General features: G+C 38.3%; 8 protein-coding genes across 11 annotated transcripts; 4 read left to right on the forward strand and 4 right to left on the reverse strand.

Moving 5' to 3' along the window:
• Positions 1-42682: 42682 nt before the first annotated feature.
• Positions 42683-44419, reverse strand: LOC137248358 (nuclear speckle splicing regulatory protein 1). The gene is made up of 3 exons (XM_067779232.1): positions 44314-44419; positions 44189-44219; positions 42683-44135 (listed from the first exon to the last, which is right to left on the reverse strand). Exons 2-3 carry the CDS (start codon positions 44197-44199, stop codon positions 43010-43012), a joined length of 1137 nt encoding a protein of 378 aa, XP_067635333.1. The 5' UTR covers positions 44200-44219; positions 44314-44419; the 3' UTR covers positions 42683-43009.
• Positions 44420-49643: 5224 nt separating this feature from the next.
• On the reverse strand, positions 49644-54249 carry LOC137248360 (nucleolar complex protein 4 homolog A). The gene is made up of 6 exons (XM_067779233.1): positions 53819-54249; positions 53631-53748; positions 52361-53020; positions 51964-52299; positions 51474-51667; positions 49644-49986 (listed from the first exon to the last, which is right to left on the reverse strand). Exons 1-6 carry the CDS (start codon positions 53969-53971, stop codon positions 49870-49872), a joined length of 1578 nt encoding a protein of 525 aa, XP_067635334.1. The 5' UTR covers positions 53972-54249; the 3' UTR covers positions 49644-49869.
• A 21142-nt stretch (positions 54250-75391) lies between these two features.
• On the forward strand, positions 75392-76055 carry LOC137250722 (uncharacterized protein C1orf131). The gene has a single exon (XM_067784036.1). It carries the CDS (start codon positions 75451-75453, stop codon positions 76003-76005), a length of 555 nt encoding a protein of 184 aa, XP_067640137.1. The 5' UTR covers positions 75392-75450; the 3' UTR covers positions 76006-76055.
• A 152-nt stretch (positions 76056-76207) lies between these two features.
• On the forward strand, positions 76208-77002 carry NdufV3 (NADH:ubiquinone oxidoreductase subunit V3). Its single transcript, XM_067784037.1, has one exon. It carries the CDS (start codon positions 76564-76566, stop codon positions 76867-76869), a length of 306 nt encoding a protein of 101 aa, XP_067640138.1. The 5' UTR covers positions 76208-76563; the 3' UTR covers positions 76870-77002.
• Positions 76919-79433, reverse strand: Rpn12 (regulatory particle non-ATPase 12). The gene is made up of 4 exons (XM_067784034.1): positions 79235-79433; positions 78968-79143; positions 77380-77587; positions 76919-77319 (listed from the first exon to the last, which is right to left on the reverse strand). The coding sequence occupies exons 1-4, from the start codon at positions 79340-79342 to the stop codon at positions 77014-77016; spliced, it is 798 nt and encodes a 265-aa protein (XP_067640135.1). The 5' UTR covers positions 79343-79433; the 3' UTR covers positions 76919-77013.
• A 429-nt stretch (positions 79434-79862) lies between these two features.
• On the forward strand, positions 79863-95580 carry LOC137250720 (serine-rich adhesin for platelets). The gene is made up of 2 exons (XM_067784033.1): positions 79863-80264; positions 89886-95580. The coding sequence occupies exon 2, from the start codon at positions 89911-89913 to the stop codon at positions 93037-93039; it is 3129 nt and encodes a 1042-aa protein (XP_067640134.1). The 5' UTR covers positions 79863-80264; positions 89886-89910; the 3' UTR covers positions 93040-95580.
• A 19286-nt stretch (positions 95581-114866) lies between these two features.
• On the forward strand, positions 114867-116641 carry LOC137248361 (ribokinase). 4 transcript variants are annotated; one of them, XM_067779234.1, is made up of 7 exons: positions 114874-115120; positions 115196-115280; positions 115344-115482; positions 115569-115658; positions 115710-115838; positions 115925-116121; positions 116220-116641. In XM_067779234.1, the coding sequence occupies exons 2-7, from the start codon at positions 115210-115212 to the stop codon at positions 116563-116565; spliced, it is 972 nt and encodes a 323-aa protein (XP_067635335.1). In that variant the 5' UTR covers positions 114874-115120; positions 115196-115209; the 3' UTR covers positions 116566-116641. The 4 variants fall into 4 exon arrangements, with proteins under 4 accessions (XP_067635337.1, XP_067635339.1, XP_067635335.1 ...); XM_067779235.1 differs by having other exon boundaries at positions 114880-115280; positions 115344-115476; XM_067779236.1 differs by lacking the exon at positions 115710-115838 and having other exon boundaries at positions 114867-115280.
• LOC137248362 (translation machinery-associated protein 7) lies at positions 116595-117185 on the reverse strand. The gene is made up of 2 exons (XM_067779239.1): positions 117031-117185; positions 116595-116943 (listed from the first exon to the last, which is right to left on the reverse strand). Exon 2 carries the CDS (start codon positions 116938-116940, stop codon positions 116746-116748), a length of 195 nt encoding a protein of 64 aa, XP_067635340.1. The 5' UTR covers positions 116941-116943; positions 117031-117185; the 3' UTR covers positions 116595-116745.
• Positions 117186-121896: the final 4711 nt, after the last annotated feature.

Genomic DNA, 121896 nt, shown 5'->3' on the forward strand with positions numbered 1-121896 from the left:
TTTGTTCTTTGGCTATGCGAACGAACTATCTTAGCTCCCAAAAATGATCATGTTAACAAAATCAATTACCGAATTCAAAACCAAATTCCTGGTGAAGTGATGAAATATAAATCTATCGACACAGTTACAGATGAAGATCAAATTGTGAATTATCAATTATCCAATTGAATTTCTAAACTCTATAGAACCACCTAGAATGCCTGCGCTTATATTAACTTTGAAAAATGGCTCACCAATCATGCTTCTTCGGAATTCAGACCCACCAAAATTGTGCAATGGAACAAGACTTTGCGTTAAGAAATTAATACCGAATGTAATCGAAGCAGCATCATCAGCGAAAGCGAAGCAAAGGTGAAGATGTGCTCATACCACAGATCCTAATGATTCCTACAGATTTGCCATTCAATTTTAAGCCCTTACAATTTCCTGTACGCCTTGCTTTTGCAATTACAATCAACAAGCACAAGGACTACTTAGCAGGATTAAATTTAGGGAGTCCATGCTTTTCCCGTGGCCAGCTATATGTTGCTTTTTCTAGAGTTGGAACGCGAAAAAGTTTTTTTTATCTTTGCACAGAACGAAAAATCGAAAAATATTGTGTACCCACATGCATTACAATAAGATACAATTATAAAATGTTTTAAACGAAAATTTCACCAAATATGCGTACAAAATTTAATTTAATTTACAGAACAATAACCTAAGTTATCAACAAACAAAACAGAAACAAGTAAGGACGGGACTATCTTCGGCTGTGCCGAAGACTTCATACCTTTCATGAATGGGGATGAACAATAATCTTATCCTGTTCTTAATCTCCAAATAATCGGATGTATAAGATAAGAAATATACAGTGAACAGATGTACATACCTAAACGATTTTTAAGATAAATATAAAATAAAAAATGAAAAAAAACCCCCTTATCTGAATGATCGGTTGTATGGGATATATATTATAAATAGCTCTGATAGAAATGATTTTTACAGGAAATCTTCTATGATATATTAGAATAAATATTACCAAGTTTAACGTTTTTATATTGGAAATTAAGGGAGAAATTGCTAAAAATCATTCTATCTGAACGATCGGCTGTATGGGATATATACTATATATAGCTTCGATCAAAGTGATTTTTTCAGGATATCTTCTATGATATATTAGAATATATATCACCGAGTTTCACGTTTATACTTTCTAAATTGCGGCAGGAATGACCAAAATCGTCTTATCTGAACGATCAGTTGTATGGGAGATATATGTTATAGTGGTCCGATTCTACCGGATCCGACATATGTCTAATATAATACAAAAATACATCCTTGTGCCGAATTTCATTGAGATATCTAAACATTTGAGGGACTAGTTTGCGTTCAAACAGACAGACGGACGGACAAACGGACATTGCTATATCAACTCAGTTCGTCGCCCTGATCAATTCGGTATACTTAATGGTGAGTCTATCTTCTATATTTCTCAACGTTACAAACATCGGACCAAAGTTAATATACCATTTCATGTTCATGAAAGGTATAAAAATAACGCAACATTCATTCGATCTCGGGCGTTACAACATACGCCGGGTAAAGCTAGTGAGTTGTTTATTCGACAGTTCAGGGATTCGAGCGATAACAGAAGCTGCAAAAATAAATAGGAGTTTCCCAAATCTCGTTACAGTATGCTAACGGTAAAATAGGTTATCGATTAGACATCAACTTTTTATAGACGAATTATCAATTTGTGATAGAAAGGTTATCGGTTTATTATGGAAAATGTATCAACTATTTACCAAAAAGTTATCAATATCTTAGCAAAACAATCAGCTCTCTGATGGATCAGGCACTTCGGAATGTACATGCCTGGGCACCTGGAGCCGAGTAACGCCAATGCGGAAAAAACCGATCTAGTATTATTTACTACAAATTATAACGTCCCTAGTTGGAGTAAGCCCAAGCTTGGAGGGGTAACCCTGCAAGAAAAATAAAGCACAAAATATCTAGGAGATATACTAGATAGTAAGTTGTTGTGGAAACTCAATGTGGAAGAGAGAGCGAACCAAACTCTCTCATTGGGTATTTACGGCAATTGGGAAACCCATACTTTACTATGGAATTCTTGTTTGGTGGACAGCTACAAAAAAAGTACGTATACCAAAAAACTTGAGAGGGTATACAGAGTATCAATGATTAGTATAACGGGAACTTTAAAAACTACCCCGACAGCAGCATTGCATGCCATTCTACACATCCCGCCTGCAGACATAACGGCCAAAAACATCGCGTTAGTAACGGCAACAAGGCTTAAGACCTCGGGGCAGCTTGAGTGCAGGCCTTATGGCTACAGCAGTATAGCGCCATCTAATATAGCGTCAACGGAATATATGGTCCCGTGCCTGATCTTTGAAAGAGATATTGAGGCCACAATTGAGCCGGAGGTTTGGTTATGGAGTGGAGAAATGGTAGAATATACTATACACGTGTATACGGATGGTTCCAAATTAATGGAAGGGGTTGAGTCTTCTGTTTACTATGTCGATCCAGAAATAAGAAGAACCTACAGGTTGCCAGATTACTGCAGCGTTTTTCAGGCGGAAGCGTGCTTAATCTATATTCGCATCAATTAATATATTGATAGTCAGACTGCGATTAAGGCAATAATCTCATACAGTACTTCATCAAGAAATGTTCTGGAATGCCAAGAAGCATTAGAAAACTTCGCTCAGGCCGAACCATACATCTTTACTGGGTTCCCGGTCATAAAGGGATAGAAGGTAACGAAAAGGCCGATGAGTTGGCAAAGGAGGGTGCAAGACTCGCTGAGTCGACGATAGACGTGCCAATCTGTTTGGGAGAAATCAAAAGAGACAGGAGGTGCATATGATCCATCAAGCAGAAAGGCGTGGACAAAAGCGCGGGGCTGTAAAATTTGTAGAATGATGTGCAAAGCCTACGATATTAGACTCACAAAGTGGCTCATATCTCTGAAGAGGGAAGAGTCAAGCCTGATGATGGGCAAACTGACTGGACACTGCCTTCTGGCGTCACAACAATAACAGCAAGTGTAGGGGTCAAGGGGCCAAGGTCTTCGTTACTGGCGAAAGGAGTAATATCGATCGATATGACTAACTTACTTTAACTGGTTTTCCAGGCTTTGCTATCGGAACTATCCCAGCCATTTTCCATTGTTCTGGAATGACGAAGGACTTCAAATACAAATTAAAAGGTTCATCTGGTAGCTTCATTTCTCATCCCTTCGTCATGGCTATACCTAAAAAGCGCTCAATTTTTTCTTCGAGTCCGTCAGAGTTCTATCATCAATTTTGATGGATATTTTATCATTGTATTTTGCCGGGATAGACTAGGATTGACATTTGAGCACAATCACGTGTTCCAAAAAAACATGGAAGCCTGGCTTTGAAAACTTCAAATAAGGCAGCACCCTCATTTACGCGCGTAGGCATGCAACTCACGTTGAATACTGAAAGCCTTTCATCGACTTCATATATATAATGTTTATGGATAAGTATTTATTCAAGTACGAGAAATGTATTGCAATGGCAATACGTCGCGTTGTCAACATCAACACCGAAAGCAACAACAACAACGCGAAAAAGGCATGACTCTACTACAAGTTGTATTCATAACTTTTGCAATTACTAAATGCAACTCGCACTGCAATATGTCACAAGGATAACGCGGATGTTGGATGGTATTTGGCGTATGGCGGATGGCGACGGCGGTCCATATATCCGCTTTCCGTTGAAGTTTTACGACTCGAGCTCGATTATTCGACCAACATGCGAGTGGCAACAAACACACATGCACACACTCACGTACACGGCTAAGCAGTCGAAGTCTGCCAATTTGTGAAATTGAATTTCCACCCTTTACACATACACACGAACACACAACTTTGCTATAAGTTGGTGGTGTGGGTGTAGCGTAATGAAGGCGACAAAAACTTTTGCGCACCGTTACCAATGTCGGCGGCCCGACCATTGTCAACTCAAACGGTAGTAAAACAGCAAAGCACGGATGAGCGCTAATGTTAAAAGGAGGAGATGTTTGGTGCCAGAGTGAATAAATGCGGTATTTGTATGTAGACATCCGTAGGCTTGTATTAAAAATAATTTGTATGAGTGGGATGGCATATATCTTATTATAAACTGGGTTAATTTGGTAAATAGTTGTTTAATATCAAGACTCAAAGATAAATTTTAACAATACTGGATTTTGTGAGTGGAATCTCAAAGGCCTATATACATATTTGTTGGAGCATGCACCCTTGATTCCGCAGGTAAACCACGCACGCCGAATAAGGGTCGAGTTTATCATCTCATATGGCCAGGCTAGGTGAGATTTGGTCGATGGGTAGGTGAAGGTCACTTGGTCTACATAAACGTCCGTTTTGTCAAAATAGCAGCATCGTGAAGCTCGATGTCTGAGCATACAGTATTACGTCTAAAAAGCTTTTTCGGTTTAGTGCAATCCATGCAGCCGTCGTGGAGTAATTCTAGCGTACCCCGCCTACGATACCGAAGGTCCTGGGTTGAGCTTAAAGTAACATCGTAAATTCAGTTTGAGGTCCCTTCCGCCAACTTGTAGCGAAAATTAAACGGAGCATGCCACAAACTGGAAGAGAAGCTTGGCTTAAATCTCTTCGGAGGTAAATCGCGCCAAGTATTTAAATATTTATTTTTTATGCAAAATAAAAAAATATGTCCCATATTGCTTTGTATGTTGTACATTCTTGAGTAAATTTTACGAAACAACTTAAACTGATTACTGAAATGTGCGAAACCGGCAATAGAATGTTGAGAATAGTGCAGGTTTGCGGATATAGAGCCTTTTTCAGAATATTGTAACGAATTTGCTGCAAATCCTCTTATTTGCAATCCTCTACTAAGTTCGAATCACTAAACTGTTGAATAAATAACTCCAATTTGTAATAATGCAAAATGGCCTTTATTAAAGTACTTCACAATAACAAACTGTGCAACGAATAGCTTGCTTAATAACCACACTGATTGATAGCTCAATGAAACTCTACTATTCAAAATAACACTGCTATTGCTCGCTAGATATCCTCTTAATCAAACTGCTTGACAACTCAAATCAAACTGAATTACTTCTTACTCGCCTGCCCCGCTTTTATAGTTTACGCTGCATACTTCTAGGCTCTTCGATTTCCAGAAGTTACTAGTTAGTTCGGCTACAAAATCGCCAGCCACAACTACGTGCACAAATTATAGCTCTCTCTTGTGACAACTCAGATAAGATATATGCATGTATTTGTGCATTGCCGCTCAGATGTTCGTATACGTACATATGTGTAGACGCAGTTATTTATTCGTTTATGTAGATACATAATGATTGAATTATTGATGTGCATTCACGTCACTGGTTAGCATCGGCTTAGAGACGATAGCACCGCTTAGTGCTGCTAACATTCGTTACACTGCCCTCCACCTAAGTCTGATCGTCCCGATCAGACAAATTTCTCGATCTAAACGCCGCTAGCATCTCCAAATGAACCACCTTCTATTTCGTGGTTTCCCAATGGGTTGTATGCGGTAGATGGAATTACTGATCTTCTTCACAACCTTGTACGGGCCTTCCCAAATGCATCGAATTTTGGCTGGAACACCTTTCCGCCGGTGAGGGTTGTTTAACAGTACCAAATCTCCCTCCAAGAACCCTTCCGAATTATTGTTCTCATTGTACCTGCGTTTGATCTTACTACTCATTATCCTTAGTCGTTTCCTCACACTCTGTTGTTTGACCAATGAACTACTTCGCAGAGCTTGCGCTTGACGGATTGGCTTGACAGTATCGTTCCGCCGTTTCCCAACAGAAGTGCGCGATGGCTTGAAACCACCCTTGCATGCTTCCTGCAAAATTCTTGCAGTCGTTTTAGTGCGTCCATTAGGGTTTGTCAATGCCGGTGTTTTTGTCGCAGGTACTTTTGATTTCGCTTTGTTTGGCCCATTCGTTTCATCAACCTTTACCTTTGATTTTCGTGGCCTTTGTCGACTTTTCTCCACCAGTACTCGATTAGTGCTGAAACCTTTTTCCAAACTGAAGTTAATTGGCACATCCTGGTTCTTTAAAGCATCACCCTTTTCTGCATATCGATCTTGATGTCATGGTCAACCAAGAAGTCCACTCCCAATATGACTTCATCAACGATCTCCGCCACAACGAATTTGTGTAAAACCATGACCTTCCCAATCAATACTTCACATATCACTTCTCCCTGGACTTGGTTATACTCGCCTGTGACCGTACGCAACCTTGCTCCAGGTAACGGTTTAACTCTCCTGTTGACTAATTCAGATCGAATCAAGGAATGAGATGCGCCCGTATCTACAGTCAGTATTCGTTCTTTGCCATCCACATTCCCTCTGACGGTAAGACTGCTTGATTTCCTTCCAATTTGCGACACAGATATCACAGGGCATTCAATAGCTGGATCTAGCTCTCTACCTCTTACTCGCTCTTGCTCATCTCCTCCAGCTTTGCGTTTACGGCCACCCACATTGTTGGAACTATTAAGACCAAGATCGCAATGACGTGCTATGTGACCGGGCTTCCCGCATTTGAAGCATTTGATAACTTTTTCACTTCGCTTTTACAATCCTTTCAGTGCCTCCAATATTGCGTCTACCCACTCTGGCCTTTCTACTTCTACACGATGAGCCTTATATGCTGGTTTACTCAATAGGGAGGCAGTTTCCTGAGTCAATGCATGTGATAACGTTTCAGCAAATGTCAGTTTTGGGTTCGCGTATGTAGCTCGCTTCGTTTCCACGTCTCGTATGCCATTTATAAAACTCTGGATTTTTACCCTCTCGGTGTATTCCACGGGTGCGTCCGCATTTGCGAGATGAGCCAACCTTTCAACATCTGAAGCAAACTCCTGCAATGTCTCATTTGCTTTTTGGTAGCGGTTTTGCAACTCAATTTGGAATATCTGTTTCCTATGCTCGCTTCCATAACGTCGTTCTACAGCAGCCATCAATGTTTCATAACTGTTCCGTTCGTACTCTGGAATCGTCTGTAAGATTTCCGCTGCAGGCCCTTTCAATGCCACGAACAGTGCAGCAACTTTATCTTCCGCATTCCAGTTGTTCACTGCTGCGGTCTTCTCAAACTGTAGCTTGAAGACCTGGAAAGGAACAGAACCGTCAAATGATGGTGTTTTTACCTTTGGATTGCTTGCTGAAACAGCTGGGCGGTTTAGCTGCAGCTCCTGTATACGACCTTTTAAAGCATCTACCTCAGCCTCGAGTTTGTTCTCAAACTGCATTATTTTTTCGTCCATACGGGCTTCTAGTTGTACAGAGATCTGCGATGATACCTGTGCTGAAATTTGTCCCGACATTTCGGATATACGTGCCTCCTGTGCTTCAATCCTGGATGCTATTTGTGACGACATTTCGGATATACGTGCCTCCTGTGTTTCAATCCTGGATGTTATTTGTGACGACATTTCGGATATACGTGTCTCCTGTGATTCAATCTTTGCTGTTATACGGTTCTCCTGCGATTCCAGTTGGGATGCCATATTTGTGGATATTTGTGATGACATTTCTGTTATACGTGCCTCTTGCGCTTCCAACTGGGATGCCAATTGCGACGACATTGATGCTACTGTCGATGTTTGTGCAGATATTGCAGCCAATATCATGTTCAAGTCTGTGCTGGTAACTGTCTGAGATGTTTCGTTTTTCTCTTCAATTTTTGTTGTCTCCTCGCCATCAAGATGAAAGACGTACTCTTCCACATCAATTCCTTCTGCTTCCATTGCCTCTCGTAGCCGTGCCTGAAGTTCGAGTTTAACGCCGCTTGTATTCAATCCACGGCTCTCCAACTCCTTCTTCAGTTGCTGGATCTTCAATTCACTGAACTTTGCCATGTCCTTGTTGTCCTCTGGAATTTATTCAACAATTCCTCTTCTGACACCAATTGTAACGAATTTGCTGCAAATCCTCTTATTTGCAATCCTCTACTAAGTTCGAATCACTAAACTGTTGAATAAATAACTCCAATTTGTAATAATGCAAAATGGCCTTTATTAAAGTACTTCACAATAACAAACTGTGCAACGAATAGCTTGCTTAATAACCACACTGATTGATAGCTCAATGAAACTCTACTATTCAAAATAACACTGCTATTGCTCGCTAGATATCGTCTTAATCAAACTGCTTGACAACTCAAATCAAACTGAATTCTTCTTACTCGCTTGCCCCGCTTTTATAGTTTACGCTGCATACTTCTAGGCTCTTCGATTTCCAGAAGTTACTAGTTAGTTCGGCTACAAAATCGCCAGCCACAACTACGTGCACAAATTATAGCTCTCTCTTGTGACAACTCAGATAAGATATATGCATGTATTTGTGCATTGCCGCTCAGATGTTCGTATACGTACATATGTGTAGACGCAATTATTTATTCGTTTATGTAGATACATAATGATTGAATTATTGATGTGCATTCACGTCACTGGTTAGCATCGGCTTAGAGACGATAGCATCGCTCAGTGCGGCTAACATTCGTTACAATATTATATGGGCCCTTAAGGGGTCGTTAACATGCCGACCGTCGATAAAAAGTCGGTAATACTCCTATAACAAATCGATAGTTTATCAATAAAAAACACCGTAAAAATCGATTCTCGCCGGCGAAAACCCGACAAGTTATCGGTAACGTTTGTTATCGATAACAAATTATAACACTTTCTTAACAAATCTATAATCCATCCATACATCGTCGTCAACACGCCGACCAGAAATGGATAGAGAACCGATATCGCCTCGAGAATGGTTGTTATCGATAGCAAACCATTAACACTTCGATTACAAATTGGTGACGTGTCGTCCAGTCACGGTTTCGGTTTCTCATCTTTCCTTTCCTTCGCCGTGACCATCTTAATCAGCAGTTCATTCAGGACTGAGCGTTTTCCTCAGAGCTCTCGCCCATGACTACCGGCAGCTTCCTGTCTATTATACCTTCAGGATGCTCAACCCAATCAAAAAGTACAGGCGATATTCCCCTAATCGTGGGAGGCCTAAAAGGCGGGCTCCTAAATCTACTTATCATGTGAATTCTCCTTGTACTGATTGGATATAAAGCCTATGCATCTGACTCGGCGTCCCTGTTCTTCATATAGACTCTAACAAGAATTTTCAAATTATTTGCGTAGGCAACCACTCGGCAGCAACTTGCTCTGCACACTCTTCTCTTTGTCGGATCCCACCATCAATTTTTAAGCCAAACAGGCCACGTTCGATAGGCTCTGGCAAAACCGTATTAGACGCCCCTTCGGTATATTTAAAGGCACCCAGAGCAAGTTCTTTGTGTTTTATGAACGGCAAAAAACTTACTCTACATACATACATATATGTAGGCTATGATTACATCAACACTTCATAATAATGTGTGTACACAAAACTCATTTTATTGTGAATGAATTTTTTTTTATTCCTACTTTTGTCACACTAGTGTTTGTTTCTTTTTATACTCAGTTGAGCAGAGCTCACAGAGTATACTAACTTTGATTGGATAACAGTTGGTTGTACAGGTATAAAGGAATCGAGATAGATATAGACTTCCATATACCAAATTCATCAGCATCGAAAAAAAATTTGATTGAGCCATGTCCGTCCGTCCATCCGTTAACACGATAACTTGAGTAAATTTTGAGGTATCTTGAGTTAAACTTATGACGCCGAATAGAAAATTGGTAAAAATTTGGGCAATGGGCGTAGCAGGGCCCACTTTTAAAAGAAGGAAATTTAAAAGTTTTTCAAGCTGTAATTTGGCAGTCGTTGAAGATATCATGATGAAATTTGGCACGAACGTTACATCTATTACTATATGTATGCTTAATAAAAATTAGCAAAATCGGAGAACGACCACGCCCACTTTAAAAATAAAAAATTTTTTAAGTCAAATTTAAAAAAAGAAAGTTAATATCTTTACAGTATATAAGTAAATTATGTCAACATTCAACTCCAGTAATGATGTGGTGCAACAACATACAAAAATAAAAGAAAATTTCAAAATGGTCGTGGCTCCGCCCTTTTTCATTTAATTTGTCTAGGATACTTTTAATGCCATAAGTCGAACAAAAATTTACCAATCCTTGTGAAATTTGGTAGCGGCTTAGATTCTAGGACGATAACTGTTTTCTGTGAAAAAGGGCGAAATCGGTTGAAGCTACGCCCAGTTTTTATACACAGTCAACCGTCTGTCCTTCCTTGAGCAAAAATCGATATATCTTTACTAAACTCAGTTCACGTAATTATCTGAACTCATTTTGTATTGGTATAAAAAATGGCCGAAATCCGACTGTGACCACGCCCACTTTTTCGATATCGAAAATTACGAAAAATTAAAAAAATTCCACAATTCTATACCAAATACGAAAAAAGAGATGAAACATGGCAATTGGATTGGTTTATTGAGGCAAAATATAACTTTAGAAAAAAACTTTGTAAAATGGGTGTGACACTTACCATATTAAGTAGAAAAAAATGAAAAAGTTCTGCAGGGCGAAATCAAAAGCCCTTGGAATCTTGGCAGGAATACTGTTCGTGGTATTACATATATAAATAAATTAGCGTTACCCGACAGATGATGGTCTGGGTCACCCTGGTCCACATTTTGGTCGATATCTCGAAAACGCCTTCATATATACAACTACCACCACTCCCTTTTAAAACCCTCATTAATACCTTTAATTTAATACCCATATCGTACAAACACATTATAGAGCCACCCCTGGTCCACCTTTATAAAGATATCCCGAAAAGGCGTCCACCTATAGAACTAAGGCCCACCCCTTTTTAAAATACTCATTAACACCTTTCATTTGATACCCATATCGTACAAACAAATTCTAGAGTCACCCATGGTCCACCTTTATGGCGATATCTCGAAAAGGCGTCCACCTATAGAACTAGGGCCCACGCCCTTTTAAAAAACTCATTAACACCTTTCATTTGATACCCACATCGTACAAACAAATTCTAGAGTCACCTATGGTCCACCCTTATGGCGATATCTCGAAAAGGCGTCCACCTATAGAACTAGGGCCCACGCCCTTTTAAAAAACTCATTAACACCTTTCATTTGATACCCACATCGTACAAACAAATTCTAGAGCCCTGGTCCACCTTTATGGCCATATCCTTAAATGGCGTCCACCTATAGAACTATGCCCCACTCCCTCTTAAAATACTCTTTAATACCTTCCATTTGATACACATGTCATACAAACACATTCCAGGGTTACCCTAGGTTCATTTTCCTACATAGTGATTTTCCCTTATTTTGTCTCCATAGCTCTCAACTGAGTATGTAAAGTTCGGTTACACCCGAACTTAGCCTTCCTTACTTGTTTTTTGTTTTTTTTTTTTTTTTTGCTCTGAATTTTTACTTTGCGTCTGCTATTTTGATTGCTGCTGCTTTTGGGTGCTGCCATTGCCAACGCTATTATTATTGTCATTGGCATTTCCATGTATTTCTTTATTAAAAATAAAATTAAATGTTCCAATGTAAACACTTGCATAGCCCAAAAAAAGGAATTTGGTTGGCAGCACACGTGGAGGTAGAGCAGTCGTGAGTCGTTATGGGGCAATTGCATGATAGCTTTGTTGGCTTGATGGCGAAAGTCGGCGAGCTATGCAAAATCAGATTGCTCATGTAAAGGTCTCAAATGCAAATAGGCTTTCGCATGAATCAACAAACACATACATACATACACGCATACATATGTGTATAAGATTGCTCCTAGTTTATACTCAGTTGTGCTAGCAGTGTTATAATAATTTCGATAATAATGTGGATGATAATAACAATGCTTAATTTGATCGTCAGGATTGCAAAGCCAAGGCAAGCAACGAAATGGCAAGAAGATGAAAGGAAAGAAAAGTTTAGATGAAAAGGAGGGCAGAGCAATGGAAAGATTGGAACTCAAACAGGATGCCATGTTAGACACCGTTATCGAATTGAATTATCGAATTGTTATTCGTGTGTTATCGGTGAGGAAGTGTTGTAAACTTGATATGGAATACGTTATCAAGTATAGAACGAAAAGTTATCGATATGTGATGCACAAGCTATACATTTGTTATCCAAAAGCTATTGATTTGCAATCGAAAAAGTTATCAATTTACCATCGAAAAGTTATCGACTGTCAATTCTCGAAAAGTTTTCGAAAAAGTATCCCTTTACTATGGAAAAGCTATCAATTTATTATCCCAAAATTGAAGAATATTAATCGAAAAGCTATCTATAGGTTATCGAGTATTTATCGGTTTTTTTATTTTTCGTGGTTTATTATTGAAAAGTTATTATGAAATGGATACAGATAAAGCGAGAAAAGCGGTAAAGCGTGTTGTTATTTTATGGCGCTGTCAAAGTGTCAAAGCGAAGCAACGCGAACAAAGGAAGGATCCAAGGAAGAATCCCAGCAAAATCCGCCTTTACCGATTTCTTTTTTCTGTCTTCGATGTATCTGCTCCGTTTGTTGAGGTATTTACCTTGGAAAGCTTTCCTCGATACAGGAACGTTAATTGCGATAGGTATGTTTTATATCGCCTAGTGATTAGCACCGGCTAAGTTTTAAGGGAAGGGTCTTTCGAGTTTCAACATCCTTCATGTTAGCTTGCTAAACAGTAGTTACACACTCCCTTTAGTTATGTTTCTAAATGCGTCCCTTGTGAAACTTGAAAGAACGGTCTTATTTCCTTGAAGGGGCTTCCGAATATATCCCATAGCCCTGCCTATCCCAACCGCTAACATATGTATGCTCAATCAAAGCCATTACTTCAATATTTCCAAACACTGCACTATAGCAAGGAAGAATCCTTGCAAAAGACTTCTGGACACGATCACTTCTGATTCTTCGTAGTGATGCAAAAGCCTCATACGTGGCCCCTTCTGAAGGCGGAAAGGGTAGATTGGGTTGAACTTATCATATCCTTGTGCTTATACCTAAATATAATACACCCCCTCAAGTTGTATACCCAGCTCCTTATATTCTACAAGAGCAAATACCTATCTACATCTTCAGAAGTTGATGGCTTCGTGTTTTTGCGCCGCTGAATGCTGCACAGCCTGTACTAGGCTAAATTTTCACAAAGCAGTTTCTGTTGTCGAAGGAAAGAGAGCCTAAACTAGTAGCGGACTCAGAGCTTTACTTGACTTATTGGTCAGACGTGTTATTTTTAGGAATATATGTAGCCCTACCAGTAGTTAGATGACTAGCCGATGTCTTCATGGTAGCCGTTCATTGGATACCGTTTACACGCGTTTCACCATTATGATCAACAAAGAACCCAGAGCATGGCTTTGAGGCATCGATAAGAATTTAATAATATTCTGAGATCTGAACTCATATGTTAGTTTAAAGTAGACAGACACCAATATCATTAGCGTCCGCTTCGCCCCACTTTTCGTTATACCAACATACGTTTTTTTTGATTAATTAATTATCAAAAAAATGTTATCCTTTTACCTAGAGCGTACTTCTCTTCGACTTGCCATTGATGTGGACATGCTGTGTTCATGGAAACTGCCTTTCGTCCGTGCTCGTGTTTTTATGCACATTTATTAGAATCGCAAGTGTTTTGAACGGGAAAGATGTTAGATTAATGGGTCTAAGTTAGACTAAATGTTACTAAGCTTTCAAAAGCGCGCCTAAAAATCATATCCACACCATTAGGAATAAACTACATACAGAGTGTATGTGCCTACATGGTGGTCAAAAGGAATATAAACAAAAAGGCAACTTTTAGAGACCATTTATACAGCGAACAACGGGACATTCATATGACTTAGCAGCTAAAAACTTGCACTGATATGAATGTTGGAGATTCGAGTTCAACGCTCAGCTCCCGAAAAGCTAGCTGATGAAGAAGTGAAATTCAGAATCATGTCCTAGTAACCATCGCCGTTTGTAAACTTACAATTTTTCTCTAATATCAATTACAAAAACCATTATCTTCAGAAGTTTTATCATTGTTTTTTCTTAGAGCATGGCAGAAAATATTCCATCTTGGGTTGGCCCTTTAAAGCTGGAAAAAGTTTTTCCATCCACTCGATTTTAGTATAGTCACCAACCCTAACACTACTCGCTCCGATATCACAACATAAGTAATATATGTCGGCTCCTCCGCCTCATCTCCTGATGTTAAATGTGCATCGATAAGCGCCTAAATGAACTTTTCACATTTGCATGCCTATTCCCCATCATCTTTATTTATAAATACCAGACAGCACTTTCCTTAATCTCGCTGCTTTACCATCAGGACTTTTTTGCCCTGTCTTAAGCTTCTCTAAGCTTAAAATATCTCTCATGTGCATTACATTGAATTAAATTTAAATCCATCCTATGAATTGCAAAGTATGCACTTTCTAGCCTACAGCTTCAGTTGGGGATGAAAAAAATTCGATTGAAACATTCGAATAGTCGACAACTAGCAATTGTTCGAATAACTCACGATGCACTATTTGTCGATTTCCGAAAATCGAATATTAGAAAATTCGAATATTCGCTTAGTCTAATAGCACCATTTTGCTATCTAAATGTTGTTGAAATTTGATCCATTCTGTTGTTTTACGGTTATTTAAGTCGTTGTCGTTCTTCTTTTTCTTCTTGTAGTGATAAGGAGACTGCCCGAAGGTTTTTTGCCAATGTTGAGGGTTCCTTGTCGGTAATTGGAAAAGAGCAACATTAAGGAACAGTCCATGACGAAGTTGAGGTTGCTCGAGCTTCGCCTGTAAAATAAATAAGATTCATCACCAGTAGATGAGGTTGAGAATTGGATTGTGGAAGCAATAAATCGCGCTAGTGCCCTCTTGAAAGAATTTCACTACACAACACCTCTGCTTACTTCAACCTCTTTGAGTGCGTGCTAAGACGAATATATTCGTGCTCGAATGGCCCATCAGGGACCGTCCAATTATACATTGATATATCATGCACCTAAGCGTATTAACTCGACTTTATCTGGAATATTTTTCTAAATATTTTTAGTGGCAGTGCACATTTAGGTATATTCGATACGATTCTATTAGCATGTAGACTTGTTCACATTTTTGTTGGTGCAAAATAAATTCTCGCCAACAATTTAGTTGTTCAACTTCTGCTCCGAAAATGTAACTTGGCGCTTCATTTTTATCATCAGTCTTAGCTACTCGTATTTGTATGTATGATTGTTACCGTATTGTAGTCATACATAGTACCCCATTTACATTTTGCTTGTGTGTAAATATGTGCATTTACTTTTGTTTGTAAACATAGTGTGTGTGCTTTTGTATGTAAAGAAAGATGTCCTTTGGGATAAGCAAAAATGTTGCTGATTTCAATCGAAAGGTTCTTATCAACAAATGAAAATGAACAAAAACACACACATTCCTTTACCACACCTACATACGAGCACATACATGCTATCATACATACATACATATATGTATATTGATTGTATGATCAAGCAAGCAAAAATATTTGCATACAAACCGACACATAAAAATAAATATATATTTGGGTACTTATTAGGGATGGTGATCCCAATCTCTTTCCAGTCTCTAAAATCCTGCTTTTATTTTTTATTTAAATAATTTCAAACTTCTTCCACAAGTATCCCCCTTTTAAGAGCAAAGCAAGACGAGATTTTCGTTAATGGTTTCTAAAAGTTTTTATTGCACAGAACTTGAATCTGAAGTCAAATTTTCCAACTTGATTCAGATTTTCGAGATATTCGTACCTTAAATTGCAAACAACGCCTTTTCTGCTATATCACAGAAAAATTTTTCTCAAAGATTACGACATAATGAACCAGAATCTGAAGTGAAATCAGTCCCGGCTTCTCAAGTTTTTGAGATATTCAAACCCAAATGTACAAAAAAGTACATTTTTAGGTATATTGAGATCATGTCACACCTTTATTTGTTTTTTATGATCGTATATCTCTCACTCTTCACTATCCATTTCAAGTTTTTAGAAAACTCGTTTTGTTTTGTTGATTTTCCAACAGCCACCCTGATGTATATTAAAACGCCACAGCCACAATTGATGTATATTAAAACGATTATCCGAACGTTCGTCCGAACGAGAAAATGACACAGATGACGCAACGCTGAAACAAGGGATAGCGTAAAATTGTTCCAATATACATCAATCTTTTTTACTTCCGATAAATCGTCTATTGAATTTATAGAGTTTGGTAAATTGGTCGGTGTTCTTATTTTTTTCAATACCTCGACACCTGCGCAAAACCCAGTTATTTCAATAAGTTATTTCTCAGAAGCAAAAAAAAAGGTTCTCTAAAAATTCAAAATGTATTTGCAAGAGTAGGAGTGGTGCTTTCAGACACAATAGCGGTTTAAAAAAAATATCCTAAAAGTGAAGTAAAAAATTGGTTTTTTTGCACTTTCAGGCTCGAATATCTCAAAAGCTATAACCAATTTCACAGAACTGGTATCGTTTTCGTATTCAGCATACTCGTTTAACGCAAAACTGATTTCAACCAAACTTGCCACAAGAATACTGTGACCCAGTGTGATTCTTATGCGTTTGCAACACTGTTTGAATAAAACAGCTGATTTTATGCACAGCAGAAAATTTCATTCAAAAACAAACATATGAAACATGATAAAAAAAAGAAAGTAGTTCCACTCGAAATTTTTTGACGTATTTGAGGATTTTTGAAGTTTCATAATGTTTCTTGTTTTTCCAGAAGCGTTGCCATACCGTTACTGTTTAAGGCGAAATTGTGGTTTTTCGAGATGGAAATTTCCTTTAGGATGAAAACGCAATGGTCATATGAGACAATAATGCTTTAGCACGATTTATGTAAATATATATCAATTGAGAATACATTAAACATGCAATTTTATTGAAAAATATTGGATAATGACTCATACATTGATTAATGACTCATATCTTTATGGCAGCTTGACCCCTAGACAGAAAAAAAATACACGAAAAATCCTGTTGTTCTAGCATGACCCTATTATCATGCCCCTGCAGTGGACATTTCCCAAGGCATGTTGAGAAAAAGTGTACCTCCACAGTCTGCAAATCTATGTCGTCAATGCTAAAAGGGCACAATATGTGTATATGTGGGGCTGTCCCAAGGTGACCCCTGGTACAACGGGCAAAAACACTCTCATAACTAGTGGCTAACCTACAAAGCTACAGGGTAATGTTCTCCCTAAAAAATGGTTCAACAATTCTCTCCTAAAGCGCAACGCTTGAATTATACAATAAATAAAAAGGACTTGTAGCCAATTTATCAGGACAAACGTGTATGTTTTTTCAAAATGTTCTGAGCAGACGTAAGGACACTTAAGAAGGCTATTTTTGCTTGCTTTGCATATTTCGATCCATGTTTCTTCCACCAAAACAATTTTCGAGAGCTCAAAAAACTTATTAAAAAGCTTCTTTGATATTTCGTATTAAAATATTTCCAAGGCATGTGGCTCATTTTTTTCTTTTTTATTTAAAATAACTATGAAAGTAATTTAATCGTATTCGTTAATATGAAATCCATCAAAATTAGAAAAATTCGTAACATTTTTCAATCTGGTAGCTTGTTTTTGGTGAAATTGTCATTGTCCCCGCAAAAGTCAAGTGGCTAACGTCACACTAAATGGAACTACCTCCATTTTTTGTATCATGCATATGAAATACTTATGTTTCTATATTATGACGACATAGGAGTTGCATTTTTTGTCAAAAACTATAAAGAAATTTATACAAGCTGAATTTCAGAACAATCCCGTCATCCCGGTATTGAACATTTCGGATTCCAAAAATCCTGAGAGGCAAAAAATTCCGAAAATCGTCATCCCTAGTACTTACATATTGACATTGAATGAAAAAATAATGATTACGTTCGAATTTGGAGACAGTCAAAAATGAACAATTTCCGATTTTATTTTACCATGGAGAGTAATAAGCACATAGATTTAGTTTTACACATATACACAAACACACACACATATGCATGCTCGTATTCAGATTTTTTCTTAAATGTTTCATTCTTCATTTATTATTTTGTTATCACACACATTCTACATTTGAATTTGTCACAAATTGCAAATATAACAAAGATTTTGTAATGTCAAATTCCAGTTAAAAATTAGAAATTTCTATTGCACTTGCTTGCAATCAAGCATAAAAATATCCCTTGCCACAGTACCTATACGGGTGACGTATGTGACAATTTTCAATTCTACTGAAGCTCCAAGGTTAATTACCTGCGGCATATAACATCAGATATACTTCATGGTATTTCTTTCATGGAAAAATTCTTCGCGAAAATCATCTACATTGCGCTCGTTCGGCTAATTAAAACATCTGTAAGAGTTGCCGACTTCATATCTTATTCAGTATCTTTCAAGTGGCTTGTATATGCCATGGAGAGAGCTAATCAAATGCTCCAGTTTAGTATATCTCACAAATCAATGTAACGATCTTTGTTGAGAGCCAAGCTCCTAACATGCATTGGAATCCAAATTTGATGAAATCTTATAATGAGTACGATACCGAGGTTCCGCTTTGCGAGATGTACATAAACGAGAGGCAAGGAGCTTTGTGCAACCACTCCAAAGCTGCTGACAAAAGTTAAGGAGTACATTGTAACGAACTTACTGGGGAGCAAGCGGGATTATTTTGCGGTTTCAAGGTACATATTGCCATATTTGTCCTTACAATCATCATCACAGATTACTGTGCTGCTGCGCCGATATATCGAAAATGGTTTATAGCAACAACCTCGATCTTGAGAGGCCGTCAGAATGAAGAGAAAGAGAAGTCGGTTCATCAGCTTTTTTGTCGAGTTACAGGACTGCAAAGAAGACGACTTAAATTTCTAGAATTTTTGCGCAGTCTGGCGGAGGCGTAGAAGGTGAACCTTTCGCTCCTACTTATGTAAGTTGATATGAGGAACAAGAATCTAGTTGAACGAATGTGCCCCCCAAAAGCATTTATAATAGATGAAACGTCTCCGTAGCTTTCGTGCACGCCCTCTCAATCTAACCTAAACTATGCTCATTCTGCCAAAATGGTGTTAGCACTTTGGCGATAGCTTACCCGAACTTCATAGTTTATGAAGCTGAACAGATTAGAGGTACGCCGCCAGTCTTATTGGGAGGCCCAAGAAGTGTCAACCAATTGTTAACTAGGATGTTGTGACTATGCTAGTTGAATCATTTGCAGCTACTGGGCATGCTCGGCTGTATTTCAAGTTACTTTTCCCGAAACCGGGCCGCCTTGCTAAGTAATGGTGGCTATACCACATCAAGGGCACCGCTGCGGGGGACGGTTATTTGTGCTCATTTTTTATACTAGCCTGGTGATCTTACTTTGTCGTACGACCAAGATGATTAACACTTATATTTTGAATAAAGTTAAAATTGCGGAGATTAAGGAATGTCCTCGCGCGACGGTAAAAAAGAAAGGTTTATAAGCGATTATTCAAATCTGAAAATCGAGGTAAGAGTGGGATCAGTGAGCTCGTTTAAACAGCAGTCAGCTAGCGCTGACTAAGAAATTGACTTCAAAGGGAAACGGTAAAGAGAAGGAAGCCCTTTCACAATTCCCGGTGGCATTAAGAATTTTCCAGCGCCTGGGAGATGTAGGCCATTGACAGTAGAAGCAAATCGAAAGCAGCTTGCTGACAATAACTTTGATGCGCGGCAATTCTCGATTCCACAGCCGAATGGGAGAGCAAGAAGTGCCGGGCGGGAAGTAGCGGCTGCGGTCGGCTTAAGGCGGTACGCGTAATTTTAAGAGGCGATAGGCAGTCTCAGATCTACGAGGCAAGCTAGCAGAGATAAAAATACTGTATGTATACCTCAGTATACAGGGCAAAACGAAGGAGGAAAGGTAGCTCCTTTGCATATTCATGCCTCGAAAGCTGAAAAGAGGAAAATGAATAGACAATGTGACGAAGCAGTCGGTATCGTAGTGACGGTATCCCTATGTAGTGACTGTATCCCTAATATACCAGGGCAAATGCTATTGAGATCCGTAAAGAGGGATGGGACAAGAAACTGCTACTATCATTCGGTTAATCAGGATGGTATAATGATTTTAAGTGATATGATGCAACAGTAGAATTTCTTGCCAAGTCACTGCCGGTCGCTCTTTTTGCTTAAAAAACTTTTTTCTAATTGAAAAAACTTGTTTCTAAATTTTTGATGTTGCTCTGTCGGGGGGTTGAGCCCACAATCTAGGCGTAGCACGATTAGTAGGCGCAGCACGCTACCACCACAAATTGGGTCAATAAAAATCGGCCTCTTCATGTGGTTGCTTCGGGGATGGGTTCAGTTCACAGATTTATCGACATGGTCCCCTCAATGGCGTGTCCCTATTTGTAGCCCCCAACCGACATGTTAACTATAATGGCGATCAATAAAGCCATTTTATCTGCAGGAAAGTAGCTGATGGCAGTCGCGTAAACCAAAGAACAAGTTTGTTTTATTATGCTTTCAAATGAAACTCACTTTGCCTCTCACTGATATATGAATCCTACTTCCTAGTTTCCTACATTTGAAGAACATTTTCACTTTCAAATGACGTATTTGTTTTTCTTATTGAAATCACGGAAATTTTACAATTTTCAATTTCCCAGCCTCATACTGAATCAATATCCGGTCATTTTGTAAACACGATAATCGAAAATTTAATTAGGTCAAAGTTTAAAACGTTGATGCACTTCATCCATGTATGTACATATTCATATACATACGTAAACGCTTCTTAATTTGAGATGCTTAATATAAAATTAGGAAGGAAATTTAGTTTAGCTTTCCTTCGAAATATCGCTTATTTACTTCATTAGTGTCATAATTCAAAAAACAAAATTTTCCAGGAGAGTCATTCAAAGATTTTAGCTGCGATATGTTGCGCATATAAAGGCATATTTTTATTTTTATACCACGTGCTAAATTTTTAACTCATCACGAAAATTTTTTTATACAACATAGATCATGATCAGCGGTGGGCACCACTACATATACACGGTTACCAAATTGAGAGTGTGTTAGTATACACGAACGCTTAGTGAGCACGAAAGCAAAATTTATTATCTATTTAGTTCACTGATGACAAACTAAATGAGCTGTCGTTGATTTTGACGAAGTAGCCGTTGTGCTCTCGATCATCGTATACGTATATGGTCGCTTAGCAGGTGCTAAGCTTACGCCCTCCCCTGATCATGATATTGGGTATGTTTATATGTTATTAACTTAAAAGTCGTGTTTTTTGAGTTATGACGACGTTGCAGCAAATGAGCGATATATATTTTTTTTGGGCGGAGTGCATAGTTAAACCACTCTTTGTTCGTTGCGTGCTCCTTTCGGATTTTTGTATCTCCGCATTAAAGGACAGATCTCAAGTTGATGCTATACACCGACTTCTCGAAGGCGTTTGACAAAGTCTCGCACCATATCCTCTTATATAAGCTTTAGTGTATTAGCTTCCACTCTGTGCTCTTAGGTTGGTTAGAATCCTAACTAACGATTAGGCTCATGTGCGTTGAAATTAAAAATACTAAGTGTCGCTCTTTTGTCACAACATCTGGAGTACCGCAGGGCTGTATAAAACTTGGTCTCCTCCTGTTTGTGCTTTTTATTAATCATATTGGTTTCTGCTTCAAAACTGTGCTTCACTATGTCATTCTCAAAATTATCCCGCTCCCATTTCTCATCCTATGGTATTTCAGGCGGCCAGTTGGCGGCAGTCACCGAATATGTTGACTTAGGCGTTATATTTGTTTCCAACTTCACCTTCAATAACCATATCTGTCATGTCATTCCTTCGCAGATATGCAAAATATGTTAGAGATCCTTATACCAGGAAAGTCCTACACATCTCTTTGGTGAGCTCTAAATTAGAATATGCTTCCTTTATTTCGAACCCTATCCATAGCAGTCATTCGGCCAGAATAGAAAGAGTTCAAAGAAAGTTTGTTCGATTTGCCTTATGCTCTTTAAATTTTAATGATCCGATGCCATCTTATTCCTCTCGATGCAAACTTAGCCAATCTCGGGAACGATTTATATGGCCACATTAAACCTTTAAGGCAATCCCTTCCTCCCCATCCCCTAGTTCCATGAGGAGCTTGGGGTCGCCAGAGCCTCGTCTGTTAATGAAACATGAATCGCCGCTGGTAGGTGAGGTTGACAATTGGGTTGGAGAAGATATTTATTACGCTGGCAACGCCTTGAGAGGGTTGCGCTACACAATGCCTTGAATCCAGCCTTCCCTGTTTCGCAATAACTGTCGCAAATTAGGAAGTCGAGTGTACCTGCCTCTCCAAACTTGGCAAAAATCCTCCTTTCCTCTGCTTCCAAATTGCGGTGTCGATTGAAATACTTTCTTGGTTAGAGCGTCTTCGTCCATTAGCATAACTTGACTTAGCCAGCGTAGCCTTTGGGCTTTAGTTCGGTGCACTATCTTCATACCTGCGTAAAACTCATACAGCTCAGCATTCTACTTCCTACGATAATCGCCATCGGCATCACGAACAGGATCATAAATCCTGCATAGACTTGTTGAGTGTGATTTTCGTTCGTCTAGAGAGGGCTTTACTTGCCGTTTAGTGTTTATGCTGGTTCCCAGATAGGCGATGTTCTTCTCGAATTTATGTCCACCAACAATGACATGGATTACAGCAATTACTTGTCTGGTTCTCACTTACACCAAGGCTCTTCTATCTAAAATAGATAACGGTTTAGTTCTGCTACTAGAACTATTTTCTCCAACAATGGAGTAATGCAGTTAAAGCCTCTTTAGGCTTCTAATGGCTCGGAGAGGTTCGCCCCAATCCTAACAAAGCTGGTGGTGTTGCTCAACGTCATTTGGCAGAGCCTTATTAACATTGCAGGAAGCTTTAATTCAGACATAGCAGCATACAAGCAACTTCTTTTCGGGCCGTCAAAGACTGATATGAAGTTGACAAAAAATAGAGAGTGTCGATTGTCTCATCGTGAGTATGGAGAAAAACGCTCGTCCGTCCATATAATGCATAAAAGTTGATGCATGCTCCTTATCAACTCTTCGCATCCGTGCTTAAACAGCTCGGCGGGTAGTCTGTGATTACCCGTCACTGTGATATTTTTTTGTCGGGATATTGCCATTCTGACTTGTCAGAGTCGGGAGCCGGAACGTGCTTTCCGTCAAATCGAATTTTCGGGCATTATTCTTATCAGCCAGCATCTGAAGCTTCTCGCACTCCCGCCGTTTTGCCTCATGATTTTATTTAGGAATAAAGCAATATGGCGCTAAAGATCTTCTAAATGCCCGATTGATAAAGACTTTTTTGTCGCTTTTTAGTTCAGGGTACTCTGCACCGGTTGACTGAGTGTAAAGTTCTCTGTACAGTAGTGATAATCTGGCAAAATCTGACCTTAAGAAACTGAAAGGGATATGCAGGCTGCTAATGCTTAGTATACCGCGAGCTCTGAAAATCACCCCGAAATGCAACTAAACACAATGCCTCGGACAGCATAATTTACGGCCGTAAAAGTATAGTGCCATTTAATACTGGGTGGACAGACCACCTGAGCCCTTGTTTGCGCTTCCACGAGGATATTAGAGCCACAATAGAGCTGGAAGGTTGGCGTTAATGTTCGGAAGATGCTATTCACGTGTAAGCCGATAGGATAAGATAATTTTAGGGGTTTTCGGGAGGAATAATGCTGCTTGAACTAAAGGTGCATCAACTTTCGCATTGATAGCCAGACGGTAATTAAGGCGATAATCTCGCATAGCACAGGTTCTAAAAGTCCGTTACAGTGCAAAGAGACACTGGCAAGGAATGGGAAGAGGCAATATTTGCACATGATCATCGAGGGGCCGCACATTGTGGAGGATCATGGGCAACTCCCAACAATGTTAGTCTTATCATTAAGAGACGGCCGTATACTTACGTTGGGCGTTCTTAAGCGGCACGGAGCATCACAAGCACATAAATAATTTATTGGGCTAGACATACGAATGAAGTCTACAGCTACTAATGCCGGGTTTTTCAGTGCGAGTTAAAGTTTACTATTTTTATTTATTTATTTTATTCAAGGTTCGAATCGAGCTCAAGGCCAGAACAATAATTTTTTTCTAATGATAATTATTGTTATTTTTTTAATTTTTCTAAATTTGTAAAATTGTATTTTGTTTTTGGAATAGTAAGTAGAACATTTTTCAGACAACCTGCCATAGCTGCGCAGATAGATCCATTTCGAAGGGTGCTAAGCCTTCATCATCTGTACGCTTTAGGCATGCTGCGCTAACCATTTAGCTATACAGCGGTGGTTTGTTTGACTGGCAAATTTGCTACTTCTATTCCTTTTTACCAACTATATTTATTCAGTGTTGCGCCATCTGGTGGAAATCACTGATAATGTTGGATTTTTTTTTATTGTCAATTACTGTGCTTGACATTCCCAAGAGCTCATGGTTTATTAACAATTGTTTTTGTTTTTATCGGTCTATTGATAAATCATTCAAGGTTCGAATCGAGCTCAAGGCCAGAACAATAATGAATGAATGAATGATTTATCAATAGGCCGATAAAAAACAAAAACAATTGTTTATTTATATTATTTGTTTAAGTCTATGAATTTTAATCCTTACAGACTATGATACAATGAAAATTTAAAAAATACTTATGCCTAAAAGTAATCGGTGTACCTAGAAAGCAGACTTCAAAATATTCATAAATTCAGCCCTTTGTATAGAAAAATCAAAAGCAGCGGAGTTACTTATTGAGTTAATCTCCCGAATAGCACGCGTAATGGGAGCATTACCAGCGTAATTCGTTCTGAAATAATCGTAATAAAATGGAAAAGAATTTCCGAGAGATCTCTGGGGAACATTAAACCGAACCCTTACCAGCAAATATGGGCAATCAATGTAGCCACTAATAATATTATACATGAATGACAAGCACAGTAAAGATCAACGATCTTGCAAAGACTTGAGGCTTAAAAGTAAAAGACGCGCAGAGTAGGAAGGAATCGGCTCCGAAAAGTTTAAAGGCTTGAAGGGCATATTTAAGGAAAATTTTTTGAATTCTCTCAATTCTACAACTGGCCGTTTGGTTGCTTGGTCTCCAATAACGTATGACGTGTAGAACAGCTTAAAGGTATAGGTGTTTGAGAATTTTGAGGCATTGCGCCGTACAAATCCGAGCATAGAATAAGCTTCGATGTTACGTAGTTAATGTGATTAATGAAAGAAAACCTTTTGTCGAAAACGACACCCAGGTCTTTAATCTCATCAACACATTGAAATTCATAGTTAGATATACTGTATTTTGTAGACGAAATGTTAGTTGATTTTCCATAAATAATTTGGAAGCATTTCTGCGTATTTAAAGAGAGACAGGAATTCAGGCACCATTGGTGAAGCTTATTTACATCATCATGCAGGTTTATGGCATATTCTGGCGATTTAATAGCTGAGAATATTTTTAAGTCATCTGCATAAAGTAAGCACTTTGCAAACGAAAAACAACTGCTGATGTCATTAGTAAATAATATAAATAAAAGTGGGCCTAGTATACTTCCCTGGGGAACGGCGGAAGTCGCAACAAACGGACTAGACATTTTCCCATCAATGGTGACAACGCAGTGTCTATTGGATAAGAACGTATCCACAAAAGAAACGTTGAATGAAAACCGAGACAGCTTAATTTTTTTATCAGAACTACTAGTTTACTACAGTTAAAGTTTACTAGAGTTTAGCCCTGCCACTCAGGCCGCGTAAGCTGAAATGTGCAACAGAATTTTATGTTATCGAAAAAAATAGCAAGGTTAATTTCTAGTCAGCTTTAACTGTAGTTTAAACTTGCACTGAAAAACCGGGCCTAAAAGTGACATCTTTAATTAGGTAATTTGTGTCCAAATGAAAGACCGTTCCAGCACATCGGAGTAATTATTTTAAATCCGTCACGTATAGAGCCGGCTCTCACTGATTGTCCTCTGTTTTTGTTTTTCTTTTTTAATATTTGAAACCTACCTTCTTAAGCAACGAAAAAATCGCTTAAGGTGCAATGAAGCAAAATGGCTCGGGCTATATATGAGACCCCTCTGCAGTATTACATTGTTACGTAACATCATCTAATTTGATTCACATTTTTATGGAGATATTTAAACGTGTAAAGAGTTTCATACATCATAACAATACAAATAACAATTTGACCCAATTTAGCACTTCATAGCAGGGACGTGCAAAACATTACCGTTACATCAAAGAGTATATATTTGTTAAGAGGCGTCACTCGATACTTTGTTGTTGCCAAAGCAACCCTGTCATGTCGAATGTGATTCTCAAGGAAGTTTTGTTTAGTTTTTTTAAATTGAATCCTAAATAGTTATGCGGTAAAGTGACTTTGCATAATTACGATTTTTGGAAAGAGAATTAATTAATTAATTTAGTACAATCAATAAAATAAACACAAAAACCCCACGAAAATGTATAGAAGGCGTTTTTATAAATACAACTGATAAAAAAAACCAACGACTACCTTGAGAAAACATCGAGTAATTTGCTTTGGCAACAACAAAAGTATCGAGTGACGCCTCTTTGGTTACATATATATTCGTTCATTATGACTTCACTACATGTCCGGCCATTCGAAGCTGCAAACAGCAATGAAACAAAATTAAATTAATTTCAAACATTTTCCTTCCAGTACGCGGTTCGGCATCGTAATGAACTCATCAAAAGTGACAGTAGACTATGGCTTTGTAAAAGACGACAGACGTGAGACTGAAGTAGTAGCGGTACATTGTAAAATGTAATATGTCCACGTAACACTTCGCGGGAATAATCAAACAATCAACAATGGACACGCGCGAACGACAAAATGGCAGACAGATGGAATTGAAATGTTCACCCTTTATAGGTGTAATATGTCTGAAGACTTCACTGTGACGACCAAGTGCCGACATCGCTATATACAAAGTACTTAATTCGGACTTATCAGTTTTACGATGCAATTTTAGCACAGTAAGTGACAAAGTGACACTTTGACTGCCAGTAACTGCATGGCGATCGCTAAATGCATTTTATACGATGGGTGGCACTTTCATATTTCAAAGCATACAAGTGTTTGTATCGCCGCAGAATGTATTGGGTATTAAGTAAGTAAGGCAGAGGGAAACCACATATAAACCCACTAAAAGACAAGTAAGGAAGGCTAAGTTGGGGTGTAACCGAACATTACATACTCAGCTGCCAAATTACAGCTTGCAAAACTTTTAAATTACCTTCTTTTAAAACTGGGCGGTGCCACGCCCATTGTCCAATATTTTACTAATTTTCTATTCTGCGTCATAAGGTTAACCCACCTACCAAGTTTCATCGCATTATCTGTCTTTGGTAATGAATTATCGCACTTTTTAGGTTTTTCGAAATTTTCGATATCGAAAAAATGGACGTGGTTATAGTCCGATTTCGTTCATTTTAAATAGCGATCTGAGATGAGTGCCCAGAAACTTACATACCAAATTTCATTAAGATACCTCAAAATTTACTCAAGTTATCGTGTTTACGGACATACGGACGGACGGACATGGCTAAATGAATTTCTTTTTTCGCCCGCGAACAAAATTAATATACTCTGTGAGCTCTGCTCAGCTGAGTATAAAAAATCAACAGGGATAGAAAAATCTGCACGCCAGGTTAATGTTGTCATAAGGCTTACATCACCGAAATTGCAAACGACAATGCTGTCAAAGACTACTTTCTTTTAGCGCTTTAAAGTAGGGCTAAATCATGCTTGACAACTTTTAAGCCCCCATCATGGCTTGATGCTTAATCAGATGTATACATATATCATGTGTTGGTTCTTTATTTTGTATCCAAGATGACTGCAGACAGCTGGCTTGGAGTGTGTTTAATATGGAGCTGCGTTGCTAGCATAGATGTTTCTCGCGACATTCGAAGCTAGCACCACAGCTTCAACAAGGGCATTTTCTTAAATATTGCGTGGTTATTTATACTCACATACAGCATCGAGGCTCCGAACGCTCGTTTAGAACAGTTTACTACAACAACATATATTGTTGTTGTTGTTTTAACACTGCTTCTATACTTGCGACCACTTGAAAATTGTCATAAAAGTCCTCTAACAGTAATCCAAGGAAACTAGCAGTTTAAACAGCTTTGGACCATAAGATTGTAGCTGTTAGAGGCATAGGTTCCACATTACAATTGAAAGGATGGTTGATGTCATGTGGGGACACATCGCGTGCAGGACATACGTTACGTAGTCGGTGTTGATTTAAACTGTTACAGTAGCCATAACGAATCCTGCCTTCCTTGGTAGTCTGCTTTTTTTTCTTTTTCAAGGGTTGGAAGTGTATATTGATGGGGTCCACTAGGCGCGACCCATTGAAGATGTTTACAAACTCAGGGTGGATTGGGCTTAACTTACTGGACTTACTTAACTGGATCAAACGGCTGAGTGTATGGGGAGCGGATTTTATCAAATTTGCTGACGGAGATGTTTCCTTATCCCTATTGGAGGCGAGACCAGATCAAGCAGTTGTTTTCTGGGATGTCCAGGTTTCTAAAAATTCAGCTAAAACTGCCTGTTCAGCATTGTATTATGCTCTTTGATGTTCACCACTTTTGCCTCAATATGTAGATGATGGTCAAGGGTCATAAGGGGACATTCCGTGGCAGGTCTGTGTGTTTTTTATGCCAGGCCACAGTGTGTCATATCCTTAGCCAGAATGGGTCCGGCGACCAAACTGGCGACCCATAGTGGCCCCCAATTGCTTTGTAAGTTGTATAACAACATATTGTGACGAATATTAACATCACTAAGCTGCTACTAAATAAATGCACAACAACAATAAAGCAGCCACTCTTATGTAGATGGCGACGAAAAAATATCCCACACACACAAATATGTAGTCATCAGCCGAAGTAGTTACTCACACATAGACACGCATATGGCTATGGGAGAGGCGTGGACTACAGATGTATATAGCTGGTAACTAACCAAGCATGAGCTACAACTGTTCGCGAAATTACTAGACTTTCGGAGAAATGGGTGAACGAGGAAACCGAGAGTATAAAAGCAGCGCAAGCTGAGTAATAAGCAATCAGTTTTGATTTAAGCACGCTATTGGTTGTGAAATATAATGTGAAGTACTACTCCCAAATTAATCGAAATAAACACCAGTTGGCAATACTGAATATTGGAGTGATTTATTGAACAGTTTAGCGATTCGAACGTTAGCAGAAGGTTTCAAATAAGCGGGAGTTTCCCCAAAATTCGTTACAATATGTATTTTAGAATGATTTTTCGTAATCCCTTGTCAATTTGGTTTGAAAACTAAACCCTCTTTAGTGTAATTTTTGGTTTTCACAGTATCCATATAGAAGTAGTGCCTGAGTGATGCACGTCTCCCTGGGAAGACTGCGAATTTCGGGTATTTGACATTGAGAATGAGGTTTATCTGCAATTTATCGGCATAGGACTTTACCGACTTTTTGTGGATGACTCTAAGGGCCTTTTTATGCAATTTTACTTTCAACGAGTGAATTCCTTTGTGCCGTATTTCTTCGTAGTTGTGTAACAAAGCTGGAAATACTGAAGAGATAGTTGTTGCTTTTACAGCAAATCTCATCAATAGAAGGGCCAGGACCCGTTACCATTATCATCCAGTCATCGGCGTAGTACGCAAAGTTACTGCTTCCGTTGGGTAAGCAGACTTCGATATGTAAAAATTAAACAAAAGTGGGAATAGGGCACGACCCTTCGACACCCGTTGTTTAACTCTTCTTGGTTTTGATATTTCTTTCCTGAGCAGGGCCGATGCCTGTTAACCACTTATTTAATTTTCACTTTTTGAGACCAGAAGGTGTGTTGATGACATTTAGCGCAGTGGCGGTGCTATGTAATTATGAAAGCCATGCTGGTGAATGGCGAGTCGTAGGTTTGCGGGGAAATATGGGAGCAGGCCGGCTTCAAGTTTCCGGGCTATTGACGATATTGGACGATATGATTATCCTGGCTTCCCATGCTTTAGTAGCGGTACCAATCTCGCCATCAGTCACGGATGATGAAAGTGGACAGCGACTTACCAACTATGACAGAGAGGTTACAGTTCTTAAGGTGTTCCTCCCATTTCGCTCCCATAATCCACAAGCTAATCGATGCAGGAATTATGCCCTTTACTTGGGGGTCGCCGGGGTCTTTCTGTCTCCCAAGGTCACGCTCTCTCGGGAAACGGTATCAAAAAGTTTCATAAATTTTGTTTTCTTTTTATAAAAGCGGTATTCATGTATAAATTTCCATGCATCGTGAAATGCTAAAATTTTGTGCCTACTGCTATTTTCATGCTCAAGAAAAATGCAAAATTTTTCTTGAATGTTTTTTGATCTGCGTACAGCGCTTAATAATACCAAAATGTAAGCTTTCGATTTCAAAGTATTTTCGAAAGTATGTATGTATTCTGTTTTTAAATACTTTCAGGGCCGCGGAGAAGGATGATTTTAAGTTAGACAAACGTTTTTGACACAATTTTATAAGCGCTATCTGTCAAAAATGCTTCAACTAACTTAAAATCACATTTTATTTCGACTTCCGAACGACTTAAGTGGTCGCCATTTCCTTCACTACTCTAAACACTTCTACTACTCTAAAAAAAAAAACGGAGAAAAAGTAAAGCGTGATTGGCTCGTTTCGAGTGCAACAAAAGAAGCGCTTTTGTGTTTTCCATGCCGGCTTTTCTGCAAAATTTCCGAAAATACCCGATCAGTTTTGACAAAATCTTCAGGTTATTCTAAAGAAAAAGGTTGAAAGAGGTCACACAACAAAATTCCTGAACATTAAAATAGTCAAAATCATAAAACTTGCTATATAGAGTGGCGCCAATATGAAATGAGAATTCGAAATGCAAGTTCAGTGGATTTTCTCTTAGCGGAAACCCTTAAAAATGAAGCAGCTCGCTGGAGTATTTTGGAACTGATCAGCAATTATGACCCCCTATTGTATGAACATTTGGAGAAGGTGAGGGAATCTCAAACGAAAAAGAATCGTCTCCAAGCACATTATTTGTCTCATGGAATACAAAATGAGTTCATAGAAATTTGTGTAAGTCAAGTAATTAGAAAGATAGAAGGCGAGAGAAAGTCCGTCAATTATTACACAGTAAGAGTGGATGCAACCCTGATTCGGAGCATATTGAGCAGACTGTTTTTATATTGCGTTATGTTTTATTAGACAGGGACTCCGGAAAATGGAAAATCCAAGAACGCTTCTTAGAGTTTGTCGATTGTAACGCAAAAACAGGAGAAGCTATCGCTGAGCTGATTCGCAGCACTCTAAAAAAGCACAATATTCCCTTGGATGACTGCCGTGGGCAGGGGTATGGTAATGGCAGTAATATGAACGGTCATTACATAGGAGCTCAGAGTCATATCCTGAGAGATAACTCCCTGGCAATATTTGCACCTTGTGCTTGTCACAGTTTAAATTTATGTGGAGTGCAAGCTGCTGAATGTTGTGCAGAAGTCATCACATGTTTCGGTATTACGCAGAAAATGTATAATATCTTTAGCGCAAGCCCTCAGAGATGGGAAAAAACTAATTGCTCCTTGCACAGCATGTCACAAATACGATGGTCTGCTCGTGTGGATAGTGTGAAACCTTTCCCAAATCACATCCCGCAAGAAAGCTATTGATGAAATCAAGCTTTTAAATCTGAGTTCAGAAACAGTAACGGATTTGGAAGGTATTGAAGCATATATGGGGAAATTCGAGTGTATCCTCTTAGCCTCCATTTGGCTCAAAGTGTTGACCGTAATCAACCATCGAAATCTGATACTGCAAGCTAGAAATTTCACACTAAACGTGGAAACAGAAAATATACGTGGCCTGATTGATGAGTTGAAGCAGTTCAGGGATCAATGGTCGATCATATTTCAAGAATGTAAGAATCTGGCAGGGAGTATAGGAGTTGTGAATACCTTCGCAGAGAAAAGAAGGAAGATAAGAAAGCGCCAGTTCGATGAATTACCTGGCGAATCACCTGAGTGTGATTCCAAAACTCAATTCAAACAGCAAGTTTTTTGCGTTCTTTTGGACTGCTTGATTGGTAACATGATAAGATGTTTCGAAGCCGTAAATGACATTGCGATTAAATTTAGTATTTTGTGGAAGTATCATGATCTGACGGAAGAAGATCTCAGTGAAAAAGCAGCGGCATTCTGCACGATTTATGGTATCGATATTTCACGGATCTAATAGATGAAATCATTCATCTCAAAGCCATCCACTTAGCAAATTTGGGATGTGATTCGCTGCCACCATTTCAACTTCTGAAGAAATTTCATTACTTGAAGATGGAAGTATTATTTCCGAACATCTGCAAAGCTGAAGGGGAGCGTTCTTTTAGTCTATTGTCTCGCGTGAAAAATTTTTTACGTTCTACTATGAGCCACAATCGCTTGACCATCCTTGGAACATTGGAGTTGGAGTCCAGCCTTGCTCGCAGCATTAGTTTTGAATCGGTAATTTCCATATTCGCAGACCAAAAAGCACGGAAGGTTTTCCTTGTCTGATTCAAGCTCTTAAATGTCCCCTAATTCGCCCCCGTAGATCCACGCCTGGTCCCCACATGACACCAACCATTTGTATTTTTATTTATTAGGCAATTCATCCTAGCACAACAATTTTGAAAAATTTGTTTATAGTACTAGTCGGTAAAAGGCATAAAATAAGAACAATTTAAACTTGAAACTTATAGCTAATGTCTATGACTAGGAAAAGGTTACATAAATAATCTATTTAACAAATAATAAATAAATAAATAAACGAGTGATAGAGTACATTTACTTAGTCAGAAATCAGTATTTTAATTGTCTAGGTTATTATAGAAACGTGTTAATTCTTTATTGAAGAGCAGAGCATTGCTTATAAGCCTAAGTCTAGAAGGGAGCGAGTTCCAAGGACGTAGTGAAGTAATGAAGAACTGGCGATCAGATATTAGCATACGATGTCTGAAGTGGGTAAGGAGAACAGATCTAGACGACTGGAGAAAATTTAGCCTCCGATACAGATAGTCAGGTTCCTTCATATACATATATTAATTTATGTAGCGTAGTGAGCGTTTTTAGTTTAATAAGGTTATCGAAAGAAATATTTAGCAACCTGTCAGCATGATGAGAGATGTAGTCAAGTCTTTTCAACCCATAGACATATCTAGCAATGTTGTTATAAACAACATTAAGTTTCCTATGGCATACATAGTCACAATTAGAGTAAATCTCACAACCATAAAGAAGCGTAGGTATTAAGTACGCATTTGCTATTAGTAGACGAATATGTAATGGAGTAAAATATTATGTAATCCAGAGTGTACGAAGCATCCCATGCTCTCTCTCCATGTCAAGGTTTTGTTAAAAACTACACCTTGATTTTTAGCCGTGTCAACGTATTCTATAATAGTGTTGTCTAAAATTAAATTTTCCATTCCACTTTTATCTAGTGACTTTCTATGAATGAATATACATTTCGACTTCTTAGGGTTAAGACAAAAGCCGTTCATAGAAGCCCACGTACCAATTTGACACAAATCCTAATTTAAGTTATTAATACACGAACTGGTACGATCACTAGGACAGCACATATACAATTGTACGTCGTCAGCATAAATGTGAATATTACAATACTTGAGAACACCAGGCAAAGCAAATAGCAGGGGACCAAGGACTGAGCCTTGTGGGATGCCTCTCAAAACACTGACGAAGTTAGACTTTCTGCTACCGACACTTACTGCCTGAGTTCGGTCGGCCAAATACGATCTGATGAGGGCTGTTGCACAGTTGGAGAAATTAAATAGGTTGTCCAGCTTCTTGCAAAGAACGGTGTGGTCGACCAAGTTAAACGCTTTTGAATGGTCGAAAAGAGTTAGGAAAGCAGTAAAATTATTTTCAACTTATTCTCGAATATCCTCTATCACCGATAGGTGCGCCGTTTTACAGCTACGATTTGACCTAAATCCAGACTGGGAATCTGTGAGAAGTTTATTATCCTGCACATAAGTATTTATATGGCAGTGCAAAATTCTTTCGACGACCTTGGAAAGGAAAGGCAGAATAGCTATAGGTCTATAATCCTTGTTTTGCTTGGGGATTGGGATTACCTTAGCAACTTTCCAACATTTGGGAAATACACAGGATGTCAGCACAGAGTTGGTTAAGTGAGGAAGGATTTTAGGAAGAATTATTTTTAAAAATTTCGGACATATACCATCAAACCCCATAGCATTAGACTTTACAGAAAGAATGGCTTGAACGACATCACAATCATCGACACTAACAAACTCAAGAGGACCAAAATCGACATTAGCACGAATACAATAATTGTCAGCACATATGTATATTGTCAGTTGAAATTGGCAGATTTACAAAATTTATATTTATCTCGTTAATATCTACATCAGGGAGGACGGATATATCACATTTGGATTTTCCAATACCAATATCTTTAATCGACTTCCAAGTTTTCTTCGAACTCAAAGCAGAACTAAACTTATTATTATAAAATTTCTGCTTAGCTGACCTAGCGGCTTTGTTTTCAGCGATCCTAGCTGCTTTGAAGCATTTGTGAGCCTCCAGGGTTTTGTATCTTTTCCATCGTTAGTAAGCAAGGTTACGCTGGTGAATTAAGTGTTTTAGATTGGCACTAAACCAAGGGGTATTATTGTGTGTAGTAGCTTTGAGTTTCACTGGTACATGGTTGTCGAAAAGCCTAATAATATGGTTCTGTAGGAATGATGCCTGATCATCGACCGATGTCAGCGTACGAATCAAGCTCCATTCGACCGACTCCACCGCTGCATTAAGGGAACTGTAATCTATGCTTCTAAAATCACGGTACGTAAAGGAACATTGGCTGTGTGACGTTTGAAAGTTGTAACTGAGAAATTTCAGATCGTCTTTTGAAAAGCAAGATGCAGACAATTGATCGTAGTGAAGCAATTTCAGGGGATCATTCACAAAAAATAAATCCAACAAAGAAGAATTTGAGTCAGTAAAGTGTTTAGGTGAAGTTAAACTGGTGGGAAAAAGTCCAAGAGACTCCATATTTAGCTTTAGAGTTGAGTCGACGAGAAGGTTGGAGTTGAAATCCTCAGCGATGATTATATTATCATAGCTTATAAGTAGAGGCTCGAGAAATTCAATAAAGCCAGAAAGTCAACTCCACGATTAGGTCTGTATGTACAGCCGATAAGAAGCCTTTCATTATTTACAGAGAACACGTCTACGAACACATATTCGACAGAATCACTTTGACTAGCACTATAGCAAAGTTTACAGGATAAACTACTTTTAACATATATAGCAACACCACCACCATGACCACGTCTATCAGCCCTGAAAAGTTGATATCCATTTAGTTGCACCAAATCATTTTTGTGACATGAAGAAAACCAGGTTTCGGAAATACATATAACATCTATATCAGAACCTTCAGATATGAATGTCAATTCATCAAGTTTTTTATATAGGCTTTGCGTATTGAGATGGATGACTTTGAGCCCTTTAGTACGTTTGCTGAATACGCGCAACAGCGTATTTAAACAGTCTTTGGAACTAGACAACCTATAGTCTAGGACCATCACTATCTATGAGATATAAAGAATGCTCTGCGATGCGTAACAATAAAGACAACATAAATGAATGTTTACAAGTATGATAGGGAGAGATAAAGACGGAAACGAAGAGACGGAAGAACTTAAGTAATATACCATACATAGAAATTAATATATTGGTACTGTTCATCAGGATCATTATTCGTTGGCGCATCATCATCTCGAAAGGAACTAGCGCTTTCTTCTCCGGTATTCTCAAGACGCTCTAGAATACAGTTAAAGGTGGCAAAAAATCAAGTCGACTGACAACAACAAAGCAGGAGCACGAATTGCGATATACTTCCAAGTTAGTTAAAGTTGAATTGGAGATCACCTGGACAGAGGATCTTATTTTCCACATATAAATGTTACGTTTGTTAATGTTTACAAGGAGGTTGTAAGAATTAAGGCTCACAATAAACAATGGATTTGAAAATTTAAAGGGGAGCACAAATTACTTTAGCTTTCACACACCAGGGTTGCCAACTTCCTAACCATCTTATCAATTGTAATGTGGCACCTACGTCTATAACACCAATCTCTCATGATCCGCCCCTGTTGAAACTGGCAATTTCCTTGGAATCCCGTTAAAGGACTTTGATTACAATTTGTGAGTGGTCGTGCCCATTGAATGGGACCGCAAATTTAGCGAGAGAACGTTACCTTATAAGACAGCTCGATCCCGGCGACCCCCAAATAAGGGATATAAACCAACGCATCAGATTGCTTGTGGATGAGCACAAGCGGACGAAATGGGAGGAGCATTTAAGGGATTGTAACCTCTCTGCCGGTGTGGGTAAGCTTTGGTCCACCGTAAAGTCCCTATCGAATCCGTCTAAGCTGCTTCCCAAGGCAGTCGGTTCTATGTACCGGAGCGACTCGGAATTTTTCCCGACCAAGGACTGTCATTTCAGTGTAACCCCATTTAATTTGTTTCGTCCCTCCCACAAATTGTCATCCTCCCAGCAGCTCCTTGCAGCAGGACTGCTCCATATTCTCTTGCTCCGGCATCGAATCCAATCCGGGTCCGTCTCCTGACCCCAGTCCTGAGAAATGGTTTTGCTGCATCTGCCGGAAAAGAATCTTTTTAGGACGGTCATACTCTGTTCAGTGTGTCTCGTGTAAGGGATGGTTGCATCGGACAGGTTGTTCTGGGCTTGATCCCAAAACCCGACGTCCACGTAACTTTTACGGCGCCAACAACTCAAACAGCTGCTACCACTCATAACTACAATCTTCGTAGTAGAGTCGGAAGCAATGCTGAGCAACAGCCCCTGCCCCGTCTTCTCCCCCCCCTCTTTTCCGGCAGCAATCGTGTAGGTCAGGGAACCAGACTCTTAGTCCCTACCTCCGTTTGCACCGTTTGCCAGCACAGAATATATATGTTTGCGACATCCGCCCAATGCAGCTCCTGCCTTGGGTGGTGCCACTTTCCTACATGTTCTGGTCTCCGCGACGGCAACCCCTCGACGGGTTTCATCGCGCCATGTTGCCAGGTCGCAAACCCAAATCATCCGGGTACCCCAATGCTTGCCCAAGGACGCCCAGTCCCAGGGCCACAACAGCAATTGCGTCCTGGCCTTCCTCAACCCAGGCGTAGTCACCCGTCACTTACCCCCAGAGTGGCGACGTCTCCCCTCATGCACTTCAGAATTCTGCAGTTAAACTGTAATGGACTAACTGGGAAGATTACGGAGATAGTCAATTTCATGAAGCGGCACAACATCCGCATTGCTGCGATTCAAGAGACTAAACTCACAGCACGATCTGCATTGCAGACCTGCTCTGGGTATAATGTCCAGAGAGCGGAAATGGAGGCGGCCTCGCGTTTATAATACACCGCTCTGTGCAATATCACATATTTGATCCTGGCATCGACCGCAGGGACAACGTCTTAGAACGTCAAGGCCTATCTGTCCGGTCAGGCGATGCAAACCTAGAAATCATCAACATCTACATCCCCCCTGCCACCTGTTGCCCCGGTGGATACCACCCTAATATCAGAGCCTTACTCACTGGAAACAATCGCATTATTTTAGGCGACTTCAATGCCCATCATGATCTATGGCATTCAAATTTGCGGGCGGACAGTAGGGGCGAGATGTTGGCGGATCAAATAGAAGAAACGACGTTCTGCACAATAAACGGAGACGCCCCCACACGTATGGTAGGAAGCTGTCACAGTTCGCCAGATATCTCAATCGTGAGCGCAGAACTCGTAAACTGCGTCAACTGGCAGCCGATGGTATCATTGGCATCCGACCACCTGCCTATACTTGTTTCGCTCGAGCGTACCGCCGACTTCATCGTCACCGAAAAACGCACTTTCATAAACTTTAAAAAAGGAAAGTGGGAAGAATATAAATCCTTTACAGACAACCTCTTTGCTGCCCTCCCTATCCCGACTGATGCCCGCCAAGGGGAGCGTGCCTTCCGCAAGGTCATTGAATCCGCCTCGGCACGTTTCATTCCCGCCGGGAGAATTCCCGAAATCCGGCCCCACTTCCCGGCGGAGGCCGCAAACTTAGCGAGAGAACGTGACCTTATAAGGCAGCTTGACCCAGGGGACCCCCAAATAAGGGATATAAACCAACGCATCAGATTGCTTGTGGATGAACACAAGCGGGCGAAATGGGAGGAGCACCTAAGAGGTTGTAACCTCTCTACCGGTGTGGGTAAACTTTGGTCCACCGTAAAGTCCCTATCGAATCCGACTAAGCACAAAGACAAAGTTGCCATCGCCTTTGGCGACAAAGTGCTGTCGGATGCGAAAAAATGCGCGAGCGCTTTCTGCCGACAATATATAATGCATTCTACGGTCGACAAAGTTAGACGGAGGGCCAACAGACACGCACATAAACACAAATTCAGCGCGTCACCAATCACCATCACCGCTAAAGAGGTTGAGGACGCCATTGGTCGCGCTAAACCATCCAAAGCAGTGGGCCCAGACGGCATAGCCATGCCGATGCTTAAAAGCCTAGGGAAAGAGGGTTTCAAATATTTAGCGCAGGTCTTCAACCTGTCTCTTTCCACCTTTGTCATACCCGAGAAATGGAGAATGGCCAAGGTGGTCCCGCTACTAAAGCCTGGTAAACCAGCTAACATAGGAGAGTCGTATCGGCCGATATCTCTCCTATCGCCAGTAGCAAAGACGCTCGAAGCCATTTTGCTCCCTTATTTCCAAGCAAATTTGCAACTAGCCTCCCATCAGCATGGCTTCAGAAAACTCCATAGCACTACCTCCGCGCTAAATGCCATTAGCACCCAGATAAATTGCGGTTTAAATCAAAACCCCCACCATAGAACAGTACTCGTAGCGCTAGACCTATCAAAAGCTTTTGATACGGTCAACCATGGCTCGTTATTGCACGACCTGGAAGGGTCTACCCTTCCCCCATGTCTTAAAAGGTGGACCGCAAATTATCTGGGTGGTCGGCAGGCATCGGTGCTATTTAGAAACGAAACATCAAAGCCAAGGATAATTAAACAAGGGGTGCCACAGGGTGGTGTCCTATCCCCACTTTTGTTTAATTTCTACATATCTAAGCTACCTTCACCACCGGAAGAAGTCACAATCGTTTCCTACGCCGATGACTGCACAGTAATGGCCACAGGCCCAGGCCCACAGATCGATGAGCTATGCAATAAAATAAACGGCTACCTCCCTGATCTCTCCAGTTTTTTCACCTCGCGAAACCTGGCATTATCACCGACTAAATCTTCCGCGACCTTATTTACAACATGGACGTCCCAAATGTCGACCATTTTGAACATCCACGTCGATGGCTCTACGCTACCGACTGTCTTACACCCCAAAATCTTGGGTGTGACGTTTGATCAGGATCTACATTTTGGTGAGCACGCAGCCGCAATTGTTCCGAGAATTCAGAGCCGTAACAAAATCCTCAAATCCCTTGCTGGCAGTACCTGGGGAAAAGATAAAGAAACGCTCATGACTACATACAAAGCAATTAGCCAGCCGATTACGTGCTACGCGTCACCCATATGGTCGCCAAGCCTAAAAATTACCCACTGGTAGAAGCTACAGGCCTGCCAAAATACTGCTCTCAGAATTGCCACGGGCTGTCTTCTTATGTCCCCAGAACACCATCTACATAGTGATGCGAGAATACTCCCCATCAGGGAAAGAAACGAGATGCTGACCAAACAGTTCCTGTTGAATACCCAGAAACCTGGGCATCCCAACAGACATCTGATTGACGAGCCAGCACCGCCTAGGGGCTTAAGGAGTCATCTCCGTAAGCATTTTGAGGAAATACGGCATCTGAGAACACAGCCGTATGAAGCGAAAAAACACAAGCAGGTCCTTGGTGAACTCCACAAACAGGCGTCGGACCTTTATGCCGGGAATTGCCCGGTGAACCCAGTACTCAAAGTAAAGTATCCAAAACTTGCGGAAGAGGAACGCATACTCCCCAGGGAAACGCGTGTCACTCTGGCTCAACTTCGTTCTGGATACTGTAACAGGTTAAACTCTTACCTATCCAGAATCAACCCCGACATACAAAATGTATGCCCCGCTTGCAATGTGTCCCCACATGACACCAACCATCTCTTTAATTGTAATGTGGAACCAACGCCTCTAACACCCCTTTCCCTATGGTCCACCCCTGTTGAAACAGCAACAACAACAACAACAATCCGTCTAAGCACAATGACAAAATTTTCAGCGCCTTTGGCAATAAAATGCTCTCGGATGCGAAAAAATGCGCGAGCGCTATATATAATGCATTCTACGGTTCACAAAGTTAGGCGGCGGGCCAACGACGCGTACATAACACCGCCAAAGAGGTTGAGGATGCTATCGGTCATGCTAAACCATCTAAAGCAGTGGGCCCCAACAGCATAGCCATGCCGATGCTTAAAAACCTAGGTAAAGAGGGATTCAAATATTTAGCACATGTCTTCAGCCTGTCCCTTTCCACCTTTGTCATCCCCGAAAAATGGAAAATAGACAAGGAGATCCCGCTAATAAAGCCTGGGAAACCAGCTAACATAGGAGATTCGTATCGCCAGATACCTTCCTATCGCCAGTAGCCAAGACACTTGAGCCTTTCTGCTCCCCTACTTTAAAGCAAATTTGCCACTAGCCAATCATCAGCATGGCTTTAGCAAACTACATAGCAAAACCACCGCGCTAAACGCCTTTAGTACTCAGATAAATTGCGGTTTAAATCAAAACCTCCACCATAGGACAGTACTCGTGCGTTAGACCTGTCAAATGCTTTTGATACGGTAAACCATGTCACGTTACTGCAAGATCCCCAAGTCTTAAAAGGTGGACCGCAAATACTCTGTCTGGTCAGCAGGCGTCGGTGCAATTCAGGAACGCAACATCCAAACCAAGAAGGATTAAACAAGGGGTGCCACAGGGTGGTGTCGTATCCCCACTTTTGTTTAATTTCTACATATCTAAGCTACCTTAGCCACCAGAAGGAGTTACTATGTTGTTGTTGTTGTAGCAGTGCTTCGCCCCACCTAACAGCCGCGACCGATCACAAATTGTCATCAATATCCTCTAACGGTAGTCCAAGGAAACTTATTGTTTCAACAGGGGTGGACCATAAGGAGAGGGGTGTTAGAGGCGTTGGTTCCACATTACAATTAAAGAGATGGTTGGTGTCATGTGGGGACACATTGCAAGCGGGGCATACATTTTGTATGTCGGGGTTGATTCTGGATAGGTAAGAGTTTAACCTGTTACAGTATCCAGAACGAAGTTGAGCTAGAGTGACACGCGTTTCCCTGGGGAGTATGCGTTCCTCTTCCGCGAGTTTTGGATACTTTTCTTTGAGTACTGGATTCACCGGGCAATTCGATCTCTCCAGTTTCTTCGCCTCGCGAAACCTGACATTATCACCGACTAAATCATCGGCGACCTTATTTAGAGCATGGACGTCCCATCGACCATTTTGAACATACTCGTCAATGGCACTACGCTACCGACTGTCTTACACCCAAAAATCTTGGGTGTGACATTCGATCAGGATCTACATTTTGGTGAGCATGCAGTCGCAATCTCTTGCTGGCAGTACTTGGGGTAAAGATGGAGAGACGCTCATTACCACTTACAAAGCAATTGGCCAGCCAATTGCATGCTACGCGTCTCCGATATGGTCGCCAATCCTAAGGACTACCCACTGGAAGAAGCTACAGGCCTGCCAAAATACCACCGTCAGAACCGCCACGGGTTGTCTTCTTATGTCCCCAGAACACCATCTACATACTCCCCATTACGGAGGGAAATGAAATGGTAACCAAACAGTTTCTGTTGAATACCCAGAAACTTGGGCATCCCAACAGACATCTGATTGAAGAGCCTATACCGCCCAGGTGCTTAAGGAGTCATCTCCGTAAGCATTATGAGGAAATACAGCACCTGAGAACACAGCCGCATGAAGTTAAAAAACACAAGCAGGCCCTCAGTGAAATCCACAAACAGGCGTCGGACCTATATGCCAGGAATTGCCCGGTGAATCCTGTACTCAAAGAACAATACCTAAAACTAGCAGAGGAGGAACGCACTCTCCCTAGGGAAACGGGCGTCACTCTAGCTCAACTTCGATCTGGATATTGTAACAGGTTAAACTCTTACCTATCCAGAATCAACTCCGACTTACAAAACATATGTCCTGCTTGTAATGTGTCCCCACATGACACCAACCATCTCTTTAACTGTATTGTGGAACCAACGCCTCTAACACTCTTCTCATTTTGGCCCACCCCTGTCAAACAGCATGTTTCCTTGGACTCCCGTTGGAGGTCATTGATGACAATTTGTGACAAGCACGTATTGGATGGGGCGAAGCACTTCTACAACAACAACAACATTATGAGGTGTCATGACCTTGGTTGAATAAGGATGGAACAAGCTTCCTCCTAAATTTTAACAAATCTGGTGATAGTACTCATAGACGTTTCAACACCAGATAACTACAACAACAACAACAACAATATAATCAAACGATAAAAAAGCTATACGTAAAAATGGAAGTGTTATTATATTGTGAAAGTTGGTGTCTGTCTTGTAGAACAATACTCTTAACCTAAGTCTTTAAAATAAATGTTTCTCAAACACGTGAAATTGTTTTTCTTATAAAATGCATTTAATTACATATGTATGTTTAAGCTCTAGTTATTACCCTTAAGGTATACAATTTCAATCAGTCCGACCACTAATATCTAGCATGTACCAAAGTGATTGGAGAACTAACTTCAGTCACCTTTAAACGTACAAGTAGTCTACTTCAATATTAGCGCTTTTCTTGATTTTACACCTATGAGGCGACATAAGCCATATCATGGCTAATTAAGCACTCCTAGCTGCCCGACGTTCATAATAACGCTGTACAGCTGCATCAAAAACTGCCCCGACTGTACGCTTCTTCCATATCGCACTTTTATCTACTTTTACTTTGGGTTTGACATCAATCGAGTCGATTTTAGGAACTGCTGGTGCAGGCAATTCAGTTGTCAGTTTTTGTACTTTCAAATTCTTATCTGATTTTTCCTTTTTTATTACATCCAAGTTAAGAGCTATTGCAGTTGTGCAACTATTTGCCACTGCAGAATTTTTTGTACTTTCAACTTTTGTATCTTTCTTTTTGTTAATATCGTCTTCATCATCCGAGGACGAATCAATGCTGAAGTCAGAATCTGCGTCAATATTATTTGGCAAATGTACTTTTTTAGCTGCTTGAGCATCTTCATCTTCAGCTTCTTCTGTTGCACGGCGTTTGCGATATGTTCGTTGTTGTGGTATCTTCCCCGATTGTATAGGCTTATATGCTATATCATCATCAAGGCCCGCTGAAGTAACAGCGGGAAATTCTTGTTTTTTTACGTCTTTTGTTGTACCGATTTTCTGCTCAAATAAATGTCTATAAAAACCATCCAAATCATTTTGTTTAGTCACATCACCAATAGCTTCCAAATATTCATCACGTTTTTCCTGCTCTTGAAGCTTGCGCATTTCCACCAACTTTTTACGGTATGTTGATGTTACAAAACTTTCTTTATCTTTGAATTCTTCACCCTCCTGTTCGCGTTCCTTCTGCACCTGTCTTTCTACACGTAGCTCATTTTCCAGTTTGCGTCGTTCAGCAAATTCCATTAGACGTCCGATGTATTTTGGTTTCTTTGGCTCTTTGCTCTTCAATACCTTTTCCTCCTCTCGTTTACTTTCCATGCTGTCGTAGAGTTCATCATACTGAAAAACAGTTGGGTCCTCTTTTAATGCTTTCTCCTGCATAGTGCGTGCTATTCTACGTTCCATTATACTTGGCCCTTGCACAGTGCCGCCTCTCGGTTTGAACTGTGATCTGTTTTCATCATCAGAAGAGCTCTCATCGAAGATGGATGGTTTAGATATTGGACGAGCTGCTGCCGCTGTATTGTCCTGCTTTTTCTGTTGCCCAGGAATAATAAGACCATATCTGAAAGAACTATACGTGTTGAAATTCGAAATATAGAAATATACAAAACTCACTGTTTCGACATTTTTGTGCAGAATTTGGTAGCTATTGAACGATTTTGTAAACATTAATATATCGAAAGAAAACATGAGAAATCGATTATTTGATCAAATTCGGTAAATTAAAAATTATCTTCTACCTAGGGATGCAACATATGTGATCGCGTTAACTAATTTGGATTTGTTGTAGATTAGTTTATGTGTAAACGTGATCTTTTTGTTCCATCCATGTCATCCTCTAGGGTATAATTCCTAAAGGCTGGGACACTTAAACAAATAGGCCTATTTGTCGCTCCCCATGCAAACGCATGCAGCTCATCTCTCAACACACGATTCTGCATCGGCCTATTTGTCGCTCTCTATACAAATAAACGCAATCAACTCATCTGTCAGCGCACCATGTTGCATCACAAATGGTATGTGTTTGGGCCTTAAGTGGAAGTACGAAAAAACCAAAACTAGAAAATTTGACGTCTTGTAATCTGGCTCCTAGGGATGAGATACATGAAAACGCGTAGATTATCTGTTGAGGATTTTTTGTGCATTAGTATAGGTGTAAAGGACCAATTAATGGTGACTTATAACCATAAAACCATAACCAGATAAAATAGATCGAGCCTACCTTATGGAAACCAATGTATTCGATTAATGGTGACATACCATAAGCACCGATTAATGGTGACTTATAACCATAAAACCATAACCAGATAAAACAGCTGATCGAACCTACCTTAAGGAAATCAATGTAATCGACTAATGGTGCCATACCATAACGCTAACGCCACAACCATACCATAGCCAACCAATTCGTATTTGGTTTCTCACCATATCCATAACCTAAAAATATTTGATTTGGTGAATTCAATAACTTTGTGTATACTTTAATCATTGTTTTGGATACGCTATGACTAAGAGACTTATTTTTTTGGGGAACATGTTTGTAATTTTTCGCGCTTTCTTCATTTTTATGAAGTTTTCCCGATTTTTAGGTTAATGCACCATTAATCGATAACATTGGAGATGGTTATGGATATGGGTATGGTTACGACTATGGCGTTAGGGTTAAGGAAGTTTAATTAGCCATTAACTCGCTGGGGGTTATAATTATTTAAAATGGACCACAACTGGAGTGCGAGGTATAATTTCCTAAGTTGTTGTTGTAGCGATAAGGTTGCTCCCCGAAGGCTTTGGGAGTGTTATCGATGTGATGGTCCTTTGCCGGATACAGATCCGGTACGCTCCGGTACCACAGCACCATTAAGGTGCTAGCCCGACCATCTTGGTCAACGATAGCAATCAAGGAAAACATTTTGGTTAGGAAGGCAGCAGGGCTCTTCCGGCGTTTTACTGTGCTCCGACAGCTCTTCTAAAATGTCTTCGATAAAAATGTGTGTCATCAAAAAAATAACCTATGAAATTGTCTTTGAAGTCAAGGAAAATTCAAAAAAACAACACAAATATTTTTTTTTTTTTTTGGATTATTAGTTTCTTGGTTAAAGCTTAAGCTTATAAAACACCAGGTTATCCCTCCATTGGTGTTAATCCATAACACCATGTTATATATTCAAATTTTAATGTCTTTAAATTGTTGTACAGGTGCTCCACTAACACACAGGTAATACACTAAAGCGCCAAATACACGACACGAACATTTCCGCGAACATTCCCGTTATGTCATGTTTCTGCGACTTTTCTGTCGTGTATGGTGTTTGCCAGTTCGCGCAAATGTTCGTGCGTGTATGGCGAAATAGTTCATAATCGTAGTAATTTCTGAACGGAACAGACGTGCGCGGAAAAGTAAAATGGACAATAACAAGTAAGGAAGGTTAAGTTCGGGTATAACCGAACATTACATACTCAGTTGAGAGCTATGGTGACAACATAAGGGAAAATAACCATGTAGGAAAATGAACCGAGGGAAACCCTGGAATGTGTTTGCATGACATGTGTATCAAACGAAAGGCATTAAAGAGTATTTTATGAGGGAGTGGGCCATAATTCTATAGGTGGACGCCATTTAGGGATATAGTCATAAAGGTGGATCAGGGTTGACTCCAGAATGCGTTTGTACGATATGGGTATCAAATTAAAGGTGTTAATGAGTATTTTAAAAGGGAGTAATCCTTAGTTCTATAGGTGAACGCCGTTTCGAGATATCGCCATAAAGGTGGACCAGGGGTGACTCTAGAATGTGTTTGTACGATATGGGTATCAAATTAAAGGTATTAATGATGGTTTTAAAATGGAGTGGTGGTTGTTGTATAGGTGGTCGCATTTTCGACAATTTTTACAATATGGGTATCAAAAGAAAGGTGTTAATGAGTATTTTTAAAAGGGATGGGCCTTCGTTCTATAGGTGTTCACCTTTTCGAGATATCGCCATAACGGTGGACCAGGGGTGACTTTAGAATATGTTTGTACGATATGGGTATCAAAAGAAAGGTGTTAATGAGTATTTTAAAAGGGAGTGGGCCTTAGTTCTATAGGTGGACGCCGTTTCGAAATATCGCCATAAAGGTGGACCAGGGGTGACTCTAGAATGTGTTTGTACGATATGGGTATCAAATTAAAGGTATTAATGATGGTTTTAAAAGGGAGTGGTGGTTGTTGTATAGGTGGTCGCATTTTCGAAATATCGCCATAAAGTTGGACCAGGGGTGACTCTAGAATTTGTTTGTACAATATGGGTATCAAAAGAAAGGTGTTAATGAGTATTTTAAAAGGGAGTAATCCTTAGTTCCATAGGTGGACGCCGTTTCGAGATATCGCCATAAAGGTGGGCCAAGGGTGACTCTAGAATTCGTTTGTGCAATATGGGTATCAAACGAAAGGCGTTAATGAGTATTTTTAAAAGGGAGTGGGCCTTCATTCTATAGGTGTTCGCCTTTTCGAGATATCGCCATAAAGGTGGACCAGGGGTGACTTTAGAATATGTTTGTACGATATGGGTATCAAATGAAAGGTGTTAGTGAATATTTTAAAAGGGAGTGGGCCTTAGTTCTATAGGTGGACGCCGTTTCGAAATATCGCCATAAGGGTGGACCAGGGGTGACTCTAGAATGTGTTTGTACGATATGGGTATCAAATTAAAGGTATTAATGAGGGTTTGAAAAAGGAGTGGTGGTTGTTGTATAGGTGGTCGCATTTTCGTAATATCGCCATAAAGGTGGACCAGGGGTGACTCTAGAATTTGTTTGTACAATATGGGTATCAAAAGAAAGGTGTTATTGAGTATTTTAAAAGGGAGTAATCCTTAGTTCCATAGGTGGACGCCGTTTCGAGATATCGCCATAAAGGTGGGCCAGGGGTGACTCTAGAATTCGTTTGTGCAATATGGGTATCAAACGAAAGGAGTTAATGAGTATTTTAAAAGGGAGTGGGCCTTCGTTCTATAGGTGTTCGCCTTTTCGAGATATCGCCATAAAGGTGGACCAGGGGTGACTTTAGAATATGTTTGTACGATATGGGTATCAAATTAAAGGTATTAATGAGAGTTTTAAAAGGGAGTGGTGGAAGTTGTATATGTGAAGGCGTTTTCCAGATATCGACCAAAATGTGGACCAGGGTGACCCAGAACATCATCTGTTGGATACCGCTAATTTATTTATATATGTAATACCTGCCAAGATTTTAAGGGTTTTTTATTTCGCCCTGCAGAACTTTTTCATTTTCTTCTACTTAATATGGTAGGTGTCACAACCATTTTATAAAGTTTTTTCTAAAGTTATATTTCGCTTCAATAAAACCTTACTATGTTTCATCCCTTTTTTCGTATTTGGTATAGAATTATGGCATTTTTTTTCATTTTTCGTAATTTTCGATATCGAAAAAGTGGGCGTGGTCATAGTCAGATTTCGTTCATTTTTCATACCAAGATAAAGTGAGTTCAAGTAAGCACGTGAACTAAGTTCATTAAAGATATGTCGATTTTTGCTCAAGTTATCGTGTTAACGGCCATGCGGAAGGACAGACGGACGACTCTGTATAAAAACTGGGCGTGGCATTAACCGATTTCGCCCATTTTCACAGAAAAGAGTTAACGTCATAAAATCTATGCCCCTACTAAATTTCAAAAGGATTGGTTAATTTTTGTTCGACTTATGGCGTTAAAAGTATCCTAGACAAATTAAATGAAAAAGGGCGGAGCCACGCCCATTTTGAAATTTTCTTTTATTTTTGTATTTTGTTGCACTATATCATTACTGGAGTTGAATGTTGACATAATTTACTTATATACTGTAAAGATATTAAATTTTTTGTTAAAATTTTACTTAAAAAAAATTTTTTTTTAAATGTGGGCGTGGTCCTTCTCCGATTTTGCTAATTTTTATTAGGCGTACATATAGTAATAGGAGTAACGTTCCTGCCAAATTTCATCATGATATCTTCAACGACTCCCAAATTACAGCTTGCAAAAGTTTTAAATTACCTTCTTTTAAAAGTGGGCGGTGCAACGCCCATTGTCCAAAATTTTACTAATTTTCTATTCTGCGTCATAAGTTCAACTCATCTACCAAGTTTCGTCGCTTTATCTCTCTTTTGTAATGAATTATCGCCATTTTTCGGTTTTTCGAAATTTTCGATATCGAAAAAGTGGGCGTGGTTATAGTCCGATATCGTTCATTTTAAATAGCGATCTGAGATGGGTGCTCAGGAACCTACATACCAAATTTCATCAAGATACCTCAAAATTTACTCAAGTTATCGTGTTAACGGACGGACGGACAGAGCTCTGCTCAACTGAGTATAAAAAATGTCTGAGTGAATTTATTGAAATGTATAAATCTTTGCCATCATTGTGGCAAGTAAAAAGCAAAGATTATTGTAATAGAATTAAAAAGAATAATGATTATGCGACTTTAAACGAAAAATTAAAAGAAGTAGATCCTGATGCCACAAAGGATACAGTTATAAAAAAAATAAGTAGTTTGCGGGCGCAATAATAATCTTTAATAAGCTCACTTTGTCCAAGAACTGCTCGTTTTTTAAACCATTCTTTGCACCAAATTCTTTTTTTGCGATCTTCTCTCTTTTTTTACGCTTAATTGCCACAGTGAGCAATATTGCTGCAGCACAATTGTTGTCCGTATTCATCGCTGTCTGAAAGAGAACTAATGTTCGGCCAAAAGTTCGTATGGTGTATGGCCAAAGCTGCGAACAAGATTGCGGAATGTTCGCGTAAATGTTCGTGTCGTGTATTTGGCGCTTAAGGCCAGAACCATGTGCGTAGGTTTCTGCGTAATTAAGGTTATTGTATATTTAGATTTAATGGTTTACTCCAAGTATGATAAATTTTAAGTTTTTCAACTATTTTTAATAATTTTTTGTAATTTCGATTCCCTCACTATCCGCCATTTTGTTCTCAACCGCATGAATAGCGTCCTTTTATAGCACGCGGTTGAGTTGTGGGGAAACGAACTTGACGCGACGACGTTACAACACGAAGTGAAACACAAATATAAATAAAATATTTGTTCACTTCATTTCCCGCTATGCAAGGATTTATTATTAATCCTTTTATGACTTAGATAACTTATACACATATATATATAAAACTAATCTTAAAACAAATTCACAAAACTATGAAATCATTTCCATCTTCGTGGGAAAGAAAGTTGAATGAATGACTGTAGCACCAGGCTTCAAATTTGTACGTCAGCTTCTTCTCCACTAACATAATTATGTACACGTGAATATTAAAATAATTTCCAATATTGTTTGACTTTATCATCATGAGCTAAATATAGAGACTGCGGCCGCTCAAAGGCTAAAGCATATTGTTTGCTCTTTTTGGAAATCTCTTGATCGAAAATCTATAATTAAAAATTATAGTATAAAATGAAATAGTTATTACATTATAAGAGTATATATATATGGCTGATTCTCTCCAAGTGTCTTTAATTATGTCTTTCCTATCTTTCATCGCTCAATCGTCGTAAAAAATAAATGTTATTCACAGTATCAGTACAAAAGGTGGTCCTCTAATATATTTCATTCGCAAACGTTGAGCAATCAGGAACTCATCTGTTTTCAGAGAACAAAAACTAGTCAAAATGTCAGTACCACGTGTATCCTTTTCGTACTAGAAACTCTCTAGGCCTATAAATACCCCATTCTTCAGTTAATTTTTGTGTATTTTTTTTTTTTTTTTTTTTTTATTGTTTTGTTCTGTTTTATAGAAATGTTTAACATCTGGATGAAAAAAGGCTTAAGCTGTTTTCTTCTAGTTCTGGTAAAATTACACAAATTCTGGTTTCGTTGTACTGGCGTTATTTTTCTCTTTCAAAGATGTCTCACTCTATAGTGTTTAGAGAAATATTGAGGATATGTGTCTGTACTGATACTCTATTGGCTTACACTATTTAGTGCCGGCTCTTCCAAAGTCAGCTGGACCTCGATTTCTGCCTCGTTTTTGGAGCGTTTGTATCCGTCCCACTTTACCGTTTTTTGCGGTTAATAAATCTGACAATGCTTCCCATTCCTGATTCCTGTTTTTAACTTCTACGATTCTGCTCTTGTCGTGGATGACCGATTAATTTTTTGAAGCGGGCTTACGTTTAACGGGGTTATTGAGTTAAAATGCATTGTGGATTGTGCATTTAGTATTGAACAAATATAACAAAAAAAAATATCATCAACCATGAAACGCTTATTTGGTTTTAATAATTTTCTTTGTACTGCAAAATTTAATAAGTTAAGTTAGGTAACAACTGCTATTAATTGCCTGTGGTTGTTTTTTAGCAATAGACACACCGAAGGTAATAGGAAATGTTATCGGTGTTAGCGGCCCTTTGCCGGGTAAAGATCCGGTAAATAGTACGATTATGGTACTAGCTCGATCATCTCGCGAAAGATTTGATATAACCTCGTTGACCATCTCACTCCTAGTTCTGTGACGAACTTGGTATGGCCATTGCATAGATGAGGTTAAAAGGGGTTTAAGAAACTGTGACACTATAAAGCTCTGCATTGCTCTGAACAAGTCCTAGACCTCTAGTATTAATTTCCAATTCATGTATATAATAGCAAAAACATCTTGTAGTCCTCTGAATTGCAACGGATTAATAGTATAGTACAATTTACCGTAACATAAATAAATATCTCAAATTTACGAAGTACAATTTCTGAAGATCACCTGGAAAATGTGTAGTTATAACAAAAATATTCGCTCAATTTTCAAAGAGTCAATTGTAGTTAGAGGTATTTCTTCTCAAAACCTTCGTAGGCCTAAATCAAAAGCTAAATTTGCGCTTGTGTTGTAAGCACAACTGTTAGTAAAAAGATTACGCGCATTACTTACATCGTCCTCCTTCACTTCAAGTACAGAAGATAAATCCCATTCAGTTGCGGGAAGAGGTTGTGAAATGAAACGTGCCGCAGACGCCACAGCAGGTATAGCGTGCTTTTGTAATGACACTACCTCCCATAGAGAGCTTTCTAGTGCATTGGATTTTGTAGGTTCGCGTTCCTCCATTATGAAAGGATCACGAGAAACTAGAAGTTAAAGTTTATTTATTTAATATAATTGGATAGCACTTTGTATAAAATCGCTCTATCTCCGTGGCTTATCCAGTTTATGTCAGATTTTTTAAAACAAAGTCCGAAATTAAGCCGCGAATTCACAGAATGCTTGTTTCTATAGAATAAAGTCTGCGTTCAAACGATTCTCTAATAAGAAGTACTTCAATCAGTCACAAAAGGTAGGGCATACAACTTTATGGATAAACTACGGAAATGAGGCATTTCAAGTATAGGGCAATTTATCACTTTGCTTTCAAATTATTAATCACCTTCTATGGGCGCTTGCGCACAAATTAACCTTTTCAAGCCCGAATGACGTAGTATTAAATTGCCAATAAAATGTAAAATTATAATAGCATCCTGTGGGGGTGCAATTAAGCTGAGACGTGCTAAACGTTTGACAAATGCTGCCACCAAGTTCTCGGGTAGATGGGTAGAACTTAAAAAAATATCGGCCAAGTAGAATAGGCGCGCTTTAAATTTTGTATGAAAAATTTCTGGTTCGAACATTGAATATAGCTTTTCATATATGTTGGGATATGTAATATTATGTTTTTGTATGAGTGTAAAAATACCTTGCAGCGCAAGTAAACTAACAGGGCCACCTAAAAGGAAAGCGAATAATATAACATGCTTACGGAATTTTGACAAGTGTTTTGAACTTACCACAATCGAGTGAGTCCATGAGGAAATCTGTAAGCAATATTGGTTTTTCTAAATGCGGTAAAACACGCTCTAATAGTATGATAAGCATTTGTCTGTGCACAGGCTCGCTTATACCATCCGTCCATTGCATCAAACAAAGCCATACTTTATTAATACATTTACGTGTTTGTGCATAATCAAAGCATTCACGTTGTGTGGAATCTTCTTCAACAATTGATTGTGCTTCGCACAGCAACTTTCGTTCTTCGTGCAAATCGTTAGTTACAGGTAATGCATTAATGAGCTCCAAGTAATTACAAGCAAACATTTCGTTGGCGAAAGTGATACGTGAAACTAACTGATACATTAATTTCCAACTATAGAAAACAAAATCCAAATATTCGGCATACTCTTTGAAACGGTGCAGCAACGCACTTTGAGATTTTGTTGACAACAATAATTTTTGCAGTATATTTCGCAGGCGTTGTTTAGGAAACATGCAAAGATCATTGGGTTTATCTAAGGGGTATTTGCCTTCGGCTGCTAATAATTTCATACTTGTAACCAACGCTTGTGTGGCTTCGGTTACTTTTTCGTGTTCTATAGAATTGAGTATTAATTGTAGCGCTTCTTCAAAACGTTGTCGCAACCACTGCCGATATTTCGTGTCTGCACTGTTATCTAATGTACGATTATAATTAGTTACAAAAATTATGTCAAATTCTTGGTAACGTTTTGCAATACGGTGCCCTAATTTGTTAAGGATTTTATTATTGCCAGTATTGATCTCTTTATTAGGAATCCAAATGCGGAAATTAAAAAAATTTTTTCCGTCAAAAGATATTTGGAACCGAAACATGATTAAGGGGGTTCGTCTTCAATGCTCAATCTGTAGTTTTTGCACAGAACGCCTTTCCACATTGGCCATATTAGCACGCCTTGATAATAATTCACAAGACGGTGCACCATCGAATTTTTATCAAAAATTAACAAAGGTGGTAAAGGGAAAATTGAAAATTTTGTTTCTGTCCCTCATTTCGGACCCATCGGCAATTTTTTGATTTTTGTAAATTTCTTTCGGCAGAAAGTTTTCGGAGGGCAAAACGTGCCTTTTGATAACCCCTTTGATAATTTTTGATACAAATTAGGTAGTGCACCATCTTGTAAAAGGTTACCCGCATTATAAAACCGGACTTCAAACCCTCTTTTGACAATTTTAGATGGAAATTAAGTTTTGAAGCAACTTGTATGACGTTACCAAATTCTGTTATAACAAAAATGTGGAATTTACCTTTGGTTTTTGCTTGCGCACAATCAAAGCACATTTCACGTCTCTTCAGCAATTCTACAAATACAACTTCCAGTGTTAGCAGTGCAGAAGCAATTGTTTGTTTTTGTTCAATACAAAGCTGATGGAAGTTAAATTTTAATAAATATATGTATTTGGAATATACCCATAATTGAATAGGAAATACCAACCTTAAAATGATCAATGATGTCGACAAGATTATTAGCATTGCGGCGTGAATTAAGAAATTCGTTAGCCTTTGCACGCAATTCCTTCGATATTTGTGCACGTAGAATGCTGAGATTCGCCATCGCTGGAGCTGCTTCTGGAGCAGTGGCCATCATGTTTAAATGGGGTGCAACTGGCAGTGTTATTTCTTTAAAATTCTAAAAACAACAGTCTTTTATGAAACGCGTTATTAACTGTATTCCTCAAAACACTACACTTTGGTTGAAGAAATGTGCATGGATGAAAAATATGTTCTCTTTTGTGAGGGAGCCAACAAGAAGTGCTGCTGTATTTTTTTGTTTATGAACTATCGATAGCTTTTCAAATCGGTTGTCATTGACTGTGGTGAGAAATCTTTTTACTATAGTGCGAATTTATTGCAATAGCAAACTGTAAGAACATGAAATTTTGTTAATGCCAATAATACACGGTGGCGGCAGCTCTACATGCGTGCAAAAGTATAGTTTCCATAAATTAGTTTTGGTAATTTTCTAGTTAAATTGGAAAATCGACTGAACACAACAACATATATGGTACCGCCATAATGGCCATTTTTAAAGCTAAAGGGCTAATTAAATTTCCTTAACCATAACGCCATAGTCGTAAGCATACCCATATCCATAACCATCTCCAGTGTGATCGATTAATGGTGCCTTAACCTAAAAATCGTAAAAATTTCAGAAAAATGAATAAAACGCAAAAAATTACAAACATATTCCACAAAAAATAAGTCTCTTAGTCAAAACGTATCCAAAACAATGAATAAAATCTACAAAAAGTTATTAAATTCACCTACTCACATATTTTTAGGCTATGGATATGGCGAGAAAGCAGAAGTCAATTGGTGGGCTATGATATGGTTATGGCTTTAGCGTTATGGTATGGTACAAATCACCTACCCAAATTGCGCATTCGCGGGTTCAAAATTTCTTCGTACTGCGCATCTACGTCACAGTTGACTGCTTGAGCGAATTGAAGAAAGAGAGAAAAAAAACAAGAGCAAAAGGGAAATGACGTATGAATTGCCCATAAAAAACCGCTGATCTAATGTTTACGTGCGCAATGCGCAATCTTCTTGTGTAATTTGTGATGGTATGGCACCATTAATCGATTACATTGATTTCCATAAGGTAGGTTCGATCAGCTGTTTTTTTCTGGTTATGGTTTTATGGTCATCATTAATTGGCCTTTAACAATCAATTCCTAGGAATGGAAGAAGTGTGAGCGGCTAGGTTAACTATTGTGAATTAATTGTAAATGTATAAGTGCATGTGTAAAGTGGTTTTTTTTTATTTTGTTTTTAATGATGAATTTAATTTTGTAAGCAAAAGTGCCGCCGTTAAAGGGCTAATTAAACTTCCTTGACCCTAACGACATAGTCGTAACCATATTCATATCCATAACCATCTCCAATGTGATCGATTAATGGTGCCTTAACCTAGAAATTGTGAGAATTTTATAAAAATGAAGAAAACGCAAAAAATTACAGACATATTCCACAAAAGATAAGTTTCTTGGTCATATCGTATCCAAAACAAGGAATAAAATCTACAAAAAGTTATTAAATTCACCTACTCACATATATTTAGGCTATGGATATGGCGAGAAAGCAGAAGTCAATTGGTGGGCTATGATATGGTTATGGCTTTAGCGTTATGGTATGGTACAAATCACCTACGCAAATTGCGCATTCGCGGGTTCAAAATTGCTTCGTTCTGCACATCTACGTCACAGTTGACTGCTTGAGCGAATTGAAGAAAGAGAGAAAAAAACAAGAGCAAAAGGGAAATGACGTAGAATTGCCCATAAAAAACAGCTGATCTAATGTTTACGTGCGCAATGCGCAATCTTCTTGTGTAATTTGTGATGGTATGGCACCATTAATCGATTACATTGATTTCCATAAGGTAGCTTCGATCAGCTGTTTGATCTGGTTATGGTTTTATGGTCATCATTAATTGGCCTTTAACAATCAATTCCTAGGAATGGAAGAAGTGTGAGCGGCTAGGTTAACTATTGTGAATTCATTGTAAATGTGTAAAGTTGTCTTTTTTTATTTTGTTTTTAATCATGAATTTAATTTTGTAAGCAAAAGTGCCGCCGTTAAAGGGCTAATTAAACTTCCTTGACCCTAACGACATAGTCGTAACCATACTCATATCCATAACCATCTCCAATGTGATCGATCAATGGTGCCTTAACCTAGAAATCGTGAAAATTTTATAAAAATGAAGAAAACGCAAAAAATTACAGACATATTCCACAAAAGATAAGTTTCTTGGTCATAACGTATCCAAAACAAGGAATAAAATCTACAAAAAGTTATTAAAACCACCAACTCAAATATGTTTAGGTTATGGATATGGCGAGAAACTAGAAACCAATTGGTTGGCTATGGTACGGTTATGGCGTTAGCGTTATGGTATGGCACTATTAATCGATTACATTGATTTCTATAAAGTAGGTTCGATCAGCTGTTTTATCTGGTTATGGTTTTATGGTTATGTCACCATTAATTGGCCTTTAAATTATTACATTTATTCTTTACATTTACAATGTTTGTGAATTTGTTTTAAGATGGATGTGTATAAGTTATCTAAGTCATAAAAGGATTAATAATAACTCCTTGCATAGCGGGAAATGAAGTGAACAAATATTTTATTTATATTTGTGTTTCACTTCGTGTTGTAAATTGGTGCGTCAAGTTCGTTTCCCCACAACTCAACCGCGTGCTATAAAAGGACGCTACTCATGCGGTTGAGAACCAAATGGCGGATAGTGAGGGAATCTAAATGACAAAAAATTATTAAAAATAGTTGAAAAACTTAAAATTTATCATACTTGGAGTAAACCATTAAATCTAAATATATAATAACCTTAAGTACGCAGAAACCTACGCACATGGTTCTGGCCTTAAGCGCCAAATACACGACACGAACATTTCCGCGAACATTCCGCAATCTTGTTCGCAGCTTTGGCCATACACCATACGAACTCTTGGCCGAACATTAGTTCTCTTTCAGACAGCGATGAATACGGACAACAATTGAGCTGCAGCAATATTGCTCGCTGTGGTAATTAAGCGTAAAAAAAAGAGAGATTCACGCCGGTATTGCGCCCGAAAACTACTTATTTTTTTTATAACTGTATCCTTTGTGGCATCAGGATCTACTTCTTTTAATTTTTCGATTAAAGTCGCATAATCATTATTCTTTTTAATTATATTACAATAATCTGTTATGGTAACGCATTTACGATGGAAGCAGTAGGGAAGGCGGTCGGCATGATGTGTTGGTGCACAGTGGCTAGTCATTGTCGGCTGGGGCGGGTCCTTGCCAGCCTTACTGTTCCTGCGCCATAAACAGAAAAAAATTCCTATCATGCCTATTCAAGACTCAGCTGTCAAATTCAAAAACCGACAGAAGCGCAGAGACCGACTCAAAACGCTTATAAATTCAAACTAAAACAACATACGGCCGAACCGGATGTCACGGACAGACCGTTAACATTCAAAATTTAAACTCCAAAAAGATATAACCGCAAAAAAAATTTACCGAACCGGACATGGCCGGTTACTAACGCTGAAATGCAAAAAAACGCTGAAAGTTAAAATAAAAAAAAAAAAAAAAAAAAAGGGCCGAATATAACTTGGGGGCGCCGCGGGTGTTGTTGCGACGCCCGGTGCTTTGTCCCACCCTCAAAAACCATGGCCACCGTCGCACCTATTTTTCGGTGGCCCCTTACCTGGTAACTCTACGTGCCTTCTAAATAAATGGCGACGCCAGCATTCCCATATTATTTACAAGTTTATTCAAATTTCATTTTTACTAACGTATGTATGCTATAAAAGAAATATTTAAAGCTATACCTATATTTATGTCACCCCGTTTTTTTCTTGACAAGGGTTATAAGCGCTTGGTGTGAAAAAAAAATGTAAATAAATGTGCTTATGAATAGTAGATATATTACATGCAAAGTAAAAATTTGGTTAAATGCCCGTTTTCGTTTCATTCACAAACCTATTCTAGGGCTATACAGTTTGGATACAAATTCCGATAATTGGGGCCACCTTACAAAATTAATATGTTGTTGTAGTAGACTTATTTTGAGTTTAACAAAACATCAATTCGGTATAACACATAGTATAATGACACTAATATGTATTATGTACTAAGAAAATTGTTATAACGCAACTAAGACTAAATTTTGGGTAAATCATACTCCTCGAAGAAATTGTTTCACATGCTCAAGTAAAACGTGAACTTTTAAATTCACAGAAAAATTAACGAAATCATTTACATGTTCAAGTAGAACGTGAACTTTTAGATTCATAGAAAAATTAACGAAATCATTTACCTGTTCAGGTAAAACGTGAACTTTTAAATTTAAAGTAAAACTAACGACATCGTTTTACCTGTTCAGGCAAAAGTGAACTTTTGAATTTATAGTGAAATTAATTAAATCGTTTTACTTGTTCAGGTGAAACGTAAACTGTTTTGCATGTACCAGTCAGTGCTGGTATTGTTTTGTGTTTAGTTCAACTCAGCCAAAAAAAATAATATTAAAATAATAAAATGAAAGAACAAAGAAAATAATTCAGATTTGAAAGGTTTCATGTATGTATATAATAATATTACTTTAATATGTATAAATTTATTTTTGACATATATTCATGTAGAATGAAGCAATTTAAGTTCCACTGCAAATTTTATGATTTGTAAGTTAAACTCGACAATGCATTCACTTCTTGAGTTGAGGTTGATAATGAAAAAAAAACAATAAAGTAGATGCCATATTAATTGTTCACAATTTACACGGGCATGCTGCAGTTAGTAAGATGGCAGTAAGCAATAAAAATTTGCATGTACTGTAACTTACATTATCCCTTAATTTAACAGTTTACTGATAAAGATTATAGAAATAGTATATATTTTTTTTTGTTGATAATGTCAGTTAATTTGCATTACTCGTTAATTGCATCCCTTAATATAAATTTAATGCGTTTTAACTGATAATGCAATTGAACTTGAATTACCAATAAAACTTTATTCCTTACAGAAACAATATCAATACCTTTTGCTCATTCCAAAAACATATCCGCAACAATCGTATTAATTAAAAAGTAATAGTAAAATTTTACTGTAACGCAAAGCAACTTTTAATACCTGAAACTTTTTTTTTGTTTCACGGGCAGTACAAATTGCCTACCTATGACCATTAAGATATGTTTTGTTTTTTTCCTTTTTTTATGCTTCTAAGTTGATTAAACCTCCTTACTTCACTTTACGTTACGTCTACTTTTGTTTTGCATGGTATAATACTGTCACGGATATTAGCATCACTAAGTTATCCCATCACTTAGGCGATGCTAAGGCCATGCCAAGCAGTATTTACGTTAATAATCAAATCAAGTATACACATATATAAGGCAGCCCAGAGAGATGTCACACACAGATGCATTTACTTATACGCCTATGCCCACTCAGCATTTAGGTGATTCAATTTTGAATTTCCCTACATATCAATACAATTTGATTACTCTTTCTGACTAAATAATGAGTTATCATACAATTGAACAAATGAAATAATCAAATATAAATACTTTTGATGATGAAAAACTAAAAAGCATTTTTCGATCACTTTTTGGAATCATTTTTGAAGCCCTTTAATCACTAAATTTTAATATTTCATAAAAACCAACAAAAAGAATAATCAAAAAATATGTTTACCTTTGATGATCAAAAACTGAATATAGTTTTTCAATTACATTTTGGAATCATATTTGAATTAAATGTGTTTACTTTAGGTGATCAAAAATTTATAATCATTTTTCATTCAGCTTTCTGAATCTTTTATGAATATATTTGTTGACTGAATAATGAATTTTATACTTGTTGAAATTTTACTTTTCATTAAAAATTTTATTTTTTTCACATACACATATTTTTTCAATCATGAAGCTAAGAAAAAATACATATATAAAAATTGTATTATTTATGCAAAAGATATTCTTCAAGACAAAAATAATGTAATGCTGCTCGTGAACGAAGATTTCCCCAACCATTTCTCCCGTTCAGTTTCCCAGAAAATACATAATGATTGGACAATACATAGGTTGTGAGCTATTTGAACCCCAGGTAAGTGAAACTATCTTGACATACCTGGATACGGCTTCAACATCCCGTATCGTATCCGTATTTTAAGATGCAGACGATAATGCTGATGTTAGATGTTGTAGTCGCAGGTGTATATCGGTCAAGTTTATTTGCGAGTTAACTGTGGTTCGAATAGCTCACTTTCGCATGCTTTCTTCCCCTGGTGAAATAAGATTATTATGTAGTATCTTATTTTGAATGAGATATGAAGAATAAATGCATCATAATCGCATTCAAAAATGATTCAAAAATCTCAACCAAAACGATTGAAATATGTTCACGAATATGATCAGAAAATGACTGTGAAAAGCCGTCAAATATTACTCTAAAACAACTAAAGTTCAATTTTAAAATGATATCAAATATGAATAACAAGCATTTCGAAATAGGAATCATAAATGATTATTCAAGAATAATCACATTTATGGTACATTTTTCTCCCGAAGGTACGTCAATTTTCGAACAGAAAATGCTTTTAAATTTGAACGTTTTTATTCATCTTGGGGTATGATATTTAAATATCTTTTGATCAAAATTTTCAAAAAATGCTGGCTGGGTGTGCGCGCGAGAGACTGTAAACTACAAACATTTACATCAATAATTCAATCTTTATGTATCTACATAAAGGAATAAATAATTGCGTCTACACATATGTACCATGTACGAATACGAGCAGCGGAGAGTCAATGCGCAAACACATGCATATATCTGAGAAGTTTGAGAGCTACTGGAGTAGTAGATTCTGGAAGCGCTTAAAATATGTATAAAATTGTGCAATTTTAGTTATAGCTGAGAAGTTTGAGAGCTCATGGACAATGCTAGTACATTCTGGAAAAATGCTAACGAGGAAACCAAAGGGTATAAACAGATGTAGAGGCGCTGTAATTCAGTTTGAGTTGAGCTATCAATCAGTTTGATTAAGCACGCGATCTAGCGGCCAATAGTAGAGTTTCATTTGAGTTATCAATCAGTTTTGTTATTAAGCCAGCGAGTATCAAAGTATAAGTGTTATTGTGAAGTACTTTAATAAAGGCCATTTTTCCATTGTTCAATATTGGAGTTATTTATTCAACAGTTTAGTGATTCGAACTTAGCAGAGGATTGCAAATAAGAGGATTTGCAGCAAACTCGTTACAATTGGTGTCAGAAGAGGAATTGTTGGATAAATTCCAGAGGACAACAAGGACATGGCAAAGTTCAGTGAATTGAAGATCCAGCAACTGAAGAAGGAGTTGGAGAGCCGTGGATTGAATACAAGCGGCGTTAAACTTGAACTTCAGGCACGGCTACAAGAGGCAATGGAAGCAGAAGGAATTGATGTGGAAGAGTATGTCTTTCATCTTGATGGCGAGGAGACAACGAAAATTGAAGAGAAAAACGAAACATCGCAGACGGTTAGAAGCACAGACTTGAACATGATATTGGCTGCAATATCTGCACAAACGTCGACAGTAGCATCAATGTCGTCGCAATTGGCATCCCAACTGGAATCGCAAAAGACAGAAATAACATCTCAACTGGCATCTCAACTGGAAGCACAAGAGGCACGTATAACAGAAATGTCATCACAAATATCCACCAACATGTCATCACAACTGGAAGAACAGAAAACGTATATGTCATCACAGATGGAATCCCAAGAGACACGTATAACAGCGAAGATTGAATCACAGGAGACACGTATCTCAGAAATGTCGTCAGAAATAACATCTAAAATTGAAGCACAAGAGGCACGTATATCAGAAATGTCGACACAAATTTCAGCACAGGTATCATCGCAGATCTCTGCACAACTAGAATCGCGTATGGAAGAGAAACTAACGCAGTTTCAGGAAGGGTTCAGTGGGCGACAAGATAAAATGGAGGCCGAAATAGATGCTTTGAAGGATCGGATTCAGGAGTTACAATTGAACCGTCCAATCACTTCAATGTCTACTCTGAAGGTAAAATCCCCAACGTTTGATGGTTCTGTTCCATTCCAGGTATTTAAGCTCCAATTTGAGAAGACGTCGGCAGCGAACAGCTGGAATGCTGAAGATAAAGTTGCAGCTCTGTTCGTGGCATTGAAAGGGCCAGCAGCCGAAATCCTACAGACGATTCCCCAAGGAGAGCGGAACAACTATGAAGCATTGATGGCCGCTGTCGAGAGACGTTATGGAAGCGAGCATAGGAAACAGATATTCCAAATTGAGTTGCAAAACCGTCACCAAAGAGCGAATGAGACTTTGCAGGAGTTTGCCTCGGATGTTGAAAGGTTGGCTCATCTCGCGAATGCGGACGCACCCGTGGAATACACCGAGAGGGTAAAAATCCAGAGTTTTATAAATGGCATAGGGGACGTGGAAACGAAGCGAGCTACATACGCAAACCCAAAGCTCACATTTGCTGAAACGGTGTCACATGCATTGACACAGGAAACGGCCTCACTATTGAGTAAACCAGCATACAAAGCTCATCGTGTGGAAGTGGAAAGACCAGATTGGGTAGACACAATTTTGGAAGCACTAAAGGGATCACAACAGAAAAATGCCGGAGTTATTAAATGTTTCAAGTGCGACAACCCAGGTCATTTTGCACGACATTGCAGCAGCGGTCCTAATAGCTCCAAGATTGTGGGTGGCCGTAAACGCAGAGCTGAAGGAGATGAGCAAATCTCCAAATCCACTCAATCGTTAAACTAAAGCGAGTCAGCCGCAAGGGGCGACAGCTGGCTCCCTCAATTGAATGCCCCATAATCTCTATCTCACAAATTGGAAGAAGGTCAAACAATCTTACTGTCGGAGGACATGTGGATGGAAAGGAACGTTTACTGACTGTAAATACGGGTGCATCTCATTCCATCATTCGAGCGGATTTAGTCAACAAGAAGATAAGACCATTGCATGGAGAAAGATTGCGTACAGCCACTGGAGAACACAACACGGTTCTAGGAGAAGTATCATGTGAAGTCGCAATTGGGAACATCACGGTAGTACACAATTTTATAGTGGCAGAGATTTTTGATGAAATCATAATTGGAGTGGACTTCTTAATCGACCAGGGCATCAAGATCGACATGCAAAGCAAGACGATGCGATATAAGAACATGGATGTACCACTTAATTTCGGCTACGAGAGAGGCTACAGCAGTAAACGGGTGCTGGTGGAAGAGAGTCAGCGAATACCACCAAAATCCGAAGCAGTCATCTGGGCAAAGGTTGATGGAGATTGTGGGACAAACAAATTGTGGGTTGTCGAAGCAGCAAACAAATCAGCACTGAACATACTTGTAGGAAAAACCCTGGCTATGACAAAACAAGATGGACGTATTCCGGTAAGAGTACTCAATGAGTTCAAGTCACCACTCAAACTGACTAAAGGAGCTATTTTGGGAAGATGCCAAGAGGCTGAAGTAATTATTAACTGTGAACAGCTCCAGGAACACGTTTCATCTAGTAACACTGATCTTTCAAATGACATCACGGAATGGACGGAGGGGCTAGAGGAAGATTATCACAGTAAGGCAAAGCAACTGCTCCTAAAGTACGCAAACATATTTGACCAGGATGGTTCCAAACCAGGCCGCACCAATGTTGTGAAACATCAAATTGACACTGGAGACGCGAGACCGATACGTCAAGCTTCACGTAGTGTTCCACTGGCGAAGCGTGAAGTGGTGAGTCAAATTATACAAGAAATGAGCGACAGCGGCGTCATCGAACCATCAGCTAGTCCCTGGAGCTCACCGGTAGTACTTGTAAAGAAGAAGGATGGAAAAATGAGGTTTTGCGTTGACTACCGGAAGTTGAATGACGTTACGAAAAAGGATAGCTACCCATTGCCAAGAATCGACGACACTCTGGACTCGCTCTCTGGTACGAAATGGTTTTCTACACTGGACTTGAAAAGCGGCTACTGGCAAGTTGAGGTGAAGGAGGAAGATAAAGAGAAAACAGCCTTCAGTGTCGGTGATGGTCTTCAGCAATTTGCAGTGATGCCTTTGGACTTTGTAATGCACCAGCTACTTTTGAGAGACTCATGGACCAGGTACTGAAAGGACTACATTGGAAAACATGCTTGGTGTACCTGGACGACATCATCGTATTGGGCAAGAGTTTTGATGAACATCTTAAGAACTTGGAGGAAGTTTTCCAGAGAATAGCTGGCGCTGGTCTGAAGTTAAATCCCAAAAAGTGTACGCTGTTTAAAAAGGAAGTAAATTATTTGGGCCACAAGGTAATGTAGTGTCAAATTGGGTTACTGCATTTAAATCTGGCAACTCCCCCTCTAATAAAAAAAGATGCAGCCATGCATGTATGCACTTGGCATTACTGGGTGATAGAGTCGAATGACGGAGAATTCTGATTGGCTGAATCCTCCGTTAGTCGACTCTATCACGCCATCGCATCATAAGATTTTCCCGTTATGCGTTTTTGCATACCGGCAAAGTTGCTTTGAGGCGTCAGTATTTTTTCTACAGTTTGAGTTTGGATTGAGCCGGCACGACACGAACACGCGAAAAATGAAACGTAAAAGAAATAAAAGTTGTGAACATAAATTAAAAGACTAAAAGCTAAGTGAACGTGTACAAGTTTAAAAATAGTTATATAAACAAACAAACGAAAACTACACATTTATTGGAAATTAAAAACTAAATAAAACAAACATAAACCAAATAAAATTAACCATTAAATTAAACAAAGAAAAGAATATATTTTTATTGTTGTGTGTGTGTGTGCGTGCGTGTGGCTGCGAGCCCAAAGTTGAGTGGCATCAGCATGCCACTTTACATGGCGACCGTGACACAATCTGCAGATTGTAATATAGTGGAAAAACTGGACAGTCTAAAATTTTACATATGTAAAATGCGTGAAGATTGTAATAAATGTGCTGAAAAAAAAAAAAAAACACTATGAAGTGCCGTAGAGTGAAACCCAAAATGTGTGGGTATATGCCTCATCATTGGACTCCTTTATTGGACCATTTTCAAAAAATTACTACAAAAGCATAAAATCAATAAATTACAAAAATTGTTCAAGTCCGAAATACTGGCGAAAACAAATCAAAATTTCTACTCAAACTACGAAAATTTACTACATTACTTAATATTAAATCCTAACAAATTTCGACATTTTCAACTAAATACATGGAAACTTAACCCTACGCAAAAAATGCAAATATGTCATAAATATCACGAAATTTATACAAACTACTTAACAAATTATCTACAAACAAATTTTCGTAAAACTTTTAAATATAATAAAGCCACGGCAGTTTTGGCTTATATACATATACATATATGCTGGTGTGTACAGCTAACAAAAGCGCTAAAGCCAATCGCATGGTTAACGGCACATAATCACGCCAGAAACAATTTAATATAACGGCGAATAAATAATGGCGCTAAAGCCGTGAAATCAACTTTATCAGCAGAGAAAGTCCGGGATAGCAAACGCCGACAGACGCATCTCCAACAAAAAAAAAAGCAGCAGCGGAGGGTATATTGGCAGCAGTGCAGCACCATGGAAAAGCAGTACCAGAACGGCAGCAGAAAGGGGTAACTGCCGTAAATGTATGTATGTAACCATTTATTTCTATTTCTAATTATTCTTACATATATTTCTACTAACATTGATTAAAATTTGAATAATAATTCAAAGTAAACTAAATTTTAAATTTTGAGTCTTGCGTTTTGCCATAAGGCCGATCATAGCAATAAACAACTATATATTTTAAGGTGCCTACTAATAAATTTCAAATGCCCTAACGATACAAATATTCAGCTATTGATTTGCGTTGCAAATTTACTTGAAACTTTAGTGTTTTGGCAATATTTAAATCAGTTACTTTTCGGAAATATTTGAAATTTAGTGGTTATAATAATATGGAAATTGCATTAAGCTTATAAAACCGTGAATTTTTGTTTATAAATCATTTAGAAACGCCTACGAAATGGTTTTGAGAAAAATTAAAATAATATTGAATTTATCACAGCAAATCCGTTTCTAAGCCTCTTTAAATCAAAAATTTATTATTTTTATAATAAAATCGTCCTCTGACATGCCAGGAAATGAAATTTTTGCCTTCATATACAAAAACTGATTTTAACTTGGAAACAATAAAATATTTTCATTCATTTTGTTCGATTGCTATGGGAATTCTAGAAACATTTTGGAAATTTTATTAGAAGCGGTGCGGATGTTCCTTTGTTTTCAAAAAAAAAACAAATTATATAATTTTCTTAACCAGACTTACCATTTTATAAAACTCATACCAAACGCGACAAATATTAACCGGATTTTCAAATAATATTTACAAAATATTTACCTGATTTACAAAATTTTTTCTCTTAAAATAATTTTCAATAAAATTACCCTGTTTCAAACACATGTCCGATTCTGAGGGCAATTCCAGCGATAAATCAAGCCCTAAAGGAAGGTGTTCACTAGCTCGTCAAGAAGATTTTTTAGGATTTAATGACTCAGATATCGCAGAAAATAATACTTCAAATTTTCAGTCAGTAACTAATATTATAAACACTCAGCCTTCAGCAAATTCGTCTAATAATTCAGACAACCTACTAACTAGCACTTTCAATTTTCAGTCAGGAACTGACTTTTCCAATTCTCACTCTACTTCAAATTCTTCTAATTTGCCTTCAACAAATAATTCTTCAGATTTACAATCGAATAACAATATTTCAATCATGGCAACCTCAGAACAGAAAAAGGTGTTCATTACCAGTTGCGCCTCAATTATTAGGGACAACTACAGCGGCGATCCACTGGCATTAGAATCTTTTATCGACAAAATAAAATTAATTGAAATCTTCTCAGATGAAAATTTAAATAGTACTTTTATTGCATTTTTGAAATCCAAACTTGAGGGAAAAGCACGCGAAGCATTACCAACCGTAATAAATTCAGTCGATGACATAAAGACTGCCTTGAGAAATAGAATAAAACCCGACAACTCGAAAGTTGTTTCTGGTAAAATCGCGTCTTTACATGTCATCAATAATAATTACTCAGACTTTGCTAAGCGCGTTGAAGAACTATCCGACGCATTGGAACGTTCTTTGATTATTGAAGGTATGACACAAGCCAAGGCACATGAAATGGCCGTAGAGCAAACAGTGAATGTGTGCAGGTTGAACACTCGTTCAGAATTGGTCAAATCCATCCTGGCTTCAACTACCTTCAGTGATTCAAAAGACGTAGTTGCAAAAATGATAGTCGAACGTAATAATGAGGTAAAAGAAAGACAAGTACTAGCATTCCGTACTCGTGGTAATTGGCAAACAGGTTTTCGAGGAAATTATAGAGGTAATAATTTCAATAATAGGTACAACAATCCAAATGCAAGATTCAACAATAACAATAGAAATAATTACAACAATAATAATTACGGGTACACTAATTCTAATAGAGGTAATAATGACAGATATAGCACTAATAGAAACAATCAGCCTAGTAGTAGTAACAATAATGCTAATAATAATAGACGTTCAAATTCGCGAAGTAATGCCAATGTACGCGCTTTAAACGTGAACGACCCTCAGGAGCGAACACTGGGGGATCGGGATCACGATTTAGACAATTAAACGAATCTTCTTCAAAAATATTAAAATCCATCTACTGCTTGAACCTTAATTATTCAGATTTTATTGAACTTCAATGTAGCGATTCCTACAAACCATGTACTTTTCTAGTAGATTCACAAGCAGATATTTCTTTAATCAAAATTTCAAGTTTATATCAAAATTGTAACTTTAATACTAACGAAATAACAAACATAACAGGCGTAACGCCTGAAACAATTTCAACTTTAGGAACCTTAAAAACCAACTTAATTGCATATAAATTCTTGATACCGCATACTTTACATGTAGTTAACGACGATTTCAATATACCTTCAGACGGAATACTCGGCAAAGACTTTTTAAAATTTAATAAATGCATTATTAATTACGCAAGCGATAGCATAACTATTAATACCGGATTAGATAACGCAAATATACCAATTTTACACGGCACGAGTACCGATTCTTTAGTTATTCCTCCGAGATGTGAAGTTTATCGGTTATTTAAATTACCAAAATGCGATAATCCTGTTTTTGTAGACTCGCAAGAAATCTGTAATGGTGTTTTTACGGCAAAGTGCATTGTTGACACAAATAATCCAGTTATAAAAATTTTAAATATTACTGACGAAGTAAAACATGTCAACAATTGCAATATCGTAACGGAAGATATCACCAACTACAATGTCTACAAAATCAATGAAACTTCAAAAGATCAAAAACGCTTAGAGGAATTAACGAAAATTTTGAAAAATCAAATGCCGGGTTATGCTCAAAAACAATTAATAGATTTATGCTTAAAATATGCCGATGTATTCGCTTTAAAAACTGATCGTATGACTTTAAATAACTTTTACGAACAAAAGCTACGTTTAACTGATAAAAATCCAGTCTATATAAAAAATTATCGTTTACCATATACACAACGTGAAGAAATTAATAAACAAGTCGAAAATTTAATGCGAAATGATTTAATAGAACCCAGCTTTTCTAATTATAACAGCCCTTTAATTTTGGTGCCGAAAAAGGATCCTACAGGCCAAAAGTCTTACCGTATGTGCGTTGATTTCAGAGCAGTCAACAAAAAGCTTATCGCAGACAAATTTCCGTTGGCACGCGTAGACGACATACTCGACAATCTTGGCAGAGCCAAATATTTTTCGACTTTAGATCTTTTTTCTGGTTTTCACCAAATACCACTTCATGTTAATTCTAGAGACGTTACATCTTTCAGTACAGATCGAGGAGCTTTTCGTTGGAAAGTTTTACCTTTCGGTTTAAATATAGCACCAAACTCTTTTTCACGTATGATGTCATTAGCATTTTCAGGCATTTCGCCAAATCAAGCTTTTATGTACATTGACGATGTTATCGTCATCGGATGTAGCGAGACACATCACCTCAAAAATTTAGAAAAAGTTTTCGAAACTTGCAGAAAATTCAATTTAAAGTTAAATCCCAACAAATGCAATTTCCTTCGTTCTGAAGTAACTTTTTTAGGCCATAAATGCACCTCCAAAGGCCTGCTGCCAGATGACTCAAAAATAGACGCAATTAAAAAATACACTAAGCCAAAAGACAAAGACGCTGTTAGGCGATTCGTTGCATTTGCAAATTATTATAGGCGTTTTATACCTAACTTTGCGTCACTGGCAGCCCCTTTAAATCGTCTAAATCGGAAAAAAGTTGAATTTGTTTGGGATGATGCTTGCGAAAATGCTTTCGAAAAATTAAGATTATCATTAATGTCTCCTCAATTATTACAATACCCTGATTTTTCAAAAGAATTTATTATCACTGTAGATGCATCTAAGAGTGGTTGTGGCGCTATATTAAGCCAAAAGCATGGAGATAATGACTTACCGATTTGCTTTGCATCAAAATCTTTCAATAAAGCCGAACAGAAAAAGGCAATCATAGAATTAGAACTTTTAGCAATACATTTTGCTATAAAACATTTTCGGCCGTATGTCTACGGTACACATTTCACGGTAAAATCAGACCATAGACCATTAGTTTATCTATTCAATATGAAAGATCCTTCCTCGAAACTCTCTAGAATCAGATTAGATTTATCAGAATACAATTTTACAATTGAATATATTAAAGGAAAATCGAATGTTGTGGCTGATGCTCTTTCGCGTATAAGTATAGACGAGATTAAAGATTCGACAAAACACGTTTTAGCCGTTAAAACGCGATTACAAACTAAACAACAAGAATTACAAAATGAAAAAATAAGTTTAAATGATACGACCTCTAACGATAATAAAGTACAAGTTTATGATAAATTTTCATACGATTTTTCAAAAAAGATACCGCGAGTAAAATCAACAATACAATATAATAAACATAAGGAGATCTCCAATTTACAAATTTATGCGCATTTAAAACATAAAAAATATAATTTACTTAATATCGTGACTGCTAACGAAATAACGAATTTAGATGAGTTACTTTCGAGGCTGGAAAAAGCAGCCGACAATCACAATATTAAACAATTAGAATGGCCAAGAAATGATATATTTTTCAATAATTTTTCAATTACGAATTTTAAAATCCGCGGAAATGAAATTTTAAAATCATTACAAATAATATTGACGGACCCTGTAGAGACCGTAACAGACAATGAACAGAAACAAAAACTTATGACAATTTATCACGAAGATCCACTGTTAGGAGGCCATTGCGGAACAAAAAGGTTATATGCCAAATTAAGAACTAAATATTACTGGAAAAACATGACACGTGATATAGCGAAATTTGTGAAAAATTGCAATAAATGTCTTTTAAATAAAGTGAGACCAAAAACAAAAGAAAATCTTGTCCTTACTCCAACACCCTGTAAACCATTTGATATAGTGATTATCGATACAATAGGTCCACTTCCAGAATCAAACTATGGTAACAAGTTCGCTGTTACTATGATTTGTGACTTTTCTAAATACCTGGTAACAGTAGCTGTACCAGATAAATCAGCAAAAACTATCGCATGTGCTATTTTTGAAACCTTTATACTAACATATGGTACAATGAGAGCCATTAGATCCGATTTAGGGACGGAATACAAAAATGAATTATTCTCGGAATTAACAAAACTTTTAAAAATTAATCATGATTTCTCAACAGCTTATCACCACGAAACTGTTGGTACTGTTGAAAGAAACCATAGAGTCTTTAACGAATATTTACGTGCATATCTAGATGAAACGTATTCAGATTGGGATACGTATTTGAAGTATTTTACATTTTTACATAATACTACAAGTAGTTCGGTTTTTGATAATAAATTTACTCCTTTCGAATTAATATTTGGCAGAAAATCTACAATGCCACATGAATTACAAAAGGAACAAATCGATCCGATCTATAATGTAGAAAATTATACAAAAGAACTAAAATATAGAATGCAAAAATCTCATAAAATGGCAAGAAATTTGATTAATAAACATAAAATTAGAAATAAAGAATTATACGATAAAACTGCTAAGCCTTTAGAAATTAAAATTAATGATAGGGTTTTAGTGGAAACAGAACCGAGAAATAAACATAGAAATATATATCAAGGTCCCTACATAATAAAGAATATCGATGGACCAAATGTAAAAATTTTTGATGAAATTAATAAAATTGAAAAAATTGTACACAAAAATCGTATACAAAAAATTAATTAAATTGATAGCCGAAAATAATCTTTAAATATAAACCTACTTTAAGAACATGCCAATAAGGCCAAACTAAACAACCTGTTAATGTTAATTTTTAATACGGCCTAATGTACAATATTTATATGTTAAATTGTAATACTTAATAAATATATATTTTACTCAATTTAATAATAAGCATACATTTAAAAAAAAATAGTAACGGCTCACTTCAAACTAAAAACATTATTTTTTTACATATTTCATTTTCTTATAAATTTAAATCTTAATCCTAGTAAAGCCTAAAGAAGAATGTGGCAAGACTGATCACCTTGCCAAATTCTTCTTTTCTAAAGGGGGATGATGTAGTGTCAAATTGGGTTACTGCATTTAAATCTGGCAACTCCCCCTCTAATAAAAAAAGATGCAGCCATGCATGTATGCACTTGGCATTACTGGGTGAGAGAGTCGAATGACGGAGAATTCTGATTGGCTGAATCCTCCGTTAGTCGACTCTATCACGCCATCGCATCATAAGATTTTCCCGTTATGCGTTTTTGCATACCGGCAAAGTTGCTTTGAGGCGTCAGTATTTTTTCTACAGTTTGAGTTTGGATTGAGCCGGCACGACACGAACACGCGAAAAATGAAACGTAAAAGAAATAAAAGTTGTGAACATAAATTAAAAGACTAAAAGCTAAGTGAACGTGTACAAGTTTAAAAATAGTTATATAAACAAACAAACGAAAACTACACATTTATTGGAAATTAAAAACTAAATAAAACAAACATAAACCAAATAAAATTAACCATTAAATTAAACAAAGAAAAGAATATATTTTTATTGTTGTGTGTGTGTGTGCGTGCGTGTGGCTGCGAGCCCAAAGTTGAGTGGCATCAGCATGCCACTTTACAGTAACTACAGAAGGTGTCTGTACAGCGAATGAAAAGATAGAGGCAGTAAAGGATTGGCCAAGACCACAGAACCTACATGAATTGAGAAGTTTTCTTGGGCTGTGCACATATTACCGCCGATTTGTACCAAATTTTTCCAGCGTAGCCCATAGCCTCCATGAGCTTACAAGAAAAAACAAAGCTTTTGAATGGAAGAAGGAGCCAGAAGTGGCTTTCCAAACATTGAAGGAGCGTTTATGCACTGCCCCAATGTTAGCATATCCGATTCCAGGAGCAACATTTATTCTAGATACAGATGCGAGGGGATATGCTATAGGAGGCGTTTTATTACAACTGGTCGATGGACAGGAGAAGGTAGTTGCATATTACAGCCGATCAATTGGAAAACCAGAGAGGAACTATTGCGTCACACGGAGAGAGCTATTAGCATTCATTGGTAGAGTGCATTAAACATTTTCACAAATACCTCTACGGCCAGCGATTCCGTGTCAGGACAGATCACGCAGCGTTGAAATGGCTTCTGCAGTTCCGTAATCCGGAAGGACAATTGGCACGGTGGATCGAGCTACAAAGCTACGACTTTTCCATTGAGCATCGAAAAGGTAGTACCCATGGAAATGCTGATTCAATGTCACGAAGACCATGTAGTTTGGAATGCAAGCACTGTTCAAAAGCCGAGGCTAAAGAAGACATTATAGATGTCCGGCTAATGAATATAACATGTACAGATGAATGGGACAAGGAACAGCTAAGAAAGTGCCAGCTAGAAGATGCAGATCTGTCACGTGTTATGCAAGGGCTCGAACGAAATGAAAGACCAAACAGAGAAGAGATGTCAGCAGAGAGTCCCATTGCGAAGTCATATTGGGCACAGTGGAACAGTTTAGAATTGATATCCGGTTGCCTTCATCGAGTATGGGAGAGTGAGGATGGTAAATACAAGAATAAACTGATAGTTGTTCCCAGAAAGAGGATTCCTGACGGGCTCAGCGAGCTGCATAATGGTCCAAGCGGAGGTCATCTCAGACTTAGGTGGAGGGCAGTGTCACGGATCACTAAGGCGATGCTAAGGCCATGCCAAGCAATATTTACGTTAATAATCAAATCAAGTATACACATATATAAGGCAGCCCAGAGAGATGTCACACACAGATGCATTTACTTATACGCCTATGTGCGCGCGAGAGACTGTAAACTACAAACATTCACATTAATAATTCAATCTTTATGTATCTACATAAACGAATAAATAATTGCGTCTACACATATGTACCATGTACGAATACGAGCAGCGGAGAGTCAATGCGCAAACACATGCATATATCTGAGAAGTTTGAGAGCTACTGGACTAGTAGATTCTGGAAGCGCCTAAAAGATGTATAAAATTGTGCAATTTTAGTTATAGCTGAGAAGTTTGAGAGCTCATGGACAATGCTAGTACATTCTGGAAAAATGCGAACGAGGAAACCAAAGGGTATAAAAGGCAACAGATGTAGAGGCGCTGTAATTCAGTTTGAGTTAAGCTACCAATCAGTTTGATTAAGCACGCGATCTGGCGGCCAATAGTAGAGTTTCATTTGAGTTATCAATCAGTTTGGTTATTAAGCCAGCGAGTAGCAAAGTATAAGTGTTATTGTGAAGTACTTTAATAAAGGCCATTTTTCCATTGTTCAATATTGGAGTCATTTATTCAACAGTTCAGTGATTCAAACTTCGCAGAGGATTGCAAATAAGAGGATTTGCAGCAAATTCGTTACAATACGTTAACTTTACTACAAGTGGATGCAGCTTGCTAAAGAACAAGGTTGAGGCTACACATACGTATACTTAGTTCAGTATTGGAACGAACTCACCGCTTTAACCGCTGATATTCGTTGTCGCAATTGGCCTGGCCGCAGGCCTATGTTCGCTGCCCTGGGGTTGTCATTGTAGCTGGTATATTGTAGCCCGTATGGTCGTAGCTGATAAAGATGCGGCTAGTATTGTTGTAGCCGTTATGGTCGTAGCGGATAGGGTTGCGCTAGTATTGTTATAGCCGGTATGGACGTAGCTGATAAAGATGCGGCTAGTATTGTTGTCGGTGGTACCGCCTGTTGTAGGTGTTAACATTAGTGGCCGCAGGCCTATGTTCGCGGCCCCGCTGTATGCGTTGCAGCTGGTGGTGGCGGTACGTCTGGTGGTTGTTGCACTCGTGGTTGGCGCTAATGGAAGGGTTGGGGGAGGTACTACTGATGGTGATGCCCGTGATAATAGTAGGCGCCGTTGGTGGTGGTGAGCGCTTTGGGTCGAGGTAACCGAGTGAACCGGGTGGCGATAAAGCTTCGTGCTACCCTGTACGAGCCGGATGACTTGGCTCTTTGACGTTGATTGTATTACGCGGCAGCGTACTGCTGGCCCTGGAGGCGGAGGTGGTGTCGGACGCTTTTCCGAGGGTGGTAGTGTTCTTCGTAAACGTAGAGGAAGAGGTTTATCTCACTAAGTGTGACAGCGAACGCTGACCTACTTCAACTGGACCTTGTGTCCACACAACACAACCGGTGCAGAGTTTATTACCACCCAAAATAGACGCGTAGAAACGAGATTTGTCAGAAAGAACGGTTTCGGTGCTTTGCGCTATCGACTCTTTCCTAGTTTCTGGACAATTACCTGCGTATGTGCACAGCCGGCGAAGATGTTTTGTGATAACCAAATTTTTCCACCTTTCCACTTTTTTATTTTCCGGAAACTCATGGCAATTTTCGCTAGTGATCGCCAGTCTTTTTTTTTTTTCTTTTTCGATACTTTTGTATCGCAACTTTCGCCCCATCCCCAGTCGCTATGTGTGTTCGCACGAAAACGCTCCCAAGTGGACCGTAACCGTAGACCATAACAGCAGACCGTAACAAATCTTTGCTTTTTACTTGCCACAATGATGGCAAAGATTTATACATTTCAATAAATTCACTCAGAAATTTTTTATTGTCCATTTTACTTTTCCGCGCACGTCTGTTCCGTTCAGAAATTACTACGATTATGAGCTATTTCGCCATACACGCACGAACGGTTCGAGCAAATGTTCGCCAAAAATTAAAATATTTTGATTTTTGGCGAACATTTGCGCGAAGTGGCAAACACCACCATACACGAAAGAAAAGGTCGCAGAAACATGACATAACGGGAATGTTCGGAGAAATGTTCGTGTCGTTTATTTGGCGCTTAAAGAGAATTTCTGATTTCATAACTATCGAGAAATGGAATATATCGATATCATCACTATTTTACCACAACTTAAATCGAACTATTTATAGCAGCAATTTTCGAAACCATAAGAATTAAGTGATATGAACTCTGTGACAGGCTTTAAGCCTGTGCAAACAAGAGCTGCATTAGCGCTGCAACAAAAAAATCAAAACATTCAATTTCAGGCACTAGTTTTTGATGATCCCAAAAAGCATTCGACCGAGCCAGCTGACGACCATGCTTTACTTTGGAAGAGAACAGATACAAATGTGAGTAAATCTACACATGATACAGATGCAGAGGAGTTTGATATAAAAAAAACACGAAATGAAGTCCTTCGTTTTGCTATGAACAATCAAAGAGTGTCTAAAAACAAAAAGAAAATGGAAATATTCCAGCTTGTTAAACTAGGAATGAAACCGCCAAAGAAACCATATAAAAATTACAAGCAACTCTTGGACGAACGCAAACGTTTAAAAGACATACGTGAGCAGCGCAAGAAATTCCATGAGTTGGGCAAAAACCAGACAGGTAGTGCATCCGTGAAATGCCGTAGTAAAACACAGCTGGAGAAGCAGAACAAGAAACGTGCTCCCGTAACACATATAGATCAGAATTATGGTGTTGTTAAACCAAAATTAAAGAGAAAAAAATAAGTTGTATAAAAAAAATGTATTTGAAAACAATTACCATTGTAAATCTTAAATGACTATTGCTTTTTTTTTTTGTTTGCTTTGTTTACATTGCGATGGGCTTTGAGTTGAACTTTTTATATCGTTTTCGATTAATCATTCAAGCATAAGCGTTATCGTCTCCAATTCATAATTTTCCGATGTCAGATGCACTGACTTATTTCTTTAAGCGCAAAATTGGTGAAAATTTCATCGAAACAGAAACTGCAATTTCAAGGAAATACAGCAAATCATATTGCTGCTTGGAGAGAAGGTAAATGTGTGGCCGCGGGAGTAAAAACCAAGTTCTAAATTCGATTTAATCTAATGCAATTCAACTCCAAAAACAAATCAATCTCATATCGGAATTCAAAACTCTCGATTTTTATTTCGATTTGCATAAAACCACATAAATTTTAGTGGGTCACTATCGATATAACACAATTTCATATATTTCATATATGGCATTTGGCTGCAATTTAACAGCTGATATTACGCGATTCGCATACGAAGTTATTTTGCAAGTTTTCTAAATTCATTAAAATGTTCACATCACGTCGTCTATCTGCTATTGCTCGTCGAGCCTATAGTCAGACCACACAGAATGTTTCAGGAGCAAAACCTATAGCAGGACCAAGTAGCAGTGGTGCGAGTGTTAATGTAAATGTACCAGGGCTAAGCAGCAATGTTGTAAAACCTACTATGGAACCGCTAGGACCAGGCGCTTCCCCAACTGGCGATTACAAAGTACCCGAATATTATTCTTTCAATCGTTTCAGTTATGCCGAAGCTGAAGTGGAACTTGTTAAATATCGTCTACCACAACCATCAGCACAGATGAAAAAGTAAATATGTGACAGGAGGCAACAGCAAAAGCCAAGTGTATAACCAATAATAATTAACTTCAATTAATAAAATAAAATTATATTCATACGCCGATTCAATATTCTAAATATTGATCTAATATTCTAAATTTATGAAATGCATTAATATTTATACAATCATCTCCAGTTCACGTGCATAAAAAATAGCTTGTTCCGCTAACTCCACGGATGGTAATACTTCTTTTGGTTTAGCAGCTTTCTCTACGAAATTATAAACACCATCCGCACCCAAGTTCCAATTGCGTTTTTGACCGAATGCTTTCATTTCCTCAGTAGAATTGAGATTTAAACGCCTGGCTGCTTCTTTAGCAGATATCTTTTCATATGATTTTTCAATGCATGCACCAATTTCTTCACGCACTGTGTTTAAAAGGATATCCATAAAGTGATTATATATTTCAGAAGGTGCTGAGTTCTGCAAATGGTAGAAAAATTTTAAGAATCGAAATTAGCGACAGAATTTAAAAAATAATACCTTTGCTTGGAAAATTTTATTGTAACGTCCTTCCATTATATACTGCTCTAAAGCTAAAATAGGCCGTATGTATTTGTTATTTTGAATGGTGTCTGCTGAGAGTAGCTCTAATTCTGTATGGAATTCAGAAACTCGATTGACGGATAATAAGTAGAGCAAGTTTATTCCCAATAACTTGTACATATTTTCCGATTCGCCTATTTTTTGCCTGCAAAAAATTGAGAAAATTCTTTGACATTGATTCTGGAAAGGGTGATGATGTGCAATTCAAGTGATTCAGGTGATCTAATACAAAAAGGCTGCTTAAAAAATATATTATTAAGGCCTTTAATAAACTTGGCATTAGCGTGCAGGTCTCAAAGTACTGGATTAAGGTAAAAAAATTTTGTTGTTGTAGCAGTGCTTCGCCCCGCCCAATAGGTGCGACCGATCACAAATTGTCATCAATATCCTCTAACGGGAGTCCAAGGAAACTTGCTGTTTCAACAGGGGTGGACCATAATGAAAGGGGTGTTAGAGGCGTTGGTGCCACATTACAATTAAAGAGGTGGTTGGTGTCATGTGAGGACACATTGCAAGCGGGGCATAGGTTTGTATGTCGGCGTTGATTCTGGATAGGTAAGAGTTTAGTCGGTTACAGTATCCAGAACGAAGTTTAGCTAGTGACTCGCCTTTCCCTGGGGAGTATGCGTACCTCTTCCGTAAGTTTTGGGTACTGTTCCTTGAGTACTGGATTCACCGGGCAATTCCTGGCAAAAAGGTCCTACGCCTGTTTGTGGAGTTCACTTAGGACCTGCTTGTGTTTTTTTTTGCTTCATACGGCTGAGTTCTCTGGTGCCGTATTTCCATAATGCTTACGGAGATGACTCCTTCAGCCCCTAGGCGGTATTTGCTCATCAATCAGATGTCTGTTGGGATGCCCAGGTTTCTAGGTATTCAACAGGAACAGTTTGGTTAGCATCTGATTTCTCTTCCTGATGGGGAGTATTCTCGCCTCATTATGTAGATGGTGTTCTGGGGACATAAGGAGACAGCTCGTGGCGGTTCTGAGAGCAGTATTTTGGCAGGCCTGTAGCTTCCTGCAGTGAGTAGTTTTTAGGCTTTTGCTTTGTATGAGGTAATGAGCGTTTCTTTGTCTTTTCCCCAAGTACTGCCAGCAAGGGATTTGAGGATTTTATTACGGCTCTGGATTTTCGGTATAAATGCGGCTGCATGTTCACCAAAATGAAGATCCTGATCAAATGTCACACCCAAGATTTTGGGGTGTAAGACAGTCGGTAGCGTAGTGCCATCAACGTGGATGTTCAAAATGGTCGACATCTAATTTGTCGAAGGTTAACAAATTTTATTTATTTATTTATTGACAAAATTGAAAATCCCTTTGAGTAACATGCTTTAAACCCTATGCCTTCAACCAACTTCTAGAATTTGGATATATTTCAAGATTATATTCAAAACCTCATTGCCACTGTGGCTAGGAAGAGGGCAGGTATACTCTACAATGCCGAATAAGATCCTGGATTTCTTGCCTTTAGTATTATATGCCCTATACCTACACGATGTAAATGCACTTAATTTGTATACATACTTGTAATCGTAGTAATAGCATTTCAATTGCGACATATATCGCTCATAAGCAGGGATATCCTTGTTAGCAACGCTGTACTCCACTGCAATTTCAAGTACGTCACGAGCTAATACCATTTCTTTTTCTGATGCTTTACTGTCCCCAGTGGGCAAGTAAGATAACTTCGTAAGTGCTACCTAAAAAATCGGAATACAATTAAAAAAAGGTTAGTAAAATCTGTTGGTCCAATAATTTGTGAGGTTATATATTTTTTTACAGGATACAAACTTTTAAATTGTCTAGCAGTTGGCCACATTTCTTCAGATTTTGCGGCTTCTTGGACCATTCGCTTTTTAACTCTTTGTATAAACTTTCAATACCGCTTAAATTAGACATTTTACTTTTATCACTATCAATAAGCAGCTGCTATATTAAATACTTAGCCAGAATGATATGCCAAAATTGATGTTGTTTTCTTTTGATTTTGCTTTGGCATTATTCGCACTGCTGTCATTTTTGACACTTGACAGTGTAGAGTTTACAAATTTTGACATATGCTGGCTTGTGTGGTTTCGCCAGACTATTACAATTCAAATGCATCTATTACAATTTTTTAATTTATTTATTGAATATTATAATTTTTTCATTCTAAGTTCATTGGTAAATTGAATTAAAGTAATCTTTTGATGCAAAGTTCGTTGAAATGTTCTAAATTTTACAAATAATGCGCATTAACCGATAGATTTATCGCTTTGTCCGCCATTTTCTACAAGTACAACTCTCCAATACTTTCTTACACATTACTCAACATCTCTTTCGCTCTTATACAAATCCGCTTGGCAAATGTCAAAATGACGCCATTTCTGCCATTTACTTTCAACTATATGTATCTCATTTTCGCGCACATAGCTAACTGGATTCGTGCAATAAAATTAGTGTTGTGAAAATATCGCTGTGATTGCGTTTCTTCACATCGAAATGTCATAAAGCGTTGTTGGTTTTCTAATAACTTTACGTTCTACTTTAACAAAAAATAATAAAATTTACAAAATTGTGCATATTGCATTGTTAATTGTGCAGAAGTTACAACAAATGTGAATATTTTATACGAGACAGAAATAAATAGAATCTTGCGCTGCTTCCTAGACGCAGCAGCGGATTGAATTCATTGGGTGTGCAGCAGCAAACCAACCTACGTTTATGCCTCAACGCAATTTTTTCTGTACTTTATTGGCTGCTATTAAGTGTTTATACAGTGGATATAATAACTCTAGTTGCTTTGGCAATATCTGAACAACTGTAGTTTTCACAAACAAATGTAAGAAATTATGTTGTTACAGGGAAGGATCTTTGCTACGAAATTTTTGGCAAAGTTTGAGCTTAGTGCGGTACAGTAGGGCAAGCGGAATAAATTTTTATATTTTGGTGGCTAATTACAAATTGTGCCTGCTTCATAGATAAAATGAATGCCTAATTATTATATATAGATAGCAAAAAACAATCTGCGTGATCGGGAATATATAATTCGCGCCATAATTTTACACACAGGAGGGGTGAAGGAGTTGCCACACGGAATTTTTGGTTACCTGCCTTGATTCCAATAGGGATATGTATTGACCAGATTGCTTGTCTTTAATAATAAAGCTAGAGACAAGCCGAAAATTGGATCAACTCCTTTTATAAATTATTACCAAAATTTTCTCCAAATGTACATTTTTCTGCTTTGAAAAGTTATCAGAAACAATAGACTGCCTAATCACATGCCTTTCAAAACCAGGTTAAACCTGAAGTTCCCGCCAAATTGTCGGAAATCTAAAAATTTGGATACCAAGAAGTAAATGCGCGATCTAAAGCTAGTAAGTATAGGAAAAATTTTCTAAGCGGTGTTGGCACTCGACTGTGGTCTTGCAAACACTCCTAGCATGTCTCTACATGAAATTTATCTCAGTGAGAATCTGCCTTGTAGTTATCAATCGCAATGCAAACACTCCTAGCATGTCTCTACATGAAATGTATCTCAGTGAGAATCTGCCTTGTAGTTATCAATCGCAATCCAAATTAAACATGAATGTCCCGTCCAGCAAGTTTGTAGGAGAAATTAAAAAGTCGGTTTATCGCACCAAGTTAATATTTCTACAAAATCAGCAGTAGTTGGTTTTGCTTTGTCGTAAATTGTATCATTACATCGGCCTTTCTAATATATAACACCCTTCAAAGAAATCAACTAGCATATGACTTGCTTTCCGACAGCATCAATATAACCTATATCGCGGGTTAGGGGGTCAGAATATACCCGCGGTAGTATGCCTGTCGTAAGAGGCGACTAAAATACCAGATTCAAGGGGCTGTGTAGCGCAACCCTTTCAGGTTGCCAGCGCTATATATAGCTTCTCCATGGAATAATAGCTCCTCATGGAACTTGGGGGTGGGGTGGGAAGGATGGCCTGAAGGTTTAATGTGGCCATAGAAATCGTTCCCGAGATGGTCGGGCGTGGTGGTGCTGTGTTACCGGAGCGTACCGGATCTGTATCAGGCAAAGGGCGATCACATCAATAACACTCCGAAAAGCCTTTGGGGAGAAACCTTATCGCTACAACAACAACATCAATATAACAATAAAATAATATGATGTGTAACGAAAATAAGGCCAGGAGGATTGGAAACACGTCCTTTTCAATATCCCATTATATGTTGAGCTGTGCTGATCGGAATCTTCCTGCATTCCGACATCGTCATTACTAAACAAAATTACGGGGTGATGGCGTGATGGACCCCAGCGGGTAAGGGGGTCAGAATATACCCGCGGTAGGTATGCCTGTCGTAAGAGGCGACTAAAATACCATATTCAAGGGGTGTGTAGCGCAAGCCTTCAGGTTGCCAGCGCAATATATAGCTTCTCCAAATCCAATTGTCAACCTCACCTATCCGCGGCGATTCCTGTTTCACTAACAGACGAGGCTCTGGAGACCCCAAGCTCCTCATGGAACTTGGGGGTGGGGAGGGAGGGGATGGCCTGAAGGTTTAATGTGGCCACATAAATCGTTCCCGAGATGGTCGGGCTAGCACCTTAATGGTGCTGTGGTACCGGAGCGTACCGGATCTGTATCCGGCAAAGGACCATCACATCGATAACACTCACCAAAGCCTTCGGGGATCAACCTTATCGCTACAACAACAACAACAACAACAACGGGGTGATGGGGAAACACGTTATTTCCAACATCCCAATATATGTTTAGCTGTGTTGATTGGAGACAAACACATTCCTCCGGCAGCTTAAAATACCAATATAATTCAAAAATATGTTCCAAAGTTTGTTACCTAATTCCGGGGGCACTGGTGGATTGTAAACGCTTCCTTTCCAACCTCCTTTAAAAGAATGAGTACCAGACTCGTCCGTTTGTCACGCTAGTAAATATGGGAGAGAATTAAGTGATTGCAATAATGAATTTTATTTTATATTTTAATTTATTTTCTTATTTAAATATGTTTATTAAATTAAGCGTAAGCCTGAACGTTATTATTATTATAAATATTTATTTATTACGGCCAGAAGCCTAAATCGTAAATTAGAATATATAACAGTTTTTTATCTTATAGCCAACGTTTTACAATATTCATACAATTTTGTTTTAAATTCTGTTATTTGGTTGCAACTCTTTATATCCATAGGCAGATCAATGTAACTTTTCAGACCCTTGTAGAAAATGTTCTGTTGATCAATTTAAGTCCTAAAAAACGGCAATTTGAAATTATGTTTGTTCCTCGTATTTATGTATGTTGTGAGTTTGCTCAACTAATGCTATATTTTTATTTAGATACTCAGGTACATTTCCATGTTTGATATTAAATATGAATTTCATGGAGTGGAAAAAAAACTTTTGTTTCACACTTAACCAGTCTAAAGTCTTCAACATGTCAGCCGTTCGTGTATCTAGGTTTCTGAAGAATAAACCTCATGCATCTATTTTGAAGCTTGTCTATTTCTTTATCCGATATTATGACTATCGGATATCCCTAATGGGGAGTTAAACCGCATAATGAAATAAACAAAGCCATATTTTCTTAAAAACAGATCTTCCGGCAGTCGGAATTCTTGTTTTTAGAAAGTTTTGTTTATTCTCCTGTTATTGATTCCATATAAAAGGATGAACGAACAGATAAATTAAGTGGGGTTACACCGAAATGACTTCTGGCAGTACTTGGGATAAAGATAAAGAAACGCTCATTGCCACTTACAAAGCAATTGGCCAGCCGATTGCATGCTACGCGTCCCCGATATGCTGGCTAAGCCTTAAGACCACTCACTGGAAGCGGCTACAAGCCTGCCAAAATTCTGCCGTCAGAACTGCCACGGTTTGTCTTCTTATGTTCCCAGAACACCATCTATGTACATAATGAGGCGAGCATACTCCCCATCCCCGAGCGGGTTAAGGGGTCAGATTATACCCGCTGTAGGTATGCCTGTCGTAAGAGGCGACTAAAATACCAGATTCAAGGGGCTGTGTAGCGCAACCCTTCAGGTTGCCAGCGCAATATATAGCTTCTCCAAACCCAATTGTCAACCTCACCTATCCGCGGGGAATCCTGTTCCACTAACAGACGAGGCTCTGGCGACCCCAAGCTCCTCATGGAACTTGGGGGTGGGGAGGGAGGGAATGGCCTGAAGGTTTAACGTGGCCACATAAATCTTTCCCGAAATGGTCGGGCTAGACCCTGTTGTTGTTGTTGTTGTTGTAGCGATTAGGTTACTCCCCGAAGGCTTTGGGGAGTGTTATCGATGTGATGGTCCTTTGTCGGATACAGATCCGATACGCTCCGGTAACACAGCACCATTAAGGTGCTGGCCCGACCATCTCGGGAACGATTTATATGGCCACATTGAACCTTCAGGCCATCCCTCCCTCCCCACCCCCAAGTTCCATGAGGAGCTTGGGGTCGCCAGAGCCTCGTCTGTTAGTGAAACGGGATTCGCCGCTCGAAGGTGAGGTTGACAATTGGGTTGGAGAAGCTATATGTTGCGCTACACAACCCCTTGAATCCCCAGCTAGCACCTTAATGGTGCTGTGGTACCGGAGCGTACCGGATCTGTATCCGGCAAAGGACCATTACATCGATAACACTCCCCAAAACCTTCGGGGAGCAACCGTATCGCTACAACAACAACAACAACAAGAATACTCCACATTAGGGATAGAAATGAAATGCTAACCAAACAGTAATACCCAGAAACCTGGGCATCCCAACAGACATCTGATTGATGAGCCAACACTGCCCAGGGGCTTAAGGAGTTGTTGTTGTTGTAGCAATGCTTCGCCCCACCTAACAGCCGCGACCGATCACAAATTGTCGTCAATATCCTCTAACGGGAGTCTAAGGAAACTTGCCGTTTCAACAGGGGTGGACCATAAGGAAAGGTGTGTTAGAGGCGTTGGTTCCACATTACAATTAAAGAGATGGTTGGTGTCATGTGGGGACACATTGCAAGCGGGGCATACATTTTGTATGTCGGGGTCGATTCTGGATAGGTAAGAGTTTAACCTGTTACAGTATCCAGAACGAAGTTGAGCAAGAGTGACACGCGTTTCCTTGGGGAGTATGCGTTCCTCTTCCGCGAGTTCTCTCTTCAGGGTTCTCAGGTGCCGTATTTCCTCAAAATGCTTACGGAGATGACTCCTTAAGCCCCTAGGCGGTGCTGGTTCATCAATCAGATGTCTGTTGGTATGCTCAGGTTTCTGGGTATTCAACAGGAACTGTTTTGTCAGCATCTCATTTCTCTCCCTGATGGGGAGTATTCTCGCCTCATTATGCAGATGGTGTTCTGGGGACATAAGTAAACAGCCCGTGGAAATTCTGAGAGCAGTATTTTGGCAGGCCTGTAGCTTCTTCCAGTGGGTAATTTTTAGGCTTGGCGACCATATGGGTGACGCGTAGCACGTAATCGGCTGGCTAATTGCTTTGTATGTAGTCATGAGCGTTTCTTTGTCTTTTCCCCAGGTACTGCCAGCGAGGGATTTGAGGATTTTGTTGGAGCTCTGAATTCTCGGAACAATTGCGGCAGCGTGCTCACCAAAATGTAGATCCTGATCAAAGGTCTCACCCAAGATTTTGGGGTGTAGGACAGTCGGTAACGTAGTGCCATCGACGTGGATGTTCAAAATGGTCGACATTTCGGACGTCCATGTTGTAAATAAGGTCGCGGAAGATTTAGTCGGTGAGAATGCCAGGTTTCGCGAGGCGCAAAACTGGAGAGATCAGGGAGGTAGCCGTTTATTTTATTGCATAGCTCATCGATCTTTGGGCCTGGGCCTGTGGCCATTATTGTGCAGTCATCGGCGTAGGAAACGATTGTGACTCCTTCCGGTGGTGAAGGTAGCTTAGGTATGTAGAAATTAAAGAAAGTGGGGATAGGACACCACCCTGTGGCACCCCTTGTTTAATTCTCCTTGGTTTTGATGTTTCCTTTCTAAATTGCACCGATGCCTGCCGACCACCCATATAATTTGCGGTCCACCTTTTAAGACATGGGGGAAGGGCAGACCCTTCCAGTCTTGGAGTAACGAGCCATGGTTGACCGTATCAAAAGCTTTTGATAGGTCTAGCGCTACGAGTACTGTTCTATGGTGGGGGTATTGATTTAAACCATAATTTATCTGGGTGATAATTGCATTTAGCGCGGTGGTAGTGCTATGGAGTTTTCTGAAGCCATGCTGATGAGAGGCTAGCTGCAAATGTGCTTGGAAATAAGGGAGCAAAATGGCTTCAAGCGCCTTTGCTACTGGAGATAGGAGAGATATCGGACGATACGACTCTCCTATGTTAGCTGGTTTTCCAGGCTTTAGTAGCGGGACCACCTTGGCCATTTTCCATTTCTCGGGTATGACAAAGGTGGAAAGAGACAGGTTGAAGACATTCGCTAGATATTTGAAACCCTCTTTCCCTAGGCTTTTAAGCATCGGCATGGCAATGCCGTGTGGGCCCACTGCTTTGGATGGTTTAGCGCGACCATTGGCTTCCACAACCTCTTTAGTGGTGATGGTGATTGGTGACGCGCTGAATTTGTGTTTATGTGCGTGTCTATTGGCTCCGTCTCTTTGTCGACCGTAGGATGCATTATATATTGTCGGCAGAAAGCGCTCGCACATTTTTTCGCATCCGACAGCACTTTGTCGCCAAAGGCGATGGAAACTTTGTCTTCGTGCTTATTCGGATTCGATAGGGACTTTACGGTGAACCAAAGTTTACCCACACCGGTAGAGAGGTTACTCTTAGGTGCTCCTTCGCCATTTCGCCCGCTTTTGTTCGTCCACAAGCAATCTGATGCGTTGGTTTATATCCCTTATTTGGGGGTCGCCTGGATCAAGCTGTCTTATAAGGTCACATTCTCTCGCTAAGTTTGCGGCCTCCGCCGGGAAGTTGGGCCGGATTTCGGGAATTCTCCCGGCGGGAATGAAACGTGCCGAGGCGGATTCAAAAACCTTACGGAAGGCATGCTCCCCTTGGCGGGCAACAGTCGGGAAAGGGAGGGCAGCAAAGCGGTTGTCTGTAAAAGATTTATATTCTTCCCACTTTCCTTTTTTGAAGTTTATGAAAGTGCGTTTTTCGGTGACGATGAAGTCGGCGGTACGCTCGAGCGAAATAAGTATAGGGAGGTGGTTGGATGCCAATGTTACCATCGGCTGCCAGTTGACGCAGTGTACGAGTTCTGCGCTCACGATTGAGATATCTGGCGAACTGTGACAGCTTCCTACCACACGTGTGGGGGCGTCTCCGTTTATTGTGCAGAACGTCGTTTCTTCTATTTGATCCGCCAACATCTCAGCCCTACTGTCCGCCCGCAAGTTTGAGTGCCATAGATTGTGATGGGCATTGAAATCGCCTAAGATAATGCGATTGAACCCAGTGAGTAAGGCTCTGATATTAGGGCGGTATCCACTGGGGCAACAGGTGGCAGGAGGAATGTAGATGTTGATGATTTCTAGGTTTGCATCGCCTGACCGGACAGATAGGCCTTGACGTTCTAAGCCATTGTCCCTGCGGTCGATGCCAGGATCAAATATATAATATTGCACAGAGTGGTGTATGATAAACGCGAGGCCGCCTCCATTTCCGCTCTCGCGGTCTTTCCTGTGGACATTAACCCAGAGCAGGTCTGCAATGCAGATCTTGCTGTGAGCTTAGTCTCTTGAATCGCAGCAATGCGGATGTTGTGCCGCTTCATGAAATCGACTATCTCCGTAATCTTCCCCGTTAGTCCATTACAGTTTAACTGCAGAATTCTGAAGTGCATAAGGGGAGACGACGCCACTCTGGGGGTAAGTGACGGGTGACTACGCCTGGGTTGTGGAAGGCCAGGACGCAATTGCTGTTGTGGCCCTGGGACTGGGCGTCCTTGGGCAAGCATTGGGGTACCCGGATGATTTGGGTTTGCGACCTGGCAACATGGCGCGATGAAACCCGTCGGGGGGTTGCGGTCGCGGAGACCAGAACATCTAGGAAAGTGGCACCACCCAAGGCAGGAGCTGCATCACAAACTCAGACGACGTGACGACGTGAGTAAAATGCAATCTGATTTAGATAACGTTGCTGTTTGGTGTCGTGCCAATAACTTGCCACTAAATGTTAGCAAATGTTTTCTTGTAAGCTTTTCTAAATTACGTGACCTTATTCCCACTTCCTACTCTCTCGATGTAGTATGTACCCACCTCTCAACTCTTAACGAGATAAAGGACTTGGGTGTTGTCTTCGATTCGAAAATTTCTTTCACGACTCATATAAATTCTACTATTGCTAAGGTGTATTCACTTCTGGCTTTTATTAGGCGTTCCTGCACAGACTTCACGGATCCCTACACCCTCAAGGTATTGGTCACTGCACTAGTTCGTTCGAAGCTGGAATATGCCTGTTTTATTTGGAGGTCGTATCATGAATGCCATATTGTTAGGCTTGAACGTGTGCAGAAAGCGTTTGTTCGGTTCGCGCTGTGCTCGATTAACTTTTCTGAACCGATTCCATCTTATAAATCCAGGTGCTCACTTATCAAATTAGAGTCCCTGGAATGCAGAAGAACTCTCTTATCGCTCACGTTTGTTTATGACATCATTAATGGTGTAGTTGATGCACCTTGTCTCCTCAGGAGTCTCCAATTCCATATACCTATAAGGCCTCTTCGTAATATACCGATTTTCTATACGGATTGTGTCCGAACCCTCTATGCCTCAAACGCACCTTTGCTTAGAGCTATGACCGACTTTAATCGCATCTCTGATTCTTCAGCTATTGATTTTTCTCTTTCTAAGTTTACTTTTAAAACAATACTTACTGATATCTTTTCAAACAGATAAATGTGCTGGTCAATCTCTTCATAGCATGTAAGTTTTATTGTGTCTATACTCAACTTAAGTAATATACTATTAAATAATTATCTAATTTTAATTCAACATTGTTATATAGTCTGTAAGGGCTTTAAATGCCATATACTGAAATAAAGAAATATGAAATACGGCACCTGAGGACACAGCCGTATGAAGCCAAAAAACACAAGCAGGCCTCACTGAACTCCACAAATAGGCGTCGGAATTGCCCAGTGAATCCTGTACTCAAAGAACAATACCCAAAACTTGCAGATGAGGAACGCACACTCCCCAGGGAAACGGGAGTCACTAGCTCAACTTCGATCTGGATACTGCAACAGGTTAAACTTTTACCTATCCAGAATCAACCTCGACTTACAAAACATATGTCCTGCTTGTAACGTGTCCCCACATGACACCAAACATCTCTTTAACTGTATTGTGGAACCAACGCCTCTAACACTCCTCAAAATGGTCCACCCCTGTTGAAACAGCAAGTTTCCTTGGAATCCCGTTATCAATCTAGGGGTGGGAGGGCGGTATGACCTGGAAGGTGTCATGTAGTCATAATAAATCGTTCCTGATGTGGTCGGGCTAGTACCTTAGATGTGTCCGTTACCGGAACGTACACTGCTACAACAGCAATAACAACAACAACCGGAACGTGCCGGATCTGCATCCGAGAACGGACCATCAACATCGATAACACTCCCCAAAACCATCGGAAAGTGTCCCTATCGCTACAACAACAACATTGGTCTATATTAATATTTATAAAAAAATAGACAAAATCCTTTCCAGCCTCGTGTGGTTCGCTTGAAGCTTATTTCTTCGAAGTCAATGGGAATAATCTGTTCAGAATTTTTCTACCTTCATAGTCATGTTAAATTTCTAATACGTTATATTTGCTCGTATATTAACGAGAACCCTTCTTTACTTCGCGTTTTACCATCCGAGATCGAAATCCACTTTTTAAATCGAAATTTTTCTAAATGGTGAATCCTGTGAATGATAAATGTTTACTATTGACCATTTGTACTCATCAGATTCATGTTTTATTACAGTTTTTATTAATAGCTTAAGATATTTGTATTTGTATTTATTAGGCAATTCATCCCAGCACAACAATTTGGCAAAAATTATTTTATAGTGCTAGTCGGTAAAAGGCATAAAATAGGAACAATTTAAACTTGAAACTTAAAGCTAATGACTATGGCTAAGAAAAGGTTACAATAAATAATATATTTAATAAATAATAAATAAACGAATGATAGAGTACATTTGCTTAGAAGAAATCAGTATTTTAATTGTCTAGGTTATTATAGAAACTTGTTAATTCTTTATTGAAGAGCAGAGCATTGCTTATAAGCCTAAGTCTAGAAGGGAGCGAGTTCCAAAGAGGTATGGAAGTAATGAAGAACTGGCGATCAGATATTAGCATACGATTTCTGGAGTGGGTATAGTTTTTATTTGAGTAAAGTTGGTTTTTCATCCGTTATCGTAAAACACGATACCGGCCCTCATTAAGTGAATAAAAACAATGCGATATCAATTTCCTAAATAAAGTATATTTCTTTTATTTGTAGAAGTGCGTACATGTAAAAAGGAAAAATGCGTGTCGGAAAGAGAGCGAATGTTGTAGAGGCGAAACGAACGCGCTCATGTGTGGTGCGTTTGGAAAATATTTCATCACCACCGTATAAAGCTGGTAAAATAGCACGTACTATTGGAGTCAATCCACGTACGCATATGCAATCAAATTCTGATGAAAAAAAAGATAAGGGACTTGTTAAAAAACGTCCTACTATACAAGGACAAAATGCTAGTACATCGTCCAAAACGAGTGGTACCCCAAATACTACACAGTCCAGATCAAGAGTTCTAAGTACACCATATGCCAGTCAGACTTCAAAATCAAAATACAGTTCGCCAAATGCAACTCAAACATCAAAGTCCGGTACGCCAAATTCAGCTCAATCGACAAAATCAAAGTCAGGTACTCCTAATTCCGCTCAGACAACCAGGTATATTGCACAAAATGCAGCTCAAGCCGCATCAAAGCCTGCTGCGTCAAAATCAATCCAGACATCATCATCAAAATCCAAAGATGCAGCAAAGGACACATTTAAACCACCTTTAAAAGCCTCCAAAAGTGAACCAACAAAAACAGTTGTAACACCTGCTCCAACACTACCCACTTCTACAATAGCAACTGGACGATCTAGACGAGCAATCAAACCAAATCCCAAATATGCAAGCGAAGATATAGTGACACCAAAAATGATACGAAATGTGGGCGCTATATATGCAACCGGTGGGACAGCATCAAAAAAATCAACATCTGTCACAAAACAGAGAAAGCCGTCAACAAGCAGTTCAGATGATTTTTTTAATGACGACTCAAACGATGAATCATACAAAGAGGATCTAGAAGATGAGCTCGACAAGATGTATCGTGCAATTGCTAAAGATAGCGATTCTGATTTTTCGGATGAATCTAAAATTGTCACCACACGCCCCATAAAGCGAGTTAAACAACAACCACAGCAACGCAAAACTCCTATTGGGACACCGAATGCCTCTATAACGCCACGTCCAACTGCCTCTACAACGCCACGTCCAACTGTCACAACAACGCCACGACCAACGTCTACAGTCGCCCAAAAAAGTCAGCCTTCACAATTGCAACTTCTTAGAAAATCCTTTGCTGCTAATGTAAATCGTTCGATTGAGCCTATTGCAGGTGTTAAGCGTGCTCGTAATGATTTAGATAGCAGCGATAATGATGCAGATGTATCGGGCATCGCGCGCAAACGCTTCTTATTAGCGAAGTCATCATCAAATGTGGCAAGCGGTAGAGATAATAAACAACAGCAACAACATAATAAAAATTCAAATTCCAGTGAGATTACTATGCTTATGAGAAAGACGAATCAACAACAACAGCAAACTCTAAATGGTAGCAAAATAATTAAGTTAAAAACGGATGGTCTTGCATTATTGGAGGAACCAAAACGAAATACAACAACGAGAATTATAGAAAAGCGTACATTAATGGATGGTAACAGTGTTACATTGAGGATGGCGCAGCAACCTAGATTTCTACAAACTGTGCGTAGTAATAATAGTAATATTAAAACTACAGCAAAATCTTCAACACAAACATCAACTTCAACAACACGCACTCTTATAACAATGCCAATGAAAACGCAACATGCGCGCAGTCTGTCTTTACCAAAACGTCGAAGTGCGTCACCTGCTATTACGAAGCCGATACCAAAGTCTACAGTCGAGCGTAAATCAACAAATGAGAGTATTGAGGAAAATAAAGCAATAGAAGCAGAACCCCTCTCAACAACTATAGAGGATTTTGAGACTATGCCCACTTTCACAATAGTCAATATAAACGATATAATTAATAAAAAAGGAGATGTACTAATTTCGAAAAGTGACAAAATACAGAAATTAGATGACAGCGATATGTCAGATGATTACGATTTGGCAGAAAACAGAAAAACTGATGACTATTCTCCTGTTAAGCCGGAAGGTCGCAAAGTTGTGCCGCCCATTAAAAAAGCAAGTGGTGATGTTCGCCAGCCTAGAAGTCCTATGACCACGTCAACAACAAAAAAGCCACCAACTCCGAAAATTCTCAATCACATACTTACAAAAAAATCATCGCCAACTAATCCCAATTCATCTCCTAATAGTAATAAAGTGAACTCAAGTATTTCGTCTGATAAGCCCGCACCACGTATACTTAATTCAGTAGTGGCGAAGAAAACTCAACCTGTCAAACCGATGATAGCAAATTTTGATGATTCAGATAATGAAGATTCATATCAATTTTCATTAGATGGAGATGAGGATATGGGTGGGTTAGATGAAGATAAAGACGATACAAATGACCCAACTGGTATATCAGAGGATAATGTTGCCAATGACGACGACGGCGAAGATGACAATGATCCACGCGATTCATTTAATTTGGGTAAACATAAGCTTCCTACGAGCACACCGTATACAACAAAAAAGAAAGCATTAGCACAAACAAAACCCGCACAACAACCACCACCAACAAAACCCCCACAACAACCACCACCACCACAATCAACAAAGGAGAATTCACAATCTGCAGTCAATCGGCAAATAACAGCAACTAAGAACATAGAGCAACGTAAACCTACACCTGAAAAAGTAGTAATTTCACGTCAGGGTGATAAGGTTATTAAAAAGATTACATGTTTTGAAACGTGGTATGTTATTGTACCCAATGAAGTTAAGCCAAGTAAATTAGTAACACCACGTAATGTACTCGAAATACCACTCATCAGATTGGCAAATTTAGCGACAGATATAAAACTCCCAAATAGTGATTGGAAGGGTAAAGTAACTTTGCATGAACTGTCACCAACAATGCTTGCAAAGACAAATTTAACCCTTTATACTGGCGATCTAAAAGAGTTTAATATAGCTGAGAGTGAACGTGGTCGTTATCAGCCTTCATGTGTTATGTTTAGGCGTACGGTAAATGATCGTACCAAATCCCGACTTCCCTACGATAGAGCAGTTATATTCAAGAATCGCACATTCTTCACGAATATTGAAGGAAAAAATGTTAAATTGGTGGGTGCGCCCAGTACAGTCAGCTCCCAAAAAGATGTTGAAATATTATTGCAAATTATCGATTCATTAACGCTGCAAAGTACATTTGTTGAGCCTACGAATGCTATTCAGTAAATACCGAGAATGAAGAAAAATGGGAAAAAATTTAATGGCACAATGCAGGGGCCCTATCGTGAAATACGATCCGTGATCGAATGCAGATTTTTAACTCACAATAGATCTGTAACGGTAAAGCGGTTAAATGAAATATGTAAACTATGGACAAAAATTTGATATTCACATTTTGATCGCTTGAGTGGAAATAGTGTTTTCGATCCGTGATCGTAAGTGATGATACGGCCCAGTATATTTTACTATATTAACTATTCGCACATTTATTTAAACAAAAAGCAAAAAGGAAACTGGATGGCAAAATTATTTAATCCAAAACCAAATTAAACACACACAAACGAAATTTTCAGTGACCCAAATCAAATGATGTCCATTTATTTTTGAAGTAGCTAATTAATATTCAGTATTCTGCATGTTGTTGCTATAAAGATAAAATTTTGCAGGGAGACACTGGCTGTAGCCACAATCCTGAGCAAACAGTCTAACGCTTCAAAATGAAAATACATATAGAATTATATCAGTTGTGATCAATTCTAGATAGATAGATAATTTAATTGTGGATTGCACTGCGACCATTGGTCTATTGTGCCCTCACCTCCTTCATAGACCTCATCCAAACCGACTTGATGAACTCTAGCAGCTCACATGGCTTGCGGGATTTAATGTGTGGAATGCTCTGGCCATAGTGAATCCATATACTTAGCCCTGCGTCTTGAGATTGTGTCACATTCCAGAAGGATATGGTCCGCCGTCTCCGCTGATCGATTACAAAATGGCACCATGATATTACTGTACCATTGCTCGTTCGTGTGAGTCCTTGAACGTTCCATGCTGTAGAACGTAAAATCCCATTTTTTTTCAATTACCTCTTTATTTCAACTTACGTTTAGGTTAATAAAGTAAGCATTTCTGGTGCTCAAATCAGGGATTGGATTAGTTAAATTTGCGGGAGGTTTAGTTTATTTAATGTGCGTTTGGTTTAAACAAATGTGCTAATGCTAAATATATCTCAAGAATATAACACAATGGTCGTCTTTCGAATACTCAACTGTGTGAGTAATAAGTTTTAGAAATTAGAATTATGCCTTAATTTTAAGAAAAACTGCATCTTAAACGATTCTTCACACTTCACTAGGATATTAAAATAAAAATTATTCATAAACAAATAAGTCAAGGAACCGTTAAACAATCAAAACGTTGAGCTGTTGAGTGGATCGGAAATATTCACCGATGCGTCGAATGTCATCACCTAAATAGTTGGCCAACAGTTGCTTATTCGAAATATGCCCAATTGTCCTTCATTTATTATAAACTTTTTTTTAGATTTAAGTTCTAAAATAAAATACATAAAGGATAATGTAAATCACACAAAGCTCAATTTGAGCTTACATATATTTATAAAGCGATAACATGTAATTGAATTACTTAGGTATGTAAGATAAACTCGTTTATACATATGTACATACAGACATAAACGTGTTGATATATCTTTTAACTGAAATGTGGTTGGATTCTTTTAAACATTTAAAACATACAAACATACAGCATATATTTAACTTATAATATGGTATATGCGACTAAGCTAGCATATTCTTTCTAAACTACATGGTTGTAGTTGCCGCTACATTTCAGTTACTTCATAATGTATAAACTATCACTTGCATAAACAATAAACATGCATATGTAATTAAGCCCGGAGTAAAAATTTGTATTACAAAGTCGTATTGTATTTCTTAAATATAAGACCTTGAAACAAATTAACATTTACAACAATTCGGATCTGATTAAATTTGTTTACATCTCTAATTACATATGTACAACTAGTTATATATTTATATTTTTGCCTATTTCTGGAGAAATAGCGTGGTTAAAAATTATTTACTTTTTGTGCTTATATTGAATAGAAAAGTATCTTATATGTAAGATCTACATACTTTTAGTCGACACGGTAGTAGTGAATTTATGCAAAAGGCAAATAAAAGAAGCATTACTTTCTCAAATCTGTTAATGATTATTTTTAGTTATGTATAAATTAAGTATTTTATCGTAGCCGTTAAAAAAAGCCTAACTAAATATAATTTATCAACTTCTCAGCATAAAAGTAACCACAACATCAAAAAAAACTAATTGATTGGTATAATAAAACCAATTTTTTATGTTCTCAATAAAAATAAAAATAAAGAATTTACTCTGTTGCGGGAAAACTCGTCGTTTGGCACGCAAAGGTGAAGTATGAAATGTTTTGTATTTTTTCGTTTATAACATACTCCGATTTTCTCTTAAAATTATACGGGAACACAAAAAGAAAAACCTGGCAAAATGGCATAACAATTGCGTTATTTGTTCTTTTTTTATATACATATATATATATATTTGCATTTTATATAATAAGTATATACTTTTGTAGAGCCCATGTCCTTATATGCATACCTAGCATTAAACCATCCCGAGGATCATTGCAGGGTCATACTCTGCCTCAGTTGATTACATACATACCCTAATGTGTACATATTTCTTGGTTCACAATAAAGAATAGCCATAAAATTTTTGCGTTTTCAAATTATTTAAATATGTTGGGTGGCAACTACGTGACGTATTTTTGTCAAGGTGGCATCATTATAGGAGTGTGTTCGTCTCATTGAAGCTAATTGTATTGCTGCTGGGTGAAATTATCGGGTGCTTAACGAATATTTTAAAATTTAAGCTGCAGACATTGGTGCTTTATAGGTAACCGTATCGGTAACCTTATAACAGCTGATTCGACCAACCTTATGGGAATCAATGCAATTGATTATTGGTGCCGCTAAGGTCGTAACCGTATCATAGCCAGCCAATTTGTTTCCGTCGTAACGATAAACAGCTGATTACGTTAGGGATACGACTACAGCGATACGACATACGGCACCAATGACTCCCGCTTTAATTAAAAATTGTATAGATACTATTTTATTAGTCGAATATTCAAATGCTGTAATAATCGATTTTCGGATTTCGTTCATCGTCGATTATTCGAGTAATTGCTCGTTGTCGCTGCTGAACGATTATTCGAATGTTGGAATACACATTTATTTATTTATTTACAGTCTTGTAGACTTAATTTCTTAAATTTCCAAAATTACATCTATGAGATCTTTTTATGTTATTGCAATTGATGAGTAAACTATAAACATAAAAGCAAGGAGGATAAATATCATAATAACCACCAGTCTGCTACGAGTGACGAGTAACTCGCTGGAAATTGGTGGGACATTTTTAATTGTCTCGCATTTATCCATGTCGTGTAGGCACCTTATGCAAATGTGATTTTTGGAAAGAGAATTAATTAAATACAGTCGGAAAAATAAACACAAATACCCCACGAAAATGCATAGACACTAGCAGACCCGGCAGACGTTGTTCTGCCCTAAATTTGGTCTATCTGCATACATTTTAATAAATTTTTCCGTCCAACTCTGCCCTCGCCCTTCTACACTTTTTTCTAATCTTTGTATTCACTCCTCCCTCCGTATTTTTCGCTTCATCTATCTCCATCTGCAGAATTTATACTATAAAAGCGTGCAATTACTGGCATATGCTGATGACATTGATATCATCGATCTAAACACCCGCGCTGTTAGCTCTGCTTACTCCAAACTGGAAAAAGAAGCGGTAAAGATGGGTTTGCTGGTGAATGAGGACAAAACGAAGTACCTTCTGTCATCGAGCAAAGAGTCAGCGCATATGCGCCTTGGCAACCACGCTACTGTTGGCAGCCATAATTTCGAAATAGTAAAAAACTTCGTTTATTTGGGAACCAGCATCAACACTAGCAACAACATCAGCACTGAAATCCAGCGAAGAATCAATCTTGCCAATAAATGCTACTTTGGACTAGTAGGCAATTGAAAAGTAAAGTCCTCTCCCGGCGAACGAAAATCATACTCTACAAGTCACTTATCGTACCCGTCCTGCTATATGGGGCAGAAGCATGGACCATGACAACAGCAAATGAAGCGGCTTTGGCAGTGTTCGAGAGAAAATTTCTTCGAAAGATTTATGGACCACTACGCGTTGGCGATGGCGAGTACCGAAGAAGATTTAATGATGAGCTGTACGAGCTATACGCAGACATCAACATAGTCAAGCGAATTAAAAGGCAGCGGCTGCGCTGGCTAGGCCATGTTATGTGAATGAAAGATGATGCTCCGGCCAAGAAAGTGTTTCTATCGGAACCCGCCTATGGAAGCAGAGGTAGAGGGCGGCCCCCACTCCGTTGGAAGGACCAGGTGGAAAACTATTTAAACTCCCTTGGTGTGACCAATTGGCGCCGGTTGGCGGAGCGAAGGAGCGACTGGCGCGCCTTGTTGGACGACCATAACCGTTTAGACGGTTAAGCGCCAATTAAGTAAGTATCTCCATCTTCGTCTCATTCTATGTCTTTCTCAGTCTCCTCACTTTTTTATTTCCTCAAGTTTTTCTCATTCTCCTTCATATCTTATTACCATTCCCAGAAGGTGGTTTGTATTTTTTCCAGTCCCATTCCGAGTCTCAGTCCCAGTCCCGCTCTGAGTCTCAGTCTCAGTCCCAGTCCTAGTCCTAATCCCAGTCCCAGTCCGTCTCTGGTCTACTTCCCGGAAAAAAACGCCGTAAATACTAATATAAGCAAATTTATATACCAAATTTCAGGCAAATCGAATACGACGTATGTAAGTAGGTATGTGGGTATTATTAGTTCATGTCTTTATTTCGGCTTCGAATGCATATTTATCAGTTTTGCCAGGTTGATGCGACTAAACCGAATATCACAATGAAAATTACTTGAAAGCTCTCAGCAACAGCTTTCATTTGATATCCACAATACTCACACATTCTAGGGGTATCCGGGTCCAAGTTTTGGCCTATATCTCGAGACCCTAGTCACCCAGGGGTATGAAAATTACCATCTACTAAAGCACTCATCAACAGCTTTCATTTGATATCCATATTCTATAAACACATTCTAGGGGTACCCGGGTCCACGTTTTGGCCTATATCTCGAGACCCTGTGCGTCAATCCTGAATTTTCTTTGCTATAAACCTTACGGAGCCCGAGACCTTTCCAAAAAATGCGTTCTGGAGTTATAGCGTCAGGAAGGAAAACCGCACTTATTTTTATATTATATGACAATCAAAATGTACACTTCTTTTTATTATTTTTTTTTCAAATTTTGAATTTTTTCTAAAAAAAATCATAGCTCAAGAATGGCTAAACCGATTTGGGATTTCAAAATCAACTAACCATCATCTCTCCTTCGTGTATCTTTCCTAAAAATTTCATGGCAATCTTTCTATCCACTCTCGAGTTATGGAGTGACAATCAAAATGTACACTTGTTTTTATATATATAGATAGACTAGCAGACCCGTCAGACGTTGTTCTGCCCTAAATTTGGTCTATCTGCATACATTTTAATAAGCTTTTTCTCTCTAACTCTGCCCTTTTCTCTTCACTTCTTCTTAATCATTTTATTCACTCCTCCCTCCGTCTTTTTCGCTTCACCTATTTCTATTTTCGTCTCACTATATCTCTTTCTCAGTCTTCTTATCCTTCCCTCTTTTCTCTTCTCTCAAGTTTTCCTATTCTTCTTCATCCCTTATTGCCAGTTCCAGAGGGTGGTATGTATTTTGTTCCAGTCCCATTCCGAGTTCCAGTCCCACTCCGAATCTCAATCCCTATCCTAGTCCTAATCTCATTCCCAGCCCGTCTCTGGTCTACTTCCCCGAAAAAAAGATCGTAAATACTAATATAGGCAAATTTATATACCAAATTTCAGGCAAATCTAATAGGACGTATGTAAGTAGGTATGTAGGTATTATCAATTCATGCTTTTTTTCGGCTTCGCATGCATATTTATCAGTTTTGCCAGGTTGATGCAACTAAATCGAATATCACAATGAAAATGACTTTAAAGCTCTGAGCAACAGCTTTCATTTGATATCCATATTACAAACACATTCTAGGGGTATCCGGGTCCACGTTTTGGCCTATATCTCGAGACCCTAGTCACCTATAGGTATAAACTACCCTGCACTAAAGTACTCATCAACAGCTTCAATTTGATACCCATAATGTAAAAACACATCCTAGTGTTACCCTGATCCACGTTTTGGCCTATATCTCAAGACTATAGTCACAAATAGATATGAAAATTACCCTGCACTCATCAACAGCTTTCATTTGTTATCCTTCTTGTATAAACACATTGTAGGGGTGCCTGAGTCCACGTTTTGGCCTATATCTTGAGTCCCTAGTCCGAAATAGGTATGAATACTACCCTTTAGCACTCATCAACAGCTTTCATTTGTTATCCATATTCTATAAACACGTTCAAGGGGTACACGTGTCCACATTTTGGCCTATATCTCGAGACCCTAGTCACCCACGGGTACGAAAAATACCCCGTATCAAAGTACTCATAAACAGCTTCCATTTGATACTCACATAGTACAAACATATCCCAGGATTACCCAGGTCCACGTTTTGATCTCAAGACCCTATCCAGAACGTGATAAAAAGTATCCTATGTCTGTCTCCTGGTTCTAAGCTACCCGTCCACCAATTTTCAGCCAAATCTGTTCATCCGTTCTTGAGTTATAAATAGAGTAACACATTAGAAACTTCAAAAATAACAGTATTTCTGCACTATTTAATGGATGTTATTATAAAATCTACAAACTTCAATCACTCTATTATCTATTAAAAAAAGCGCATGAAAATCCGTTGCGTATTTTTAAAGGTTTAAGCATTCAAAGGGACATGGGACAGCAAAAGCGACTTTGTTTTATAATATGTTGTGATAGTGATACATGCAAAAATACCAAAAAATAAAACTTTTTGAAGAATTTTAAGGAAATGTTTAATATTTTTAACGAAAGATTATTTTTCAATAGATGTATACATTCTTAACCATTTATGTTGCATAAATATGTATGTACATACCTATGTCAAGCTGATATAAAAATACATACATATGTACATTCATACATGCCTATAAACCTACGCCCGAAGTTAAATAACGCAGCGAATGCTATGTACATATGTACGTATGTGTCGCATCATGCCTCACTCAAAAGAAAATAGCCCGCGCTGTTGACACCGAACAATCACACACACGAATTTTTTGGTAAAAATGTTACTTTTGTTTAAACAATTTGGCTGATATAAGAAAGGAATCAAGTATTTTTTTTGATGCAGAACGAAGGTAAATATTTCAAAGTTTTACTGAAAAGTAGAATTTTTCAAATCCATCCTTCCGTCTATAGTTATAGCTGTGTAAATAAAAATTTTATGAATTTTTACTACATTTTGGCAATTTTCCACGCCCCTATAATATATACCTTCAAATTATATTAACTGTACCATCTCACGTAGCTAAGCTTTCAAATGCAAAAAACCGTTTTAACATCGGAGCATTCTGTGTGAAGTTATGTGCATACATGGCATTTAGTGACTTTATTTTATAAGATTTACTAGCAGACCCGTCAGACGTTGTTCTGCCCTAAATTTTTCTATCTGCATACATTTTAATAAGGTTTTTCCGTCTAACTCTGCCCTCCCCTCTTCACTTTTTCTTTATCCTTTTATTCACTCCTCCCTCCCTCTTTTTCGCTTCATCTATCTCTATCTTCGTCTCACTCTATCTCTTTTCTATCTAGTCTCCTTTTCCTTACCTCTTTTCCCTTCTCTCAAGTTTTTCCCACTCTTCTTAATCCCTTATTGCCAGTCCCAGAGGGTGGTATGCATTTTGTTCCAATCCCATTCCGAGTCCCAGTCCCACTCCGAGCCTCAGTCACAGTCCCGTCCTAGTCCTAATCCCATTCCCAGCCCGTCTCTGGTCTACTTCCCGGAAAAAAGGATGGTAAATACTAATATAGGCAAATTTATATACCAAATTTCAGGCAAATCGAATAGGACGTATGTATGTAAATAGGTATGTGGGTATTATTAATTCATGTCTTTATTTCGGCTTCGCATGCATGTTTATCAGTTTTGCCAGGTTGATGCGATTAAATCGAATATCAAAATGGAAATTACTTTAAAGCTCTCAGCAACAGCTTTCATTTGATATCCATATTATACACACATTTTAGGGGCATCCGGGTCCACGTTTTGGCCTATATCTCGAGACCCTAGTCACCCAGCGGTATAAAACTTACTCTGTACTAACCGAGAGCTTCAATTTGATATCCATAATGTAAAAACACATCCTAGTGTTACCCCGGTCCACGTTTTGGCCTATATCCTGAGACCCTAGTCACCCACGGGTACGAAAAATACCCCGTATCAAAGTACTCATAAACAGCTTCCATTTGATATCCATATTGTACAAACATATCCCAAAATTACCCAGGTCCACGTTTTGATCTCAAGACCCTAGCCAGAACGGGATAAAAAGTATCCTATGTCTGTCTCCTGGTTCCAAGCTATCCCTCCACCAATTTTCAGCCAAATCTGTTCATCCGTTCTTGAGTTATAAAGAGTGTAACTAACACCACTTTCTTTTATATTTATACTTACATCACATTAGAAACTTCAAAAATAACAGTATTTCTCCACTATTTAATGGATGAAAAGTCAATGTTTCCATCCTCACTATCCAGACAACAAATTTCTACATTCGCCCGCTTAAGGATAGGTCACTCAAAACAAACTCATGAACACCTCCTCCTTTCTACATCTCCGTTCCAATGCTCTTTCTGCAACAACCACCTCAACCTTCTACACATTCTTGATACCTGTGCAATCTTACAAGCAAAACGTACACCATTATTTGTAAGTTTGCATACATTTGAAACGTTGTGCTACCTTTCCCAAATCACTCTCTATAACAGCCTTGTTTAAGTTTTCTTACATTTCTCCTTTTAATTCCTGTCCTTCCCTTATTCCCTTTATCTACATTACATTCTCCCTCCAACGTCCAACTCAATCCCTACTACCACTCTCAGTGCCGCTTTAACTACTTCTCCCACCTAAAATTCCTTATATATGGTTTCTATATAACAAATATTGGACATCCACAAATAATTACAGAGATATATAGTTCCCGTGATTCCCCACCACAGAACAGTACACGTAGCGTTAGACTTATTAAAAGCTTTTAATACAGTCAACCACAGCACATTACTACAAGACTTGGAAGGGCCCTCCTTTCCTCCAAGTCTTAACAGATGGACCGAAAATTATCTGTCTGGCCGGCAGGCATCGGAGCAATTCAGGAACTTAACATCTAAACCCAGAAGAATTGAACAAGGGCTACCACAGGGTGGTGTGCTATCCCTACTTTTGATTAACTTCTACATATCGAAGCTCCCTTCGCCAACAGAAAAAGTCAACATTGTACGCCGATCACTACAGGATAATGGCTACAGGTCCCACCCAGGCCAACCATCGATGAACTATGTAATAAAATAAACAACTACCTCCCTGATCTCTCCAGTTTTTTGGCCTCGAGAAACCTGACATTATCACCGACCAAATCATCGGCGAGAAACATCAATTGTACCTAAGATCCAGAGCCGTAAAAAAATTCTCAAATCTTGTGCCGGCAGCACTTGAGGTAACAACAAAGATACGCTCATTACCAATTGGTCGGCCGCTTGCATGCTACGCGTTCACGATATGGTCGCCAAACCTAAAGGTTACTCACTGAAAGAAAAAACAGGCCTACCAAAACACTGCTCTCAGAATCGCTACGGGCTATCTTCTTATGTCCCCAGAGCATCACCTACACATTGAGGCGAAAGTAGTCCCGATTTGGAAGGGAAATTAAGCGTGAACAAGCAGTTTTTGTTGAAGAGGCCCCACCTCCCATGGGCTTAAGAAGTCATCTCCGCAAGCATTATGAGGAAATACGGCACCTGATAACACAGCCGTAAGTAGAAGAAAAGCACTAACAGTGATATCCACAAAAAGGCGTCGGACCCCTATGCCAGGAAATGCCCGGCGAACACAGTTCGTAAAGATAAATACCCTGAAATCGTAGAAGAGAAAACGCATCGATGCAGCTCAAATTCGATCTGGATTCTGTAGCAGAAAAAACCTTCCTCTTCAATCACTTTATTTATTAAAAAAAGCGCATCAAAATCCGTTGCGTAGTTTTAAAGGTTTAAGCATTCAAAGGGACATAGGGACAGAAAAGCGACTTTGTTTTATACTATGTACTGATAGTGATAGTGATACGTGCAAAAATACCAAAAAATTTAACTTTTGTTTAGGAATTTTAAGGAAATGTTCAATATTTTTAACGAAAGAGTATTTTTCAAGAGATGTATGAATTCTTAACCATTTATGTCGCATTAACTTGGCAACAACGCATAAATATGTCAAGCTGATATGATATGAAAATACATACATACATCCATACATATAAATGTACTCCCGAAGTTAAATAACGCAGCGAATTCTATGTATGTACGTATGTGTCGCATCTCGCCTCACTCAAAAGCAATTTGCTCGCACAGTTGACACCGAACAATCACACACACGAATTTTTTTGGTAAAAATGTTACTTTTGTTTAAAAAATTTGGCTGATATAAGAAACAAATCAAGTATTTTTTTGATGCAGATCTAAGGTAAATATTTCAAAGTTTTACTGAAAAGTAGAATTTTTTAAATCCACCCATCCGTTAATGAGTTATAGCTGTGTAAACAAAAATTTTATGATTTTTTACTACATTTTGGCAATTTGCCACGCCCCTATAATATATATCTTCAAATTATATTAACTGTGGTATTTAATATATAAATCACTATTTAATAATAAGCACTATCTATTTTTATAAAATATTTTTATTTAACCGCTCCTAAAAGTATGTTACAAAACGTTTTTAAATATTTCAACCGAATGAAAATTTTTGAAAGACAATATTTTACAATTGAAAAATAAAAATTAACAAGAACAAAAAAAATTCAATTTATTTAAAGTAGGTACATTTAAAGTTGAATATAAATATAACCCTACAATACTCCCCCTTCCGGAGATTTAATGTTAAATAAATTAAAAGTAACTTTCTTTTTTGTTTTTGTGTTAGGTATCTGTATTTTATCAATCATTGCTGGTTTTAAACGATCAATATGAATAGATTTAATTTCATTGTTTATTTCAATTTTAAAGTTTTTAATATCTTTTTCAATAAGCTATAAGGACCTTCATACGGATGTTGCAAGGAATGTTTGTTTATTACACGCACAAAAACAAAATGACAATCTTTTAAATCTTTTGGAACAAAAATACCACTAGAATATTGATGATGTTCCAAATTTGATTTAAAATTTTTAAAATGTTCACGCAAACTACTTAAAACATCCGTTGAAGTTATATTCTCTGTAGTTGAAACAAATAATTCACCAGGTAATCTTAAATTTTGTCCATAAACCATTTCAGCCGGTGTTGCTGAAATATCTTCTTTAAAAATCGATCGCAAACCCATAAGTACTATTGGTAACTCTTCATACCAATCTCTGGATCCATTCCTAGCCATTATTGAAGATTTAAGCTGTCTATGAAAACGTTCTATCATTCCATTAGCTTGGGGATGATAAGGAGAAGTTGTTATTTGATGACTTCCAAGAAGTTTCGTTAATTCTGAAAACAAGTTTGAAGTAAATTGAGATCCCTGATCTGTTGTTATTTCTAATGGAACTCCAAAACGTGAAATATATTCTTTAAAAAATTTATTTACAACCGTAACTGCAGAAATATCTCTTAGTGCGAATGCCTCTGGCCAACGTGTAAATCTATCAATTATAGTTAATATGTAACGATATCCTTTTGAAACAGGTAAGGGTCCAACAATATCTAAGTGAATGTGTTCAAATCTAGATTTTGGAATTGGAATTTTCATAACTGGAGATTTTGTATGACGATGTACTTTCGATTTTTGACAACTTATACATTCTTTAGACCAAGTATTAATATCTTTATTCATTTTAGGCCAAAAATATTTCTTAACCATCAAACGACGTGTAGCTCTACTACCAGGATGTGAAATCCCATGTAACATATCAAATATTATTTTTCTTAAATTGCTTGGAATGAAAGGCCTAGGATTTTCTCCTGACACTTCGCACCATATATTAAAGTTAAGAACAGGAATTTTTATTAGTTTCAAATTTAAAAATGTTTGCTCTGAGGTAAGTTTGCTTAATTCACTGTCTTGTTGTTGTTCACTTTGTAAAATTTTTAAATGAATGTCCGAATTATTAATCGCTTCTACTTCAAACGCACGAGATAATGTATCAGCTACAACATTTTCTTGTCCTTTAATATACCTAATGTCATTTGTAAACTAGCAATGAATTCCATATGTCTAGTATGTCTTGGACTGCGTTCTTTTTTTGAATTTAAAGCAAATACAAGAGGCTTGTGATCTGTGAAAACTGTAAATTCACGTCCTTCTAGAAGGTAACGAAAATGTTTAATGTTCAAATAAATAGCTAATAGTTCCCTATCAAATGCACTATATTTAATTTCGGATGGAGACAATTTCTTTGAAAAGAATGCAAGTGGTTCTGACATATTATTAAACGTTTGATGTATGACACCACCTATTGCCGTATTGGATGCATCTACATTTAAAGAAAGTGTTGCATCTTTGTTAAAATGATTTAACAATATCGCATATGCAAACTTTTCTTTAAGGCATTCGAAAGCTTTATTAGATGTATCGTCCCAAATTAAAATCTTGTCTCGCTTCTTATTTGTTCTATTAATTAAATCATAGATAACTGTCGTAAACTCTGCTAATTTTGGTATATATCGATGGTAATAATTAACCATACCAATAAATTTTTGTGCCTGCTTAATAGATTTTGGACGATCAAAATTTCGAATGGCTAAAACTTTTTCTCCTGAGGGTCTAATTCCCGTTTCAGAAATATTATGTCCTAAAAAGTCAACATTTGTTACACCAAAAGTACATTTACTTGGTTTTATATTTAAACCGTACTCCGTTAGGCGCTGAAATAGTACGCGAAGATCTTTGAAATGTTGTTCCTCATTTTCGCTTGCCACTAAGAGATCATCAAAATATGTAAAAACAAAGTCTAAATCATTAACTACTTCATTAATAAATCTTTGAAAAGTTTGCGCGGAGTTCCTAAGCCCGAAAGGCATTCGTACAAATTCAAACATGCCAAAAGGCGTAGTGATTGCAGTTTTATAGATATCCTCTTCTGCCATTGGAATTTGGTGATAAGCTCTTACCAAATCTAATTTTGAAAATATTTTCTTATTTCTTAAATTCATGTTGAAGTCATGGACATTGGGCAAAGGATAACGATCAGGAACTGTTACGACATTTAATCTTCTAAAATCTCCACAAGGACGCCAGTCATTTAACTCCTTCTTGGGTACAAGATGTAAAGGAGATGCTACTGCTGAATTAGAAGGTCTACATATCCCTGTCTTTACTAAAAAATCGAATTCAGTTTTAGCTACTTTGAATTTAATGGGGTCTAAACGTCTTGGTTTAGAAAATGGCAAATTTCCTTCAGTGACTAATCTGTGAACTGTTGTATGTCTAACTGGTTGTGAATAATCTGGTTCAGAAAATAAAGAAGGAAATTCTTTTAGTAACTTTGTAAATTTGTTATCAACAGCGAAAACTTTTGGTAGCGAAACATTACAAACACATGAAATTGTGTTAACTGAAAGACTTGTTATCGGATCTACTAAGCATTTGCGTTTAACATCAACTAAGAGACCATATTTACACAAAAAATCAGCACCGATAATTGGTTTAGCTATATCCGCTATTAAAAACGTGAACGGCAATTCGCGACGCAGTCCTAAATTAATATTTAAAAGTTTTTTACCGTATGTCGAAATCGTTGAACCGTTAGCTGCAGTTAAAATAATATCTGATGACTTTTTCGAACTTGAAGATTTTGAAACCGGAAGCACTGAAATTTCTGCTCCACTATCTATTAAAAAATTAAGTTTGTTTGTTTTATCAAAAATAAATAAGCGACGTGTAAAGGTGTCTAAATGTCCGTTGTTTGTCCCGTAACAACGGATAACTTTAGTTTGACGAACTATTATTTTTAAAAGCGCATGGTTGTTCGCACTTCAAAACCTGAGTACCAAACTTATAATGATACCTACAGAGCCAATTTGGGTTGTCACGAGACTTTGATCGATATCTAGAAGGACTTCTAAAACGATTCCTACTAAAAGATCGAGACCTTGAATAATTTTGACTCATCTGATTTTTAATTTCACTGATCTCTAATGACAATTTTTCAAAATTTTTGCACATCATGTTTGTTGTTTGAACCAAATTTGAAATAATTGCATTTTCGCTTTTAGAATTTGGAAAATTACTAACTGAGGCTATTTCATTTTTATTATAAACTTCCCAAATATTATCGGCTAATTGAACTAATTCACTTATTTCATTCAAATTCGAACTAGTAAGAATAATACTTAAATTTTTGGGCAACGTCCTTATCCAAAGCTTTTTAAGAATTTCTTTGCTAAAATTGTTTCCAGAGAGTAGCACTAGAGACCGATAAAACTCAGAAGGTTTACGATCTCCCATTTCTGAATCGGATAACACTCGATCTAATTTGGCATTCTCACTTAATGAGTGCCGTTCAATTAAAATTTTCTTTAATGCAGAAAATTTGTCATTTTCAGGAGGATTTTGAATAAAATCAAGAATTGTCATAATTACATCCTGTGGAAGTGCAGTTATGACATATTCATATTTTGTCCCTTCCTGAGTAATGTTCTTTCGACTAAATTGCATTTCAGCATGGATGAACCATGCTTCAGGGCAATTAGTCCAAAATTGGGGAAGTTTTACCGGTGTAGCAAAAATTTCATTATTTTGATTCACATATGGATTTGGTAAATCATTTTGATAATTTTCATTATCCAAATCAATAAGTGAATCGTTTACTTGATTTCGTGGTGTAGATGTACGTGTATTATTTGATGGTGAATGAAACATTGTTAATAGAAATAACTACAAAAATTATATTATAGGAAGAAATAAAAATGTCCGGAAAGGAGCGTTTACAAAACCCAAATTATTAATCTTTTTTGATACATATACAGATACATATAAATAATATTAATACTAGACACAGCTCACCAAATATTTGTCGCAATGGTTTTAAAATTGATTGATGAATTTAGACAATGTATTGTGCTATGGCTTTAATTGCAAATATTAAAACTGTGAACTGTGTGTGTGTGAACTTTTGAATTTATCGAAATTCACAATAACGCTTGCCTTCATCGAACGCGCGTCGTAATACCGAATGAAAATTCGTTCGATCAGCTCTTTCGACCACAGTCGAAGATCGAATTTGTCTCATAATAGGGGCCAGTTAAAAATTACTACTAGGTAGTAAAAAAGCAGAACATAAATACAAAAAACTTACATTTTAAACAATTCGTTTTCTATTCGATACAGCATCGACAACAAATTTCTATTCGCTTGAAAATTAGATACACAACGAAAATTTCGACAGAGAGGAGTTGTCATAATACCAATTTCAAATTCGATTTTCGATGTTCGATAGCCAGCGAAGATCGAAGATCGAATAATGCTCATAATAGGGGCCACTATTTGAATTAATTTTATATAGGTCCAAGGTCGTGAGTACAAAACAACAGCTTGAAAGACTGGTTTCAATTATGGAAAAAAAATTCCCATATAGCAAAATTAACTTGCACAAAAGTTCAGGTGACAAAAAAGTGGGATGATATAACAGTGGAGCTGAACTGTTTAGGACCACCAGTAAGAACGACGAAAAAGTGGATTAAGGTGAACTAAAGAACCACAGAAGTCAATTCTGTATAATACAACTTTATTTTTGTCGTCTCAGGTGTGGGCTGACATCAAGTCAAAAACAAAAACAAAAATGTCGGAGAACACAGTGGAATACCGTGCAACTGGTGGTGGAACAAACAGGTTAAATATCTTTACGCATTCAGAAGAGTCTATAACGGGTTTGTTAAGTCTTCAGACCAGTGTAGATCCACCTGGATAAGAGCATGGCCTTAGTACTAATGCGAATGAAGAATGTGAAGATATGATTGTGGAGCGATTATATAGTGATAACTTGGAATCGGATGAGAATTTGGAAGTAAGTGGACAAAGTGGTGCACCTGATGAGGAGAGGCCACGAAAAGCAAATCGAAAAAGTGCAGCAAAAACGATAGGCTCAAACTATTGCAAGAACAGACAGCAAATCAAAAAAATGTTTAAGAAGAGATGCTGAAAACATTGGAAGAGATCAAAAAAAGTGCTCTTGAGACAGAAAAGTATGCGAAGAGAACGTATAGCTTGGAGTACTATTATAAACGTGATTTTTTTTAAATTGAAACAGGAAAAGCTGGAGTTGTATAAAAGCCAAATGAAAAAATAAGGCCATCACAAATGTATGCTTTAAGTGCTGAACAATACCTGATTTTTTTTTTTTTTAACATACATATGAAACTGAAGTGATATTTTTTATAATAAAATTTAAGACTGTATTATGAAAACTGAAAATCTTTAGCTTCTAAGAACCATAATGAATTTACCAAATATTTTTTTATATATATACATGTATATGAATTTTTTATTTCAATAAAATGAAGTATCTACAAAACTCGCAATATTTAGTTTCTGATTTCTTCTGCTTCCGAGTTGGTTGTGGATTCAATTTCGGCGAATGGGATATCATGGTCGTCATCTTCATTAGATAACTCTTCTACAGAAATTTGTATTGTGCAAAGCCGCACACACGTTTATAATTTGTATTGCTTTTTCTGGTGTGTAGTGAAGGGCTCTTGCCTGTTCCAAATGTGATTTCAAGGCCGACATATTGAACACACAAGAATCATGTGTTGCTCCCGGATATTTTGCATTTATGTATCGTATGGTCATAGAATGGTCACAAACCTAAAAAATATTTGTATAAAGATGTAAACTTATGTATTTACAACCTGAAACTAATATCAAAATGGTATACTTACAATCATAGCAGTAATGCTGTAGAATCCTTTTCTGTTGTAATATAAATTCTGTAATTCTTTTTTGGGAGGAACAATTTAATGTCTGTACCATCAACACAGCCAATAATCCCTGGAATTCTGCTAATATTATAGAAATGCAACTTTGATTGATGTAGCTCAGCCTCCCCATAATTGAATTTTATCCATCTTTCACAAAGAAATTTTCCAAGACATTCAACACCTCTGTTAGAACCACAGACACATTGGGCTGGGCAAGTACGAATGCATTTTCGTTTCCAATGCTCAGTTGGTAGGATCCCCGAGCACAAAATCGGAGAACTGTTGCCTATTTTAGAATATTAGGAATATGCTTGGGACAGTCTGAAGTTTTGAATAAATCTATAAACAAAACTTATAATTTCAACAATTTAACAACTTATTTAGAAAGCTGCACTTACGTGGTGGAATTCATTTTCAATGTATTTGAAGCATCCCTCACGCGTCTTCTACTTCTGGCTAGCTCCAGTAAGCTTTTCTCTTCATCTGACGAATCATCAAACTACAATTCCGTCGTAGTCATACTTATATTTTCAATATTTGCATTTAATAACTAGTTCTGTTTTTGTCTATTTATTTTATTTTATTTGACAGCTGAAGGAAATGTGCTATTGTGAACTTTTGAATTTATCGAAATTCACAATAATGCTTGCCTTCATCGAACGTGCGTCATAATACCGAATGAAAATTCGTTCGATCAGCTCTTTCGACCACAGTCGAAGATCGAAAGATGCTCATAATAGGGGCCATAATTCATTGGTAGTATATTGGCTATTAAAATTGACACTCATATTTAAATTCTTGTCACTCAAGTATATATTCGTAAAAACCGTTAAATAAATACGAGGCGCAATAACCTCCCAAGAGATTTTAGGCCGAGCTTTTAAGGAGGATTTGAATTTAATCCAATTTGCTATGAACAGAGTGATCCAATATTTCATTTAAGTACTTTGCTCACGTATTCCTGTAGCCAAGAGGTATAAAACTATGTGCTAAATTTTTTTGAGTTTCATAGAACTGGATCCGTATCGTTTCGGAATTCATTCTTCACTCAATTTATATAATATGAAACTGCGAAACTGTTTATATAAATTTTTATAAATTATAAATCCAGCTAGTATGCGAAGTGTCTAGTTCACATATGTCGTTATTCGGATTCACGAGCTATTTTAATTCAATATTTGAGTAAGAACTTGATTTTGATACGAATCGTAACACACGATATGGGCCCTGTATCGAAAAATCGGCTCCTAAAGCTTTCATGTCAGCCGATTGTCACTCATCACATCTCTAGCGTACTTTCCATAACAGAAAGATCAGGTATGACGCGAACACTTCATACAAAATCGAATTTGATTTTGAAAATCGTGCAGTTGCGATTTTTCGAATAATCTAAATAAATCAACTATTCGAATAGCGAAACTCGATTAATAAACGTACAGAAATCTAAAATCGATTAATCGCATTATTCAAATTTTTTTAAGAGCCCTAATAGGTACTATATTCTGAAATAGCAAAATAGTTTTGTTTGTTTCTCAATAGTAATGGTTGCGAAGGTATAAATTATGTCGTCGTAAAACTGAATAATTTAATTTGAAACAGGTTTGAGCGTTTGGAGATTTAACTTTGGCGTACCCAACTATGGATTGTTTTTAAAGTTTACAATTCCATAAATTTTTTTTATCCTGCTTACCAACACTGTTATTATAAGGGTTTGTAAATACGAAATGAGTACTTATATACTAATTTAAACGAAAATAAATACAAATTTATTAGATTATTGAATGATACAGCGGTTCTCGTAGTGCTCCCAATTTATTTATACCCAGCTGTGTTTTCACCATAACGATATATTGTAATAGCATGGCAGAATACAATTTGTATAGGTACTTGAAAAGAAATTAGATCCCCTGCACTGAGACGGTTAAGCCCTTTACCGTATATTTTTTGAAAGGTTCCGGATACACAGCTTACAGTATACGAGAAGTTTGATTCAGGAAGAACTACATATATTATCATTACCTGGTAACCGGTCACCGAGAAAGATGATTCAAGGAAAATGCGATTCAAAAGATTGATAAGCGCAAAACAAAGTTTCACAGCTTCCGCAAACCAATATATCATACACATATTTAGCAGGAGAGGCCCTGGCGAAACCAAGTCCCTCGTGGATCTAGGGGTGCGAGGCGGGATGGCATTGAAGGTTTAATGTGATCATATACATCGTTCCCGAAATGGTCGGTTTTGTTCCTTAATGGCGCTTATAACCGGAACTTACCGGATCTATGTATATCTGGCAGAGAACGATCAACATAGATAACACTCCCCAAAACTTTCGGGGAGCCTTTTTATCGTAAATACAACAACAGCAGCTATCAGTACAAGGCGACGCTTTTCAGTACTAATTCAAACGGAAGGTTGGAATACATTAGTCTCCAATCCTTCATTATCCAATACAGGGTACATAACTGCTTTCGGCGAGCTATTTCTGGGTCATCTAATGTAACCGATGTCCAGAAAGTACTAGATTATGGAGGGAACACTTCTCTACTCTCCTAAATGGAGACAGCGATGTACAGCCCAGGGATGATGAACCCGAGCCCGACATCGATGATGACGGAATTAATGTCCTCCCACCTGATGTGATGGCCACCGTGGTGTGATGGTAGCGTGCTCCGCCTACCACACCGTATGCCCTGGCTTCACACCCCGGGCAAAGCAACATCAAAATTTTAGAAATAAGGTTTTTCAATTAGAAGAAAATCTTTCTAAGCGGGGTCGCCACTCGGCAGTGTTTGGCAAGCGCTCCGGGTGTATTTCTGCCATGAAAAGCTCTCAGTGAAAACTCATCTGCCTTGCAGATGCCGTTCGAAGTCGGCATAAAACAAGTAGGTCCCGTCCGGCCAATTTGTAGGGAAAACCAAGAGGAGCACGAAGCAAACTGGAAGAGAAGCTCGGCCTTAGATCTCTTTGGAGGTTATCGCGCCTTACATTTATTTACCTGATTATGACGAAGTCACAATAGCAATAACCAGATTTAAAAACAACAAAGCCGCGGGCGTTGATGTAAGGCGCATGCATCAGCTTCTTTGCGAAATATGCTCGGATGAGACCAAAAGAATGGGATGCTGCAAATTGTGCCAGTTATTGGAATTTGCCTTTTTAGTTTCGCATATATGTAAGGTCTTGTCAATCATTGCGTGTGTGGGTGTGTGTGTGTGTAAGTTCTAAGACCTCGTTTATTTGGGAACTAGCATTAACGCAAACCACGTCAGCTTTAAAATTGAAAAGTAAAGTTTTTGTTTAATTAGCGAGACTTGCTCATATAGCTTTCTTTAATTGTTTTGTCTTTAGGCTTGGCGACCATATGGGAGACGCGTAGCATGCAATCGGCCGGCCAATTGCTTTGTAAGTGGTAATGAGCTTTTCTTTGTCTGAACCACAAGTGCTGCCGGCAAGAGATTTGAGGATTACGGTTCTGGATTTTGGAACAATTGCGGTTGCATGCTCTCTAAAATGTAGATCCTGTTCGAACGCCAACCCCAGGTTTTTTGGGTGTAAGACAGTCGGTAGCGTAATATCATCGACATGGATACTCAATATGGTCGGAATTTGGCGCGTCCATGTTGTAAATATGGATTTGGTTGGTGACAATGTCCGGTTTCGCTAGGTGAAAAAAACTGAAGAAATCAGGAAGATAGCTGTTAATTTTATTACATGGCTCATCGATGTGTGCGCCTGGGCCTGTGACCATTATTGAGCAGTCATCGGCGTAGGAAACGATAGTGACTCCTTGTGGTGGTGAAGGTAGTTTCATTATGTAGAAGTTAAAGAGAAGTAGGGATGGTACACCACCCCTTGTTGTACCCCTTGTTTATTTCTTCTGGGTTTAGATGTTAAAAATGAAAAGTAAAGTCCTCTATCTCTACGCATTGGCGACGGCGAGTACCAAAGATGGTTTAATAATGAGATGTACGAGCTTTACGCAGACAGCGAATTAAAACGCAGCGGCTAAGCTGGCTAGGCCATGTTATGCAAATGAAAGATGATGCTCCGGATAAGAAAGTATTTTTATAGGAACCCACCTATTACAGCAGAGGTATGGTGGAGTTCACTACGCTGAAAGGAACAGGTAGAAAACGATTTAAATTCCCTTGGTGTTACGAGACGGCGCCAATGAGCACAGCGAAGCCGCAATTGGCGCGCCTTGGACCGCCATGTCCCTTTTAACGTTCAAGCGCCATTTATGTAACGTTACCTGATGCATGATTTAAGGGCTAATTAAACTTTCTTAACCCTAACGCCATAGTCGTAACCATACCCATGTCCATAACCATCTCCAATGTGATCGATTAATGGTGCCTTAACCTAAAAATCGTGAAAATTTCATAAAAATGAAGAAAACGGGAAAAATTACAAACATATTCCACAAAAAATAAGTCTCTTAGTCATAACGTATCCAAAACAATGAATAAAATCTACAAAAAAGTTATTAAATTCACCAACTCAAATATTTTTAGGTTATGGATATGGCGAGAAACCAAAAACCAATTGGTTAGCTATGGTATGGTTATGGCGTTAGCGTTATGGTATGGCACCATTAATCGATTACATTGATTTCCATAAGGTAGGTTCGATCAGCTGTTTTATCTGGTTATGGTTATATAGTTATGTCGCCATTAATTGGCCCTTTAAACGTTTTACATATATACCTACATACCTTGTAAGTTACAAGCTGTAAAGATACACTTTACCAGGGATCATGTTTATGTTATACCTCCCCCCTTTTCTGAAACGATCTAATGTACATGCGCATGCACAACCATATGCATTCGCGTATAAGGCTGTATATATGTGCATAATTTGGAAAATGCATGTGTATATACATACATATATTACAATAAACAAATCTTAATGCTAAGTTCGATAATAATGAAAAAACTTAAAAACAAAAATGCAAACAAACGACACGCAGTGAGATAATGGTAAAAATCAATGATGACGTAAAAATAGCCGCATCAACCCACGTGGCAAAATACATCGATAGAGTTAAAACGGTAAAGTGCATTACGATTGAAATGTTTCTTAAAATCAAAGTTAGTACAAATTTCTTGTAACACGCGAAATTCTAGAAAATATTCTAAAAATGGAAGTTTGTGCATGTACCGAAGAGGTAGAAGTTCTTGTATTTGGTTCCGTAATTGTAGATTTTGTGGCGTAAGTAACATAAATATTTTCTAATACAACAAATGTTAATTCATAATATGACTTACTTTTCAGCTACGCAGAGCGTTTACCAAAAGCAGGCGAGACACTGCATGGCCATAAATTTATGACGGGTTATGGTGGTAAAGGAGCAAATCAATGTGTTGCTGCAGCACGGCAAGGAGCGAAAACTGCGATGATAGCAAAAGTGCGAGTATATTTAATACTTAGTACACACTAAATGAATTACCTATGTTTTAATAGTTATAAGTATGATCAACATTTTTAATATGTTCATAGTTAGGAGATGATTCATGGGGATCTAATTACCTACAACAACTACGGAAAGAAAATGTGAATGTCGACTTTGTGGAGCAGTGTCAAGGAGAAGTAAGTTAGTTTTTTTTTAGTAAGATTTCAACAAAATAAATTCGATTATAGGCTACTGGAATTGCACAGATAAGCGTTGCCGATAGCGGAGAAAATCACATAATTATTGTTGTTGGAGCAAATAACTTGCTAAGCGGAAACGATGTTGAAAAAGCTAGAAATCTTTTCAAAACTGCCAAAGTATATATTTGAGAATTTCCCTAGTATATATTTTTTAGTAATGTATATATAATGTATATTTATAATGTATATATATTTCTCTATAGATTTTAGTCTGTCAGTTTGAAACACCACTTAATGCAACGTTGGATGCATTAAACGCTTTCGAAGGAATATCCATATTGAATGCGGCCCCGGCGCTGGTAGCAACACCACCAGAACTTATCAAAGCAGCAACAATATTTTGTGTGAATGAAACGGAAGCAGCATTAACAACGGGATGTGAAGCGATATCAAAGCTAGAGTAAATATGCATGCGTATTGCAATACTTTCATCTTAATTTGTCCATATTTTGGTTTCCTTTCATACTATAACTTAATTTTTTTTTTTTTTTTTTTCAGACATGCCAAAGTTGGGTTACACAAGCTACTTGAAATGGGTGCTAAAAATGTCATAATTACATTGGGTGCTCTAGGTGCTGTTTATGCCACTAGCGCAGATCCTCATAAGTTTATACACGTTCCAGTTGGCAAAGTGCCAAAAGTTGTAGATACCACTGGAGCTGGTGATGCTTTTATAGGTGCTTTAGCTTATAACATGGCACGTTTTAGCAGTTTGCCTTGGCATCAACTAATAGGCGCAGCCAATCAAGTTGCTGCATATTCTGTGCAGCATCCGGGCACACAAGCTAGTTTTCCTACTGGACAAGTAAACAAAGGGGTTGAATATGCATGGAAGGAATTCTAGTCAACTATTCAAATAACGGTAAAAACATATTTACTTAATTTTCAAAAATTTATTAAATAAAAACATGTCTAAATCAGTTATAAGATTATCCATTTGTTAGTCAGGTCGCGTGACAATCGTGACAAAGAAATGCGAATATGTTAATTTAAATGTATATTTATATCCAGGCAAACAGTTGTATCACTTCTTTCCCGATTTCTTAATGCCACCACCCACTAACGGACCCTTTTGTGCAGCACGCTGTTTGGCTTCTTCTAGTGCTTTTTGTGCCTCTTTCTGCTTCTGCTTGAATGCTACCTCATCATCATCCATTTCTTTAGACTCTTTCTTTGGTGCCTTCAGTGGCTTCTTCTTTCCACCCTCGCGGCCAGACATTTTCTTTAATTGTATTAATTAATTTATTGAATATATATATAGAAAATTATAATGAAATACATCACATTAGGCAAATATAAGAACATTTACCTTATTCACGAGCTCACGTTTACAAAAGCAACAAACTTTTATTTTTGACGTTCTTTTTCTGACAAATGTGCGATATGAGTTTCGCCTTTTGCTCTGCAATCGATACTCGATATGGTTTTAACAGATTTGGCATATGCAGCACTGCGGTTTTGCTATGAATCAATACCCTTCAAAAAACGCTACCCTTCAAAGCGCGAGTACTCCATAAATAGCGTAAGGAATACTCGTTTAGGAGTATAGGAGTGTTCCAAACTAATCTGTATTCATACAAAAAATGTGCTCCAATTAACATTGCGATGTCCTAGGAGAGGAGTAGGTAATCCCACTCTCGCTTTGTTTTTGAGTATTCCATAGAGTACATACGTGAGAGTACTTTCACTGTAGTACTCCATGGAGCACCCACAGAGGATCAAATGCCAAAGTACTAAAAAGGAATTGTGTCGGAAAGAATTATCGGAGTGAATTTAATTTAAAATGAATGTACATAAATGAAGAGGGGAAATACAATTTTTATATTTTACTACGAATATTCTTATGTTATTTAGCATTTGCGTGAATAAACTAATATTTCTCTATACTATAGTATGGATACATAAAACCAATGCGCGGTTGCATTTTATCAGAGTTGGCATAGTAAAATTTTATTATCAGTTATTTGTATGCAATATTTTACTTTTGGCAACTCTGTTCGATCGTCATCTTGTCGTGATCACGGTCGTTAAACAACGAGCAATGATCGGCTGATGGTGGTCCGCAAACGCATTGCAAAGGAGTATTGTTAGAGTACTCCAACATGAAGAAAATGGAACACATAATCCAATAATTTTTGCAGGGTCACGACACGATGACGATCGAACAGAGTTGCCAAAAGTTAAATATTGCATACAAATAACTGATAATAAAATTTTACTATGCCAACTCTGATAAAATGCAACCGCGCATTGTTTTTATGTATCCATACTATAGTATAGAGAAATATTAGTTTATTCACGCAAATGCTAAATAACATAAGAATATTCGTAGTAAAATATAAAAGTTGTATTGCTCCTCTTCATTTACATTTATTTTAAATTAAATTCACTCCAATAATTCTTTCCGACGCAATTCCTCTTTAGTACTTTGGCATATAATCCTCTGTGTTTGCTCCATGGAGTACTACAGTGAAAGTACTTTGGAAAGTACTCTCACGTATGTACTCTATGGAATACTCACAAACAAAGCGAGAGTGGGATCACCTAGTCCTCTCCTAGGACATCGCAATGTTAATTGGAGCACATTTTTTGTATGAATACAGATTAGTCTTGGTACACTCCTATACTCCTAAAGGAGTATTCCTTACACTATTTATGGAGTACTCGCGTTTTTTGAAGGGTAGTTGTGTTTTTTTACTAGACTTCCCTGCAAAAATTGTTGGATTATGTGTTCCATTTTCTTCATGTTGGAGTACTCTAACAATACTCCTTTGCAATGCGTTTGCGGACCACCATCAGCCGATCATTGCTCGTTTTTTAACGACAGTGATCACAACACGATAACGATCGAACAGAGTTGCCAAAAGTAAAATATTGCATGCAAATAACAAATAATAAAATTTTACTTTGGCAACTCTGATAAAATGCAACAGCGCACTGGCTAAAATATAAAAGTTGTATTGCCCTCTTCATTTACTTTCATTTTAAATTAAATTCACTTCGATACTTCTTTCCGACACAATTCCTCTTTAGTACTTTGGCATATGATCCTCTGTGGGTGCTCCATGGAGTACTACAGTGAAACTACTTTGGAAAGTACTCTCACGTATGTACTCTATGGAATACTCACAAACAAAGCGAGAGTGGGATCACCTACTCCTCTCCTAGGACATCGCAATGTTAATTGGAGCACATTTTTTGTATGAATACATATTAGATTTGGACTAGTCCTATCTCCCAAAGGAGTATTCCTTACATTATTTATAGAGTACTGGCGTTTTTTGTAGGGTTGTGTTTTGGACTGCTAAAGCTGTAGTTACCCAACGACGTGTGTAGGGTACGTATGCCGTACGTACACACATTTGAGCGAAATGTATGCCCGCAGTGGTAACGATCTCCTTATGTAACTCTGTTTGCAATCATGCCGCTTTTAACTCATGTAAAGAAAATTTTAAAGCTGATGTTATTGATTACTTTCTTTTCAATTAATATGTTCCAGTATTCCTATCCAATCTAATCTAATCTAATATATATTATAAATGGCAAAGTTTGGATGTTAAGATGTTTGGATGTTTGGATGTTTCTCCAGACGTTTGTCTTTGTGACTCAATAACGCAAGAACGGCTGGACCGATTTGGATGAAATTTTGCACACATATAGCCAATAGTCTAGAAGGATCTACTAGCTATATATTTTTCAAAAGGGGCGTGGTCCCCGCCCCCTAGGAACAGTTATAATTTAATTATTATATTTTTTCGTCTTTGCGATTGAATCACGCCAGAATGGCTACACGGATTTTGATGAAATTTGGGACACAGACAGTAGTCTACTAGCGAAATTTTTTTCGAACGTGGAAAGAGGGATGGGGGTCCCACGACCACTTCGAGAAAGTATTTTTCATAATTTTTACACATTATAACTTTACGTATACTGGCCTTCACCAATATCACAGACTCAAGGGGTCAAATAAGTCGAGGGATTACAAAGTAAGCAGTGACACCCTCCACCCGCCCCCCCTTTATCTCCTCCTCTGGTGTAAAATCCATAAATTGTTATAACTCAATCTAAATTTTCTCCTAAATCAATAGTTTTTGGTATCTGGTACATACAGAACGAGATCTAGACAATTTTGGAGGAACGATCAGTGGTCCTCTCCTCTACTCCCGCCATCCGCCCTCCATCAATTGTTTTTATTAGCACGCTTTTATTAGCTTTACCTGTATGTTTCTATCTAACTTTTTATTCGCTCCATTGCGCCTGCTGCCTTATTAACATGGTTTTATAATTAGCTTCACCTTATTTGTAATCCCGTAAGGGTCATATCGAGACCCTTCCGGGATCATTTCTGGATGGTTTTCGGGATCGGTCCGGGATTACGCCGGGGTAATTTCGGGACTTTTTCGGGACTATTTCGGGATCATTGTGGGACCCTTCCGGGATCATTTCTGTATAGTTTACGGGATCCGTCCGGGATCCCGTCGGGTTATTTTGGAACATTTTCGGGACTATTCCGGAATCATTTCGGGACTATTTCGCGATCATTTGGGGACTCTTCCGGCATCATTTCTGGATGGTTTTTGGGATTCGTCCGGGATCCCGTCGGGGTCATTTCGGGACTTTTTCTCGACTAATACGGGATCATTTGTGGACCCTTTCGGCAAAATTTATGGATAGTTGTCGGGATCCGTTCGGGATCCCGTCACGGTCATTTCGGAACTATTAGGGGATCATTTGAGGACCTTTCCGGCATCATTTCTGGATAGTTTTTGGAATCCTTTCGGGATCCCGTCAGGGTCATTTCGGGGCTTTTTCGGGATCATTTAAGGATGGCTTTCAGGATTCGTCCGGGAACCCGTCAGGGTAATTTCTGGACTTTTCCGAGACTATTTCGGGATCATTGTGGGACCTTCCCAAGATCATTTCTGGATGGATTTCGGGATTTGTCCGGGATGCCCTCAGGGTCATTTTGGGACTATTAGGTGAGCATTTGAGGACCGTTCCGGCATCACTTCTGGATGGTTTTCGGTATCCGTTCAGATTCCCGTCGGACTAATTGCGGGACTTTTTCGGGATCATTGGAGTCCCTTCCGACATCATTTCTGGATGGTTTTTGGGATTCGTCCGGCATCCCGTCGGGGTCATTTCGGGACTGTTTCTCGACTAATACGGGATCATTTGCGGGCCCTTTCGGTATCATTTCTGGATAGTTGTCGGGATCCGTTCGGGATCCCGTCAGGGTCTTTTCGGAACTATTGGGAGATCATTTGAGGACCTTTCCGGCATCATTTCTGGTTAGTTTTCGGGATCCTTTCCGGGTCCCATCAGGGTCATTTCGGGACTTTTTCGGCATCATTTAAGATTGGTTTTCAGGATTCGTCCGGGATCCGTCAGGGTAATTTCTGGACTTTTCCCAGACTATTTCGGGATAATTTTGGGACCCTCCCAAGATCATTTCTGGATGGATTTCGGGATCTGTCCGGTATGCCGTCAGGGTCATTTTGGGACTATTAGGTGATCATTTGAGGACCTTTTCGGCATCACTTCTGGATGGTTTTCGGTATCCGCTCAGGATCCCGTCGGAATTATTGCGGGACTTTTTCGGGATCATTTGGTGTCCCTTCCGGCATCATTTCTGGATGGTTTTTGGGATTCGTCCGGCATCCCGTCGGGTTTATTTCGGGACTTTTTCTCGACTAATACGGGATCATTTGCGGGCCCTTTCGGCATCATTTCTAGATAGTTGTCGGGATCCGTTCGGGATCCCGTCAGGGTCTTTTCGGAACTATTAGGTGATCATTTGAGGACATTTCCGGCATCATTTCTGGATAGTTTGCGGGATCCTTTCGGGGTTTAGTCAAGGTCATTTCGGGACTTTTTCGGGATCATTTAGAGATGGCTTTCAGGATTCGTCCGGGAACCCGTCAGGGTAATTTCTGAACTTTGCCGAGACTATTTCGGGATAATTTTGGGACCTCCCCAAGATCATTTCTGGATGGATTTTGGGATCAGTCCGGGATGCCGTCAGGGTCATTTTGGCATTAGGTGATCATTTGAGGACCTTTCCGGCATCACTTCTGGATGGTTTTCGGTATCCGATCAGGATCCCCTCGGAATCAGTGCGGGACTTTTCGGGATCATTTGGGGTCCCTCCCAAGATCATTTCTGGATGGATTTC

This window comes from Eurosta solidaginis, chromosome 4 (genome assembly GCF_040869045.1).
Source record: "Eurosta solidaginis isolate ZX-2024a chromosome 4, ASM4086904v1, whole genome shotgun sequence".
Lineage (NCBI taxonomy): Eukaryota > Metazoa > Arthropoda > Insecta > Diptera > Tephritidae > Eurosta > Eurosta solidaginis.

Excerpts from the sequence above, each read along its gene's own strand:
- LOC137248360 (XM_067779233.1), bottom strand. The coding sequence starts at position 53,971 with ATGATGGCCACTGCTCCAGAAGCAGCTCCAGCGATGGCGAATCTCAGC. Across the intron at positions 53,021-53,630 it reads TGCGCAAGCAAAAACCAAAG|ATAACAGTGCAGACACGAAA; the intron begins GTAAATTCCACA and ends ATCGTACATTAG. Across the intron at positions 49,987-51,473 it reads TTGAAGTGAAGGAGGACGAT|ATTTTCGATCAAGAGATTTC; the intron begins GTAAGTAATGCG and ends TTTTAATTATAG.
- LOC137250722 (XM_067784036.1), top strand. The coding sequence starts at position 75,451 with ATGAACTCTGTGACAGGCTTTAAGCCTGTGCAAACAAGAGCTGCATTA.
- NdufV3 (XM_067784037.1), top strand. The coding sequence starts at position 76,564 with ATGTTCACATCACGTCGTCTATCTGCTATTGCTCGTCGAGCCTATAGT.
- Rpn12 (XM_067784034.1), bottom strand. The coding sequence starts at position 79,342 with ATGTCTAATTTAAGCGGTATTGAAAGTTTATACAAAGAGTTAAAAAGC. Across the intron at positions 79,144-79,234 it reads AACTGCTAGACAATTTAAAA|GTAGCACTTACGAAGTTATC; the intron begins GTTTGTATCCTG and ends CCGATTTTTTAG. Across the intron at positions 77,588-78,967 it reads TGCTATTACTACGATTACAA|GCAAAAAATAGGCGAATCGG; the intron begins GTATGTATACAA and ends AATTTTTTGCAG.
- LOC137250720 (XM_067784033.1), top strand. The coding sequence starts at position 89,911 with ATGCGTGTCGGAAAGAGAGCGAATGTTGTAGAGGCGAAACGAACGCGC.
- LOC137248361 (XM_067779234.1), top strand. The coding sequence starts at position 115,210 with ATGGAAGTTTGTGCATGTACCGAAGAGGTAGAAGTTCTTGTATTTGGT. Across the intron at positions 115,281-115,343 it reads GTAATTGTAGATTTTGTGGC|CTACGCAGAGCGTTTACCAA; the intron begins GTAAGTAACATA and ends CTTACTTTTCAG. Across the intron at positions 115,483-115,568 it reads CGATGATAGCAAAAGTGCGA|TTAGGAGATGATTCATGGGG; the intron begins GTATATTTAATA and ends ATATGTTCATAG.
- LOC137248362 (XM_067779239.1), bottom strand. The coding sequence starts at position 116,940 with ATGTCTGGCCGCGAGGGTGGAAAGAAGAAGCCACTGAAGGCACCAAAG.